Source organism: Artemia franciscana, chromosome 12 (assembly GCF_032884065.1).
Source record: "Artemia franciscana chromosome 12, ASM3288406v1, whole genome shotgun sequence".
In the NCBI taxonomy this organism is placed as follows: Eukaryota; Metazoa; Arthropoda; class Branchiopoda; order Anostraca; family Artemiidae; genus Artemia; species Artemia franciscana.
Window position 1 is genome coordinate 12,302,428 of NC_088874.1, and position 102,791 is coordinate 12,405,218.

The following is a 102,791-nucleotide window of genomic DNA, read 5'->3' on the forward strand; positions in this document are numbered from 1 at the left end:
TAAAATCTTCAGTTGTCATGGCTGCAATATTAGCTTTTTTCTATAAATGAGTTTTATGTACCCGCCCAGTCGCAAGTGCTTTTTTGTATCTTTCTTTGGGCGTCTTCTTGGATCCCAGGGGCGAGTTGCAGGAAAGGATCAGTAGCTGACAACCTGACTCAACCAAAAGGGAAAAAAGAGATAATGCTAACCATATATGAAAAGTAACCGTAAAGAATGCTTCAGCAAACGAGCGACCTATAGAAAAAGAGAAAAAAAAGGCTCCTGGAGCACCAAAAAGAAAGAGGGATTTTGCTGATTTCGTAAAACTGATCATCGTATGGGTCAGCAAAGGTGGTTGAAAAACCCTCAAGGATGAAGATGTTGTCCTTCTTATGGAACCAAAGATTATGGAAGACAATCTGAACTGTTCTCCTGATATTGTCTTGTTGAAATTAGAGGGCAGCATAACAAAGGAAAGATGCAAAGATGGCATCGTCGGTCAAGGAGGAGGTGAATAACTCAGGAGAGAGATGATTAGCCCTAGCCCTAGGATACATAACCCTGATAAGAAATTTGTCCATCGACTATGCAAAAGTGGGATAACTGGAGAAGCTTTCGAGGCTGTTGGTGGCATGAAATCAGTTTCATTTCTCAAGGAGAGATTGGCCTTAGAAACACTCACATTAAAGAAGGAAAACAAATCGAACAACATTTGGCAACTGATGAAGATCTGACTGGGAAAATACAGGAGCGGGACTACCGTCTCCCATTTGGAATGAGGGTTTAACACTGTTAAAACATCTTTTTGAGGGAGCTTCGAAACATATTTTATAATGATGCCAGCATATATGCCAAAGGACTAGAATTGTGGAGGCTAATCTGCATCATTTTCAAGAAGACGCCTAAAATCTTGGAAAGTTGCTGGGAGAGACGCGGACAAGTATAGCAACGGCATAGGAGCCATGTACCATCACCAGAAAAATTATACAGAAGATCAGAGAGGCAGAACTCCATCTCCATTATGGGCTAATTACCACTCCAAGAGCATGCATTTATAATTCCAAAAAACTTGTGACCCTTTTATAAGGGCTATAACCAAAAGGTAAAAAAGAGATAATGCTAACCATATACGAAAAGCAACCCCAAAGAATGCTTCAGCAAACCAGCGACCTATAGTAAAGAGAAAAAAAAGGCTCCTGGAGCACCAAAAAGAAAGAGAGATTTTACTGATTTCGTAAAGCTGATCATCGTATGGGTCAGCAAAGGTGGTTGACAAACCCACAAGGATGAAGATGTTGTCCTTCTTATGGAACCAAATATTATATAAGACAATCTGAACTTTTCTCCTGATATTGTCTTGGTGAAATTAGAGGGCAGCATAACAAAGGAAAGATGCAAAGATGGCATCGTCGGTCAAGGAGGAGGTGAATAACTCAGGAGAGATGCTTAGCCTTAGCCCTAGGATACATAACCCTGATAAGAAATTTCTCCATCTACTATGCAAAAGTGGGATAACTGGAGAAGCTGTCGAGGCTGTTGGTGGCATGAAATCAGTTTCATTTCTCAAGGAGAGATTGGCCTAAGAAAGACTCACATTAAAGAAGGAAAACAAATCGAACAACATTTGGCAACTGATGAAGATCTGACTGGGAAAATACAGGAGCGGGACTACCGTCTCCCATTTGGAATGAAGTTTTAACACTGTTAAAACATCTTTTTGAGGGAGCTTCAAAACATATTTTATATTGATGCCAGCATATATGCCAAAGGACTAGAATTTTGGAGGCTAATCTGCATCATTTTCAAGAAGCCGCCTAAAATCTTAGAAAGTTGCTGGGAGAGACGCGGACATGTATAGCAACGGTATTGGAGCCATGTACCATCACCAGAAAAATTATACAGAATATCAGAGAGGCAGAACTCCATCTCCATTATGGGCTAATTACCACTCCAAGAGCATGCATTTATTATTCCAAAAATGAAGATATAGTCAGGACGCCACGCTTGGCTATCACGCTTATTTCAAGAAGGGTGCACGACGGAATGGGGTTATTATGAAACACGTACCAAAACATAACCTAAAAAAATGCTGATACCGAAAACAAAAACTGCCCTTTAAAACAAGGGGGGAAGTCTTTTAAATTTGGATCTGAACTTCAGATTTCCCAAAAATCGTTATCTAGCGAGCAAAAGCCGCAAACGCCGGTTTCACACGTCATTTTCCGGTGTTCTTTAGAAGAAAAAAGCAAGATTGGTTTTGTTTTGACTGCTGTTGCTTTAGTATCAAGACCGAATCAAGACAACAGAAGTGGAGAAAGAAGTTCCTGGCGATAGTTTTTGGTTAATTAAGTGGAGGTTGCATAGCATATGATGTTACTTGTGAGTAAGGCCTTTTTTGCATGTCATCACTTGGTCTCATTGAGTAATTTTTCTATTATTCAAAAAGTCTTGAGTGAAAGGGCATTCCTCTGAAGCTGAAATTAGAATTCTCTATGCTTAAGGCCCATATAATGTCAGTTTTCTTTTGCTCTCTTGATCCATGTCCAAACCATTTTGACTGGCAAACCAATAGCTGTATTTTTGGCACTTGCTCACCAGGAATCAGAACTGACACAAAGTTGGTCATGAAACTCAGTGGAAAGGATTTTCCTATCCACTAAATGGATTACATCCAGTCAGGCCTAAATGAGATAGATATGAAATAAACAGACCATGTGATTCATAATTTAATCCTTTATCTGAATACAATAATCATTTCACATAATTTAGAAAATTCTGAAATTTTCAGTTACCAGAATTTGGAAAGCCTGATTTCGTTTTAATCTTCAGCTTTCTGGGAATTTGGGGTCTAGGCCACCCCACCCACAACCCTATAGCCTGGCCCCAAATCCCTTCGTCTCCCCCGAAAGACTGATTAATAGAATCTAGAGGATGTACGGAGTCCCATCAGAGATATATCTTCTAAATTTGGTATAGGTACAGTTTAGGTTCCCCTGATAAAAACAACTTGTTTTTTTATTGAATATTATTCACTTAATTGGGCAATGATCATTCAGTCAATAATCAGATACTGTCTAGTAGAAATAGGATACAAACAGATAACTTTTTACTGTATATTCGGGTTCTATTAGCAGGGCCTCTGTATCCTTCACTACAGGGTCAACTAACAATCTCCAACTTTATACTAAATTTCTTCAAGGAATTTCAAGAGGAAATGATCGTTAATATTTAGATATAGTATTGAACTCTGAATTGAATGGTATTTTTATTTCTTAGCTATCTCATGAAGGTCCTAAATTCCAAATTAACCCAATTGTGAGCAGACATATTATTGACAAATACAATTGTGGGTAATTAAAGCAAAGCTTTAAAGTAAAGCAATTAAAGTGAGTTAAGAAAGTAAAAATTCAAGTAAACAAAGTTAAAACTATATTAAAATTTAAATTGAAAAAAAAATAAAACTAAAGTTGAAATTAAAGTCAAATTAATCAAAGTAAAGTAAATCTTATCGAATGCATGTTTTCCAGAGTACCAAAGAGGAGGATTTGCAGATAGAACTGAAGTAGTTGACCTGCTTCCAGGTATCCAGACTGTCAACTGCGAGAGATTTGCCATTGAACTGAGGAGCATACATGAAGAAGCAGATATCCGTGTCACTCTTCACACGGGGTCTTATAAGACCACTCCTAATGTGTTGGTTTGCTTGCAGGACAAAGTCATTTCAATCACTAAACTTGCAAATAGACTCCCGTCGTCTCTAGTGAATTCAATTGTGTTTTTGCACTCCTAATGTGTTTGCACACGGGGTTCTGTACCAGGACGGGGTCTTATAAGACCACTCCTAATGGGTTGGTTTGTTTGCAGGACAAAGTCATTTCAATCACTAAACTTCCAGATAGACTCCCACCGTCTATAGTGAATTCAATTGCGTTTTTGCACTGTTTCACCGGTTGTGATATTTTGAGCTTCATTTTCTTCAAAGAAAAGAAGACGATCCTTAGAGCAGTCGTACCGTGGTTACCTCGAATATCTGCTCTTGCTCAAATGATTTTGGAAGAAATCGACCGAGTAGTTGAGCTTGAGGAAGATATTATGAAGCTGTATTATGAGATTTTGATAGCTTCACACAGAAACCTACAGGAATTTTCGGGTTTGAATGACCTCCTTTCACTTGTTCCCTTCGCCGGAAAACGCTGAAGAACCTGCCTCAAACCGACGGCTTCTTTGCCTTACATGCGAAACGGTGCATTTACCAATGGCCCATTATGCTGCAGGTCCTTATGCCTCGGACGGGAGATGAAGAACAGATGCATAGTACCCATTAAATCAACCCTTCCGGCTTGGCCATCCACTATTCAGAAAACTTCACCATATTCCAAGTGTAAATCTTGTGGACAAAAATGTCCATGCGCAGACAGAATTTGCGATATTTTGTGCTCTTGTTGTGGGAAGTGCTGCGAGGCCGAGGCTGATTCAGACGAGGAATAATTGTGCGCGACTTGAAATGGAGGGGTACTAAGAAAAAAACATTATGAATTTGGGAAAGTGAAAAATAAATAAATAGTGTTAATTCTGACTTTGTTTAGTTTCTTTACCTGCTTTATTGCTGCCATTTTTTTAACTAATCGTGTTAGTTTACTATGAAGACATTCTATAGCCTCTAGGCATTTCTATCTCGTACTTGAGCGGAAAACTGCACCTCAAACTTTGCGAGCGTGGACATACGTACACTCTCACATGCAAACTCAAAGTCTGTGGAAACTATAGACCTCGGAAGTTAAAATCAGAGTTACAGTTTATCAAGTTACCAAATCACAGACAAAATCTCCAAGCCACCGATAGTTCCAAGTTTTATAGCAGAGAAATGTCATATTCATGGTTGATATTGCTCTGTTCCTGATTGGTTTTTTATGGTTCGTGATGTGTGGCTTGTATTAGAAAAACTGCCAATCCCTCATACAGAGCCCCAATGCTCAAAATGATCTTTTAAATGCTCAACAGTTTCACTGAAGAACTCGTGCTAGGCATACGGTACTATATCTAAGATTACGCATGATAAAATGACATACAACAACATAAAAAAAAGTTCGCCAGGTTCAGCTACTAGTTCTAATATGTTTATACTGAGTAGATTTTCGTACACTGAAAACATTATTTACGCATATAGAAGCCGATGTAAATTAGATTATAAAAGATTAATTTTAGCATTAAGAAAAACAAGGATCCTATTTTATAATTGACTAATTTTGTCTGTAATTAAGTGAATGTACGACGTTATAACGTGAGTTCAAAATCATGTACAAGGTTTAAGAATATAAATGGAAAAATGGTATATGGCAACATGAAAAAATAAAATTTACCATGTATAAATATTATTCCTACTATATATATTATACAGATTCTTCCAACACAAAAAACATTAAAAATTTACTTGTGCAGAAAACGATGCATATGGAATTATAAAATAGTAATTTATGCATTAGCAAAAATAAAGATTAATCTATTATATAATTGGCTCATTTAGTCTATGAATACGTAAGCAAACGTAGGATATTATAAAGTAGTGTCAAAATTCATGCATGAAGTTAAAGTTACATCAACAAGGGCCGAAAGTCGGAAATATCAAGTGTAACTCACGAGGACAGGCTATGCACCTAGCAAAAATACAATCTTTTTCACCATCACCAGTGAAATCAAGTTTGAAGTGATACAAAATAATAATACCATGAACTAGCTTATGGCAGGAACTGAATTTCATATACCATACCTGCAAAAAGAAGGCAGATCCCCCTTAGAATATCTACAAAATAGGGAGAAAGTGCTTTCACTTTCAACTTCATCCTTTCCAAGGATCTAGTCCCTTCTAAGGTTGAGCCTGTGCATATTTTCAGTTATAAAGGTGTGTCATCTTCATGTATAAAGATGACACATGATTTACATTGCGAAAAAGAAAAAGAAACTCACTTTTCAATGGAAGCATAAAACTCGTCAATAAACTTTTTAGCATCGTCCAAAACTGCGTCTCCAGGCCTAATAAGCATTTGCTGTCTTACCATCACATGAATACCATGTCAACTTATGGGCCATTTTGTGACCAAACACTGTATTGGTTATAACTAGGTTGTTATACCTACAAAATTGCAAAAGCCTATAGCCATTACTGTTTTCTTTTCCTACACCACATTTACATAGGCTAGGATACCATCTATCCCTATTTCTACCAGCCTGGGCATTAAAATTTCCTAACAAAAACACCATATTTCTACCTGGTACCCTGTCTATTTGCTCCTGTAACTGTAAGTAAAATTCATCTGAGTCACTAGTATCTCCATCAGTTGGTTCAATGGGGGCATATACTACTATAACTGATACCCTAAACTTTTTAGTCATAAAATGAGCAATTAGAATTCTATTATTAATACCTTCCCAGCCTAAACAAGACTTAGCAGCTTCCTTATTCATCATGAGCCCTACTCCCTGTCTATGTACCCCATCCTTCCTGCCTGAGTAAACAAATTCTATGTCAGGTGGCTTGAAATGAATTTCATTTTTCAAGGAAAAAACTGGCCCAAGAAAGACTCATATTAAAGAGGGAAAAATCACAAACATGTGGCAACTGATGCAGATCTGATTTGGAAAATAGAAGGGTGGGACTACTGTTTCCTGGTTGAGGGGACATACACTGTTAAAACCTTTTAAAGGGGGCTGAAGAGTCTCCCCCCAGAAGAACAATGTAGGATATTCAAAAAAGAAAAATATTTCATAATATTGTCAGCAAATATGCCAAGAGGACCAGAATATTGGCAGATTAGACTTAGGACTTCCTACACCAGTACACACATATGGTGGTGACAATGCATCTCCAGCATCTTTTACCAAAGCTCATCAAGGGATGTTCTTGAGTGCTGCATCTTTTTCTAGGCATTGTCCAAGTGTAACCTTCTGTCACCCCCACTGTTAAACACCTGGAGGACAACAAACATCATGAGGCATACAATTGCTGCTCACTCTAACCCTGTTTCCCAAATACCAACACCAACTGCTTATGAGTTTATCAATAATGAGTGGCTGTTTAGTCTTCTCTCTAATGAATAAGTTGGTACCAAGAATCTGTTTAAGACAATTATTTTCAGAACTCTGGATCTCTTTCTCTAGCTGCCTTGTCAGTGCCCAGCTTTTAGAACCATAAATTAGTACTGACAGGACATTACTACTGGAGAACCTCTAGTTCAGCTTCAAAGAGAAAGTGGCACTTCTCTAAACATTTCTTAACTTGTCAAAGGAGCTTCCTGCATAAGCTTCCTTGTCAAAGGGGCTTCCATTAGCATCATTTTGAAGCAGCCTCCTATAATCTTGGGCAGGTTCTGGCAGAGACAAAGATATAGCCTATATATGATTGGCATAGAAGCCATATACAATTACCAGAACAGTCAAGGGAAATCCCAGAGGAACAGAACTGCATCTCCATTATGAGATAAGTACCACTTCAAAGGCAGGCATTTATTATTCCAAAATGTACATATTTGGAAATTTTCCAAGTACTGTTCAAAAGATGTAGTTGCCATAATTCTGAAAGACCTAATTGGTCATAGACATTTAGCATTTTTTTAGCTTATATGCCACATGATGAAGAAGAACCACCAGGTAAGAAAACAGAACAGAAGCAACATAAGGGTATGAGAAAACTATTAACATCATTAACCACTACATTCACAGCTCACAACCCTTTGTAAAATACACCTCCCAATGTTAAAAAACAACTCCAGGTGCTTACTTCCTTTTTGAATTAAAATCAACTTGATGGAAGTGTATGAAAATCTAGAGCCATTGTTAAATAGAGTAAAACCCAGAAAGATGGTCTTGAGAGTGGCATAGCCAGAATAACTTTTTTAAGGTTGTATAAGAATGATAGACTGGGATATCAAACATACACACTTATTTAAGATTTTTTATCTTGTTCAGAAGGGAGAGTGTTCCAAAAAAAACCTCAAGAAAGGAAGTTCTGCACCTCTACAAAAAGTTTTCATTCATGTCAGTTCAAACATAGGATACACCTAGAGAAAGATTCGATACTTAATTATTCCTTATAAATTCAATTTGTTGGGTTATTACATAAATAAAAGCACTCTGCAACTTCCAATAAACCCTTTAATATTTTTTAAGAGTAAACTTTTTTTTGTGATATTTCTGTTTCTCTTATCAACAAAACTTATGTGGCTTATTCTTAAAGAAATTCTACCAGAGTGTCAGACATGGGACTTAAAAATCCAAGGGACTAAGATATAAAAAGTATGTCTTTTCTGAAAACAAGAGCCTTGGTTTTCATTTTAAATCCTTCTAGGATTTATTTTTGTCTTGAAAGGATACATTAGGGAACTGGCCTCTTCCCTAACACTTTTTTAGCCAGGTCTGTCCTCCAGATCTCAGCACTGCAATGAAGGATTGGCACTATTAATGGAAATTGTGGTTTTTAGTAAACAAGAAAGTATGAATGAAGAGGTTCATAATTTTTATTTTAAAGAGAAAGAGATCTGAAGAGTACAAGAAGCAAGTTATTTGGATTTTCATTTTCCCACTAATGGCCCCTGGAAAAATATACTACATAAATTTGCAAAAGGCAGAATAGCCATGTAAACACTACTGCATATGAAAATAATGATTTAAAGGAAGCTCATAGCCAAAAGACACTAAAACAGGTGTTCAAATCCAAACTGATGCCAATCATTCATTATGGTGCTGAGATCTGGAGGAAAGACTGAGCTAAACCAATGGAGATTTCAGTTCTAGCATTTTAAACAGATTTATGGACTGTAGAAAACAATACCTAATCTTCTCATAAATGGAGACCTTGGATGACTTCCATTGAGTAAAGATTGCAGAAGGTAAAATTCTTTCTCAGTTTATTGTCTTATCCTGAACACAGGCCAGTTAGTGCTGCATATAATGGATTGGTAAAGCTGAATATAAAACTTTTGTAGCCATTCCAGATCAAAAAACTGCTAGATGAAAGTGGTTTCACCTATATGTGGAATAATGGCCAAGGCCCCAGAGAAGTTGAGGATGTTTTTTACCTTAAATTGCAGCTTGGAGTGATATAAGGATTATCCATCCTTGTGATGCTCCATGAGAAAAAAGAATTTGTTTGGTGTAGATTGTGGCTGTTAGATTAGACTCTTGTGGAGGACTCTGCAGCTTCTCAATTGTAAAGGAACTCCTGGCAGAGCCATTCCCTATGAAGGTGGGACTTGAACATGTCAGTTGAAGTAGCAGAAACTGTTTCTTCAGAGAACTGGTTCCAAATATTGATGATTCTTTGGCTGAAGAAGTGGCTTCTATGTCTACTTGTGGAACACTGCATGGAGAGCTTCAAAGAATGTCCTCTAGTACCAGAATGCAAGGGCTGTGCAAAGAGACTGGGAAGGGTATTTTTAGAGAGGATTTTTTGGTTAAAATAATGCCACCCCTTTTCTGTGAGTATGTCAGTGTTGGCAGCTTCAAATGACATAGTCTTTCTTTGTATGGAAATTTATTCATGTTGGTAACCATCTTGGTGGCACCACACTGGACATCCTCAAGTAACTTCCTATCTTTTTTGAAGAAAGAGGCTGCCAATGACATTCCAACCTCCAGGCATGGATGTACAAGCACCTTATATAACTTCATAAGAACTCTAGGGTGTCGGCTGGAGATGGTTCTTTTTATGATACCGAGGGTTTTATTTGCAGAGGATGAAACAGACTTAGCATGGATGCTAAAACTTTAATTGGTGATCTACAATAACCCCAAGATTTCTTTCATCGGAAACAGCAGAAAGGAAGTTGTCTTGAAGGAAATACTTATGATGCTTGTTATTTTTGCCAAGATGGATTACATGGCATTTGTCAACATTGAAAGTCAGAAGCCATGCTGAAAGTCAGCAGTTTTTTATTGAAAATTTAAGGATTGGGCTAAAAGATCAGGAGACTCAACAGTGGGGTAATGGCACAAGTGCTTTGACTAGTTTATTTTTCTAAAAAAGAGTCAAAGAGTTTTGGTGAAGAATATTATTTCAAGTGAAATTTTCAAATTAAATATATTAGAATCCTGATTAAGGTGAAAGCTTATTTCCTAACATTTTGACAAATTAAATAGGCTACATTAATTTTCTAGGTAGGCTACTTGAATGATATAGCAAAAATACTTTGTTCTAGATCTGGAATAAAATCAGCTTTCGGACACGCTCTTAACTTGTCCAATGGGATTTCCACTTATCGGGGTTTAACCCCTAAAAGATAACAACAAATACTTATCTGGCCACGTGTCACTTGAAACGACATGAATAACTACGAGAATAACAACATTTTTCACATGTAAAATAGCCTATATTATTGCTTTAATGCTATGTGAAGTTCTGACAAGGAAGAGACTTGGGCTTCGGGCCTGTTTCTAATTTTACAAGCAAATACACCTTCAGCAATTATTTCAGAGCTGGGTAGCCTAATACAATTTGTATGGCCAGAAGTTTAATTGTAAGATTGCAAATTGTGGTTGTCATTTGCCTTTTTTAGTCATTCCATTCAAGGTGCTTTGGATATTTTTTATTGTGATAAATTTTCTTAATGCTCTGAAAAGGGAAAAATATTTCAATTGCATAGTAGGCTATAGGAAAATTTCAGTAGGCCTAGGCTAATCACTTAAAGTCCTAAATTAGCCAGGGAAGTGTTTTTTTTCACTAAAAAATCACAATCTTCTTTGGACTCCAATTATATAGCCCCGTTTTTGGCCCACTTGAGGCAGTATCCAGTTCTTGATTGTCATTTAGGCCTACACTAAATTTCACTTTTTCTGTTACTCATTTCTTGTCAATATTACTAAGTGGTCATAGTTAAGCACTAGAGAAGTCATTGTTAGATAACATGTGCTTATGTATATATAGCTTTTTGCTATTTATTCTTCTCTGGTTATATAATGCTTGATGTGGTATAAGCCAAGAGAAGGACCTGTAGACCTATAGAAGAAAACCTGTTTAAAAAAGATGATTCATTGTAATTTATATAATAATTATAGCTAACACATTCTACATACAGCCCTGCTCTACTTTAGCCCCAACCCTCCTAATATGGAAATCTATAGCTGAAATTACATATTTTCTAGTGATTCTGCCAATCTATCCCTCAACCCTAGTACCTGTTAATTAAAGCAACTGTGGCAAAACAAGAACTGGAAAAACAAGTAAGAGGTGGTAGAAAACATTGGAAACATATAATTTGGGCTATATATTTGCAAATTAGGCATGTTAGGGGTAAATTTTTTGTTGTTCATATTTTGACTCACAAATAAAGTGAATATACCACTTGATGCCTTTTTGTATGTTCTTTACAAATATAATAATTGCTTATATTGCTAGTTCAAGTTTAAGCACTTTTTGACCTTACTTAACCTAACAAATTTTGGCAGTGAAAAACACACATTATTTGGTCAAAAATGACCAAAAACACATACTTTAATTGAAAATTTGTCATCAAAGAAGAAGAAAAACAGCATAATATTGTAAATTTATTAATCCAACTTAATTGTAGAAAATCAGTGCTCATAGATTATACATTTAAAAAATAGATTAATAACAAAACAGTAAGTTTGAGACCAATGTTTTAAGCTTTTTTATACCCAAAAACTATTTGGGTATATTTTGGTCATTTTCAAGAGCTCAAAACTTGCAATTGAAGCACTTATTATTTACTTATTTATTAATACCAAATACGGTAAGCTTTCAAGCTTGTCGCAATAAACATAATAAATAGAAGTTATGACAATACTGACAACATAATACACACATACAAATCAATAAAAATAATGACTACAACAAACACTGACAAATAATACTATAAATTATTTTAAAATGATTTACTTTGAAAATTTGTTTCTGCTAGTCTTATTTTGAATTTGTTTATGTCATCTGTTAGAAATGTTTTAGGTGGAAGGTCATTCCATGGCTTCCACACCCTGCTGTAAAATGAATGTTGTCCTATTTTCCTTTTTGAGAGTGAGGGGTACAATTTATGTGGGTGATAATGGGTCCTGTTAGTGTCATTAAATATGAAGAACTGTGATGGACTTATATTATCAATGCCTTTGATTATATGGAATGTGTTAATAATGTCTGCCCTATCCCTTCAGAATTGAAGACTTGACAATCCTAGCCTGTGCAGTCTATTTTCATATGGCAAATGTTTCAAATCAGGTACAAGCTTAGTTGCTCTTTGCTGAATTTTTTCAACCCTTGCTCTGTCATTTTTATTCAATGGATACCATACTGACGAATTGTATTCAAGTATTGATCGAACTGTTGATTTATAAATGGCAATGCATGAACGGAGATTAAACTTACGGAAATTCCATCTAAGACATAATAGCTGATAGTTTGCCTTACGAGTTACTTCAGAGACATGCTTGTCAAACCTAAGACTAGAATCAAAATGAACACCAAGGTCACAGACATTTTCAACAGGTAAGATTGAATGTCCAGCAAGATGGTATTGGTAACTTTGTTCTACTTTGCCAAAGTAATGGATGACCCTACATTTATTTTCATTGACAAACATGGAGTTAGCATTACACCAATTGTGCACTGCATCCAAGTCTTTTTGAAGGAACGAAGCTTCATCTGAATTTGTCAAGGGGCGGTAGAGCTTTACATCATCTGCGAACATTTTAATTGCGGAATGGTGGACAATAAGAGGCAAGTCATTGATGAAAAGGCAGAAATGTACTGGACCATGGCAACTACCTTGTGGAACACCACTTAAAACTATCTCAGCAGAGGACAAAGCATCACCTACAATCACTTTCTGCATCCTGCCTGTTAGATAATCACCAATCCATCTACATAGATGCAATCAAACCTGAGACCTTCATCTGCCATCCTATGGAAGTCAGTAATTACTTCCAAAAGCTGTGTATTACATGAACGTTTTTTACGGAATCCATGTTGAGATGGATACCAAAGAAGATTTGATTCGAAATAATTTTGTATTCTCTTGACAATTAGTTTTTCCATAACTCTGGAAAAAATTGAAGTGTTTGATATTGGTCTATAGTTTTTAAATTGCGTTTTTGTGCCACTTTTATACAGGGGTTTAATTATTGCTTTTTTCCATGCCAAAGGGCAAGTACCAGACACAGATTATACAAATGTGTCAGTGGTTCAGTGAGTACTGTTGCAAGCTCTTGGATCATATGGTTTGAAAATTCATGAATGTCTGGTGATTTATTTGTGTCAAGATGCTTCAAGACCTCAAAAACTTGTTGATCATCAAAGTCAGAATCATCAAAATCTATTGTGAAATTGGTAGAAAAATTAGGATCAATAGGAGTTTCACTCTGAGGTCATGTAAAAACAGATGAGAAAAGTTTATTAAAATGTTCAGCTTTTTCATTATTATCATCTATATTTGTCTGTGTTTCAGGGTCAGTAAATGAAGTTGAGGATAGGGACTGTGAAATTTGGTTTTTTCTTAGATATTTCCAAAGCCTTTTTGGGCAACTTTGAGCTGATCCAATGATAGACGATTCAAGTGCCTCACGATTTGACTGAAGAAGCCTAGTTGCTCTATTTCTTGCTCTTTTATATCTTATCCATGTTTCAGTGCTTCTTATTTTAATATACTCACGCCATGGATAATTTTTTTCGCTAATAGCTTGTAGAATTTCTCGAGGAAGAGTTTGCCTACTTTTATAGAGCTGACTATAAACTATAGTCGGAATAAATTTGTTTTGACCCACTACCAAAGCCTCATGAATCAGCTCAAATACCTCATTAACATTGTATTTATTTTCCCTCAACTGTTCCGTGATACATAGTGATAAAATGAAATTTCGGAAAGACTCATAATCGCAATTAGTGTAATTATATTTAAGAGTCTGTTTTTGAGGAGTAGAATCATCACCTGAAGATTTTAATGACAGTTTAAGAATGGTGTGATCACTTTTTCTAATGGAGGTAGAATTTCAATATTTCTAATATTGTCAGGAGATTTTGTTATTACCAAGTCAAGGACAGAAGGATTCGAATCATCACGAAATCGTGTAGGCTCCTGAACGTGTTGGCATAGGTACGTGTCCTGCAATTTTTGAAGGAAATGATGCTCAAATGATTGATTAGAAAGCGAGGTTATTTGATTTTTCCAATCAATGGAAGGTAGGTTAAAATCACCCACCACTAATACCCTTGAACTAACTGTTGAAACATTGTGAAGATACTGTAATAAGTTTGCATTATTATTTGGAGATAGCTCATTAACACTAGGACTTTTATACACTGCAACAATTCTAATACAATTTGTAGACCTAGGAAATTTTACATCCACCACCAAACATTCACTAATACTCAGTACTAAAGGATCATTTACTTCTGTGTACTTGAGCAACGAATAAACATAAACAAAAATTCCACGTTTATAGTTAGTATTTTAAAACTTAAAACTTATAACATTAAAACTTAAAACGAACAGAAATTACTCCGTATATGAAATGGGTTGTCCCCTCCGCAGTCCCTCGCTCTTTATGCTAAATTTTGACTCTTTGCCACAATTCTACTTTTTAAAACAATTAAAAACTTTAGCGTAAAGAGCGTGGGACTGTGGAGGGGACAACCCATTTCATATACGGAGTAATTTCTGTTCGTTTTAAGTTTTAATGTCGCTCCTTACTTTCAGTTAAAAAAACTAGTTTTTTTTATTTAATTTCTGAACGTTTTTGAATTAATGCATGTTTGATTTTGGCTCTCCGCACATAAATTATTGAAATGAAATTAGTATATTAATTTTTTTTTTGGCTAAGTGGCTTTCTCTTAGTTTTGATCAGACGATTTTGAGAAATAAGGGGTGGGGAAGGAGGCCTAGCTGCCCTCCAATTTTTCGGTTACTTAAAAAGGCTACTAGAACTTTTAATATTCAACGAACGTTTTTATTAGTAAAAAATATTCGTAACTTAAGAATTAACTTACGTAACAAACTTTTATATTCTTATATTTTTATTATGTGTACGAGGGGGTTTGTACCCTCGTTAATACCTCGCTCTTTACACTAAATCGTAGGTTTTGTCCTAATTCTTTAAGAATGACCCCTGAATCAAAAAGGCCGTAGAATAAATAGTTGAAATCACTAAAAATATTTTAGCATAAAGAGCGAGATATTTACCTCCTCCTAAATACCTCGCTCTTTATGCTAAAGTATTTTTAGAACCCCTCATATGCGTAATAATCTCTGTTTGTTTTAAATTTCAATGCTATTCCTTACTTTCATTTGAAAAAACGTTTTCATGTTTATTTTTTCATTGTTTTTTTTTATAGTAATGCGAGAAAATCCTGCGCCCTTTTCATTGAATTTTTCTTCCCCCATGACATATTCCTCAAAGGAAATATCCTCTCACAAAGCCCTTTCCCATCAACCCCACCCCCAAACCAAAAAATCCCCATGAAACACTTCCCAATAACCATTACTATATGTAAACACTGGTCAAAGTTTGTAACTTGCAGCCCCTCCCTCAGGGATTGTGGAGGAGTAAGTCATTCCCAAAGACATAGTTATTATGGTTTTCGACTATGCTGAACAAAATGGCTATCTTAAAATTCTAATCTGTTGACTTTTGGAAAAAAATTAGCATGGGAGGGGGCCTATTTGCCCTCCAATTTTTTTGGTCACTTAAAAAGGGCACTAGAACTTGTCATTTCCGTTAGAATGAGCCCTCTCGCGACATTCTAGGACCACTTGGTCGATAAGATGACCCCTGGGAAAAAAAACAAAAACAAACAAACAAATAAACACGCACCCGTGATTTGTCTTCTGGCAAAAAATACAAAATTCCACATTTTTTAGATAGCTTGAAATTTTTGCTATAGAGTTCTCTGATATACTGAATGCGATAGTGTGATTTTCGTTAAGATTCTATGACTTTTAGGGGATGTTTCCCCCTTTTTTCCAAAATAGGGCAAATTTTCTCAGGCTCGTAACTTTTGATGACAAAGACTAAATTAATTGAAACTTATATATTTAGAATCAGCGTAAAATTCGATTCTTTTGATGTATCTTTTAGCATCAAAATTCCGTTTTTTAGAGTTTCGTTTACTATTGAGCCGGGTCGCCCCTTACTACAGTTCCTTACCTCGAACTGTTTGAAAAGAAAATAATTTGGTATTTCGGGGCTTCTGACATTATTACTCCTTTGCGGAAGTTAGGCTCAAAATTGAAAAAGGATTATATTTTTTTTCTCTGGGCCCCTTCCACCTCTTAGTTCGTTTATTTTCCCGTTAGTTTTTACCTGTTTTCGCTTTATAGTTGTGTTATCTCTTAGCAGTTCTTTCGTTAGTTGAGTTATGGTTGCGGTATATATGTTCTATCGCTCATATAGTTGTGTTATTTTCAAATTATACTCCATAATAGAGAGGCTCCAAACACCCAGCATTGTATATTAAGCTCTTAATTTGACGTTTTTTTCTAACGTGACCAGATTCGTCCTGCGCCCTTTTCATTGAACTTTTTTCCCCCATGGCATATTTCTCCAAGGAAAGATCCTCCCACATAGCCCCCTCCCTCAACCCTACCCCCAAAACCAAAAAAATCCCCCTGAAAACGTCTGTACACTTCCCAATAACCATTATTATATGTAAACACTGGTTGAAGTTTGTAACTTGCAACCCCTCCCCCAGGGACTGTGGGGGAGTAAGTCATCCCTAAAAACATAGTTATAATGATTTTCGACTATGCTAAACAAAATGGCTATCTCAAAATTTTGATCCGTTGACTTTGGGAAAAAATGAGCGTGGGAGGGGGCCTAGATGCCCTCCAATTTTTTTGGTCACTTAAAAAGGGCACTAGAACTTTTCATTTCCGTTAGAATGAGCCCTCTTGCGAAATTCTAGGACCACTTGGTCGATACGATGACCCCTGGGAAAAAAAAACAAACAAACAAATAAACACGCACCCGTGATTTGTCTTCTGGCAAAAATGCAAAATTCCACATTTTTGTAGATAGGAGCTTGAAACTTCTACAGTAGGGTTCTCTGATACGCTGAATCTGATGGTGTCACTTTCGTTAAGATCCTACGATTTTAGGGGGTGTTTCCCCCTATTATCCTAAATAAGGCAAATTTTCTCAGGCTCGTAACTTTTGATGGCTAAGACTACACTTGATGAAACTTATATATTTAAAATCAGCATTAAAATGCGATTCTTTTGATGTAGCTATTGATATCAAAATTCAATTTTTTAGAGTTTTGGTTACTATTGAGCCGGATTGCTCCTTACTACAGTTTGTTACCACAAAATGTTTGACTACAGTTTGGATCCTCTTGAAGTCCAAATACAACTAAATTTTTTTGCTTCATGACTAAATCTTCTACAATATCATTGGCTGTTTCTTTGCTTTTTATTTCATTTTTCAATTTTTCACTAAGGTTATCAAATTCAACTTTGAGTGATGTAGTGGCATGCTTCTTTACATCCTCAAAAGAGCATTTGGCAGATACCTCTGTTTCTATCTGTGTTAATTGATCACTCATTGGTTTCAGTAGTTTTTCAAATTTATCTTGAAGCTTAGTTTCAATTGTTGAAAATGAACACCTAATTTCACTCTTTATTATGTCTTTGATCTCACTGGGTGTTATTCCTTGAGTTCCAGAGCCCTTTTGCTTGAAAATAGGACAATGCCAGAGTGACCCAAGACGACGTGTCATATTGTTAAACAAATCATACTCTGACTTGCTCATTTCAATGCACAACCATGCATCACACATATCGCATGAAAGGGCACAACTATCATCCTTTAGCCCAATATCACATGCTTTGCAGCAATCTAGATCTTTTCTTGGTGATTATGTTTGTAAAGAACATAAAAAAGGTATCAAGGGGTACGTTCACTTTATTTGTAAATCAAAAACATGAACAACAAAAAATTTACCAATTATTAGTATAGCTGCATGATTTTCCCCTGGGAATGTAGGCTAAGTGGGAGGTCACTTACACCTGATCCTGTCCCTGCTATTTTTACTTGGTTAAAAAAAAAAAAAATCCAAAGAAAGTTCCCATTGAAAAGGAAAGAGACCAAAAGTGAGATTGAATTTGTCATAGCTTGGAGGTTTGCCCCTTCAGTCTGTTTGAAGAAAACAGATTCATAATTGAAGCTTTGTTCATTTCAACCTTAGGGATGATCTACATTTGTTATACTTCATTAAATGGTTGTAAAGGGATACTTTTATTTATTTGTCTTGTTTGTTTTCTACATGATTTTTTAATCTTTAAATTGATATACATTTCTTACCACAGTTCCATTTACAAGTCTTGATCTACTTCGCAACCCTGGTCTCAAAATTGCATATAAATCTATTGAGGCTAGGAAACATAAAACCCCTCTCTGTTTAAAAGAAAATGGATGGACATAAGTAGGTTTTAATACACTACAGTCCTAGGGCCATGGCAATTAAAACAAAACAATGAAGATTAACTTTAAAATGCTTGACATTGTATAAATATAACATTCACAAAGAAAAACCATTCACAAAATTTTACTTTTGTGCTCAGTTGCCAACCTGAGTAATTGCCCTAAAATTTTAAACCTTGCAAAACATTCACCAGCCACCTCTTATGACCTACACTCTTGTCTGTACATCAACAATTCATTGAAAAGGAAGGACCAACTTACTGGCATTTCTTCCTTTGTACTTATATTTAATTGGTTTAAGAGAAAGCTTCTATGGCTAAGTCAGAAGCCCAGTAAAGGACCAGGTGGTCCTTTAGCCAGGAAGTACAATAGGAAGCTAGGGGCCAGTCATCCTATGCTTTTGCATTCCCTTCCTGCTTACTGACCCATTTCTCTAGGTAACCTGTTAAGTTTGGGCCAATTCTGGCTGAACTTACAGTCATATCACTGACCTTTGTCCCAAACCAAACAAACTGCAAATGCCAGTGCCAGCCACTTAGGAAGGAACACAAATGTCACCAGAGAACAAAAATTATTTGGAAAAAGAAAATATTGAAAAAACTCAAGTCATAATTGCTCCCATTTTTCACAGCTGTCCCACAAACAATATGTATTTTGTTTGGACAAATAAATTTTAAGACAGGTATCAACAAAACTCCATCAGGGATTGTATTTACTTAAGATATAATCAGCAATATGAATGCTTAGTTTTGTGATATTCTAGTCTTGAAATAATAAAAAAAGAGAAATTATATGTTCTATTTGTTTTCCACCAGCCCATTGGAGAAAAATCATTAGTGACAACAATATACCCATGCTTGGCTCAGAATCTCTCTAAAATGCTTTAAACAGAAGGTATTTTAAAAACAATTATACTGACCAGCAAGAAGAATATTAAAATAAATCTCTAAACTTGGCGCTTTTTAAGACAATTTTTAGCAAAGCAAATGCAAAACTTTAATGGTGTCCTATGTCATCTAAAAAAATAAACAAAAAACATTAAAATGTGTCAGATGTATTTTGATATGAGACACCTCAAAGACTTTTAGTTGAATCTATGAAGTGACAGGCCAGGTATTCCTTTACATTTCATACAACATGCAAAGAGAAAAACAGTTTTTCACAAAAGAAGAAGCTTGATGTAAAAAAAATAAATTTATTTTTAACAGAAAGCAACTGACATCAATGAAATCAAATAAACAAAAAATCATGGAGAATAAATAATATAAGCCATATATTTAACCTATAATGATGTGGCATAAAATATTATTTCTAAAACTAGAAAAAACCAGTGTTATGGCTTAAAGTTCTGCTCAATCAACAGGAATTGTTTTTTCACAACTAAGGCCAGAGGAAAAGAAACTGATAACCAAAAAATAAGGCACCCAAAAAAATCAGGATCCTCTAGAGGGAAAAGAAGTAGAAGTAGGTACTTCAAAATACCTTCCTGGGACATACTTTAGCCTGTAGACACATCCCTGACAGTTTCATTTTCCTAGCCTAACCTATTTCAAAGATAGCCAAAAGTAGCTAAAGTAAAATTTTACCCCTATTTTACCTTAAAAATCAAGTTTAAATAGCAATCTCAACATATAGACTATATAAAAGGCTATAGGTGTTGGCCTAATCATTCTAAATTTTTCAACTAAAAATTATAGGATGATTTAGAAACTAGGCCTGTCTGATATAGTAATATTTGACTATCTCACCAATGTGATAGCTGCCTTCCTAAGAACCAACCTTTTTAATAACCAAAACACTTTTCTTCTGACTCCTTATGAAGCTTAGCCTATGCAAGATGGGCCTAGAACACCGAAAACCCTTTAGATCCTAAGGAATATGCATAAGATTACTTACAGGTCACTGAAAAGCTAAGATTATTTCCACTAGGTATTAACAGTTTCCTTGTCTTTTCAGATTTCACATGTTTATCCATTAAAAAAAATATGTAACATGTTGTTGTTGTTGTGTTGTTGATTCCAACGTTTTTGGAGCATGAATCAGCTCCGTCACGTACGTATCAATCTTGTCCAGACAATGTGTATGGAGAATTTTTAAGAAACGATGACTACTTTCAGATTAGTGAATCACTTAGAATCGTTATTTGCAGATTCTTTATTGGTGGCAAACCATTTTTTCCACTAGTATAGCCACCTACGTCAGACCACCCTAATTAATTCTATAGTATTTACAGCCGTAAATTACAATTTACATTAAATTTCGTGGGAAACACATTAAACTTATACAATATATTGAATACATTAATAAACATTTGACTTGATACAACATGACCCAAGACTGTTAAAGCACATCGAATAAACTTGAAGTTCTAATAAAACAACCCAGTGCAGAAACAGACACCCTACGAGCCCACGGAGGGGCGGATGAATGACCCACCACCGCACGGAAAGTAAAGGCACCAAAGAGCTTTAGAACTTTTCTTTTTAATATTTCACGCTGGATATAATACTTTTTACACGACATTATAACATGGCGGACATCTTCATATACATTACATACAATGCAATTTGGGGAGTCAACCAAATTCCATTTAAAGAGAACAGAATTCACTTTAGCATGGCCAGATCTGATTCGAAATATTGTTGTGGCAATTTTCCTCTCACTGTGAATTAGGTCCAATGGAGGAGGCTTAAAATCATATAGATCCAAGATTGTATTAGTGGACTTTCTTGTGAAATCAGCTTTCTCATCAATTGCGGATTTGGCCTCATAACCCTGAATATATTCACTCAGGGACAAGTTTACATCCAACATTTCACCATTTCTGCAAGCCCATTTTGCCATTTTGTCAGCTGACTCGTTCCCAGGAATACCTGCATGTGCTGGGACCCATGTAAGTTGTAGATCATAACCATGTATTAGAAGGTCATCAACTATTTTTTCAATTTGTGCAGCAGTTTCTTTGGCATCATTTCGTTTCATAGCTAAGTAATTTAATACAGATAGAGAATCAGAACAAATCAAAAAGCTACCAACTATACCGTTTGACTTAATATAAAGAAGTGCTTGATAAATAGCAATCATTTCTGCAGAAAAAACAGTAAGCTTGTCAGGTAGCTTAAATCCGCAAGAAGTACCAGTTGACGGGACTACAAAAGCGCAGCCTACACCCATTTCCGACTTAGATCCGTCAGTATATATGTGAGTAAAGTCAGTCCATTGCAGAGTCAGCCTATACCACTCTAATTTTAAAATTATTGTTCCTGAATCATTAATTCTATTATCTAGAGCTAAATTAATTACATTACCTATTCCGTTGAAGCGTGAGGAAAGGTCATCTATATTTGGGGTTGGAACTAGGCCTGGAAGGCCAGCATTACTCATCAGACAAGAATATTTATAGACTGTAGGGGAAAACCTTGGTCTAAACTGGAGATCTTGATTCCATGTAGCAATGCATTCTTTATAAACAATATGATTTGTTGATCCCATTTTTTTTAGAAAGTAACGGGCTTGAAGATTATTTCTTCTCCTCTGAAGTGATGTGACGCCAAGCTCACAGTAGAGGGCTGGGGTGGGGGTGGTTTTTAAGCAGCCTAGAGCTCGTCGGAGAACTTGATTAAAAGCTGAATCAAGTTTCTGGAGGTTGTGCTTAGTTGCTTCCCTATAGAACATGCTACCATAGTCCAGTTTGCTGGTGATTGTTGCTCCAATTAGTTTTGAAACACAAGAATATGGGGCTCCTCTTTTAGAGAGGCAGATTGCATTGACAAATGACGTCACTTGTCCTCAATAATCTTTTTTTTTCGGGGTTAGAAAGTGTAAGCCCATGGACAAGTACTGTATCGGATTAACAACGCTTCTTGACTACTGCGTCGGCCCTGCAATGCATTCTTGCAGCATGGTTCGATCTCTGGGTCTCGTATTACCAAAGGCCTTTTTTCGCGTCAACCAGCTGGTTTAACCAATGACAGCTTTGGTTTAACCAGCTTGTATGTTTAACGCAAAAACGGAAAAAATTACATATGGTTGAGCTCAAACAAAACTGGTTCGCGAAAACACTTTTTACTTGTCGGTTTGGGCAAAAAATTTCAAACATAAAATATCCTTATAGTGTTAAGAGTGTCATTCTATTATAATTAAATGATTTAGCACTGGCTTAATTTCCTCCGGATTTGACATATTTCACATTAGTTTGAGGTCAGAGAGAATTGAAAAATGATCTAGCATACTCTCTGGTATATTTGGAGAGAAAGGAAGGGTCTGAATTAGTGGAATCTTGGGTTAAATTGTTCAGGTAATATATTGGAAAATGTTGTATTCATACTGTAAAAGCAAAATTATCTATTAAAAAGTCCTAAATGATAAGACTTTAGCTTTGTTGAGCTACCCTAAACAGAGGATAAAATTCTAGTTTGACTTCTTTTTGTTTTGATTTGGAATTCTACTAGCCTACCAGGCTATAGATTAAATTTCCAGTCAAATTCCAGTTTAGCTACTTTTTACTATCTTTGATTGGGGTTATGTTAGGTGAATGAAACGTTCAGTGATTAATCCATAGCTAAAAACATACTCTGAGAAGCTATTGCTAAGCTTATGTGATTACCCTCTTCTGTTTTTAAATCTTGGAATTTTGCATACTGGACTGGTCTGTAACTATTAAAATTTTGGTAAAACAACATCTTACCTTAATTTTCAGCTAGCAGTTTCTGTTTCTCTGGTTTTAGCTCTGAAAATGCAATTCTTGTTATTTGAGTAGAATTTTAAGCCATATCAGTGTTTCATATTTAAATATAGGGAAATGTATATCCTGAAAGTTTCCAAATCTTGGAAACTTCATAAATTGAAATTGAGCAAAGTTAGGACACTAAAAACGCTTTTTTCTTGTCATTTAAGTAGAAGATTTATTTTGCAAGGGTTTCACTTATATAACACAAGCATTTCTAAGGGTGTGGACCAAATATTGAGATTTCCAACTGTCATCATCACTAACCAGCAATTCTATGGGATTTAATCCTTATTTCATTAGACAATGTGATTTAAGGTAATTTAAGGCAAACGTTTTTAAGAGAGAGAAAGAGTAGAGTTAGATGCTCCAAAATACTTTCCCATGATATAGTTTAGTCTCTAGACCCATCCCTAAAAGTTTCATTTTCCTAACCTAAACCTTTTTCAAGATAATACAAATTTATCTAAAATAGAATTTTACCAAACAGAAGTTTAACCTAATAATTTGTAATAACATATTGTTCAGGCTAGCCTTTGCAATCCCTACAAATTTTGGCTCTTCACAATAAAGCACTATTACAGGCTTAGCCTAACAAAAGAAAGTAGCAAACTGCTTAATCTTAATAAAAAATAATCCAAAGGACTTTATATTTCTTCAATACAAAATATATATTAATTTTTGTTTTCAGTAGAATACTAGTTAAGTATAAACCAGCAAATGTTTAAGAATTTTTTGAGGGGGGACAGCACAAAAATATAACAAATTAAGCTAAACTAGGAAAATAGTTTTTTTTCTCACTGAACAGTTACCATAACACATAATGTGTTGTAAGATTTTTGCAGTACTTCTGCATTATAGCCACCACATTCAAGTTCTATTGAGAAGTTTAGTTTGGCTAATGTTAATGACATAAAATAAAATATGATGAATATATAAAACTTTATCAACAAAATTATGAAAACTACAACAAAGAATCCTGGAATTTGTAAATCAGCATCATATCTAAATATATTGTATCTTACATTGTGATAGATTGTTTTAATGCCCTACTGTACAGGGGTAAATATTTAAATTATGTATCATAGGCAATTATCTGAAGAGTAATCTATTAAAAGTCTCCTGAGCTAACTAGGGAAGTTTTTTCTTTCTTTTTTACTTGCTTTCGCCTGTATCCAGTTCCTGATTGCCATATAAATTCCATATTCATAGTTAAATGACATAAGCCTTTGTATATAGACTATACCTTGTTGCTAATTTTTCTGGGCATAGAATGTTTGATTTGGTAAAGCCCTAGAGAAGGACCTGAAGAGAAAGAAACATAATAATAAAAAAATTCATGCTTCATAATTTTTAGAATAATAGCTGGTAACACATTTTATATTCAACTTTGCTCTACTTTACCCCTCAATCCTCCCAATATAAAAATGTATTGCTGAAATTTCCTATTTTCCATTTGTTTTGTCAATCTGTCTCTCTAACTTCATCCCATGTAGCTATAAATTAAACAAATGTGACAAACAATAACTAGAAAAACAGGTGACAGGAGGTTAAATGCATTGAAAATATGAAATTTGAGCCATATTTCTGCACATTGGGAGGGGGATTGAGATAAAGCATAGCCTAACTTAATGATTTTCTCTTGCTATGTAGGGTAATTGGAAAGTCACTTGTATATCATGCTGTCCTTTTCAGTTTTAGTTGGATAGAAAAAATCCAAAGAAAGTCCCCTTTGAAAAGATAGGAGCCACAAAGTGAGATTGTATTTGTCAAAGCTTGGAGGTTTGTCCCTTCTGTCTGTTTAAACAAAACAGAATCTTAATTGAAGCTTTGTTCATTTCTATCTTAAGGGTGCACAACAATTATGATATAAGGTACTTTTCTTTATTCAATTGTCTTCTTTGTTGTCTAAAAGACTTTTTTTAATCTAGATGTTTCATAAATTGCTCATTTTTACCAGAAGTTCATTTGACCTACTTTGAAATCCCTGGTCTTAAAATTACATTTGACTTTGTTAAAGCTAGGAGACATAGACCTTGTGTTTGTTTAAAGAAAGTGAATAAACATTAGTAATTTGTATTGCACTAAAGCCCTAGGGCCATCACAATTCCAAACAAAAAAGAAACTTCACTTTAGAATATTCAATATTGTCTAACATAACAGAAACAAAGAAAAAAAATTACCAAATTTTACTTCTGCACTCTACTGTCAACATGAGACATTGTCCAAAATTTTAAAATCTTGCAAAACATTCATCCCTCATCACATTCACCAGCTATCTCTCATCAAGCCTACACTTCATTTCTCATCTCACTCAATCCTACAAATGCATCAAATAACCCACTCTCTCATTAGTGCTTCCATAGATATGGTCAAAGTAAGAGCCATCTTGCTTACATTTTATTATATCTAGAGGTTTTCTGTAGCTAAGTCAGTACTTAAATATTTCATACACCTTTGTAAACAACCTTAAGATGGTAAAATAGGTTGGATTATCCAAATTTTTAGTTGCCACAATATATTTCAATCATTATTGTAATATAAAGGGCAGCCAATAGTAAAGGACCTGAATAAATATTTTAAGGTAATTAAAAAGGTTTATTACTCAAAAACTTGATAAAACTAAAAGGGACTTCTTAATGATTGATTACTTTAAAATATCTACATTATACACAACAATAAACCTTTGCTATAAAGGGAAAGTCAGTAAGGCCCAAAAACTATTCAATACTAATTGTGGTTTGAGACAGTTTGCTGAATGTCTAAATGATTTTAGATAGTAATGAAGATAAAATGTGGGCAAACTCAACACCAATATGCAAGTAAGTAAGTATGGCAGCACTGACACATCAAGGTCTAAACTGGCAGTGCTAATTTCCACTTTGTGACCCTTTGGCCAAGAATTACAATTAAGGGCTGGGGGCCAGAAATCTTGTGCTTTTGTACACCCTCCCTGCTTACCTTTTGCATATTTCTCCATTTGCCTATTTAGAGCTGGTTTACATCTGTCTAACATCACTGACCCCCATTTAAAACAAACAAACAGGCAATACTAGGAATCAAACCTGTACCCCATGGACAAAGGATTTCTTACTAAGAGTGCTTTCCACTTAGCCAAGAACATTATTACAACCAGAGTAGAACAACTATTAAAAAAAAAAAATATTGAAAAAAAAACAAGATGGATTTACAGCCATTTTTACTAATCTTCAATACACATTGTATTTTACTTAGACAAGTTATTGTAAGGCAGGTGTCAACAAAGCTCCAGCAGGGATTGCTTTACTTAAGATGCAAACTAGCATGGTGAATACTTAGCTGGTAAAAACCCAATACACTAGCAATGCCAGGAATTAAACCTGTACCCCTTGGACAAAGGATTCCCAAACCAGAGTGCCAACAACTTAGCAAGGAACACAAATGTGACCAGAGAACTATTATTTGAAAAAAGAAATATTGAAAAAAACTCAATTCATGGTTGTTGCTTTTCTCTACTGTCCCATAAACAATATATTTTATTTAGACAAATTAATTTTAAGACAGGTATCAACAAAACTCCATCAGGGATTGTATTTACTTAAGATACAATAAGCAATGTGATTGCATAGCTTTGTGATATTCTAGTCTTAAATAATGATAAAAAAGCAAATTTACATTTGCTATTTGTTTTCCAAACCATTTTAAGCAAAACCATTTGCAACAGCAATATGTCCATGGTTAGATTAGTGTCTATCCAAAATGCTTTACAACAGAAGGGACACATTTCTTGCAAAGCAAATACTCAGCTTTAATGCTATTCTGTGTCATCTCTAAAAAATTAAACTGTATCAGGTGTATTTTGATATAAGATACTTCTAAGACTTTTAGCAAGGGGACAGGCATTTCTTCACAATTTATACAATGTGTAAAAGAGCACCAGGGGGTGAGATTGAAAAAAAAAATTTTCAGGGATGGGTCTAAAGGCTAAAGTATGTTCTGGGAAGGTCTGCTTACATGGAGTACAGAGAAACTGTTTCACAGCTTTCCTCAATCCACTTTATAAGGTTTTAAAGATATGCAAAGACATTTCCTAAATTTTGAAAAAAAAAATATTGATATGGCTTAAAATGCTACTCAAATAAAAGGAATTGCATTTTAAGAGCTAAAGCCAGAGAAAAAGAAACTGATAATTAAAAATTAAGGTAAATCTTGTTTTGTCAAAATTTCAATAGTATAGGTATAGACCTTTTGAGTAAGCAATTATCTAAGACTTAGAAATCAGAAAAGGGTTGACATAGAAGCCTGGCAGTACCTTCCCAGAGTGTTTTTGACCCTGGATTAATTACTGAGTTTCATTCTTGCAACCTATTCCCTTTCCAAGATAATGAAAATTAGCTAAACTAGAATTTTACATATTTTTTGCTTTGGATTCATTACTGGAAGTTCTATTTTCCTGACTTAACCCATTTCTAAGATAGCAAACAGTAGCCAAACTAGAGTTTGACCTGAAAATTTATCCATGGCCCTATAGGGTAAGGCTGAAATGTAAAGAGTTCTGACAAAGATGCAACACATCTTGAAGCATCTAGTAAGAATAGTAATTGGATTAACAATGCTTTATAACCACTAGGGTCTTGCTTCATCAAGGTTTTATCTCTGAAGCCAAATTACCAAGCTAAAGTCAAGTCTAGGGCATCAAAAGGATGAAACAAAGATTTCCAAGTATCTACATAAGTTTTCAAAAGCATATTCAAACTCTTGACTTCCTGTATTAAGGCCTATGTGAATCAAATTGCAGGATATAACCCAACATTTATCCAAATAGCCCTAACGAAAAAAAAAAACAAAATTAAACCTTACTTTTGCGTGGCTAGAATTCTATTTGTCAGCTTATAATTCTTATTTTATATAGACTTATTTATAGCCTACGAATTCTTCTTTTCGAAATCGACGCCTGAAAAGATCAACCAACAATTATGAATGGTAGAACCCTACGGTTAAAAACAATGACAGTTCTGGTTAAATTAGAGTTCAACCAGGGTGCGTTTCTTTACTTGTCCGATTATTAATCTGATTAATCCAAGCGTTTCTTTAGACACATATGACGTCAGAGGTTAGTCGGATTATCCCCACAAACGCTCAAGATTACTTGTCCGTGGGCTGGCACTTTATAACCCCCAAATAAAAAGATTATTTGAGGATTGTGACGTCAGACGACCATGTGCATGTGACTCACCTGTTGATAAGCTATGGGTTTTGTAGATAAGCTATGTTTATAGTGGAGTAGTATGATTAATAATTCTAAGGAAGCCTATCAAGTCCCTTGGGAAGAGGGTGGGATTCAAGTTCTATTTGCAATTGAACTGTCTATTGAGTTTGTACGTTCAGTTCAGAAATTTCAGATGGAATATAGGCATACTGACAAGACTTATAAAATTATATGCAGAGAGCATAGTAATACAGTTATATTGGAGATTACTTCAGATTTAGGATGTAAGTAGCATAATCTTGTCTGTGCTTATAAAATATTAAGGTTTTCTAGAGAGCTAGGCCTAGCTTTCAAAGGCTAGTAGGCTAGGCTCTGAGGCACAGAACAAAGGTTTTTTATCAGTTAGAAAGGTGTGTTATTAGGAATAGAGCTTGGGAAAGCACATTTCCTACTACCTACTACCGAATGAAATTCTGAGATGGGCGTTTGATTCACGCTAAAAAAAAAACTTTAGAAAAACATCAAATGTAAAATTAATATTTAATCGTCTCGATTTCTGGGCAATACTGTTATTATGGAAGTAAAGAGAAATATTAGGCGCTAAAATGAGCAGAGTTTATTCTTTATAGGAGGGAGACTCCCCTTTCCATCCCCAACTCCACCTCGCGATCGCAGAAACTTCGGAGGGTGCTCACTACATCAGAATTTCAGAGCTCTAATCCTTTTCAAAGAAGTCGAAAGTGATTGAAGACCAACCACCTGCGATGGGGGAAGGGTCTGTTGAGGGGGATACTCAGTTTATTACCACGAACTATGAAAACAAATTTAGAACTAGCTAAAAAGCAACTAATAATAATCGGTAACATAATATAACAGTTTCGTAACAACAACAGCAGAAAAGTAACTAAAACATAAACAGCTGTGCTGAAGTAGAATCTCCCCCCCCCCCAAAAAAAGGCTATATTACCTGGTATTTGTAACTTAGGATGTACACAATAAAAATTTTACTTACTGCTGCCTCTAAAGATCTGTTAATCAATTCACGCTTTGTTTACACTGAACGGGGTCAATGACATACACGTGACCAATGTTGCTATTCTCGCAATTAATCTTGCCGTTTTCAGTGACACGTGGCCAGACAAGTATTTGTTGCTATCTTTTAGGGGTTAAACCTCGATTAGTAAAAATCCCATTGGACAAGTAAAGAAACGCACCCCCAGTCAATTGTTTCACGCAAAATCACTTTTCATGACAACCTGGTTTGTCACTGTTTCACGCAAAAACAGCGGTTGAGCTCAACCACACCGAGTGGTTGAGCTCAAACAGTCTCTTTGGTTGACGCGAAAAAAGGCCTCAAGCTAAGGTCAAACCCACTGCGCCACCACAGGACTCCCACGGACAAGTAATCCTGAGCGTTCGAGGGGCTAATCCGAGCAGCCTCTGACGTTATGTGCGTCTCATAAAACACTTGGATTAGTCAGATAAGTAATCGGACAAGTAAAAGAACCTGGGGCATTTGAACCGGTGTTTCCACTTCTACCGATTTATCGGTAGATCTACCGATTTTCGGACCTTTCTACCGAATAAATTTCAAGCCTACCGAAATACCGATTTTCTACCGACTTTTGCCGATTTTTTGCCAATTTTTTTCTTTTTAATTGAACATAATAGGTGTGACTGCGAACAGTGCGATTTAGAAAAATCCCGGAACCATTCACAGCTACCTCAGTCATAATGCAAAACGAGTGAATTCATTGAAAGCCTACCAAGACTTCTTAGAAATTGACAATCACAAGATATTGTCCCCTGGACAAACTAGATGGTTATATGTACATAGCTGCGTCCAAATGATTCTTGAGCAATGGGATGCTCTCACATTATATTTTACTGAGGCTGTCTTTGATGATCCTATCCATGGAAACGATTTAGCTCTTTGTGGCTTGAAAACCCCTTTATGAGAATAGTGATGATGTCCATGGACTATATTTTGGGCATGTTTGCGGACTTCAATGCTCTTTTCAAATCACAGTCCCCCCTTTTCAATACATTTAAATTAAAAAATAAAGACTTGTTGCAAATCTCTCCAAGAACTTTCTTGAGGTAGAATATGTAAATGGTATGAAGAATCCACTAGATGTTAATGTAAATGATGACAATTATTATGTAGATATCCAAAATATTTATCTTGGACTGAATGCCCAGCTCGCTATTTCAGAGCTTGTAGAGCGCGACCCTAAGGTGAACCATAATAAAGAGATAAAGGTATACCTCACAGCAAAAGAATTTTACAAGAAAGTGGTTTCACAGATCAAAACCGGGTTCGTATTTGATGATGATTTGTATGAGATGTCCTGTCTTGTAGGCCTTCGAATACTGCTAAACTCAATCTTTCTAGTCTTGCTCCATGTCCAGTTAAGTATTTCCCTCCTACATGTATTAGAGCTGCCATTAACTGGGAATGGCGTGAACAAAGCTCTGTTGATGTTCCGAAGGTAGAATATTGTAGAATATTGTAGATTCGTTTTTTCCATTGTTACCTCAAGTGGTCGACCAAGGTTTATAAATCTAAGGCAGGTTATTTACTTTTTCTTTTTACTACCTTTCTCGAATGTTGTTGCAGAACGTCTTTTCAGCACTTTAAAAGAGGTGAAGACTGATAAACAAAATAAATTGTGGACACTGACCTTATCTGCCATCTCCCGTACTAAATGCGGGACGAAGAGGATGAATATGCATTCTTCGTCGCTGATAGTTGATCATGAACTAAAGAAACGGCTAAAAGAAGTAAGAGCATCTGTGACAGTTTAAGAGTGTATATGAGTGATCAAAGTTAGTCTATAGTAGCAAAAGTTTCTGTTTTATGTTACATTAGATATTTGAAACTGCCACTGTTCCAAAGTGTGCTTTATTGATTTATTATGATGAAATGTACCTAACTAAGTAGATTAGAATTCAATCAACGTATTCTACCGATATCATCATAGGCTTGATTCCCTCGTTTGCAGTTGCTTTAATCATTTGAATCCAGTATCTCATCTGTTGTTTGTGAAGTCCAATTTTAAATGCTTTACTATGATGAACAATACCTGATTCAGTAGAATAGGATTCCATTAATAATAACTAAGGATATTGAAAGTGCATTTTTTAAGCCTCGTTCTCATGCGTGTCTAGCTAGCATCTATGTTTACACTCGTGCCAGGCAATATATTCGTGTCTAAACATATCTTGTTCCCGCGTAGGCATAAATACCAAATGCCAATTTAATTAATACATGAAAATCGTTCTTCCCTTATTTGAGAATTCGGATTCACAGGCACTGCAGATTTGCAGCAACTACTGCAAATGCCACGTTTGCAACATTTTAGAATCGCCGCTAGCTCAAGAGTATACCATATTAGTATACTAGCGATTTACAAGAACCACTGCAAGCGCTGCATTTGCGACGACTGCAGCATTTCGTAATCGTCGTTATCACAACGAGATCAAACAACGCCCCATTACTTTGTAGATTTAAAGAAAACATTGCTTTAAATCGTCGTATGATCAACCGTAAGTCGATAGACCGTTGTAGAGTGGTCTAATTCTGAATTGATCTAAGACTTCAGCAGAAAATTGAGCATTTTTGTGAACTTAACATGCATTTAGAGGGTTTGGGCATGTCTAGAAATTCCCTACCGATTTTTCTACCGATAGCGTGACACCATCTACCGATTTTCTACCGATTTTTAGGCACGCCATACCGATTTTCGAAGCATGTGAAGTGGAAACACTGATTTTAACTGTTTTATTTTAGGCGCTACTGGTGAATGAACAGTACAGTCTTGAAATCAAAGTTAATAGAAGCAGTGAAGGAGCCTATTTTTCAAAATGGAGTGGGAAGTTGTGGGAAAGACAAAGAAGAACAAAGTTAATGGAACTACTAAGATGAAGATATCTAAAGACGAAAAAGCTAAACTTATGCAGAGGGCACCTAAGCTGGAAGAATTGAGTATGGATTAGATCTAGGCTATGTTAGGGACACTTTAGCTTAGTAAAATAGCCTACTTTGCAATTTGGTTCATCAAGATGCAATTTTTTTCGGTCAACTATTTTAGAAGACAGTATAAATGCTGAATTAGAACTACTGAGAAAACTTCTTTCTTCATAGCCTAGCCTATGCAGAAAATTGTTGTCAACAAATTTTAAGGGTGCTCTCACTATGCCTTATCCTCAAACCCCATCAGTAAAATTCTACTTAATTGACTTCTTGCTATCCTGGAAAGGGTTTAGGTTAGAAAAATGAAACTTTCAAGGATAGGTCTACAGGCTAAAGTATGTCCTGGGAAGGTATTTTAAAGTACCCACCTCCACTCCTTCTCTAAAACCTAACACATAGGCCTTGGCCTATGACAAAATTTGAACTAGCAAATCAGAGCAATTAGTTTAATATTACAGAAGGTAGGCAGTGCAATGTCTAATTTTGTTTACAGGTGACATTGCCTATAGAGCAAATCATATTAGTCCAAGAGCCCTGCAGGCAGCAGGGTGAGGTCTGATTAGTTAAGCCTTGTTTTTTATGGTCATGATCTTTCATCATTACACCCTATTTTCCCTAGAAATTGCAGTTAGTCAAGGGCAAGCTTGTGTGGTGTTAAAAGTTCAAAGGGAAGATATTTTAGTTTTTTTGTGGGTTTATTTTTAGTTTTTTTGAATTCCTGCATATAGCTAGATTCTGATGATTGCATATTGTTTTTATGTCATTATTCATTCATATTGCCCAACCCCAACATTTCCCTTGGCTTCAATACCTTGCCCACTTTATGCATTTTTAGTTTTGCTAGAGAGGGATTTTAAAAAGCTAATAAATGGATATGCATCTGTAATAATGACAAAGAAACAAAATGCAATTGTTTCTTTTGAAATGTTTCTTTTCACAGATATTTTAAGCAATATTAGCAGAATAGAGGTGTGATATTCATACTAGTGCCAATTATTTATGCAAGAACACTCTGTACCACGTCCTAGTACTCTTCCAAGATATCTTAAGTGTTGACATGGCCTGTGCCAAAATTTTATTTGTGTGTTTTTCAAAGTGATGTGGCTTCATAAGCCCAAATTTTAAAAGAGGATCACACATATATAAGCAGTTGATTTGCTCAAATGTCAACTAAACAACAACAACAAAATGCAATTATAAGAATCTTACTATATGCAGTAATATGCATTTTCAAAAGCTTGTGACAAAAGTAAAGCATTACCCTTAGCCAATTTGAAAATAAAATTTGTTGAGTCAAATTCAGGTGTTAAATATATCAATAGAACCCATCTTCCAAGCATTTTGGCTTAAAGTGAGGTCTACCTAGCCTAGTCAACAATGCATGATCTTTTCTTGTACATCTTTTATCCTACTGCAGTGTGTAAGCCTACTCATCACACATAAACTTGTAAAAATAAGAATAAACAACTTGTAATAATAATAAAAAATATGATGATACCTATTTATTTATGATGATGACTTATAAAACTGGCAATAAGTTCCTTTGAAGATGAAAATATGTAGATGACTTGACACTTCTTGGAATGTATTGTAAGAATATCAAATCTCTTGAGGTCAAACTCTTGAGACTAAAAATTTGAGATCTGGTTGATCATCAACATTCCCTTACAAATTCAACTCAATCCCACAAACAATTCCAAAAATATTACATTTGAAAACTTGAGTGTGCATAGAAATGACCCCTAGGAGGTCATGCCTGACTGAGGAACCAAGACCATCATAGCTGGCTTTTCCACTATAATTTGTCTATAAACAGCAGGTAATTTATAAGATTAAGAGCCATTGTTCCAAGCTGTGAGAATGATGTTAATCACAGGGCCATACTTTTTAGATCTTTCAATATATCTCAGACTCTCAAAATTTTGATCCAATTGTATTGGCCTTGTGTGGGCTGGATATCAGGAGAGAGATTAGTTGTCCTCCAGTCACTTTCTGCCATTGGAAAGGCATTTCAAATTTTGATTTACAACATAATGACCCCCTCCTTGGTTTCTAAAACCATTCCTTTTTGGTTCATAGTCTTTCAGTAGAACAATTGGATAGTATTTTGCTGCAGAACAATTTATTATCTACAATAGGTTTCTCATGGCCCAAAGACTTACAGTTGCAAGTTTTAAGAAAACCAAAAATAAAAGTTTTTTGCCCTCCTAACCCTACCCCCAAGCAAAATGCTTGATTCTTTTGACTCAGAGTAAGATCCTAGAAAGTTTTGAGCTAACCACTCATAATGCATCAGAATAAACCCTGCCCCCTTTTTTCATTATAAAACCTATGTGCAAATATTTGGGAATTTATATTATAGGTGGCCTCCACACCAAAGGCTGTGTCAAGCCAGCCTCAGAGGCTTATTTACTAGATTTTTCAACTATTTGGATAAAATTAAACAACACATCAAAATTTTGGTTGAATGCCTTGGGAACAGGATAGCAAAAGAGGGGTGCTGGCTGCCCTCCAATTGCTCAAAACTCTTAAAATGACACTAGAACTCTGTTATGTATCTAATGAGCCTCATCTGAAGTTTCTATGTTCATCCCTTCAATATGAAGCACCTAAGGGAAAACACATTGAAAGAGTATGGTTATTTGCTTAGTCAGTAATAGAGTAATGCCTCTAATATTCTATGTTCAGACTAATTTTTTTTTAGAATTTTAGTCACTGTTATCATGGCACACATTTTACTTACAAGAGAGTCTTTTTGGGAGACTGTAAGGATCTATTTGTCATTCATGGTTAATTTAACTGGTTAAAAATCTATATAATTCCGCCTGTCTATTCATCAGCATGAATGGTTTAATATGTAGCTTTCATTTAAAATTTTAGAGTCTGCAACTGACACTAAGTTTTCTTCTCTTGATATTGGAAAACCAAAAGAAGCTCCTGTGAAGAAGGAGAAGTTAGCAAAGACAATTACTACTTTTTCTCCAAAGAAAGCAGACAGAGAAAAAGCAAAGAAACGAAAAACATTGGAAGAAGCTTTTAAGCAGGTTTGTGTGTCAATTATCCAAGATTATGTTATGGATTAGTGATCCCACATCAATTTTCAGATTTAAATATGAAAATATAAAATGTAAATAATTAATGAAAATTTAGATTTAGTTTTCAGATTTATGTTTAGATTATACAATGTAAATGCAAATATTGACGTGGGATTTTTTGCTACCTAACATTAGAAGCAATAGATGTGCAGACAGTAGGGAATGGCCAGCATTAAAACTGTTAAATTTGTACTTTTTGTGTGTAAAATTCTGTTTTGTACTGCTACATTTTTGTTTTGGTACCCTCACTTTTTTGAGTTACAAAGCTGAATTGATTCTCTGATTGTGATAACTATTCTGGTAATTTGTTGGTTTGATTTATAGGCATTTACCAGTCTAATCACAGGTACTTTTGAATTGATCAAAAAATGACATATGGATTGAATCTATAAACTACCATCCCTTTGTGTTTATCATAGTAAAAATGTATTCATGGTAAACAGAAGCTTAATCTAGATTTTACTTGGAAAAACATGCATATACTGACTTATCGTCCATTTAGCATGTGTTGTTCTATACCTGCTCTATATCAGTTTTATTAATTGTTGTAATTTGAAAATTGAGATCTATTTGCTAGTCCAGAGGGTAACTGTTTTTGGTATGTTTATAGAAAACTAGTGAATAAGCTATGTACAATTTTGTCTAAATTGTATTTGGAAGAAGTAAAAACTAGTCTGGGTATTCAAAAAGAGAAAAAAAAACGCCTGAAAATAATTTCCTCTGCAAAAATAATAACTGGCAAAAAATTTCTTGTAATATGTGTGAAAAATCCTGATTTTCAATTTAAAAATAATCTTTTCTATTTGCCGGAAAAGAAGTTTTATTTTAGGGAATGATGCTCTTCTTCTTTTATTATTGGACATGTCAAGGCATAATCCCTATGTAATTTCTTGCCATATGGCAGCTGAGAATAAACCCTGGATCCTGTACTACTAAATGGAGATAAATCCCACTCTGCCAACTCAGGGCTAGTGAATGGTAGTTATATCAACATAACTCTATTCTTCCCAGGGCCCCAAGGAACTTTAATCATACCTTAGACAGGGGATAGTGATAGAAGAAGGCTGATTTGAGGCTCTGAGTCTCGAACTTCTGTGACAAAAATTTTGATACTGTATTCATAAAAGAAGAGTAAAAAATAAGCATATTTGGCTCTAAAAACCTAATGTCTCTCATAAAGGCTGCAAGCCATCCTAGGAAAATCCCTTAATTCTCCCTACTTTGGAATTTTGGCTATGCCACTAGATTGCTTACTAAAAGCACGAAAAAATGAATATAATACATCCAACTCAAAAGAAGCAGAAGAGAAAAAAAAATCACATATGTTTGCATTTTCAATCATTTGCAAGACTGTGCCTTAGGAGATAAGGTTTCTAAGTTTAATTTCTTTGATCAAAATGTAAAGAATTACAAAGTAATGCACGTTTTGGCTGTGACCATTTCTATAGTTGCGAGTGGCTAGTGACTGCTTGCATTAAGGCTAATTTTGCTTATGGCCATATGTTGGAATCCCTCCCCTACTTTCTTTGAACATCTTGAGTCAAGATGCTTTCAACTGCTTTTGGTGCAAAACTATTGTCAGCTAATAGAGACAAAATAAAATTGACTTTCACGTTCAGTTGTAATTTTTTCTGATGAATACACATATTTGAGTACAAAAATGGAGAGTCAAGCTTGAAAACTAGTCCTAGAGAAAGATGAAAATAATATTTTTAGTTAGATGAAAGCTGCAACTGCTCTAAACATCAATATATTACTATAAATAAAGTGAAACGTGGTGCATTCATCAATATTATGGAAGGATAAACAAAGAAGAAATAACCATAGCTACAAAAAAACTAGACATAATTACCTTAAATTGCATTGTCCAGCAAAATAAGGATTAAATCCTGTAGAATCGCTGGTTAGTGATGATGATGGTTGTACATCTCAACGGCATCCCACGTTCGTCAAGGCTTTGATGACCATTCTCCATCAACGGCTCTTTTAAAGGTTTTCAGCACTGGGGGTAGTGGCTGCTTTTTTGGTGAGAGAATTCCACAAACTCACTATTCTGTGAGAGAAGAAGTTATTGCGTAGTCTAGTGGCAGCTCTCTTCTGATATAGTTTCTGACTATGCCCCCTAGTTCTGGCAGACTGGTCAAGTTGAAATAGCTTATTTAATGGAGAGTTATAATTCAGGAGCTTATGCATCATAATAATATCACCCCTTTTACATCTGTAGACAAGAGTGGGGAGTTTCAGCCTCTTCAGATGGGATGAGTAGTTTAAGTATTTGCATCCTTCAATTGCTTTCGTAGCCCGTCTCTGGACTGTTTCTAACTTCTGCTGGTCACCTTTGTTGAGGGGGCTAGTGGAGTGCTTTGGCTACAGCTGTCTGTTTGTGTATAGTGAATTTTAATTCTTTATTGACTATGACCCCCAAGTCTCTCTCCACTTCAGACGAGATAATAGTCTGTCTTGATCCATCCATCCCTAACATATGATAAGGGCATTTCTCATTTTTCTTTCCAAAGTGGATTGTTCTACATTTATTTACATTGAATTCAAGCCTCCACAAAGTTGCCCGATGGGAAAGTACCCACAGGTTATTCTGTATAGAGGCTCTCTTATTGGGTGTATCAACAGGTCCAATGAGTTTGGAGTCATCAGCATAAGGACTTATTTTATTTTTGACTGTGGTTGATGCATCATTAATATAAATTTTGAATAAAGTTGGTCCCAAGATGGTTCCCTGGGGCACTTCACTTAATACTTCCACCTCTTCTGAAAAGAATACCTGTCCATTTTTTCCAAATATTTTCACCCTTTGCTTTCTTCTGGAAAGAAACTGGAGCACCCACTCTGCGATTTTATTATGTATTCCAATTGCAGATACTATCCTGCACAGTGGCCTCGAGAAAAATAAAGAAGCGGGTGTAGCCATAATGCTCTCCAAACCAGCCTCAAAAGTGCTGACGAAATGGACCCCCATTAGCGAAAGGATCATCAGAGCCCAATTCGCTGGTAACAATGCCAAACTAACCCTAGTAGCGTGCTATGCACCAACTAACGCCGCAGACGACGTGACGAAGGACAGCTTTTACAACACCCTTCAAGCTGTTGCAAAAGACATTCCCAGTCATGACTTAATCTGCTCTGCTGGTGACTTCAACGCCAAAGTGGGGAATGATAAGTCTTACTGCCCTGAGGTCCTGGGAAGCGAAGGACTCGGCGAAATAAACGAGAACGGAACGCTACTAGTGGACTTTGCACTGACAAATGACCTAATAATTCGGGGTACTATGTTTGCACACAAAACAATACACAAATATTCTTGGAACTCCCCAGACGGGAGAACGCACAACCAAATCGACCACCTTCTGATAAATAGAAAATGGGAGTCTAGTCTACAAGATGTGAGAGCCTTCAGAGGAGCTGACGTGGCATCCGATCACGCCCTAATGATAGCCAGGATATCATTGAAGTTAAAGGCTGCACCGAAGACCAGTCCCAAGGCAAACCCCGCCTTCGACTCTGCAAAGCTTTCCACTCCGGCAATACGAAATGTGTTTGCCCTTACACTCTCTAACAAGTTCAAAGCCCTCGCCCTAGATGATGACACTGACGCCAGTCTGGAGTCGACCTGGAACACCATCAAGGAGGTTTACAGCCAAACGGCTGATGCTACGGTTGGGTATGCCAAGAGGCCCAAAGACCAACGGCTATCCGAGAGGACATGGAACCTGATTGGTGACCAACACAACCTAAAACAGCAGCTTCTTAATGGTGGTGAATACAACGACACAGTCCTAAAGAACCAACTGTACAGAGATCTGGATAAACTAGTCAAAAGAAGTGCAAGGGGGGACAAGCGCAACCTTCTGGAGGAAAAAGCTGCCATGGCGGAGGAAGCGACAAAACGAGGTGACTCCAGAGCCGTATACAAGATTACTAACGAAATCGTGGGAAAAGCCAAAACGAAAACGGACCAGTCAAGGATGCGAGTGGCAAAACTGTCACAGACCCATCGGATATCGCCAAAATATGGGCCTTGCATTTCGAAAAGGTTCTGAACAGACCCTGCCCTCTGGATCCGCCTGACATCCCCGTAACCCCCTGTTTGAACCTCCAAATCAGCGTCTGTATGAATGTGTGGCTGACACTCTTTGCTAGCATTTGGAAGTCTGTGAAAGTACCTGATGATTGGACAAAAAGTACGCTCATCAAACTTTTTAAGAAAGGTGACGCGACAAAATGTGACAACTGGAGGGGCATTAGTCTCATTTCGACTCCGGGTAAACTCTTCGTGCAGATTATTCTCCAGCGCATTCAGACAGCCCTCGATAGTCACTTGCGTGACGAACAGCATGGCTTCCGGCCGTCCCGTTCCTGCACTGACCTCATCTATGTGCTACGAATGATGATCGAGGAGTCCAATGAATGGAGACAGAAAATGTACCTGATTTTCGTGGACTTCGAAAAAGCGTTCGACTCCATCGACCGAGACTCGCTTTGGAAAATCCTGCGGTACTATGGAATCCCCGAAAAAATAGTATCCCTAATCGTTGCATTGTATGAAAACACAGAATGCTGTGTTCGGACCCAAGATGGGAACACCAGATATTTCCGTATCAAGTCCGGCGTAAAACAGGGTTGTGTCCTTTCTCCGTTACTCTTTGTCCTCGTTATTGATTACGTACTTCGTGATTGTACAGGATTTGGCATCCAAATTGGAGAAGCCAAAAAGCTAGTCGACCTGGATTTTGCTGACGATATTGCCTTGATGGAGAGGAACAAGGCCAAACTCCAGGATCTTCTTAATACTATCCGTGAAAATGCTAGCCGACTTGGACTCAAGATCAACACAGTGAAGACAAAGAGTATGGCAACAACCGATTCCCCTCTGGACATGAAATGCGGAGATTCAACCATCGAGCAGGTCGTGGAGTTCAGGTACCTCGGCAATGCTGTGGAGAACTCAGGATCAAGTGAGCGAGAAGTGCAGCAGAGGATTGGGCAAACCAGTGGAGCTTTTAACCAATTAAAGCCAGTATGGCGATCAAAAAAGTATTCCCTGAAGCTGAAATTGAGACTATTTAATAGCAACGTCCTTTCTGCACTTCTCTACAGCAGTGAGTGCTGGAAGTTGAATCAGCAACAAGAAAGACGGATCCTAGCCTTCGAAAACAACTGCCTTCGGAGTATTCTGAACATCGACTGGAGGGATCACGTCACAAACCAGATAGTTCGCTCTATCACAGGCCAGCCCAGGGTCACAGACGTCATCCGGCAACGTAGATGGCGTTACCTTGGGCACGTGATCCGTATGAAGGAAGACAGGATCCCTAGGCTGATCCTAGAGTGGCAACCCCAGGGAACTCGCAGGAGAGGTAGACCCAAGAACACGATGCGTCGCACCTACCAACGAGATTTGTCGAACATCCACACGACGATCCAGCCCCAGTGGGAAGATTTTTGGGCAGCGGCGCACATGCGGGATGACTGGCGGCTCTTCGTGGATGCTCTGGGTGCCTCTGGTGGCACAGGAGGATCTAAGGTCTAAGGTAAGGGTACAATCTAAGCCTACAAGTAATTGCAACATGGTCACTCGCTCCAAATGGTGGTTCCAAGTCGACACTAATGAGTGTCTCATGGTCATTAATAAGCAAAAGGTCCATTAGGGTTGGGTTCTGCCCACTTCTATACGTGGTCAGAAAATCAATTGCTTGGTATAGCGAATGTTCATGAAGGCACTCCAAAAGTGGGCAATTTGAGTTTTCAACCCCTTCTGCAGCAGCAAACCCATCAATCCACTGTAGTTCTGGTAAATTAAAATCTCCAACAATAAGAAGGTTCTTATAATATTGCTTCATGACATTATTGATAGAATATGCAATTGCTAGAAGGGAACTTGTCTGACAAGGGGAGCTGGAACTTCTATAAAAACAGCCTATGACTACAGGGAGACTTCACTGCAGAATCGCTATCCATATTTGCTCAACCCAAGGTTCGTAATCTGAATTTACTATAAGAGCTCTTACCTGGAGCAGAGATCTGACGTACACTGCTATCCCTCTACCATTTGGCTTTGACAGATTGGTGAGTAGTTCAAATCCAGGCACTTGAATTTGTGTATCAGTAAGAGCAATTGCAGCATGTTTAGGTTTCACCTCAGTGAAGGCAAAAACACTTACTTCATGCCTCTTTGACATCACCAACTTAATTTCGTTCATTTTTGTGGTAATACAGTCTACATTGCTATATAGTACCATAAGTCTTTCAATAATAATATTGTCGTCATTAGCTTCGCTTGATCCAAAATCACATGATTTAAAAGAAATGGTATCTGATATGGGTTCATAATTTCTGGTATCCGATCTAGCACTAACATACGATTCAGTTCCTGTATATTTCGTAGAGCCAACTTCACTAGTACTATCACAAATGGAAGCACTACTTATAGAACTATTTACAAGTCTTAAAGGGGTACCAGATATATCTATGATCCCTGACATCTCCTGCGACGGTGACTGACGCGTCGCAAGGTCTGGCAATTTTTTGACACAATCTTATTTCCTCTGATTACTATCTCCACTTCCCCATTCAATCTTCTCTTATGTATGTTTTTCATACACTCTTTGTCTTTTTCGAGATCATGCTTTGACACGTCATTTCTATATTGAATGGCACCCTTTCTTTCGAAAGATTTCTGAAGGATTAATTTCTTTAGTTTGAAATTTGCCACTGAGAAGATAATCGGGATAGGACGTTGAGTACTGGGTCCTGGCGCGGTTGATACGTTTTCTAGTCTGCGAACATTCAGGACAGTAACATCAGGGATTCCATAATCGTTAGCCAAATAATCACGTACAAATCGGGTATCATCAGTTTGTGGATGAACTCCGAAGACCACTATATTAAGTTTTCTTTTTTGTCTTTCACGATCCTCGGCAATCATTGTCTGTACGCGATTTTCGAACTGTTCATCTAAAGCTTCTCTCAATGTAGCTACTTCGGCGGTCACTAAATCTTTTAAGGCGTTTTTATGCTTTGCCATTCCTGAGGATTGCTCAAGAGTATGAATCCTATCTTCTATTGCCTTAAACTGAGTGTCAATTTCCGATTCAAGTTCATCTTAAAAGTTAACAAAAGAGTCCTTAACTGCCTCCTTAATCTTAACATCTAGGGTCATTACTACGTTCTCGAAACCACTAAAAGAGTTCATAATAGACGTATCAACAACTCGTGCAATCTCGGAGGCATTAACATTGCTCGCTTGGGTGTTTCCCTTGCACATTAGACATTTTCACTGACAACCCATACGACGAGTCTTTTTTGTATGTAATTTAGAGTCAATCAATTTAGTTCTAAAACTCAATAAACACTAAAATTGAGGATAAGTTTGTATCAAATAAAAATTAACATCTTTTTTGAGGGATAAGAGAGCTCTAATTTGTACGGCACTAATTCAACAGATGTCTCTGATTTGCTCTAAATGTGGAAGGAATTGTCCATAAATAAGTATCAATGTTGATGTTCTTGTTCCAAGTCCTTATAGATGTCAATCCAACTTCAATGGCAATTTTTGTGGACACTTGTTATGACTTTATATACAATTGTGTGGGAACTGCTGTAGAATAAAATCACCTTCTTTCAGTTGAACCATTCTGAATTGGTTACATATATGGAAAACACCAAGAAGCGTTTCAATGATAATCCGGCAGTTGTATTACCAGAACTTGCCTCTTGTTTGAACATCAGACTTGCCTATGATGGTGACGAGCCTTTGTTTACTATCGATACTCCACAGGATCATTTGGTTTCTAAACTTTCCAAAGAAACCAGAAAATATATTGAAAATATGATTTTTAGCTATGAGAATAGTGTCTTGGAGAGGTACCTGATGGTATGGCTGAAGGAAGCTGCTGAATCTGTACCAAAAGGTAAAATAATTTAGCTGTCATAACTGTAACGATGTTAATTTTTTTTTTTTAGTATCACAGGAAACTAAAGGCTGTATCCTGAATCTTAGATTCTACAAAACATTTTCCAAGTTAAAACGAAACAGAACTCTGCTTAGATATTGCATCAGCAGTAATAAAAATTTTTACTAAATTGATCAGTAGGATATGCAGTTTCATTGCAGAAAAGTCATGCACTATCAAAATGAAGAGTAAATATTAGCTGAAAAGATGAATCGAGCACTGCATATTTTTTACTTTATAATTCTTAAGAGCCAGTAAATAAAATAGTTTTGAGCATAGTCTCCAAAAAATATAGTTCAGACAAGCTTTAACAAAACATCAACTGAACAACCAAGTAAAAAAGAAACTGTTTTAAAGTCAATCTTTGGCACCCTATTAGTCTAGGGTTCTCAGTAATTGCAAATACAGGTTAGAAAAAAATCCGTAGTTGGATGAATTCTAGTGATTTTGTTTGCATAACATAGAGAAGTAAAAAGGCGCCCACATCATTCTAACATAAGAGACTTTCCATAAGAGACTACGTAACATAAGAGACTTTCGTTCTAACATAAGAGACTTTCCTGGCAGCAACTTTCGAATTTAGTAGGTTACTAGTCATGCTCAAAAGTTCTTTCTGATGTTTTACAACCCCTAATTGAAGGTCACTGCTGAAAATTTTCCTGTATTTCTTAGATTACCAACGCAAGCCATAACACTGTTGAAACAAAACCTTATTTCGAGCTATGTATTTTCATTTCTCATAATATCTAAAAAAAGAAGAAAAATCACCATCATAACCAAGATTACTGAAAAACAAATGAGTGTCGATTGACAGCTTAATATATATATATGCTGGTATTCATTCCTGAAAGTCTTAAAAAATTCTGTATTTATTAAATTAAAAGAAAGAGAAAAAATTTAAAACGCATTTTGTTTTTGGTAAATTGAAATTTATTTTCTGGTGTTTATAATGCATAGGGGGTGTCAGTCCCACTTCTCTTAGTTTCTACTCGTTTTGATTCTGACTCGGTTATTTATTTAATTTCTGTTTGTTTAGGGTTTTATTTATTTATTTATTGTGATTAATGGTAATTTTACACTTGAAAAATTATTTAACATTGTTGTTTGTCCATGTTTTGTTTAATGTAGCCCATTAAGTTTCTTTGAAAAACGTCTTTGTGGAGAAGGTTTTTTGAAATGATTTCCATGTTGTTTTTAATTGAAACAGTCTTTTGTCATTAGTTAAGAAAATAAAATTTTTAATATATATAAAAATGCAGGTTTTCGCTTGTAATTCATGTGTTGGACAACATTTCTCAGCAATTTTTAAATATTAAAAATTTGTGCTTTTTGGGTTGAGTTATCATACAAGGGCAAGTAAAAGGTTACAGAAAATAATTTAAAAGTCTGTGTATTCTAATCAAAATTGTCTGTACTAAAGGCATTTTATCTATGCTATTTTGACTACCTGAATGCACCTACATCTTTTCGATTTAGTTCAATAATAAGAGCAGAAGTAATAATGGTAATAACCCTGAAGGTTTCAACTTAATACCCTCTGTCGTTTTATAAATTTTTATGTTCTTAGATATATTTATATATTTAAGATATAGAGATATATTTTTACCTCTATGAATTCTTTCTTTTTTGTGTTTTTTCGGTTTAATTATCATACGAGGGTAAGTAAGAAGTTATAGAAAATAATTGAAAAAATCTGAAATTAATGACAATTCAGTAGGGTTTTCCTGATAGAGGTGCACAGAGATACGGGTTGCTACTATGGATTACTGGTAATTACTTCCTGTGTGTTTGGTCTAGTGCCAACAACTATAGTGTATGATAGCAGTTCACCCCTTGTTATCAAGAACCTGTTCACGACGTGTACACCTAAAGATTTTCTCGTTTTAAGTACCTTTACGGGGCCTTTTTTGCCTTTAAATTTAGTTTCAGTGATATGGTATCAAACTTCAAGTCAAAACTGGGAAAATTTAAGTTGGGCAAAACTGCTTATTTGAAATAAGCAAGACAATTATTGTCTTTAACAGTCATCTTACCCTGCTATGATAGATCAATCCTTAACCCCGGAATAAGCAAGAAAAAAAGTATTACAAGAAATACAAATATATGAAACAAACCTTTCAGGTTATTCTTCACTCTATCATCTACCTGTATTTTGGAATATGGATAGAATAATTCAGAATCCCTTCTTTTTTCTAATTTTCCTTCGGTTAATCAATTTTACATGTAGGTAGAATTTTTGGGGGAGGGGTAGCTTTCTGCAAGGTAGAATTTTACGTGGGGAACAGTTCGTGGAGGGGGGGGGGGTTAACCGAACACCAAATGAAATGCAGAGACATTCTAAATAAAATCCAGGCTTTTAAATCAAGCCAGTAAAATCGAATGGAAGTTTTGAAGACAGGAATGCGTTACACAACTATTTCTCATATAAAAGAATTTACGAGTTTATGGCTATGCTTTGAATTTTTTTTTTTAGCCTCAGGCTCCAAAAGATTCTCAAATAATGTTTCTTTTTACTGAAGAATTTGACTGATAAACGTCAACAATAATTGATTTGTGGAAACATATCTGTTGGTTAGAATTGGTAACTGTTTGTTGCAGAACGGTAGAAATAAAATTTGTGTCTGTTGTTATATCCATTGTAGATTTCAATTTTTTTTATGTTCAATTTTTAAAATGCCTCCATTTCTTCTACTATTGTTTTGGGTCAACTAAAGTGCTTTTTTTCTGGTGTGTACCCTAATTTTATAATCTGATTGTTATTTTCCATTTTGTTTTTCAGGTGCCAAGTATGGATCCATGGTTCTAGTCAGCATTCTATTGAATCGGTACTGTTTTGATGAAGTCCAGTTGCAAGAAACTGCTAAGATTGTAGGCAACATTACTAAGATTTTTCATCGAAAATCATTAGATTACGTATTTTGGGTTGTCAGTGTTGCTGGAAGCAAGGACCCAAAGGTTGGGTTAAAAGGTATTTAGTCCAAATAAAATTGTTGCTGTCTTCTAAAATTTTATACGCGGCTTATTCAAGACTAGAATACTATTTAGAGAATTTTCGAATAAAATAAAAATGTCTGACCCGGAAGTAGGGGACGGGGTACACGGGAGTCTTTTCGGGAGCTGGGTAAAATCAATGTTGAGTTTGGTCGTGACATGGGAGAGGGTATAAAATAAAGATAAATTTAGTCCTTGTGAACAATTTTGGGGAGTATGAGCACGTATTTTCTGTGTAAATATTTGCAAATCACAATTTCCCGAGATTATTAGTTTTTTGTTTTTTTCTCCCAGCTGCAATGTTGCGTTTGTTTTTTTTTTCATTGTCTGTAAAACTTTTAGAAGGAACTCGTTTAAAGTGAAGCTAAACAACAGGACCGAAACTCTGTGGCAATGTTGAAAAAGTTTTTAAATATTTGAAAAAAAGAAATGCCATCTGGAATTCACATAGGAATGTTAATAATGACGAAGACCACACTGCTTTTCCATAATACAAATACAGAAGAGAGAATAATGAGAGAAAAATATTCAAATAGGTTTTGTTTGTTCACTGTCTTGGGACAAAAGTTCTCACTATTCTCCCTTCTGTATTTGCATAGGAATGTTGCTTGCTCTTTTCACTTGACAAGGTATAATGAGAAGAAAATTGTAATAAAATAGTAATGTTATGTTATTATTGATAAGATATCAGTAGTAATACTTATTTGTGCAAAATGCCATCCAGGGACGTGACGAAACAACTAGTGACATCACTTAGTATCTAAAATATAAATATGTAAGTGCAATCCATCATCAACCTTCAACAACAGACCTTTAAGGTTCAGCTCTGGTCCTGGGAATATCCCTAGCTTTAGAGTTTCCCCAAATTCCTTTTTGCCAATTGTATAATCTTTTGTCTTAAACTGTTTTTGATACTCCTAGGATGTTCTCGTCGGTTTTCAGTAATGTCCAATGCATAATATGTTTTTCACAGTTACTATTGACACTGCTCTCTTCTGTTTAAAAAAAAGAATCGGGAATCGTTAGTTTTTCAGAAATTCTTTATGTGAGCTATATAGAAGCAATATTGACGTAGTCCTTTAGACAAGCATTCAATCAATTTAAAAAAGAAGAGTCACTGATGGTTTGGATTTTAGTCAACTAGTTGAACGGTTTCGAATTTACTTTTGGATGTTTCCTCAAAAGTTTTAGGAAAGAAAGTGTGTTTAATTACACGTTTTCGCGTTAAGTATTCACGTTTAAATCTTCAATTTAGCTTTTAATTATCAAACTGTCTTTTATCTTCTTTTTTCCTTTTTTTTTTACTGATCCCTTTTTCTAGGAATCCCAGGAAATTTCGGGTTTGATCGATTTCACTTTTACAAAAAGGGTCACATAAAAGTCTTTTAGATTACTTACAGCTGAAATGAATATAAATAGATATATATATTCAACAGTTTAGCTTCATTTCAACAAATTAAAATTTCAGCATTCAGAAATTTCAATATTTTAACGTTAAACAATTTCACTTTCATTAAGTAAGTAATCGGATTAACGACACTTCTTGACTACTAAGGTCCCTGCAGTGTGTTGCCACGGTAAAATTTGATCTCTGGTTCCCGTATTACCAAGCTAAGGTCAAACCCACTGGGTCACCACAGGGCTTTACTTTCATTAAAAGTGTCATATATGACCTTTTGATCGTTAAAGCCGATATGCATATAAATCTCAACATATTCAACATGTAAAATAGAACATGATTAAAATTAGCATTTAAACAACTCTCAAAACAAGAATAAACTATTTTAAATAAGAAAAATCACAAATAAGTATATTTTGCACATTGCACCACAGCTTGCCCATATCCCCATCGGCTGACGTCTTGAGTATTTGGTACTTGTTACTTAAACGAAAAATACTCAAGAAGTAAAGTTAGGCTAGTCTTAATGAATAATAACCTTAAGTTTATATAATAATTTAATTTGGGCTATATATTTATACATTAGGGTGCGCGATGGGGTAAATTATTTGGACAGCACCCCTAACCAACACCCCACCCTAATGTGCAAATATTTTGCCCAAATTATACAAGTCCAAGGCATTTTACCACTCGTCACTTGTCTTTGTTGCTATGAAACCGGTTTTCTGAGATCTAACCTAAGCGTATTAGTTGGGTGTGATTTGTTTAATTAACACGTATCGAGTGTTTTACATTTTAGAGAAAACTTTTGCTCCCCAACAGGGCAGATTAAAACCTGCAAACTCTTTGCTTAAACGTTTTTTCAAGTGCATATTTTGCATTCGATCACCAGAATAATTTGAGTATTTTCATGCAAGGAATGTATCCTTAGGAACATATACACTGCTTTTTTTAAGTACTATTTTAATTTCAAAATGTATTGGTGGGCTAGACTTGACTTAAATACTGAATTTAGATAGCAGAATTTAGAATTGAACCCTAAGTATCTTCAAATGTATATGAGGATGCTATAATGGATGAAAATACACTATTTTAAAGAAAAAGTTTTCAGCAATCATTTTAAGCTTCAATTTGCAGTCGATTTTTGGGACCGAATCGTTCCATAGGATTTAATTGACAGAATATTCTCACGTTTAAATTGCGAATAGAACTAATTATTGTAAACCTGGTGAATCATATCTTCTCATTCATGGGATAAAGGGACAAAAAGCCAAAAATTATTAATTGGACGAAAAATCACAACTTTATTATGAAGTTGGATTAGAATTTTCCAGTTTGCTTCTCCGATAAACTTTCCCTTTGCCTCCGTATTGCATATATCTAGTAATATACAAATCTGATGGAACCGTATGACTATAAATTCTTATCGCTGGAAACAAGTATTGGAATAAGCGTGCCCCTCTCTCCAGGCAATATATGTGGAGTAAAGTTCTTTGCATAAGGATAGTTGATTGGTTTAAAAAAATTATGTATAAACAGTAAAGTTCAGCTCGAGCTATGAGCCACATATTAAGGCTCTTTGGGCTGCTCATGGGATAACAACCTTATCACAGAAATGCCCCAATTACATACTCCTTTAAACCATGAGTGGTTAAGCTAGTATTATTTTTATATTTCACTCGTTCCTCATTATTATTTTTTAACGTAGCTTCATATGAAAGGGGGATAGAGAGAAATACTTCCTGAGATTAATTTGAAGGACTATCCTCCCCAGAAACATCCTGGTTTGGAAACAATGTGTTTTCGTGTTCTAACAACTCCCTTTCCCTTCTAAAAACTATCCTCTGGTTTCCTCCCACCCCTCTATTCAATGACCCTATCTGCACTTAAGCTTCCTGACGCAATCGATTTTAAGGAGAGATATCTCTCCTTTTCTTTTTTTGAAACTAGGTTATTTGCAATCTTCATTTTATCAACCAATAAATATTAAAGTATTTATAATATTATTATGTTTTTTCTATTATTATAATATTATTTCACTAATTTTTTATTATTATTATGATATTATATATTTTATAATTATTTTGTAATCATATTATGATTGTATTTGCTACATAAAATATTTATGTCAAAATTAGTGTAATAATAAATACTATATGTATTATTTTTATAATATTATTATATTACTAATATTAATACCATTATATTTATAAATGTAAATTTTTCAGTCTGGAAAATTGTAATGTCTGCATTTATACATTGGAAGGAATATTACAAAACGGTCATGTGTTACCTTGTTCAGCAGTTGGAAAAATTACCGGAAAATGCATCAGTCCCTGATTTGTGTGTATCTGACTACTTCTTTGTATATGATATTTTTCACAAAGGTCGCCTAGCAGAGTCACCAACAGTCAAAAGACAAATTATTTGGGATCTTGTGTTGCAGCCGCTGTCAGATCCTGATAGATTATTGCCAGCTGATTTTCGTAAAAAAGTTGTTGGCATTTTGCCCAAGTTTCGTAACATCTGCTGTGGTAACTATGAAAAAGGTGGTCGAGAATTATTTTTGCCTTATCTGGAAAGAGTTCATCCTATTCAAGATCCAACACTACAAGAAGAAATTTTGGGTAACATTTTTTTTATTAGTGCTGAATATCATATTTAACGACTGAATATCATATTCAGACGTTTTACTGAAATTATTATATATTTTTAACAGTCGTTTCAATTTTTTAAAACATCAACGGATTAAAACTCTATATAATCAAAATAATTGAAAAAAAAAGTGAAAATGAATTGAATACAATGAAATTGATTTCTGGAAATCTCAGCAATTGAAGATTTTATTTAACAATATTTTTTTCAACATTAGAATTTAAAAAAATCTTCATAATATATTTTGTTTTAGTAAAGCACAAATGATGCTATAAGCTTAATAACTTTTACAGTTGGGGTAGAAGGAAAGGAGCAGTAGCCAAACTCTTGAGTGTAGTAATTTTTGTTCGGTTTTAGTTTAATTTGAATATTCAATTTACATTTTGATCGTTTTAAGATTTATTTACTCATCTACATCAATATCTATTATATTTACGTTCAACATGATCATTTACTTTAATTTTTGTTCATTTTGTTTTGGTCGTTTTGAGTTTGAATTATTGTAGGACTTCATTTTAGCAGCCCTTAAGTCTAATATGACTATTTACTTTTCCTTGAAAACTTCTTTTTCAGAAACTTTTGTTTTCAGAAGTTTTTTTTGTTCGTTTTTTATCTCCAAAGTTTTATTATTGGTTAATATAATGAATATTTATCTCATTTTTCAAATCTTCGGCTTAAGAATTAAAATATTCGATCCTAATTTAAACTCTTAAGTTGCATAAGGTTATCTTAGCAATGGCTTTGACACATTTTCAAATAATTTATTGTATTAATTTGTTCATTTTCAAATTAAGGTTTGGAACTGTTCTTGAACTACGTCTTTGATTCAATAAGTAATTGGACTTGGAGATAATGTACTCAAAGAATCCTCGTGGGAGAATACTCAAAAAATTACATAGGAATGATAATGGAATAGCAAAAATATATATATATATATATCAGAGCCATCACTCAGCTTCCTTTATTTCTGTCTCTTAGAGCTATTTTATTCATGACTTTGGCGTGAGCATTTTCTAATTACGGTACGAAAAAAATATTCCAACAGCATGAATACAGATAATGTCTTGGTTGAGTTCAACACTCCTCTCATCATTCCCTCGAGGTTCAATCTTAAGATCCTCGCCGTTTTTGAAATCTGACTTAATATTATGTACGTTTGTGGCAACATGGATGCAAATAATGTCTTTTGATTTATTTCAATATTCCCCAAAAGTGTCCGCTAGATGCCAATAGGCGCTCCTGAGATATTTTAGATACACTTTTTTTTACTACCGGGATGCAGAATGTCTTTTTATTGAATTTGACATCCCCCTCAACATTCTCTGAAATTTTCAACTTAATACTCTTCACTGTTAATAAGACATTGCACTCACGCTTTTAACAAGGCTGATGCACAGAGTATATTTTGAGTTTAACATCCCCTGAAAGTTCCAACTAAATACCATTAGCCGATCCTGACATACTGCGAATGCGCTCTTTTGACAACCGGAATGTACATAGTTGTATTTTGATTAAGTTCAATATCCCCATCAATATTCTCTGGATTTTACTACTTAATACCCTGAACTGTTCCTGAGACATGGCACACATGCCATTTTGATAACCAGGACACATGTGGTATCTTTTGATTTAATTCAGCGTCCCAATCGAAATTTACTGAAATTTTTAACCTAATTGTCTTATCTGTTCCTGAGATATTGCTTTTACATCCGTCGACAACTGGGATGCACATAGTGTCTTAAGTTCAATATCTCTCTCAACATTCTCTGAATGTTTCAACCTTAAATTCTTAATATTGTTGAAGGTATACGCCCAGATACGGTCTTTTGACGACTTGGATGCACCTAGTGTCTTTTAATTCAGTGTAAAAGCCCCCTTAACAGTCGCTGAAATGGTAAACATAATAACTTTTACCGTTCGTGAGATATTGCAGATAAGCCCTTTTTACAACCTGAATGCACTATCTCATTTTGACAAGAAGGACGAAGCTCTTTTGATTTAATTCAGTAGTTCTAGTTGTAGTAATATTGCAGTTACAGTCACAATCGCGGAAGTATTGGCAGTGCTAGTAGTAGTCGCAGTCGCAAGTAGGAACAGTTGCAGTAACAAGTTGTCGCTCTCGTAGTCGCAAGTTTTTGCAGTCGCAAGTAGTCGCAGTTACAAGTAGTTAAGAGTCGCAAGTATTGGTATTAGCAATCGGGTTGCATTTCCTATTCGCAGTCTCAAGTAGTTGTAGTCACACTCACAAGGTGTTACAGTCTCAAGCATTTGCAATCGTAGTAGCAAGTAGTCGCATTAGCCGTCGCTAGTAGTCGCAGTCATAAACAGTCGTAGTTCCAGTTACAAGCAGTCGTAGTCGTATGCAGTCGCAGCTGGAGTCTAGTAGTTGAAGCAATAATGAATTTGAAAGTTTCAAGTTATGCTCTTAGAAATTCCTAAGATGTTGCAGGTTGATTTAGTAACATCTCTCTCAACATTCCTTGAGGTTTCACGGATAAAACATCTCCCACCCTTCCTCAATAATAAGTCCTAATAATCGGCAAATTGCATAAACTACAATCCTTCCCGCGGGAGGTTGGGGAGGGGAGGGCATGGTATGGCATCGCTGGAGGCATAGTCATTAGACCTTTTGATTATTTTGAACAAGGTTCCTATTATATCATTTTCATCAGTCCTCGGGACGGTGGATAAAAAGGAATAGAGAGGCCCTTTGCCCTTTAAGCACTTTTCAACATGTCTTGGAAATTTCAATTTAATATCCTCAGCCGTTCCTTAGACATTGCTGATTGGCCCTTTTGACAACCAGTATGCGCAAAGTTTGTTTTGGTCTTGTTCTACACACCCCCTGGACAGTCCCTGAAAGTAGTCGCAGTTACAAGTTGTCGTAGTTGTAAGTAGTCGCAGTTACAAGTTGTCGCAGTTGCACTTTGTCGCAGTCACAGTCACAAGAAGTCACAGTCCCAGTCGGAAGTAGTAGCAGTTGTAGCTGAAGTAGTAGTAGTAGTTATTGCCCTGAAATTTTCAATTTAATACCCTTACCGTTCCTATATTATTGCAGATACACCCTTTTGATAGCCTGGATGCACACTTTTTTTTTATTTAGTTCAGTATGCCCCTCGAAAATCCCTAAAGTTTCAGTCTTATATCGTTTCCTTTTTATGACGACTCCGTGTAAACAGAATGAAAAAATGCATATTTGTAAACCTTAACCTGGGGACTGTGGGGAGGAGCGGCTTGACATCTTAGAGGAATAGTCATTAGACCTTTGGCTATTTTAAGCAATATTTTTTTCGAAATTTATGTTATTGCTGGGGAGGATCCGGATAGGGCAAGTGGAAAGGGATCCATATAGGGCAAGTGGGGGGGGGGCTGTCCTCTGGTCACTTTCGAACATTCCTCTCAACATTCTCTGAAAGTTTAAATTTAATTCTATCAGTTTTCCCTGAGATATTGCTGATAAGCCACATAAACAACCAGCATACATATAGTGTATTTTGATTTTGTTCAGTATTCCCCTCAACATTTATTGAAAATAGTCTCATTCTCAATTAGTTGCAGTCACAGTTGCAAGTAGTTGCTGTCGTAGTCGCAATTTGTCAAAATCGTAAATAGTCATAATTACAAATAGTTTCCTTTGTAAGTAATCTTAGTCAAAATCGTAAGTAGCTGCACTTGCAGTTACAGCAGCAGTAGTAGGTTCTCTGAAAATTTTAGATTAATACCCTTATCTGTTCCTGAGATATTGTAGATATGCCTTTTGATTATCAGGAAGAACATAGTGCCTTTTGATTTGGTTCAATATACTCCTCAATATTCACCAGAATTTCATCTCAGTATCCTTATTCTTTTCGGAAACAGCCTATATAAAACAATCTCCACTTTCCCAGTGATAAATCCTGCATGGGAGAATTGGGCAAATTGCATAATTTATATTCCTTGTCCTTAGGGCTCTGGGGGTATAACATCCCTGAATGCTGAATTGTTAGACCTTTGACTATTTTGAACAAATGGCTTTTTGAAATTTCTATTGGCATTGAGGAGGGACATCTAAAACGAGCGGGACTGGTTGCCCTCCACTTCCTGTTCAACATGCTCTGAGAATTTCCACTTATTACCCTCAGCCGCTCGTTGATATTGTTAAATACAACCTTTTGACAACCCTTCTGCATATAGTTTGTTTTGATTTTCTTTGACCTCCTTCTCAGCTTTTCCTGAAAGTTTCATCTTAACAGCTTAAGCCTTTTTGGACACCCGGTATAAAAAGTGTCTCCTTTTCCCAATAACAAACCTTATATGGAAACAATGGCAACTTGTATAACTTACGGCCCAGTGACTTCGAGGGATGCGGTCATTCCCGGAGGCATAGTTGTTTGATCTTAAGACTACTTTGAACAAGGTATTTGTTAAAACAAATTTATTGTATGTCTTTGGGGAAAAGGCTACTAAAAAGGACATGGGAGGGATTGGTTGCCCTCTGACCACTTTTCAACATCCCCCTAAACATGCCCTGAAAGTTTCAGTTTAGCGTCCTCGGTCGCCACTAAGATATTTCAGATACGCCTTTTCGATAAACTGGATGAACATCGTATCTTTTGATCTAGCTCAAAATACCCCGAAGTTTTACCGTAATACCGTTAGCATTTTTAGACACATCCAGAATCAAACGTCCTTTTTTCCCCAGTGATATAATTCTGCATTCAAACAATTGGCAAGTTACATAATTTACAATCGTTGCACTAGGGACTGAAGGGGCCGTCACATCCCCGAAGATATAGTTATTAGTCCTTTTGTACTATTTTGAACAAAAGGGCTTTTTCGAAATTATAAATCAGTTTTTTGGGCAGGGTGCTTCTTAAAAGGGTGACGGGGAATGACTAGTCTCCAATCACTTTTCGACATCTCTCTCAACATTCCATGGAAGTTTTAACTTAATACCCTCAACTGTTCCTTGGATATTTAATAGCTTAGATTAATGCTGATGCACCCTTTCAACAACCAGCATGCACGCAGTGTTTTGATTTTGTTCAGCTTCCCTCTGAACAGTCCAAAAAAGTTTCACTTTGATACCCTAAGCCTTTTCGGGGACCCAGGACCAAACATGCCCCCCTTTGCAAATAAAAAACTTTATATATGTAAACAACGGGAAACTTGAATAACTTACAGCCATTGGCCGGGGACTGTGGGGGCCATGTCAACCACGGAGGCATATGTACCTTTGGATTATTTTCAACAAAATGACAATCTAACACTTTTGATCGGCTTCTTTGGAGGGAAAAGTACGTGGAAGGGGGGGGGGGTCAGTTTTCAATCGAATGAGCCTCCGATTTATATGATCGCTCCTTCCAAATGAAGTGTCTCTGTGACGAGAACAAGAATAATAACAAGAATACATTGAAGCCTTATGATGCTTTGCTATAAGCAACGCTAGACCGATGCCTCTGAAACCTACTGCCTATATAACGAGGAATTGTGGCTTTGATTCAGATATATATTGTACAATGCTGCAGCATTGTTTTCAGAGCTGAAAATAGTTATTGGCGAGGAATTATCGACATAAAAATTGTGTGAGAAGATATAGTGCTGTTTTATTGATTGATCCATAACATTGGGTTTCTATTTTCAGTAGGCCTCCTTGTTTAAATATGGATGCTTAGCTCTTGTTGTCTTCAAAGATTAGCATTTTGGGAATTCTAGAGCCTTTCTTCTCCACTCTGGAATAGCAAACAAACACAAAGTAGAAACAATAGGGAAAATCTTTTCAAGACAGTGGAAATCAATTCTGTGGGTATTTCGGCCCAACGCCCAAAGGCCGTCTTCAGCACAATACGAGAAAGAGAGAAATATATATATATATATATATATATATATATATATATATATATATATATATATATATATATATATATATATATATATATATATATATATATATATATATATATATATATATATATATATATATATATATATATATATATATATATATATAATATATATATATATATATATATATATATATATATATATATATATATATATATATATATATATATATATATATATATATATATATATATATATATATATATATATATATATATATATATATATATATATATATATATATATATATATATATATATATATATATATATATATATATATATATATATATATATATATATATATATATATATATATATATATATATATATATATATATATATATATATATATATATATATATATATATATATATATATATATGTATATTTTTTCTCTTTCTCGTATTGTGCTGAAGACGGCCCTTGGACATAGGGCCGAAATTCCCTCAGAATTGATTTCCACTGTCTTGAAAATATTTTCCTTATTGTTTCTACTTTGTGTTTGTTTGTTATGGAAAGGCATTGTGGTTTTCGTCGCTATATTCTGGAATAGAAGTTTGAGATGACCTCAGTTTAGCTTGCTGGATGTTTTGGGGGCATGGTCCAAAGTTGCCCAAGACTTACCAACAAATTGACTGCGAAGTATGACTGATTTCCTCTATGATGAGGTTCTTGAGTCTAATAATGATCTTCAGAATCCTTCTTAGGTAACTCGAAGCTCTGTAGGTAAAGTAGTATTGTTGAAAAATCTGGGAGGCTACGGTCTGAGCTACGGGGTGCCTGGTCAGTCTTAAGACAGATCACACGTCCTCTAAAGATTCCTTTCTGCTAGTCATCATACGTTTAAGCTGTGGAGGCGTGCTCTATGTTGTTAGAACCAGAATATTATGATGAGGGGCCGCTATTAGTAATTTCCTGTAAGTTTTAAACGATATACTCATGGCATGCCTCTTTTTTATACATAAAATTTTGTACGCTAGCTGGATTCTATCTCTTATTTATTCAACCGGCTCAGCTGTAAGCTGTACCCACCGCAGCTGCTTGGGGATACAATACTTTGACAGAATCTTGATTCTTTCGGACGTTGACGTGCGCTGCCGCTACTATAGCACCGAACTCATCGCCATAATTGTCAAACAGCGAAGACTGCGTAGGTTTGGCCCTATCCTGAGAATACTCAATATCCGCATCACCAAGCAATTGCTTCTAGCTACTCCTTTGCCTTATTGGTGTAGCCGATTTGGTGGTCAATTGAAAAGTCGTTGGACGACTGTCTGAAATGATCTCGAACCAATTGGCAAATTTCAAAAGTTTAGCAGAAGGTGAGAGAGCTGCTGGATCTGATCTGCCGAAGAGCTAGCAAAGATCTGCCGAAGAGCTAGCAAAGATATTGAGTCTTCTAGATGCCGGGTGAGGCGTTAGCATCAGGTCGCGAAAAAGTACAAGTAAGGACTCCAGTTGCTTGGACTGTTCTCATCGGTTGCGTTGAGGCTCTCCATGGCTCTATGTGGCTTAAGAGATGTATTTATTTTTGAATTCTGTTCCTGGAGGATTTTTTTCACATCCAGACCAATTGGCAAAATTATAATAAATTTAAATCTGGTTTTCCACGTTTGGATTTTTTTTTTTTTTTTTTTAGCTCCAGTTGAGTTCTCGTGGCGTTCACAGAGACAGCCTCAATCATTTCAAGATATAACATGATAGAATAAGGTGATGTGACGTGAAGAATGCACGGTGCGAGTTTTCTTTTGTCATCCTGTGAATTAAATGTGTTTTTTTACTAAAAAAAAAAACAAATTGTCTTTATTAGTGGGAAAAAGCTGACAAAAGTGTATCAGTGAATTTATTAACTTACCATTTAGGCAAAAATAGCAAAAAATGTTAAATAACTCTCTAAATTGGCAATTATGTGATGAAAAGTCCAGGGATTTTTATGTGGCCTCGACCTTTGCCATTTTATGGCTAATCTTTCGCCATTTAATTGGCTTAATTATGATTCAATTGAGTCTTTACCAAGCCAATCCAACCAAGCCCACTTGTTTATTTTCCATGGATTTTGGTAAAAATCCTTGGTTCCCACAGCTTCGTATAATCATAAAGATATTTCTCAAAATAAGGATAGAAAAAAACATGTGTACATGTAGATTGCTTTTTTACGGAAGACTCCGACATTTTATTTTTAAGTTAATTTGATTAAGTCTGTTTATAGACGCCTCAACATTCCTGATGTTCAAGTGCATTAGCAAACGTAAAGATAATTCAGGCTCTTTCTTTCCTCCAGCTGATCGGAGCGTCAACATGAATATTACACTCTTCGTGTTTTCGAATTCTCTTGTATGTGTATACTTTGAATTGTTTTATTCGATCTCTTGATGCTGTTGATCATACCCTGGCCGGGCCCTGGTTTTTCTATAGATATTGCGTACCTTGAGATGTGGCAAAGACATTAAGGTACACCAGTGCTTCCATGCCTATCGATTTATCGTCAGATCTCTTAAGATTTCTAAAATCCGACAATCTACTGATATAAATTGATGTTCCAGTTATTGCCAATTTCAAGCGAATTTTTGTTGAGGAAGTCCAGAAAACTTTACGTCATTTTTATTCACCCAGTGTTCAATGAGCTTATTATGATTAACTTACATAATTTTTGGTTTTTAATAGGAACTTGCAACTGTTGAATTGTGTTGATTAGTACATATTTAAGCCTATTAAATCAATTATTTGTTTGTCCAGATAGAAAATTCGTGGTTTATTTTTTAAATCTGATGTTGTTTTTTTTTTTTTCCACCATAGTTTTACGTGTAATTGGAACAAAAAACTAAACGTATAGAAAAGAAAAGTTAGACCACTAGGCTTAGTAAAGAGCAACATTTAAAGTTGTCTTCACTTTTGGTTTTCTTATGTTGCGATGGCGTTTGTATAGGTTGGATCAGTGGTTCCGGGGTGCACAATTCGTTCTGATGTATTCTGCTTCTCTATGTTCATTTTAAAGAAGAAAAAAACCTACAACTGTCCTATTTATGTTCAAAATTGAGGTCTATTAATTTTTGTTGTGATTTTTGTTGAAGAATGTTTTGTACCAATTTTAACAGGTCATTTGAATGCCGAATCAGAACACAACGGTATATTCTACTTATTAAAGCTTGTGAGAACAACGCTCTATTTAGTTTTCAAGATATATCCAAGACGACCCACAGAAAATCTTTACCGCTCATATCTTTCAGTCCACCAAAAATATATCGACTTTTGTGCACGGCCTCATTCAACTGCACATTTGTTACTGTACTAATAAAAGAAGCAGTTCTGTCTAATTTTGCATTCTTCTTCTGCTATCTATCTTCGGTTGTTATAATCCCTATCTTCAATTTCTGCTATCTTCTCTTTTTTTTGTTTTATCATGATATTTATTATTCTATATTTAAAGTGAAAGGCTACATAGAGGTCAAAGCCACGATACAACTGTTTTACTGGAAGGAGTTTACTGTGTTAGAGTGTTTTTAATTGGTATTATTCTCTATGTTTTACTATTTTGTATCCGTCCCCCAAAGCAATAGATGATATCAATATATTGTTGAAATACTGTACTTTATGTAACGAATCGCAAAAATATGATGTTAATTGATATGACCATTTGTTTCTGCAATGGATGATATCGATATACCGTTGAAATACTGTTCTTCATACAATAAAACGCAAAAGTGTGATGTTGTAATTGGTATGACCATCTGTGTTTTACTATTTTGTATCATTATACAGGTATCCAAAGCAATAGATGATTTCAATATCGTCAAAATACTGTACTCTATGCAACGAATCGCAAAAGTGCGATATTTTAATTGGTATGACCATCTCTGTTTTACTATTTGTATCGTAAAACAGAGGTCATCAAAGCAACAGATCTTATCAATATATTGTTGAAATAGACTACTTTAGGCTATTTTATACAACGAATCGCAAAAGTGTGATTCGGTGTCAGTATTCCTTGACAGAAGAGAAAGGTAAATCATCTAAATAAGGCAGGGTTTTCATTCTGATAATCTAACATTTGGAGGGACTCGTTGCCGCACGAAGGAAAAATATTTAAACTTTTTGAGTATAAATAAAGACATATTTTTTTAAGAGTTTTTCATTTCATTTTAGGATACACTTTTGCTAAAAGTGTTTATTACACAGTATAATGTACAAAGCCAAAAAAAAAACTATACCAGTACCAGGGGCAGACCTGAGCTTAGCTAAAGAATCAACTTTAAATTAAACCAACTGCGGAAATAGGAGAAAAACGTAACACTTACATTTCCCTCAGGATTTGAGGAAAGAGTTTTTCAAAACACAAGTAATTTAACCAATTTCAAACTAGACTTGAATGTATTCTAGATACTAGGATCTGACATTTTAATCGTTCAGAATTATTAACCGAGTTTCAAATAGTTGAATATGATTTGAAAGAAGTATATGTGCAAAATATTGTAAATGTTTCTACATCTATCTCCCTTTGTTATATCCATCGTAAATAAGTTTGTTTCTAGATGAGCTCATCAAGTGCCTTTGCTCAGATCCTGAATGTTCAAAGATATGGGAAAATCAATTAGAAAACTACTTAGAACAAACTGTTGTACTTCTCGATCACATACACGAGCATTCACACGAAGTTCCTGTTAGCAAACTGAGAAATGCCATTGCTGGAATTTACAGAAAGTGTAAAACAGTGACAGATGCTGATCAGGAAAAACGCTCCAAGAATCTTCAAAGATGGAAGAAGCAAAAGAAAATTACCGAAGATTACTATCTGTGTTTGAAATCCTCTGAGGTATAGTTGTCTCTGAATTATATTGATGGTTCTGTTGCTGAAAAATTTGGTCTTAAAATATAATAAGTCATGAACAACATACCTTTCGAGGGGTGGGGTCCGGGTGCTAAGATATTAAATTCAAATTACTCGTATTCGGTTATAATTGTGTAACGTTAATGAACAATTTTGTGACAAATACGCTAATTTTCAGGTGAAGTCTAAGAGCAATAACAATTAAGTCTCTCTCTCTCCTTCTGTCTCGCCATCCTTCTTTCGCTGTTCATTTTTTCTCATCCAATTCCTCATTTATAGAACGATAGCTGAAAAGTCAGCCGCATGTTTAATTCTTCTACTGCTTCATTGGATGACCAATTGAGCTTCCCAGTTAAAAATAAAGATGTACGATATATTTGTGTGGAACATGTTTTAGTGCTCCTGTGATATAAGGTCCCAGGTCCCCACTATTAACTATCTTGCAGGTTTTCACTATTAGGATTAAATTTTATTTTTAAATGTATACAGTACCTATTTATAATAAGTGAAGAGCCCAGTTGTGTGAATTATTTAAGACACATTAACTGACAAATTAGAGGTTACTGGCACCTATGGAGTGATATAAGACACTGTATATGATAGACGGTCATCATGAACAAAATTATTGAGCTCTTAATAGAAATAAGGAATGGGAATCAGAGCCAGGTAATGAGATTTGTTGTTGGTTTTAACTGTAGTCCTGAGTTAACCAATATTTCCCATATCTTCTTTTATTTGGGTTATCCTGATGGATTAAAAAAAAGACAAGTTAAAGTTCCAGGATAATGTAAAAAAAAAAGGTACAAGCAAATATGAGGAAGGTCATTCAAATATGAACTCTCTTAAACGACATGTTTTTTATACCTGTTTTCTTATACTTATCTTCTCTTTTTGTTTCATTTTTTCGTTTCTCTCTTTTAGTTTGTTTATTGCTTTTTCCATTTCTTTTTAATTTTTTTCTTTCCTTTTGTCTTACTTGCTGCCTTAGTTTGATGTAATTTCTACGAAATTGGTCTGGCTCTTTTGATTCATTCACTTCTTCCCTTCTATTTTAATCCTTGTGTTCGCTCGTGAGTTGGTATAGATTCATCTTAGACGACAGTGATAAGCGTAACAGAGTAAGATGCAAAAGCATGAGTGTAAAACAATATTTTATAGGAGTTGTGCAATGCAGAAGCTTTGAACCTAATGCAGTGGAGCATTATTTGCCAGCATGTTCAACTAGGGTGGCTTATTGCTCTGATGAGTTTGTAGCTGTTACGAAAATTGCTTATTGGGGAACGTGTGAACGACGACGAATGATTCCGGCGGTTGGGACATTTTACGAATATAAGAATAAAAGACTGGCTAATTTTTTAGCCAAGAACGGCAGAAAAAGATACTTTGCTATGAAATTATCTGTTTAGCGGCTGAAATAGGGCAAGATATATTTTATTTCTGTTCAGAAAAGCCCTAAACCAATGTTCTACATCCACTGGTTTGTGATGCGATCAAACGTGGCAAAAAAACGAGAAAAAAGAAAGCATACCAGCGCTGTCGATGCAAAATAAGATTTTTATTCTTTTTTTAATATTTACTGGGATCAGGAACAGTTTCGTTGAAGGGTTAGTGTTTAACTCTTCTTGAAAGAGGAAAAAATAAATTAAATTACTGTGGTATGATGCTGCACTGAACGTTCTCCATGTAGTAGGCAATTCAGACCTGTTGAATGTGTCGTGTACAATAATAAGTACGTTTTTGGAGACTAAAAAAGACGACAGGAAGCTCAGAAGAACAATGGTTCTTCGTTTTGCTAGTTTTATTTTTCGTCATGGTTTACAGTTGGTGGTTAGATTGTCTTTTTCTTCCCAACTTCCTTTTTTTCACGAAATTTTACTTTACCAGTAGTTTTACATGAAGCATTATTCGCTTTCTATGGCAACTAATCTGCTGACTTTAGCAGTTTTGTTTGTTTTGTCACGCAATTAATAGAGTTAAGCAATTAAACTTTTATTTGCCACATGTCAATATCTTCAGCATTTTTTTTTTTTTCAAACTATATGCTGACGTTAAGCTTTTGAATGAACCTTCTACCCGTCGAAGCAATTTTTTTTTCTGCGAGAAGTTAAGGCTACTCTGTCTAAAGGGCTTATATTCTCCGTAAAAAATTACAGAAATCAGAGTTCAACTCGTCCTGTACTCCGCCAGGCTTCTATATTCTCCTTAAGGAACCTATACATAATTGTATTATATGTCTCAATTGAGCGTGTTGATTTTTTAGTCATCAGTAGGTTCCGCAGGAGTTTAAAACAAAGTCTTTTCCGATACAGAAGTAGAGCCAGAAAAGTCTTCTGGGGGGGGGGTGATTCATTGTTTTTAGGCTTGGCAGAGACAAGCTACCTGGGCGTAATGAAGGTGTACCTATGCCTTTTAATGAACTTATGCATTATAAGGACCTTAAGCCATAGAAAATTTGAGTTTTGCATGTAGTTTGAATCTGCAACAAATTGGGAAACGGTAGTTTTTAGGTACAAGGTTTATTATTATTATTATTATTTTATTTGTTCTCTCATATACAAAGAAATGTTGTCTCTGAGTTTTTAGACACTTAATCGACTACTTCATCCTCAGTGATCCCGATTCGTTCGTGTACGTATTCTTTCCAAGGCCATTTAGCCGTTTACTGTAGTTCTAATTCTCAAGTAGGGCTTTAGCAACTTCAATGAAGAAAATGATCTTTCAGTTGTACAAGTAGCGACTATAATTGTTGCTAAAATACAAAGTAACGCATTTATCACGGGCAAGAGGTCAGCATTGCAATGCTGCAAAGTATCAGTGGCATGTTTTTTTTTTTTTTTTTTTTTTTTTTTTTTTTTTTTTTTTTTAATCAAAATTTGCTACCACAGAATGATATATCTCTGAAGTTTTTTGGTCGTAGAATTTTGTTAGCTTGGTAATTCTAGAAGCGTTTTGGCTCTCACGTCCATCTAGGATGGTTCGTAATAGACACTGGAAAGGGGTGATAGTATGTTTTGTTACGATTCAAACTTTTGGCCACCGTTTTAAAAAATTCTCAACTGAGACTACTGAAACGTTGTGTCTCATTGTTTGCCGCCTTATTTTTCTTGGTCTCAAAACAGGGATATCCATATCTTGGCATATGTCGCTAGATTTCTTAAAAATGAGTGAAAATACGACACCTGCCTTATTTTGGGCCTCTTTTAAGTTCTCTTTTACAGTTATTGCTGACTTTACAGTGTCGGAAAGGGTAAGATTTTCCTTCTGCGGGTATAGATTTTCCTTCTGCGGGTATAGATTTAATGGCAAAGTCAATGGAAAATCATACCCGACACAAAGAGACTCATTATAAAGTCTCTTTTTTTAATCGCACTTTGAAGAAACTGAGCCTCAACCGTAGCTTTCTTGCTAATCCAGAATTTGATCTCATCGAAAGCTACTATTATTGGGTGAAGCAACTGTACAAGTGGTTGCCCAGAGTTGTGGTGTTGGATTCAATGAATGGAACGTATTCTCTTTAGCTTTTTCCTCTTTGCTCTCATTTTCTCTTTTTTCAATTTGTGGAGTAAGGACTGCTTGCCTTTTTGGGGTGTTACAAAATGAAACACTTTCAATTGTGCTCATACAATTCTGTACACCCTGAATAGGGCATCTTTCAGAAATGTAAAAATTTAAGCAGTATGAGCTGCAGTGCACGAACGTGACTTTAGAATGCTTTTCCTGTACTAGGACTTGAACTCTCGTAATATGTCCGCTCATTGACCCTGCGCCATCATATCCTTGAACTGCTATGAATTTTGGTTGAAGAGTAAGATTCGTTTTGCATATTACAGCTTTCACTCCCTTTACAGATATATCAGCAATAGGAATGAATAGCGGGATCTTTTCTATTTTTGACAAACCTAGCACAAACGTTATTCGGGCGGCAGTAGCCGTATCTATCGTTTCATCGACAAGCACAGAAAACGATCAAGAATCTCTCACTTTCTCCTCAAGTTTTTTTTTTCAAAATAATGTTACTAAATGATAAAATCGTTTTGAATTTGCCGGCTTGTATAATATGTATTTGTACCGGGTCGTTTCCAGGGGATCCTTTGAACTAGTATGACCTGATTTAATCCAGAATCTTAATAAAGATCCGCATCGCCTTCGCCCTTTTGGATAGTTTCGTTGATTGATAGAGTTCCAAAGACTTTGGGTCCACGAAACGCTAATCCTTTTCTGGCAAGGAAAACGGCTGTAGATGCTCTTGGCTTCTAAAGTTCTCTATTTCTCTTGACCTGAAGCACATCTCCTCTGTCTAAAAACTTGTCAATGGGCGGAACATTTTCTGTGTGTGTGGCTGTAAACATACCTGCCTTTTACATGGAATCAGTGTGGTACTTCCCCTTTTCATTATCTCGGATAAATTCCCACACGTCTTTTCATATTGTAAATGCATAATTTACTAATATTCCAGGGCATGAGCTCTGCTTCCAAGAGTAGTGCAGAACAAAAAGGGAAAACCTTGGGGGGGGGGGGGTAAGACACAGACCCTCGCTGTACCCTTGCTCTAATGAACGATTGGAATCAAAGAGATTTTTAATTTTACATGCCAATAATATATCAAATGTTATTTTACTTTCAGACCTGATTTGAATTTATTGAATGAAATTGAATGAAGTTTATTTACCTGATTGAATGAAACTGGTCTATTTTCAGACATGATTTTTACCAGAGAAGTCATATTCCTAGCATATTAAAATCAAGTTCTTGATTTGATAATTACTCATCATAAACCAGGTACTGAAATAGCTATGATAGGTCTAGACTGTAGGCTGTTATTATTTACCTATTTGTAATTTGTAGCGGGGCAAAACCAACTATCCCGAGGCCCTGGTCTGAAAGGCCTATTGCCTCCGCATCCCAGGCGGTTGAGCTTGCAGTCACATGACTGACATACTTCGTCAGGACTCGAGATTGGTGACACCAGGACTCAAACCTCTGTCCAGTAGGACATATGACGGCAAATCTAGTGTGCCATCCTCTCGGCTAGGGTGGCTCCAGTTACTTATCGTAAATGGATGTCAAAATAAGGTTAGCATAGTGGGTGTCTGAGAGCTTAAAGTTGATGAAGAGATATGTTGCGAAAATGAGTTTTCCTTGTAATGCCTTCTTAAACTGAATAGATAACCCATTGGATTACTGGTAAAGATAAGGGCGCTAACATGGATCCTTTTGTTTTTAGAAACTTATTGTGACTCAAACGCAGAAAGGGAGAAGTAAACGCTCTTTAAGTATGTGGAACTTTACTCTCATCATGATGTTTGCTGGTATCCTCGTCTATGACACCCAAGTTAATGGCTTGGGAAATTTTGAAGGTAAGATTTTATGGTTTTAATTTTTCGACTATTTCTACATTTTATCTACTGGATGAAAGAATTCCAAATCCGCTAAGAGTAGGAAAAAAGCTTTTCAGATTCAGATTCATTTATTCAAAAATTCATATTCATCAAAATCTTCAACTTGCCCAAATGGAGAGACAAGCTCGACTACTGGGCAAGACATATAAACAAAAATTAACAATCCTCGATTGATACACAACAAACAAAAAATAAACCACTGTTTCATCAATAAAAAAAAACAGTATCTTTAATGAGAATATTTCAGGTGGAGTAAGTGGAGTGAGGCCAAAATAAAATATAAAATAAAAAAATTTTACCAACCGTTCTTGCAAGCAGATTCCATTATATAAATTTTTAATCGTCTCTTGAAAGATTCTTTTGGTAACTCAACAAATTAATTTAATGAATATTTGTTGGCTATTGATGGGATCATATACCGGAGGTTGAAACGGGATCTTTCATTTTTCACCAGAGGTAGTTTAAACGGGTTAACACATCTAGTTATCAGTGAATTTTGATGTTTGGACAGTAAATTCTGGTCAAAAAAGAAATTATGTACATGTTGAATCTTAAAAAACCAACTAGATAATAAGAGATGAGATTTCTGTGTAAGAGTCATTATGTCTAGAAACAGGTAAAAGTACGTGTTTCAGATTGGATATCTGTACTCCACGGGTGTTGTAAAAACTTATCTAGAATTTGAATAGCATTGTTTTGCAGGGTTTGTAGTGGTTTAATATGTGAGTTAAAAGTCAGGAAAAATATAGCTGAGCAATATTGGAGGTGTGCATCAATTAGGCAAAAATATAGGATTCTTAGAACCTTATATGAGAATAAAAATTTTAGTCAGTGGAGCAAACCTATATTTCTTGATAATTTTAGTCTCAACAACGAAATATGTGTTTTAAAATTCATGGTAGGGTCAAAAACGATACCTACATATTTTGCTGTGTATACTCTTTTGATTTCATGAATAGTATCAATGGTAATTTTATTCAGAGAAATATTTTTCAACTTTTGATTTGATCTTCCATAAATAATAAATTCTGTTTTAACAAAATTGGGGTCAACCATCAAGGTCATTAAGGATCAAGGTCATTACCATTGCTTTATTTCTCTTGTTAATAAAAGAACAACAAGCAAACAGATTTTAAACGTATCAGAAAAATGAGGGCTTAATTGGCTGACAGTTTTGAGCTGTGTTTAGTTCTGACGAAATACTGGAGTTATTCCTTATTACTAGCCCTTGCGTGGTCTCTGAATACGAAAATTGAAGTCTCATGCAACCTTTTCGTCATCCAACCTTTACATCATCATCTTAGTCCTCGATTTTATAAGTTAGATTTTTTTGTAGTTTAACAGTCTTTGCGTTATATAGTCTTATTATGAAGAACTGCGGCACGAACAAGTCAAAGCTTAAAAGAATCCCTAGATTTTGTCGCTGATGAATTTAGAGCGGAATTTTGCGTGACCTACTAAAGAATCACTATATTGGTTGAACATAAGGCTGGAAAAAAGTACATATGCCTTGACCTACCCTGATTTACGCAATTAGAGTACTTGCCGTGGATTTCTCCCGAAATACGAGCTAGCAAAGGTCTCTGCGTCATACGGCTGGTGGGCCCCATGCATCCCAACGGGGCTTTCAATATGGTATACGAAGCCTTTTCTGAACAGGTAGAAACGCAGAATTTCAGACTATTTTCAGAATTTATATTGAGACTGTCTTAGGGTCATCTACCCTAGATAAAACTACCAAGGTCATCTAGGGTCAAACTATTATGGCTTTATTTCTCTGGTAGAACAACTACCAAACAGATTTTAATCCTTTTATAAGTCGTTGATTAGCAACATTAAAGCTGATCTTTAGCTGTTTTATTATGCATTTGAACTCAGAAGCCTTGGGGAAATAGGCGAAGGTTTGGCATTATAAGAGATTGTCTTTTTATGCGTTTATACTGAGAATCTAAGGAAAATAGGAGAAGGTAAGGCATTTCTTCAGAGAAGTAAAGCTCTAGTAGCTTCAAGGAAAAAAAAATGCTTAATATTTTTCGCTGGCCTTTAAAATAATTATCACGTGTCAATTCTGGTTAAGGGTTTTTAAGATTCTACAAAAATTGCGATATGGAAAGTGATACGTATCTAAGAACGAAAATCTTATTGAACAAGAGCTAAGAGCTCATATGGCACTTGTGATGAGGCAAGAAGAGCCAAAAGCTCATATGGTATGAGCTCTAACAAAATTCTAAGAACCAATAGATTGATTCAAAAGGAAAATCAGAGGCTTAATGCCGGTCAGGATTTAAAATAAGAGCTCTTGAGTCACGGTGTCCTTCTAAATATCAAAATTCATTAAGATCTGATCACCCACTCGTAAGTTATAAATACTTAATTTTTTCTAATTTTTCCTCTCCCTTTAGCCCCCCAGATGGTTGAATCTGGGAAAACGACTTTATCAAGTCAATTTGTGCAGCTTCCTGACACGCCTAACAATTTTCATCGTCCTAGCACGTCCAGAAGCACCAAACTCGCCAAATTACCGAACCCCTCCCCCCAACTCCCCCAAAGAGAGCGAATCCAGTACGGTTACGTCAATCACGTATCAAGGATATTTGCTTATTCTATCCACCAAGCTTCATCCCGATTCCTCCACTCCAAGTGTTTTCCAGGATTCCACCCTCCTACTCCTCCCAATGCCAAAAGATCTGATCGCTATTTGAAATAAGAACTCTGAGACATGAATTCCTTCTAAATATCAAATTTCATTAAGATCTGATCAGCCGTTCGTAAGTTAAAAATACTTCCATTTTTCTATTTTTTTCGAATTAACGGGCCCCCACTCCCTCCCAGATAGTCAAATTGAGAAAACGACTATTTCTAATTTAATCTGGTCCGGTCCCTGATACGCCTGCCAAATTTCATTGTCCTAGCTTTCCTGGAAGTGCCTAAAGTAGCAAAACCGGGACCGACAGACAGACCGACAGAATTTGCGATTGCTACATGTCACTTGGTTAATACCAAGGGCCATAAAAAGCGAATTGATATGACATAAGATTAATCCTGTTTAGAAACTCGCCAATTTTTACTGATATTTTAATATATACCACCACAATACATATAACCCCCAAAAATTGGTTCATTAGCCAGTGCTATCCGACGCTTCCTTTATCCCTGAATTTTTCCTTGTTTCTAAATTTCTACGAAAGAAAACTTGACTCTCCTGATTTCTCTCGAATAACCAACGTTCATAAGTATACAAGAACGTTAATATGAAACGTAAGTTGTAAATTTTGGATAAAGTTGATCCTTGGAGGGAATTCGGGGAACTCAGTTTTCCTTCGGGGAAGTTCGTGGAAACGAATTTGACCTCAGGAAAGAATGGTAAATTAAAATGATCATATCAAAAGTGCATGAACGTTGAGCTCTTGAATGGGAGCCCATGCCTGAAAAACAATAGGACCTGAAGTAAAAGGAATAAGAGATAAGAATTGATTTCTTCATATTGCTTATGCTTTATAAAGGATATCCCTATAGCTTATGTATAAGGATATAAGTTAGGTTATTTGCATAAAAGAATCACGGATTAACTCAGATTTCTAATAGAGAGCCTAGCTTGAAAAGATGCTCTCTAAGAGGGATTTAGAGAAAAGCTGGTTTGCCTACATATGTTTTGATAAGACCAAAACAAAGCTACAAACTTTTAATTGAGCTTTAAAAAAAGAAAGGAAAAAGATTAAAATTATACAATAGCCTGCTGATTTTTTTTTTACTTTTTATGAGGTTTTTCAGGCCAATAGGGGTTACTTGTTTGTTATGGGGGAGGTTTACTTCAGAATTCGCCTCCAGGAAATTTGAATACAGAAGAAAGGGTGCTAAACTGCCAACACCCTTGTGGCCAGTGTCCACAGTTTTGCGGAAGCAAAATTAGAATAATTGGATATTTTACAAACCAATACACTATTATTGTTGAAAGGGCACTTGCAGAGGACATTTTCAACTGTTTACTTAAGCGGTGGCTGACAAGTTTAGACGTCCCTATGCCGAAGTTCATAAAAAAAATGAACTGATAACTTTTTGAACTTATAGAACTAAAAATTCAACTAATAACTATTTGCTATTTTAGATGGCAAAATGGGGCAGTTTCTTGAAAGCTCAGGAATAACCAGTCAATGGAAGGCTGCTCAGAACAGAATTTCTAGTATACTTTTTGAAACACACAGGTAAGAGTTTTGCTCTTTGTTTACGTTTGTTTATTTGTGTGAAGTCGTAGTTTCTGTCACGAAGAATGTAATGTTTAAACTAGTTCATTATAATTGAAAGGTTCTGCTTTTTTTCTCTTCTCAGAAACCAGTAAGTACTTTTTACGTGTAGTAAGTAAAACAGTTCAAAATAGGGATGATACCTTTTTATTGACAGTGAATCACTGTCAATAAAAAGGTATCATCCCTATTTTGAACTGTTTTACTTTCGTCATGGAAAGGCAGTGTGGTCTTCGAAGTTATTTACATGTAGTAATATGGATAAACAAAAATTATGCTCTATAGATGGCGCTCAAGTTCTATTAAAAGAGTATGGACAACTTACAATTGTGAAAATTGACGCTTGTGGAGACAAAAAAAAAAAAAAAAAAAAAAACACCGACGCCATCTAGCATATACTATTTCTTGTCATTATTCTTTGTAATAATTTTGCAAACTTTGTACAGTTAGTACAATTGGCAAAATCAGTGTAAAAATAAGTGTCTGATCTCAGCTTCTGAAACAAAAAAAAAAAAAAAAACAGGATTTGGAAGCTTGAAAAAAAAAATGCAAAGGAACAACAAACGTTATGTGGGTTTGGTAATTTTTTAAGACCCTGGTGCAAGTTTCCACTCTTACAAGTTGCCTATACTCGTCTGTTTTACTAACGAAAGACTTCGGTGAATTCTTATTGGTCTTGTTTCATTATATGCTAACCCTGCAGTGAGTAGTTGTCTCTGTATCCACAGGTCTTACTTAAAAACCCGTTTTTTTTTTCACCATTAACGGTGATCTTGCGAATTATGGGGCCTTGTCTGCAGTTTCACCAGCAAACAGTGAAGGTTGGCAAGCAGAAGCGTCTCGTAGCGAAACTATACCGATACTCCTTGCTTTCCAAGTCTTTCAGTGATGCCAATGTAATTTGTATATGTCTTATTAAGGCTTTATAAAGACTATTTTAATCTCTATCTAGTGGGATGGGATGAGACCGAGGGCCCCATTTTGGAACCTCTATTAAGGCATATTGAAAATCTTTGCATGACTCGTGTTTCAATATGGTCTAAAAATATAACCTTTTTTTAATGCATACTCAACATCTTTTAGTTCGTTTTTTTCAACTTACCGGCTTGTATTTTCGTATTGTTGTTGTTTAGTTATTCCAATTATATCAGTAATGTTTAGTTATTTCCAATTTTATCAGTATATGCACTTTCCGAATTCAAATCGTTTGAATTTTAAGTAAGACAAAGTTTTTTCTTTCTAAAGAATGAAGAGTTGGCAATGTAAGCAAATATACTAAAAAAAATCTTTTTTTAACTCATTTTCGGTATGTCAAAAAAAAACTCATATCTATAGGCAATCACTAAGCTTAAATTCTTAAATTCTATCTTCAGGAAAATCAAGCACCATTTGACAAACATGTACTGTCATATATATATATATATATATATATATATATATATATATATATATATATATATATATATATATATATATATATATATATATATATATATATATATATATATATATATATATATATATATATATATATATATATATATATATATATATATATATATATATATATATATATATATATATATATATATATATATATATATATATATATATATATATATATATATATATATATATATATATATATATATATATATATATATATATATATATATATATATATATATATATATATATATATATATATATATATATATATATATATATATATATATATATATATATATATATATATATATATATATATATATATATATATATATATATATATATATATATATATATATATATATATATATCTTTTCGTTAATGTTCCATTAGTAGGTAATCTCTTAAATAATTTTGAATGATCATGACAGAAAAGGGAACATCAAGATTATATATTCATAATGGAAGGGAGAGGGTTTCGGAGGGGACCACGGACATGGAGCAATATATTTTGGACTTTTTAAATGATTTGATTTAAATAATTATTTTCAAATATATATATATATGCCTGATGTGTTTTGGCTCTTAAAAATTACATTCGGATTAAGGATTCACGATCGAATAAATACTCCCTCAACTTTCTATGCGATGACCTGTGAAAAAAATTGAACATGGGAGAAACGTAGATCCCTAATTAGTCAACGCTAGTTGCCTTAACTAAGATTAAGGAGGAATCAAGATTTCTTCTTGAGTCAAAAAATTTGAGTGCCTTTACAAGTAAAGGCTGCGCTGATTTACAATGAGGTTATACTAGTACCGAGATTTAGCTAGCGCTATTTTGAGCCAAACAGGTTTTTTCCCATATTATTTTCTGATTGGTTGAAAATTCTATGAACAACTCTGGTTAGCCCAATGAGCTTGCTAAATCTCGGTATTAGTAAACTCTCAGTGTAAATTGCCTTAATTGCACCTTCATCTTACTAGTCAGTTTCCTCATGAAGTTTTTTTTGTTTACACCATATTGTAGCATTACCTCGTTTCCGAGTTCTTGGGAATGCCCCAACTTCGCTGATGGCTTTCCAATATATCAGAATGTTGTAATGTTGCTATGAAAAACATGCCATTATGCGTTCATTTTTGGTCAGTTCCTTCGATACGACTCCTTCGCGATTTAGCGCTAATTTCACTCTATATGCATCTTTCCTAAGAGTAGTTCAAGCAAGATATTTCGGAGCAAAACAGCCTCATTGAGTCAGTTATTTCAATGGAAAAATGAACTTTTATTGTTTAACTAATTTCAAGATTTATGTTTTAAATTTTTGTTTGAATTTTAAGTTTCAATTTTTTAATCATTTTGTCCCAAAATCCTGTAAGGCAAAATTTATGATTGTTGGTTGATTTCAGCAGAGTTAATAAAACCGCAATTGACGAACTGGTTATTTATGAAAAATAGTATTAGTAAGGTTAAGAGATACATAAATAACGGTATTATTCCCAATGAGCTATTTCTTTTCCTAATCGTGGTGCTTTACACGTAAAACTGGAACCTTATTTAAAACTTGGCACTTCAGAAACAAGAACCTTGGTTGTGTGCCTTAGTGTATTAGTGTATTAAGAATTAAAAGACTGCCACATCCAGATTGATTTTGATACATGGTGGTTTTTGCCGGCCAGACAAAAAACAGGTTTTCACCGAATGGGGTGGAAGTGGGTTGTAAGAAACGATTTAAGGAAAATCTGAAATTCTTGGGAGGGTGTGAAGAGGGAGGTTTTGAATATATTGGGATGGTGGAGGGGTATGCGTAGCTGTTTTGGCCTTAAGTCGCTTGGTGCTGCAGTGAGTTTTAGTAGCATTAGTAGTAATCTTTTTGTTGCCCCCCTATTGCTTGCTTGTCTATTATTCTTCAGTTTAATTTTCTACTATTCTTACTCCTAACAACTCACTGCAACATTAAACCGCCAGAGGCGCATATAATTCTATACGCTCCCTCTTTACTTCAATTTTTTCAAAGCTTCACTGTTCATCTCCTGCCATAAAATTGCAGTTTGCCTGAAAGTTTTGCTTATTACCTTTTTCAACCCATTCAAGGAGGATGTGCCTTTCTTTTGGCCCCAAAGGGTCGGCCAGAAAACGCCGTCTTTGTCAAGTCCTTAACTGTAAAAGTAGATCTGCTTATAAGTTTCAGAAGCAGTAATGCGACATGGTGAAACGTTTCTTCTGAAAGAGTCAAGTAATCCATGTAAAAGTATAAGTTGTATATATAAGTCTATAGTAGAAATATATTTTCTTCTTCAATATATTTATGTTTTGCTGAGGACAGCCCTTGTCGCACTTCGTTCATAGAATATGGCCTCGACACCTTGACCATTTTCTTATTATACCTCTAGAAATTGGATCCAAGCCATATATTTCGTGTGGCCAATTGTTTAAGACGGTTCGATACCTTAAACATCATTTTGTGAGCCTCGACGTCCGCTGACTATCTCAAAGGTAAAGGGCCCATTAGCGAATCTTCTCAGGAGACTACTTGTCATTGATTGATCAAATAACATTTCTTTTGAAGTGATTTTGGGCATTTTTCTTAGCAGGTATACTAGAACGTTTTTTAGGAACAATCTCTTCCAAAATTTTAAAAGAAAATTCTGCTCTGTTTGAAAAAAAAATTACACTTTCTAATGATATAAATTTTTCTAAAACTAAGTATATCTATCTCCAGCACAAAACAAGAGACGTTACAAGATTTTTCCAAGATTTCAGGGAAAGTAGATGTCGGCATATAGTTTTCTGCCATTTATTCGGATCGCTTATCCAAGCTCTACAAGGCATGGCAAAACCGCCCGATCAATTCTAAATAGTTTGGCCACACAAAAAAAGTTTATAATGGAAGAGATATATTGATTCTTTATGGTATCAAATCCCTTTAACAACGGTCAGTCAAACTAATGTCTAAGTCTACTCTTAGACAGTTACTCTGGAAAATATCTGACAAATTTTCAGTCTTTTGTTAGTTTTGGAATGTATAAACTCTATTCAGTGATAAATAAAAGAGCTAGATTTTTAATGAAATATCCAAGTTCTTTTTAAAATAAGTTAAGATTTAATCATAAATTTAATAATTGGAATAACTGTTCAACAATGAAGAAAAAGATGTAATGTACCTTTGATAATAAGCTGTTTCATTTTCCTATTCATTTCTGGATCACGATCAATATAGCTTTACTTTGGCAGTGTATCCACCCTTGACTTATTTTGAGACATTTCCTTCTTGTCCGTAATTGAAGTATATAGCATGTATGTTCAAACTATTTATATGTTAGAATTGTTTTATTCAGCATCCTTGTGCTAATATTTTTTTCTATATTCTTGATATTTCTCAAATATTTGCTTGAGTTCTACCCAGTTTGCTACGATCCGTTGCAATATGGGGCTGTTGCAAACAAATATATTACCATTTTTCTGTACTCAGTCGCAGTCCTTATTCATGATATTTTTTTCAGGCATTTGCTTGAGTTCTACCCAGCTTACTATGAGCCGTTACGAAACGGAGCTGTCTTTGTCTGGGACTTACTTGCCAAAACAGTTCATCATTCATCATTAGCTGCTGCTGATGGCTATTATTGGGTTATGGAACGTGCTCCACTTGTTGCTGACAAAGTTAGTAGAATAAATGGGTGAAGTATATTGTGGTTTTAATAATTATTGCGGGCGAACTCATCCAACTTAATCGAGGCTCAGGGCACGAAGGCTCGTTGCCTTCACATAAAATATTACATTCCTGGTGGGGACTAACATTTAAGTCTCCCCATCCTTAGGGTATGCTTTGCGAGATGTTGGATATTACCTTGCCTAACTATGTCTTCTAACTTAGATTTCGGTTTATGAAATGCTCTTGATATCTATTACCAGCCAGACATTTTTCTGTTAGATGCATTCTTGTTTCCGCGACCATGTCACATTTTTGACAAACTGAGGAATCAGCTTTTCCGATTTGGGTAAGATGATTTCATAAATTCCCAGTACCTGTAGTGGCTTTAGTAACAGATCGTATTTTAAACACATAAAGTCATAAAAGAGGTTTATCAAGCGAATGGGTAAATTTCGGAATCACTTCCTTTATTTCTTTGTATTTTTATCCCTATCATTATTGATCCGCCCTCTCATAGCTCGGTCTCCTTGTTGCCTTTTCTCTTACCCTTCTGTTTTTCTTTGCTGTTGAAAGATTAGATCTTATTGTTAAATGGTCTAACAGGTTCAATGGTCAAACAATTTACAAATTTATGACATAGCATTGGAAATGCTGTCTACATTTTTAGCCGCCGGATTTATCGCTGCATGTCGTATATCGACTATAGTTACCGAAACTTACCATTCTTTTATTGACAATATTTGTACGAATGTTCAAGTTTGAACATGAAAAGTCGTCGTAGACGACACATCAGATGGTTTTATAGTGATGTCTAATCTAATTATCGGTGTTATGCCAACTGTTGTCTGGTAGAAGTGAAAAGTATGAGTTTTGGATACCGCTAAACTAAAGGACCTGCTTAGGGACGCCGATTTTTTACCCTGTTATGAGCCCGAAGATCTCGATTAGGCTGCGATGAGGCTTTTAGAAATCTTTAAAATGCGCTTGACCCGTCATGCCCTTACCGTTGTATTACAAACAGAAGACTTAAGCAACTTCCTAAACCTTGGATTACATCGAGTATACTCAAGTCTATAAATGTAAAGAATAAGCTGTTTCGGAAATACTTACCAAATTCGACTGAAGAAAATAAGCAAAATTTCAAAAATTGCAAAAATACATTAAAAAGTCAATTCGGGCATCGAAGCAGAGTTGTTACAAACAAGCATTCCTGGAGGCGGAAGGATCGCCAGTCGCCAAAACAGACATTGAAATGAATTAATGATTGTTTGAATCGAACGAAACAGAATGAAATCCCTGTAGAAATGACAGCAACTAAGTGGACAACTGTGAACAGATGTATTGCAGGCAACTGTAGATACTGATTTCAAGAAGTATTTACCTCCATCGAGTGACCAATCAATATTTCTTTCTCCTGTGTCGGCTTCAGAATTGTCGGTAGTCTCCATGCTTTTGAAAAACGGAAAGTCAGAAGGGCCGGATGGACCTAGTACAAATTTACTGAAGCCGATTATCCCGGAAACTGCATAGTGCTTAGCTCATATTATGAACCCTTTGTTGCTCCCTAATTGCTTTGAAGCCGCTAGAATAGTTGCGCTACATAAGGGAGGTGAGTCAAAAGGTCCAAATGATTACTGTCCAATTTCGATTTTATCGGCTTTTTCTAAACTTGTTGAACATTTTTTTTATAAACGTCTGGTTTTGCTTCTAGGATATATTAATTTCTTTCTCAAGTCACAGTTTGGTTTCAGGAGAAACATTTCTACCCAACATGCGGTTTTAGTTGTTACTCAGTTTATTCATGACGTTTTAGATAAGGAAGAAATTCCAGAAACTGTATTTTTTTACATCAACAAAGCATTCGATACGATTTGCCATTGTATTTGAAACATAAACTGTATCATCATGGAATAAGAGGACCAGCCTGCTCATTAATTATGTCGTACTTACAAGACCGGACATAATTCGTTGCCAATGGTGACTACCTAAAGAACAGTGCAGCAGCCGAACGAAGTTAGGGTCCCTCAAGGATCTGTACTTGGCACCTTGCTTTTCTTGATTTATATCAATGACTTGAGCGAGTCGTCAAAGCATCTCGGACTTATAATGTTGTTTGCTGATGATACGGAGTGTAGTGTCTCTGGACCCAATGATCTGATGCTTCGGTAAAATATATGTCGGTCAATTGATGGAATTCTGTTGTGCTTTAAGCCTAATCGTCAGACAGCAAATTCTGGGAAGGCGAAATTTATTACTTACTCTCAGACTTCAACTTCTTGTCCTAGACTCCAATCAGTTTTGGCTTCAAACAACGTGCTTATTGAGCGTGTTAGCTTTGTACATTACTTAGGAATTATCGTTGATGAAAATATGTCATTCAAGCACCATATGAGCTATCTTCAGTTAAGCAGAAATGTTGGAATTATGTGTCACCTAAAGTTTATTTTACCTTATAATGTATTGAGGTCCGTCTATTTTAGCTTAGTACTTTCTTAGCATAATTATTGCCCACTCGTTTATTCGAATACATTCAGGAGCCACTTACTGTCACTACAGAGACAACAGAACAAAGGATTACGAGTGCTGAAAGAATATATTCCATCTCCTATTTCGTTACCAAACAAATCAAGCACTCAGAGTATGTATGTTATATTGAATATCCTGACCAGTTAACCAGCTTGTAATGTTTCAATCAGTTCTGTTTGTTTTAAGGCATTGCCTGCGTATTTTTATGAATCTGAGCTGTTACTGGATGAGGTGGATTCATGTCAATAGTCCAGGAGGCAGCGGATCGTCCGTCAGCCCCTAATTAAATCTGAGAGATCGCGTTGCTGACTTAAAAATAGTTTAGCTACAGTTTAGAATATGTTTGGTAAAAATTTTAATCTATCTCTCCCCCTATCAACACTAAAAAAAAAAAAAAAAAAGGATTGCCTAATGAAGATGTAATTATTTAATAAGTATGTGTATGTGCGTATATGTGTATGCGGATATTGGTATACCTATGTGTATGTGCCTGTACATACATCTGTACGCCTTTTTTGTATGGCGCGTTTGGGGGAATTTGGTTCCTTTTCCCCCGTTTGGGAAAATTTGGAAAATCTCGGATTTTTTTTTTTTTTTTTTTTTTTGAAGAGCCTGGAAAGATGAGTAACTTATTTTTTTTGTATTTTGTTTTTGAGGGTAGTTTGAAATAGGAAATTAAATATTCTGGTTTAAATATATGTATATATGTGGAATATAAGTACTGGTACGATTAATTTAAAATCATGTGGGAAGTGTTTTTTGTTCCCGACTCTGTCGAGGTTTTCTCTGTCGTGAATTTAATATGTTGTGTAAATAATTGATAATAAAACCTTGAAATGGTCTGAGAATGAGGGGAGACGCTCGAACTTCCCTTTCCAACCAAAATTTTATATTTGGATTAAACTAGCATACTATATAACGGGCACCTCGTGAAAGTTATAGTGACTCCCCTCAATATAATTTTTCAGCTGAAAGATATCTTAAAGACACTTAAATGGACTTAGTCCCAAATTTTCATAATTTGTGAAAGACAGGCTTTCATTTCACCTGAAAACCCCTTTCAAGATAGCATGCTTTGATTTTGACAAACGTGACTTAATTTTATGGTTGGATTATACTTAGATTTCATATATTTCGTTTGCAGTCTTTTTCTTCAAATACCTGACTTTTTCTCCCTTGTTTTAATTTTACTTTGTCTAGCTTTTCGTCGTTTTTTTTTCTCTACAGTATGTGTCGTTAGGGCTGATAATTACAAGAAATTAGAATATCCCCTATAGTAAAAGCATTATAATGCCACAGACGCCAAATACTGGTATATTTAGCGATTTCTGTTTCTTTAATTTTGGGCAGAATACAAACTATGGGTGACAGTTCAAGTATAGGTTAGATTTCAATCGTGTTTGATTTCGAGGTCAACAGATGGAAAAAATTGAGATAAAGGTCAATAATTCTTCTCCTTGGATAGCTAATTTATCCTTTTTTTAATTTTAGCTTGGTTTTCTAATTTTATAAGCTTGGGTTTCCAATCTGAGTAACGTTTAGAGTCTAATAGTGTGATGTAATTGCCCCGAAAAAGTCATTACTGCCATCAAGGGCATTGTTTTGACTATAATGCTGTTTCTGTATTAATAGCCACTAAACTGCTTGTGGCGCTGCCAATTTTATTGTACTGTTATAGCTAGAAGCGTTCAACTATAATTTGGACCTGCAACAATTTATCCGAATGGCAATTGTCCGTAGACTTTAAAATCCTATGTCACTTACACTTGTCGGTGCCAAAATTAGTAGAATTGACCTTTTTTACTTCTTTTCATCGGATTAAATCAAATTGATTATTTTACATGACTTTGAATTTACCAGAGATTACTTAGCTGGACTGCAATGTGATCATGAAAGTTTTATGTGAGTTTTACCTCTCTTCTTTTTCTGTCTCTGTTTGGACGTATCCGTATTTCTGACAGTAAAAAAACTGCAATTCAAAATAAAATTTCCTTAAAGCAAACGTGAAACCTAATTGAATTGGTGAACAAATTTAAATATATTCATAATTTTTCAGAACAAGGCACTCGGACAAAACATGAGGCTCTGTTCTTGATTTGAGGAACATAAATAGTGCGTTTATCCAAATACATGCATATACTGACATACGTGATAAACTTTGATTAAAAAATTTAAAATTGAACGTGTTAACTTGCTTCAATGACCTTTTCATATGCCTATCTTATTTTACATTTGGGCGTTTGGAAAATTCGTTTATTTTAAATGAAAGAAGTGATAAAAAATGATTTACTTTTTCTAAATCTGCAATGATGGGGTTTCTTGAAACTAGCAGCAAACATTTCCATGCTTCTAAGTTTAAGTAAGTTTCAGAAATACTTTTAGTATCTATGGGTATACCTGTGCACACACAGGAAGGTGAAGTATTTTCTCGTGGTGTTGGTCCAAAGGGTCCCTTCACGGAAAATTTGAAGTAGCTGTCATAGGGTGCATCTTTTCCCAATTTTTATCCCCATTAGGAAAATTTGTCTCTATTATCACCATTTTCTTTAAAATTTACTTAGTTTTTTTTTTTTTATCGTTCAGTTAATTTATCGAATTTTTAGGTTGAAGAATCTTTCCCAGGAACCAAGGCTAAAGTAGTCAGTTTGTATGGGTCATTATCTGAGAACATGATATACTATTCAAACGCTCTTGTTGAATTTGCTCGCCTATTAGGACAGAAGACTTTTGAAAACGTTTTGTTGATGGTTGATTTCGCCCAAGTAAAATTTCAAGAATATCTACCCGTTTTTATGTCAATCCTCGAGAAAGCTGGCAATTTTGTGAAAAACACTGTCCTAAAGTAAGTTGCTGCTTTCCTTTTTTTTATGAATTTTTTTTAATGATTTTTTTTTGCAAAAAAGAAGTTAACCTTGTAATTTAACTTGAAGTATAAAATCCTCACAAGCAGTAGAGAACAGAAAGGAAGCTCTCTCAGCCCTACATTATGACTCTGAATGAAAGACATTAGGGAAACTTGATCTTGGAATGGCTGTATGATTCTTCTGTGCCTCCCCTCTTCTTCTCCTACTTGGAAACAGCCTTTGATTCCCTTTGAATAGTTATAGCGGATATTTGGACTGGATAGGGGCTAAAATTTAGCCTTTAATTTGATAGTAAGAGGGATTGGGTTGGGCTTGTTCTTGTACCGTTCCGTTTTAGCTGATTGTTTAAGATTTGTCGAAAAAAAAATGAAGAAAAGAAGAGCAATATTCATATGAGACACAATTGCATTTTTTTAAATACTGAATTTGCAAATTTCGAATGTGTTTTGTAAATATATAAAATCGGTTGATGTAATTGGCTAAATACCTAGTTCCCCCGTGGTAGTTGTGTCATTTCGTCATAAGACAAGTCCTAAGGGTTCTTCAACTTTTTAAAACTCTTTCCCTCTGTGGGCACAGTCGTGAATCTTTCCTTTGTGTGAATTTAGGAGGTAATCTAAGCTATAGCGGGACTGCCACTGAGAATTAACAGCTTTACAAGATTCACTTGTGAAACATTTCAAGGTGGGAAAGAATAGTCTTAAGATGTTAAATAATAACAGTAATATTCATGGTATTCGTTTCAAGTTAATGTTTAATATGTATACTTTCTCAAAGGTCACAAGCTCAGGACTGAAATCCGGAAATTTTTCCGATGTGGCAGACTTGGGTAGGACACAAGTCCTTTCTTGTTCCAAGTTTGTCGAATTTTTCCATCGATTACTTGATTTTCTAGGTCTTTCTTCCTGAGAAATAGTATTCTTCCTTATTTCTAATGAAAAATCACGTCTGAAAAATCCAATTTAATACAAAAACAGATTCTCCAAGAGAGTGAAAAAGAATTCTGAAATTTTTTGAAAAAAAAATACCAGGAAAGAAGTTCGACGTTGAAAATGTACTTTATGGTACTTTCCTTGTGGCAATTTAAGTAATAATGACTACCCCTTTAAACCTTGTTAAATCCGTGGACATTATGATTGTAAATATTCTATTCAGCATGAAAATTTGACCATACTTGTTTACCAGAAAATGGCTAAAACCAGTAATTTCGTCGCCAATTGGTGAATAGGGTTCTCAGGTTAAATTAAAAATTAGAGATATTTTGAGAAATGTCGGACAAAATAGCTGGATCTAATGCGGTATACAGAATGGGATGTACTTCACTGGCTTCTGTAAAAAAAAGACAAAAGATATCTGTAATAACCGTAGACAGTCAACTTTTATTGAATTGTATCCATTTAACCGATTAACTCGAAGTACCGTCTAATTATTTTGCCCAAAACTATTTAGGCTTTGCACAGGTCTTCACACGGCGGCTGTTGCAAAAACCTAACCTAACCTGAATTATCATCCGCACAACCCATGTTATTATCCAATTACCAAGACTAACAGCATGTCATTAAGTGGTCGATCATTAGTTTTGCTGTTATCATATATTTTTTCACCCTCACTATGCAATAGTACACAGTGTGGAGTAACACACACAAAAAAAAATAATAAATAAAAAAACAAGCACCAAAGAGAGAAAGAGGAAAAAAGGGGAATAACCGACAGCTGGAAAAACTTGATAAGCGGATGAAGCGGACAAATGCGGACGCAAACTGCAATTATTTTTATGATTATTTATTTTTCAGCCACACTATACAACAGTATCATATGAAACACCCACAAAAAAAAAGTAAGTAAAAAAAAAAGTTTGTAACTGAAAGATCCTAATAAGGTGAAGATGTTCTGAAATACTAACGCAAGCTATATTTGAGAGCTTTCTGTGCAGTAATTATGGTTTTACCATAATATCAGAGCCAGACATTTCTAGTTAGAACCTAGTGTTTTGTCTAAGGTGGAAGAAATACAAGAATCTACAAAAACTGAATTAATGCATATTGCTTTTAATTCTTTCTTTTAAGACTGGGAACAATTACAGGTGCAAAAAGATTTGAATGACCAGAGGCAGTTGAACAAAGCTTGATCAACGTACGTCTGCTATATTTCCCTATATTAACAACAATTGTAACGTATCCTATTTGAATGTTCTTATCAACATCTGAGACTATGTGCTAGTGCAGGCTTGGAAAGTCTGTTAGTGATAAAAGTACCAAGCCACCAGAGACAGTCTACAAGAGGAACAGTAAAGAGAGTTTGTTAAAAGAAAGAAATTTACATTTACATACGTTAAGATAAAGGCCTATATCTGAAAAAGGATTACCAATGAGAGAAACCATATTAGAACAAGAGCTAAGAGCTCATATGGCACTTGTGACGAGGCAATAAGAGCTAAGAGCCAAGAGATCATGCCAAAAGCCAAGGGCTCTGAGTCACGATGTCCTTTTAAATATCAAAATTCATTAAGATCCGATCACCCACTCGTATGTTACATAATTTTTTCTATTTTGTCTTCTCCCTTTAGCCCCCCAGATGGTCGAATCTGGGAAAACGACTTTATCAAGTCAATTTGTGCAGCTCCCTGACACGCCTACCAATTTTCATCGTCCCAGCACGTCCAGAAGCACCAAACTCGCCATATCACTAAACCCCTCCCCTCAACTCCCCCAAAGAGAGCGAATCCAGTACGGTTCCGTCAATCACGTATCAAGGACATTTGCTTATTCTATCCACCAAGCTTCATCCCAATTCCTCCACTCCAAGTGTTTTCCAAGATTTCCCCCTCCAACTCTCCCCAATGTCAAAAGATCGGGTCGGGATTTGAAATAAGAGCTCTGAGACATGAATTCCTTCTAAATATCAAATTTCATTAAGATCCGATCACCTATTCGTAAAATAAAAATACCCCAATTTTCACGTTTTCCAAGAATTCCGGTTTCCCCCTCCAACTCCCCCCAATATCACAGGATCTGGTCGGAATTTAAAATTAGAGCTTTAAAGCGCAAGACCCTTCTAAAAATCAAATTTCATTAAGATCTGGTCACCCTTTCGTAAGTTACAAAAACCTAAATTTTCAAAATTACCACCCCCCCCCCAACTCCACCAAAGAGTGCAGATCCGGTCCGATTATACCAGTCACGTGTCTTAGACAGGTTTTTATTCTTCCCATCCAGTTTCATCCCGATCTCACCGCTTTAAGTACTTTCTAAGATTTCCGGTTCCCCTCAACTGCCCTCCCCCCTAAATTACGCTAGATCCGGTTGAGATTTAAAATTAGAGATCTGAGTCACGAGGTCCTTCTAAATATGAAGTTTCATGAAGATCCGATCACTCCTTCGTAAGTTAAAAATACGTCATTTTTTCTATTTTTTCCAGAATTAACCCCCCCCCCCTACAATAGAGCGAATCCGTTCCAATTATGTAAATCAAGTATCTAAGACTTCTGCTTATTTTTCCCACCAAGTTTCACCCCGATCCCTCCAATCAAAGCGTTTTCCATGATTTTAGGTTCTGCCACCCCAAACTCCCCCCAATGTCACCAGATCCGGTCGGGACTTAAAATAAGAGCTTTGAGACACGATATCCTTCTAAATATCAAATTTCGATCTGATCACCCGTTCGTAAGTTCAAAATACCTCATTTTTTCTAATTTTTCAGAATTAATCCCCCCTCCCCAGCTACCCCAAAGAGAGCGGATCCGTTCCGGTTATGTCAATCATGAACATTTTATTTCCATGATTGGACATAAGGGACACAGGGATCTAGGACTTGTGCTTATTTTCCCACCAATTTTCATCCCGATCCCTCCACTCTGAGTGTTTTCCAAGTTTTGGGTTCCCCCTCCCAACTCACCCCCCATGTCACCAGATTCGGTCGGGATTTAAGATAAGAACTCTGAGACACGATATCCTTCTAAATATCAAATTTCATTGAGATTTGATAACCCGTTCGTAAGTTAAAAATACCTCATTTTTTCTAATTTTTTAGAATTACCCCCCCCCCCCCCCCAACTACCCCAAAGAGAGCGGATCCGTTCCGGTTATGTCAATTATGGATCTAGGACTCGTGCTTATTTTTCCCACCAAGTTCCATCCCGATCCCTCCACTCTTAAGTGTTTTCCAAGTTTTAGGTTTCTCGCTCCAACCCCCCCCCCCCCCTCCAATGTCACCAGATCTGGTCGGGATTTAAAATAAGAGCTCTGAGACACGATATCCTTCTAAATATCAAATTTCATTGAGATCCGACCACCCGTCCGTAAGTTAAAAATACCTAATTTTTTCTAATTTTACAGAATTAACCACCCTCCCTCAACTACCCCAAAGAGAGCGGATCCGTTCCGGTTATGTCAATCATATATCTATGACTTGTGCTTATTTTTCCCACCAAGTTTCATCCCGATCCCTGCACTCTAAGTGTTTTCCAAGACTTTAGGTTTCCCTTTCCCACCCCCCCCCCCCCATGTCACCAGATCCGGTCGGGATTTAAAATAACATCTCTGAGACACGATATCCTTCCAAACATCAAATTTCATTGAGATCTGATCAACCGTTCGTAAGTTAAAAATACTTCAATTTTTCTGTTTTTTGCCGAATTAACGGGCCCCCCACCCCTCCCCCCCAGATGGTCAAATCGGGAAAACGACTATTTCTAATTTAATCTGGCCCGGTCCCTGATATGCCTGCCAAATTTTATCGTCCTAGCTTACCTGGAAGTGCCTAAAGTGGCAAAACCGGGACCGACAGAATTTGCGATTGCTATATGTCACTTGGTTAATACCAAGTGCCGTAAAAACCAGTAATGTACTTCTAAGTCCTTGAGAACTAAGAACATGTTATACATTGTAATTGTTATGCTGAAAATTGAAACATTAATTAAAAATATTTTGGTGCTTTGTTTATTTATTGGGAGAAGAGTGCACACTACAAAATACTGCGCGTTCTTTGTATACATAGATAGTTTGAAGTTTAATTTAAAGGGGTATTTTGTCGATAAAGATTTGAAGCCTTCGCGTAATTTTTATTTCATTTTAATTCTATTCTTCTTTTGTTTTGTACTTTATGGCCTGGCGTAATCATTGTTCTTGGAACTTGTTGATTGGATTTCATTATGATAGTTGATGGCAATTTATGAAAGATAGATATTGCCCTTATGCTGAAGCGTCAATTCACGAAAGTTTTAAAGGGAAAAATTAAAAATAGGGAAAAATATATATATATTTGTTTTAATCAAAGTGGGGCAATTTTTCAATGTAAAAAAAAGAAGAGAATACCCCAACTAGCGCCACTGCGTCTGTGTTTGGTATTGTGAAAAGCTTTTAGAGATTGTGTATATAAAATAATAACCAAATATAACAGCGGTGGAGAACAATTAAACGGGAGTCTCTCTGATATTTCTTGAAAGACCCGTCTCCCTTCTTTTCTGTAATTTATAAATGTTTATGTAGTAGAATAGTCACTATATCAAAAACTTTTTCAGAAGTATCGTTTGATTTTAATATTTACCGTCTGCCGTTTTTCGTATAAATGACTCTTTTGTCTTTTATTCCTTTGCTAGAGTATTGCTAAATTATTTAAATTATTTATGCAATTTTGAAATAGGTCGCATTTGTCTATGTACGAAACTCCTCTTTTTTTAGCAGGATTGGGGAGGGCCAATCAAAACTACTTAAGGGAGTTCCTCATGGGCTATATAACGTTACGATCTAATACGGAAAGTATTTAATGCTTTGTAGTTTGACAAGAGGGCGAATATCTGGCTTTTTAACTTTGGTTTAAAAACAAAAGAAGGTTCTTAAGGTCAATCTCCTAGGTTGAAAGCAAATTCTATTTCCAATAACATTTAAATACGTTACGAGATTTCCTCCTTTCTCATTGGCTTAATTGCTCCTTGTGGGTTGTACCAGAATATCTAAAGACTGTTGACTTTCCCTGAACATTACGATCGGATTTAAAGGGAATTTAGATTTTTCACATGTCTAATTGGTAACAGCTGACCATTTGAATTTGGTTGATTACAAGTCAGATAACAGTTTAGCATTTGAATTTTCACGATGGGCAGAAAAAAAAAATACAAAAACAAAAAAGGGACGGGAAAACCTGAGACATTAGTAAGTTCTATCTCAACGTTATAGTAGAATGTATTACTTTTATTCATTTACAAGTTACTATTTCAAACAGTTCGTGGTAACAAACTGTAGTAAGAAGCGACTAGGCTCAATAGTGACCAGGACTCTAAAAAACAAAGTTTTGATACAAATAGTTACATCAAAAGAATTGCATTTTAATGCTAATTTTAAATATTTAAGTTTCATCAAGTGTAGTCTTACCGGTCAAAATTTACGAGCCTGAGAAAATGTGCCTTATTTTAGAAAATAGGCGGAAATACCCTCTAAAAGTCACAAAATCTTTAAAAAATCACACCATCAGAGTCAGCATATCCGAGAAACCTACTGTAGAAGTTTCAAGCCCCTATCATAAAAATGGTGGAATTTTGTATTTTTGATAACGGGTGCGTATTTTTTTGTTTTTTTTTTGTTTTTTTCCTCAGGGGTGATCGTATCGACCTAGTTGTCCTAGAATGTCGCAAGATGGTTCATTCTAACGTAAATTAAAAGTTATAGTGTCCTTTTTAAGTGACCAAAAAATCGGAGGGCACCGAGACCCCCTCCAACACACATTTTTCTCCAAGGTCACCGGATCAAAATTTTGAGATAGCCATTGTGTTTAACTTAGTCAAAAACCTAATAACTATGTCTTTGGGGATGACTAAATCCACCACAGTTCCCGGGGGAGGGGCGGCAACTTATAAACTTTGACCATTGTTAACACATAATAGTTGTTAATTATGAAGTGTACAGACGTTTCGGGGGGACTTTTTTTGTGTTGGGTTTAGGGTGGATTGGAGGGGGGCAAGTTGAGTGGGAGGATCTTTCCATGCCGGAATTTTAAATGAGGGAAGAGAATTTCCATGAAGGGGTCGTAGGATTTTCTAGCATCATTTACAAAAAGACAATGAGAAAATTATTTTTTTTCAACTGGAAGTAATGATCAACATTAAAACTTAAAACGAACATAAAATATTACTTATATAAGGGGGTTCATCTCTTCCACAATACTTTGCTCTTTACGCTAAAGTATTTTATATAACTCTAACTAGTTATTCTACGGCCTTTGTTATTCAAGGGTCATTCTGAAAGATTTGGGACAAAATTCAAGCTTTATTGTAAAGAACGAGGTATTGACGAGGGGGCAAACCCCCTCACAATAAAAATATACAATTATATAAGTTCGTTGCATAAGCTAATTCGTAAGGTACGAATGTATATTACTAACAAAAACGTTTGTAAAAAAATAAAACAAATCTAGTTGTATTTTTAAGTAACCAAAAATTGGGAGGTAACTAGGCCTCCTCTCCCAACCCCTTTTTTTTAGCGAAATCGTCCGATCAAAACTATGAGAAAACCATTTAGCTTGTAATTAACCTAAAAATTGCTTCTCCAGACTAAACATCCGTATGATATATGGGTAGATTATTGCAAAATATATCGTGCGAAGAGTATGTTCCGGCAGAATATGCTTCAATCTTTTGAGGATGCCAACTCCAAGTGCAACTTTGTTGGAGATAATGTCGCTATGATGCTTCTACGATAGATTAGAATCAATATGGAAGCCGAGGTACCGCAGTGATATAGCTTGTAAAATAGGTTTTTCACCAAATAGAACTTTACTGAATACATCAACAGAATCACCCACTCCACAGAATGTCAGTAAAAATTTTTCTTTGCATTCACACACAGCAAACTTAAACTTGTAAACATCTCTAATCTTTTGAGAGTAATATGAGCTTTAGCTATTAAATTATCTGCAGATTTTGCAAATTTTGTTAGCAATAATGTTAGTAATATATGTATCCTTTAGATAAACGTGCATCATGTTCACGTAAAATAAATAAAGTAAAGGGCCTAGCACAGACATTTTGCTATTTATAATATTAGATATCGTCGTATGAGTGTCTACACCAGGTAACTACTTTAACCCATGAAATACAAGGCTATCAAGCATGGACTCTTGATCATAATTATCAAGCTTTTTTTCTATTCGACCAATTCTCTCCTACAAATTTTCAGTTTGAAATCTCAGACTACCTAGTAGAGCCTGCTCAATTTTTGCAAACTATGGATTAAACTCGAGCGTGGTTGAATCATAAACCTGGCTGATTATCAGTTCAGTACCTTCTTTTTTCAGTGAATTTGGCTCATTGAACTTTTCAGTAACTGAAAGTAAATGAAAGTAAGGAGCAACATTAAAACTTAAAACGAACAGAAATTACTCCGTATATGATAGGGGCTTTTCCTCCTAACACCCCGCTCTTTACGCTAAAGTTTGACTCTTTCTATTAACTTTATTTTTAAAACAGTAAGAAACTTTAGCGTAAAGAGTGGGGCGTTGAGGAAGAAAAGCCCCTTTCATATGCGGAGTAATTTCTGTTCGTTTTAAGCTTTAATGTTGCTCCTTACTTTCATTTAAAAAAGCTTGATTTTTTATTTAATTTCTGGACGTTTTTGAATTAATGCATGTTTTGATCTTGGCTCTCCGCACATAATAATTAAAGCGAAATTTGCATATGAATTAATTGCAATTAATCGGAATATTTTGAGAAAAAGGAGCGAGGGAGGAGGCCTAGTTGCACTCCAAGTTTTTGATCACTTAAAAAAGCAACTAGAACTTTTAATTTTTTACAAACGTTTTCATTGGCAAAAAATATACGTACATACGAATGAAATTACGTAACGAACTTCTATATCCGTATGTTTTTATTGCGTATATGAGGGGGTTCAACCCTCGTCGATACCTCGCTCTTTACATTAAAGCTTAGATTTTGTCCCAATTCCTTAAGAATGACCTCTGAATCACAAAGACCGTAGAATAAATAGTTGAAATTACTAAAAATACTTTAGCGTAAAGAGTGAGGTATAACGAGAAGGTAAACCCCTGATATGCATAATAATTTTTGTTCGTTTTAAGTTTTAATGTTGCTCCTTACTTTCAGTAGAAACAAACTTTTCATATTTATTTTTTCATTGTTTTTTCAAATAATGCTCGAAAATCCTGCGCCACCTTAATTGAAATTCACTTCCCCCATGAGAGGTTTCTCCATGGAAATATCCTCCCATGTAACCCTCCCCCCTCAAATCCCCCCTAAACCAAAAAAAAATCCCCCTGAAAATGTCTGTACACTTCCCAGTAACCATTGCTATATGTAAACACAGGTCAAAGTTTGTGACTTGCAGCCCCTCCCACGGGGACTGCGGGGGAGTGAGACGTCCCTAAAGACATAGTTATTAGGTTTTTCGACGATGGAGAATAGAATGGCTATCGAAGAATTTTGATCCGGTGAATTTTGGGAAAAAATGAGTGTGGGAGGGGGAGTAGGTGCCCTCCAATTTTTTTGGTCACTTAAAAAGGGCACTAGAACTTTTAATTTCCATAAGAATTAGCCTTCTTGCGACATTCTAGGACCACTCAGTCGATAAGATCACCCCTGGAAAAAAAAGAAAAAACAAACAAATAAAAAAAACAAATAAACACGCATCCGTGATCTGTCTTCTGGCAAAAAAATGCGAAATTTCACATTTTTGTAGATAGGAGCTTGAAACTTCTACTCTATGGTTCTTTGATACGCTGAATCTGATGGTGTTAATATTGTATGACTTTTAGGGGGTGTTTCCCCCTATTTTCTAAAATGAGGCAAATTTTCTCAGGCTCGTAACTTTCGATGGGTATAACTGGTCTTGATGAAACTTATATATTTAAAATCAGCATCAAAATGCGATTCTTTCGATGTAACTATTGGTATCAAAATTCCATTTTTTAGAGTTTCGGTTACTATTGAGCCGGGTCGCTCCTTACTACAGTTCGTTACCACGAACTATTTGATTGGTTATATTTTCCAGCAGATGACTTCTTATTTTCTCCAGCTGGGCTTCAGTTGTAGCTAATTGTTCGTAAATCAGGGCGATACTTGAAGACACCGAGTTAGACCCTAATTTATCTCTTGCTTCCAGGGCTTAAAAGGTCTTAGAAAAAGTTTCGTAAATTTCTGTGGTATTAGTAAGTTTTTGTGGCACTTTGTATTTACAAAGTGACATATAGTGATCGTAAATTCTTTCAGTCTGTCTGTCTGTCTTTCCCTGTTTTGCTAGTTTAGTCACTTCCAGATAAGCTAGGACGATGAAATTTGGCAGGCGTATCAGGAACTAGACTAGATTAAATTAGAAATAGTCGTTTTCCCAATTCGATCATCTGTGGGGAGTGGGGAGACGGTTAATTCAGAAAAAAGACCGGTTTGAAACTTGGTGGAAAAAATGAGAACAAATCCTAGATACGTGATTCACATATTCGGAATGGGTCCGCTCTCTTTGGAGAAGTAGGGAGGGGGGTTAATTGTGAAAAATGAGAAAAATCAGTACCTGACAAGATTAAATTAGAAATAATCATTTATCCGACTCGACCGTCTGTAGGGGGGAGTGGAGGGACGGTTAATTCGAAAAAATGAGGTATTTTTAAGTTACGAAAGAGTGATCGAATCTTAATGAAATCTCATATTTAGAAGGATCTTGCAACTCAGATCTTTTATTTTAGATCTGACTGAATCCAGTTTCATTGGGGGGAGTTGTGGGGGCGAGACCAGAAATCTTGGAAAACGCTCAGAGTGAAGAGGTCAGGATGAAATTTGGTGGGAAGAATAAGCACACATCCAAGATACGTAACCGCCGTAACTGGACCAGATCTGCACTCTTTGGGAGAGTTGGGGGGAGGGTAACTTGGAAAAATTAGAAAAATGAGGTATTTGTAATTTATGGACGGGTGATAAGATCTTAATGAAACTTTATATTTAGAAGGATCTTGTACTTCAGCACTCTTGTTACAAACCCTGACAAGATCTGGTGACAGTAGCCAGAGGCGGAGGGGGAAACCAAAAATCTTGGAAAATGATTAGAGTGAAGATATCGGGATAAAACTTGGTGGATAGAATAAGCAAATATCGTAGATACGTGATTGATGTAACTGGACGGATCCACTCTCTTTGGGGGAGTTGGGGGGGGGGGAAGGGTTAATTCCGACAAATTAGAAAAAATGAGGTATTTTTAACTTAGGAAAGAGTCATCAGATATCAATGAAATTTGATGTTTGGAAGGATATCGTGTCTCATAGCTCTTATTTTAAATTCCGAACGGATCCGGTGATATTGGGGGGAAACTGGAAGGGGGAACCAAAAATTATGGGAAACGCATAGAGTGGGGGGATCGGAATGAAACTTGGTGGTAAAAACCATCGTAAGTCCTAGATATGAGATTGACGCAACTGGAACGGATCTGCTCTCTTCGGGAGAGTTGGGAGGAGGAGGGTTAATTCTGAAAAATAAAAAAATAAGGTATTTTCAACTTACGAAGGAGAGATTGGACCTTATTGAAATTTGATATTTCCAAGGATAGCATGTCTCAGAAAACGCTTAGAGTATAGGGGTCGTGATGAAACTTGATGGTAAAAATAAGCACAAGTCCTAGAAACGGGATTGACATAGCCGGAACGGATCTGCTCTCTTTAGGGGAGTTGGGGGGAGGGGGAGGGTTAATTCTAAAAAAATACACAAAATTAGGTGTTTTAACTTATGAAAGAGCGATCGTACCTTAATGAAATTTCATATTTAGAAGGACCTCGAAACCCAGATCTCCCATTTTAAATCCCTACCAGATCCAGTGTCATTAGGGGGGGGGGGGCGGAAATATTGGAAAACGCTTAAAGCGGAGAGATCAGGATGAAACTTGGTGGAACGAATAAGCACACGTCCAAGATAGGTGACTGACATAACCGGCTCGGATCTGCTCTCTTTGGTGGAGTGGGGGGGGGGAGTAATTCGGTAAAATTATAAAAAATGAGGTATTTGTAACTTCCGAACGGGTGTTCAGATCTTAATGAAATTTGATATCTAGAAGGATGCTTTAAAACTCTCATTTTAAATCCCGACCAGATCCGATGACATTGAAGGGAGCTGGAGGGGGAAACCGGAATTCTTGGAAAACGTAAAAATCGAGGTATCTTACAAATGGGTGATAGGATCTTAATGAAACTTAATATATAGAAGAATCTTATGTCTCAGATAATCCATTTTCAATTCGAATTGGATCCAAGGATATAGAGGGCTGGAGGGAAAAACAGAAACCTTGGAAACCGGAAATCTTGGAAAACGCTTAGAGTGGAGAGATCGGAACGAAACTTGATGGGAAGAATAAGCACAAGCTTTAGATACGAGATTGACATTATTGGTATGGATCCGTTCTCTTTGGGGGAGCTGGAAGTTGTTAATTTGGAAAAATAAGAAAAATTGAAGTGTTTTTAACTTAAGAATGGGTGACCGGATCTTAATAAAATCTGATAATTAAAAAAAACTCATGTCTCAAAGCTCTTCTTTTAAATACCGACCAGATCTATTGACATTGGGGGGGGGGGGAGTTGGAGGGGGAAACCAGAAAACTTGGAAAACGCTTATAAACGCCGTAGATACGTAATTGACGTAACCGGACTGGATCCGCTTTTCTTGGGGGACTTAGGTGGTGTGGTTCAGTGCTTTGGTGATTTTGGCGCTTCCGGACGTGCTAGGACGATGAAAATTGGTAGGCATGTCAGGGAGCTGCACTAATTGACTCTTTACAGTTGTTTTCCCCGATTTGACCATCTTGGGGGCTGAAGGGAGAGGAAAAATTAGAAAAATTGAGGTATTTTTAACTTACAAGTGGGCGATCGGATCTTAATGAATTTTGATATTTAGAAGGACCTCGTGTCTCAGAGCTCTTGTTTTAAATCCCGACCGGCATTAAGCCTTTGATTTTTCTCTTAAAGCAAGCTATTGATTCTTAGAATTTTACTAGAGCTCATATCACATGAGCTCTTGGCTCTTGGCTCCTCTTGAGCTCGTCACAAGTGCCATATGAGCTCTTAGCTCTTGTTTTTGACGAATAGTATATAAATATAAGTAGATTCAAAAATTTATTAAATACCCCTAAGAGGTTTCCTTCCTCCCTTACCTGTATTTATGACCCCAGGGCAAGATAGCCCAATGTTTATTATGTACCTTCAGGAACATATGACTTTAACTCCGTAAAGCAAAGTATATGATTACCGCGGTTCCAAACCGGGGTAATCAGTCATTTATGAACGAGCCTATAAATCGTCAACTATATGAGATGTTGGGGAAAAACCAAAATATTCTAAGATACGGCACTATTGGGAATAAAATGAGATCCCGTGGAACTAAAATGGACGAATATCCTACAACTTTAGATAAAAAAAATAATGTTCGTATATTTTATAGGCCTACAATCGGCGTTTCTTTACTTTTAAGAGCCAATAATGTTTAAAATAATGTGTTTTAAAGAATAACGTTCTTTTTTAAAAATAATATTCATACATTTTATAGGCCTAAAATCGCTATTTCTTTTCCTTTAAAGGCCGATAATGTTTAAAATAATGTGTTTTTAAGAATAATGTTCTTTTTAAGAATAACTTTCTTTTTAAAAATAATGTTCATACATTTTAAAGGCCTACAATCGGTGTTTCTTTACTTTTAAAGGCCAATAATGTTTAAAATAATGTGTCTTTAAGAATATTGTTCTTTTTAAAAATAACGTTCATACATTTTATAGGCGTACAATCGGTGTTTCTTTACTTTTAAAGGCCAATAATGTTTAAAATGATGTGTTTTTAAGAATAATGTTCTTTTTAAGAATAATGTTCTTTTTAAAAATAACGTTCATACATTTTATAGGTCTACAATCGGTGTTTCTTTACCTTTAAAGGCCAATAATGTTTAAAATGATTTGTTTTTAAGAATAATGTTCTTTTTAAAAATAATGTTCATACATTTTATAGGTCTACAATCGGTGTTTCTTTACTTTTAAAGGCCAATAATGTTTAAAATGATATATTTTTAAGAATGATGTTCTTTTTAAAAATAATGTTCATACATTTTATAGGCCTACAATCGGTGTTTCTTTACTTTTAAAGGCCAATAATTTTATCTGCTTTGTAACAGCTGTGTAACCTAACAAATTCCCATTCGTATGAGGTGTTAAAAATGATATTGCATCAAGGTGTTGTTGCCAATTATACATGTTTTCAACTTCCTTTTAAATCTGGTCGTAATAATAAGGATATGTCAACATTCTTAATGATATTCTGGCAAACCCCTTAAGGAGTGCTTAAGCCAATGAGAAAGGAGAAAATCTTGAATACTAAGAATTATTGCTAAAAATCATCTCTTATAACTACAAACTTAAGAATCTTTGGCATTATTAATCAATATAAGATCTACAAAATGACACAAAAATCAAGGCTGTATAATTAGTACAACTCTTTTAAATAGTAAAGGAAGGATATCTTAAATAGCAAATTTTAAAGGAAACTGATGATAATAAAAAAAAAAATTCACGGCCAAAAATTTTGAAATCTTGTGGCAAATCGAGAGGCTACTTTACAATTCTCTACATCTTCTAAAAGTAATTTTATTACTACTTTTAAAAATTAGAGGTGTCCCCACTAATTAATTTTTTATGAAGCTCTAAAGAATAAAAATGCGAATTTGTTCGGCCTATTCATGTCAAAGCTTTCAATGAAGCCACAATAATTTTTTCATCAAAGAATCTGCTCGTGTCTGCTGTTAATACGCATTTCACTGCTATAGGAAAATAGCATTGGCTTCAAACCTCGGAGATCCACCTTAAACTGCATAAATATAACCTTTTATTCATTATGCCGTTGTTCATTTTGCCTTTTTTTTTCTTTTAGCTATGATGACGTATCTTGGGAAGTAATAAGAAAAGATGTTTACGAAGCCATGGCCTTACTTTATAAAAGGATGAATGAATCATATCACAATTTGCTTCATAGTTTGGGACTCTGCTCTGGCCATTAGTTGCAGTGTGTTTGAGAAGCATTGAATCTTTCATTTTCATCAATTCCTTTTTAATTTCTTATGTGTTCTTTTTTTCTGTGGTAGTTGGGGACCAAAGAAGGCTTTAACTAGATGTAACTAAAGTTAAGTTTCCTAAGGATCTATCTTCCTTAGTGTCTGTTATCTAGTTTATGCTTTGTGTAGGTTTTTGTTTGTTTAAGAATTTTGCATATTTTCAAATGATATGATTATTACATTTCCTTTCCTTAAGCTAAAGTGGACGCAGCTATGTAGACAATATCCAACCCAAAAAGGTAATATAAAAAATTGAGTTAGGAGAGTAATTATACTCTAAGGACCAAATTTTAAAAAATACAAGATTCGAATCTTCTTACTGTTTAATGGTCTGCCACTAGTGTTTGAAATCAAATAATTGTCCGAGCAGATTACCAGCTAGCTGAGTCCATAGGGCCCTTATGAGCCCTAAATCCCATATCGCCTCCATAAATTTGTCTATAAAGACCATATTCCACCGACAGACTTGCTTCATAAAACGAGGGACGGGAATTAACCTTATACTGAAAGTCACTTGGTCACAATTGAAAAACTGGCTAGTTTTATTTTGGAGAAAGAATCCAAAGTGTTTGATATCTTACAGTTAAACATTATAATTTCATACTAAACATGGGAAAATATCAACTAATTCTTCAATTTTTGCTGTTGATATGTTTAAACCGGGTTCTCTTATTCCGTAATGTTAAGAGTTGGTTACCTTTATTGAATAACGCCATCTAGCTTGAACTTTTTTTTATGTTTTTGTATGCCTTATATATAAAAATTTGACTAGAAGTTTGAGAATGATTTTCTGAACTTATTTCCTCTTCTCAAGAAATCTATTTTGTTTTTGAAATTTTAATTTCTGTTTCCTCCAGTCTGCCTAATTTATTAAAATTTGGCTATAAACATACATCCCTTTACATATAAGTGATCATTCCACTTTTTAAAATTTTACTGGAGGGTAAAAATAAAATTTTTAGCTTTTCACAGGACTTGAATTTTGTTTGAATAGCTTAGTCCTCAATCCTAGTAAATCCTAATAAAATTCTAATCCTAATAAATTTTGTCACCTTGAAATCTCTAAAGTTAAGGTGATTTTTTTTTCTATTCCTATCTTCGTAAAGTTCATCTGTAGATTTTAGTAAAGCATCAAAACTTGTTTTTTATTCATTTTTGATAGAAGTTTAGCAAACTTGATCAACTAATCATGCCATGACATAGCTAGCATATTCAAAATTTCATTATTTGTAGATTGTAAGTTACATCCAGAACTGTTCAAGTTTGAGGCTTCGTAATCTAAATTCCAAGTTTAGGTTTACAGTAAGAAAAATCTTCCTGTGATATAGTTATGGTTTTCTAAGGTGCTGTTGTAAGGTGTGGTTTCAAAATAAAAGTAAAAATTTGTAAGGCTTTGTCTGTTCGCCTTTTCTTAGCATAGGGTCCACAAGAGTACATATGTGCACATGGGTCAACTAGCACATCATGACAGCGCTAGTGAGTTACAGGCTGTTCAAAGTTTCTTCGCTGTTGCTTTCTTTTCAGCAGACAGAATATCAGAAGTAAGGAAATTAAGTGTGGTAATTCAAGCTTAGGTGTTTTGTTTATTGTTATTGAGGTTTCAGTAGCTTTTTATTAGTATCTAAGCTGCTGTTGATTTTTTTCTTCAATTATGTGTCATTTAATCAAGCCTCATGATATGATAAGACTGGACAGACTTGACAGATTTGTTTGTCGAATTTTATTGACTAAGAACATCCTTCAATGAGCTGTGGTGTCCGACTCAGGATCGTCTGACGTGGAGGTCAACCTTTTCTGTCCCATACGCCACTAGGCGTTGGAGGATCTAAGTCTAGAATGCTTGTAGTATATGGAATAGATTTATTATATATGCACATCTTTTCCTGCAAACAACTATTGAGTGCATTCTGCATCGCAGCTAAGAAACTGACTTTGAATAGGCCTTAAAACATGACTCAAAGCTGGTTTCACTTGAGAGTGTTTGTCAAACTTGATTACCAGTTTTAACTTCCAAGTTTTGTCTATAGGAATTTAAAATGGGTCAGGATCAGTGTAACAGCAGAAGATCGTGTCTTAGGCCTGAATTAACGGATGTCTTGTACAAAAAAGTTGAGGTTAAATATGTTCCGAATGTTCACACAAGATTAATATTTGCTTCTCATGACAGTTTAGGACACCATTTCAGCACTATCAATTGTTTTTTTTAGCAACTTTTCTGAACAACAGCCTTGGGAGATGAGTGACTATCAACGGCAGCGCTACTGCTATGCCTAAGTAAAAAACAAAATGGCTTCAGTGAGTATTTTATTTTTTCCGACCAGGACATTTTGTATAGAAGGAAGGTTCGTAGACACTTCAAAGGGAGCTCATTTGATTAGAAAAAAAGAAAATCTTAATGCCCTTTCTAAGAGTCAAAACTGGTAGGAGGGCATTCAGTCTCCCTCCATTGCACTTTTTTGGAGCATGGCCGTCTTTTGACGCCCCAGAGACGCCTGATCAAAATTTTGAGATAGGCATTTTGTTCAAAATATTTGAAAAATCCAGTACAATAGGTCAACAAAATTTTGTTCCTGATTAATCGTACTTCAGCCGAGGTGGATCCTTCTTTACAACAAGATTTCCAGTGTTTCCCAAAAGTATACACAGGAAACAACAATGATATACGCATCATGTTTTCAGATTATTTATTATATTTTGATATCGCTTAAGGAACGAGTGGAAACTTTGAGGGGGTATTGGAGGAGGGGCAAGTGGATTTTAATTTTAACTTGGGGAGGGGACAGAGGTAATCGAGAGACAATCTCTGTTTCCAGTTCATGGCAATACCATGTCACCATGTCTTGGGAATGGAGTTAAAATTTTCAGGTGCTCTTGGGAAGAGGAAAGGAGGAATCTGAGGCAAGGACATTTCGTCTTTGGTATTCGGGAGGAGCTAAGCATTTTTCGTCTCCAATCCAGATCAAAATAACTTTTCCCAGTATTCTTTTATGAGAATTATAATTTATTCATGGTTAAGTAGCGAGATACATCAAAAGAACACTATGTGCGGCCAAGTTGTTAAAATACCGTATATTCAATACCTCAGGAACGGCTAAGGATATTAAGTTAAAACTTCCAAAAGGTGTTCAGGGAGGAGCAAGTTGACGTTCTGGCCTTTAAAAGGCTGAAAGAGCGTTAGTCCTGCTCCTGTTTGTGGTAATTTCTGTTTGTCTTAAGTTTACTTGATTATTAATTGGAATTGTGTTCGTTTGGGTTTCATTTATTCATTGACAGAGATTTTGTTCATTTTAGTTTGAATTATTTTTATTTTAGTTAGTGTAGGTCTCTAATTTTCTCTGAAAAACATCTTTTTTTTATTTTTTACTTTTTTTTTTTCTAATATTAACACACCGGCAACTAGTATTTCTCATCAATGCTGTTGAAGGTTTGATTAATGCGACTACCAACTGTTTTGTTCTTAAAATCCTAGTTCAGCTTTCTTCGCCAAAACCACACAGATAATAAATATTGCATGTAGGGGGAATCCAGGAAGGACTGGTTTAGGCCCCCCCTCTCCAGAAATATATCTAAGGCTCGTAAATTAGTCGTAAATAATAGGTAAAAATAATATTTCTCTTAAAAACATAAAAAGTATTTATTCGACTCTTAAATTGGACTTATTTTGAAGTTAAAAAAGCCCTTAAGCCCCCTACCAACGAATAAACATTATTTTAGTATTCCCCTTCCCCAAGGAACATACCTTTGGTAGCCCTCACCCCCAGGAAAAAAATCCTGGATACAGTGCTGGTTATATAGTCAATTTTTTTTTAGATCAGACTACCTTTCTATGTATAGTTATAACAATTAATACAAAACCAACTTTCACTGTCTTAATTAAGAATTTCACCAGTTATTACATTTTCAATTCAGTTATACTGGGCTAACATTGTTCAGAAGTATCAAAAGTTTAAATTACGGCAGTTTACATCATCCATTGGATCCATTTTTATGGAACTTGGTATTAACCAAGTGACAAAGCGATCGCAAATTCTGTCGGTCTGTCGGTTGGTCTGTCCCGATTTTGCTAGTTTAGGCACTTCCAGATAAGCTAGGACGATGAAATTTGGTAGGCGTATCAGGAACCAGACCAGATTAAATTAGGAATAGTCTTTTCCCCGATTCGACCATCTGGGGGGGGGGTGGAGTAAAGGTTAATTCAGAAAAATTAGAAAAAAATGAGGTATTTTAACTTACTAACGGGTGATCGGATCTTAATGATATTTGATTTTTAGAAGGATATCGTGTTTCAAAGCTCTTATTTCAAATCCCGACCAGATCCGGTGACATTGGGGAGGAGTTGGAGAGGGAAACCTAAAATCTTGGAAAATGCTTAGAGTAGAGGGATCGAGATGAAACTTGATGGAGAAACTAAGCCAAGTCCTAGATACGTGAATGACATAACCAGAACAGATCCGCTCTCTTTGGGGGAGTTGGGGGGGGATGGTTGATTCTGCAAAATTAGTAAAAATGAGGTGTTAACTTACGAAGGAGTGACCTGATCTTAATGAAATTTCATATCTAGAAGGACCTCGTAACTCAGATCTCTTATTTTAAATCCCGACCGGATCCAGTGTCATTGGGGGTAGTTGGGGGGGAATCTTAGAAAGGGCTTTGAGTGGAGGGATCAGGATGAAACTTGGTGGGAAAAATAAGCACAAATCCTAAGTACATGATTGACATAACCGGAACGGATCTGCCCTCATTGGGGGAGTTGGGGGGAGTTTGTAATTGAAAAAAAAAATAGAAAATATGAGGCATTTGTAACTTCGAACGGTTGATCAGATCTAAATGAAATTTCATACTTAGAAGGATCTTGTGCTTCAGAGCTCTCATTTTAAATCACAACCAGATCTGGAGACATCGGGGGGAGTTGGAGGGGGAAACTGGAAATCCTGAAAAATGGAGAAATTGAGGTTTCTTTATCTTACGAATAGGTAGTCGGATCTTAATGAACCTTGATATATAGAAAGATCTTTTGTGTCAGATGCTCCATTTTTATTTCGAATCGGATCCGGGACATAGGGAGTTGGAGGCGGGAAACAGAAACCTCTGAAACCGGGAATCTTGGAAAAAACTTAAGAGTGGAAAGATCGAGATGAAACTTGATGGGAAGAATGAGCACAAGTTCTAGATACATTATTGGCATAATTGGAACGGATCCGTTCTCTTTGGGGGAATTGGGGGGGGGGGGTGTTAATTCGGAAAAATTAGAAGAACTGAAGTATTTTTAACTTAAGAACGGGAGACCAGATCTTAATGAAATTTGATATTTAGAAGGAACTCATGTCTCAGGGCTCTAGTTTTAAATCCCGACCAGATCTGGTGATATTGGGGGGGGGTGTGTTGGAGGGGGAACCAGAGATCTTGGAAAACGCTTAGAATAGAGAGATCGGGACGAAACTGGGTGGAATAAGCAAATGTCGTAGATACGTGATTGACGTAACCGGAGAGAATCTGCTCTCTTTGGGGGAATTAGGGGGGGGGAGTTTCCACTGCTTGGCGAGTTTGGTGCCTCTGGATGTGCTAAGACGATTAAAATTGGTAGGCGTGTCAGGGACCTGCACAAATTGACTTGATAAAGTTGTTTTCCCCGATTCGACCATCTGGGGGGGGGGGTGTTGAAGGGAGAGGAAAAATTAGAAAAAAATGAGGTATTTTTAACTTACGATTGGGCGATCGGATCTTAATGAATTTTGATATTTAGAAGAACCTTGTGTCTCAGAGCTCTTATTTTAGATCCCGACCGGCATTGAGCCTCTGATTTTCCTTTTAAATCAATCCATTGATTCTTAGAATTTTGCTAGAGCTCATGACATATGAGCTCTTGGCTCTTCCAACCTCGTCAGAAGTGCCATATGAGCTCTTAGCTACTGTTCTTATAGCGGGAATAACAGATTTAATGAGCGCTATTGCTTACCAAAAAAAGGGAACAAAAAACTGTAAATAGCCATAGCGATTAATATTTTAGTAACAACCGGTTTCATTCACTTTTAAAGTTTATTAACTAGAATTATTGATAAATTAGCCGTACCTTATGGTATGTATTCTCACTGAAACAACCACGCCTGCGACGGCCCCACAGCTGTTACTTGCACCAAACAGACAAGGCACTTACACCATTGAATTCATTTGCCGTAGATCTATCCATTTACCGAGCTAGGATTATGATATTACTTTGACTATTTCTCGAAGACGGATCTAAACTTGCTAAAGAGAATTATAAAAAATTTATGTTTTCGATCAGTTTTGAGTGTATTTTTAACTTAAAAGACCGTGTACACTTAATTTCAAAAATGCAATTCGGTAGATGTGTAGAACTGAATCTCAACTATTGAATTATAGCAAAATTGTCGACTTTCGTTGATATTTTAAAACCGTAGGAGACTAGAAAAATACAATACAAAAACTTGCACAGAAAACATGAAACCTTTGGTCACAATAACAAACAGAAATACA

At 35.6% G+C, this 102,791-nt stretch overlaps 2 protein-coding genes across 2 annotated transcripts in view; one reads left to right on the plus strand and one right to left on the minus strand.

Moving 5' to 3' along the window:
- Positions 1-6,074, minus strand: part of LOC136033696 (nitric oxide synthase-like protein) — a gene marked incomplete at its 3' end in the record, with an annotated part of 49,438 nt that extends 43,364 nt beyond the window's left edge. The window contains 1 exon segment of the mRNA XM_065714546.1: positions 5,947-6,074. Within this exon segment, the coding sequence (XP_065570618.1) occupies positions 5,947-6,038 (92 nt within the window).
- A 26,005-nt stretch (positions 6,075-32,079) lies between these two features.
- Positions 32,080-97,685, plus strand: LOC136033699 (uncharacterized). Its single transcript, XM_065714548.1, has 11 exons — positions 32,080-32,298; positions 35,167-35,330; positions 43,021-43,306; positions 46,128-46,316; positions 49,967-50,365; positions 60,808-61,088; positions 66,328-66,460; positions 70,608-70,704; positions 75,691-75,847; positions 80,969-81,207; positions 96,116-97,685. The coding sequence occupies exons 1-11, from the start codon at positions 32,178-32,180 to the stop codon at positions 96,240-96,242; spliced, it is 2,193 nt and encodes a 730-aa protein (XP_065570620.1). The 5' UTR covers positions 32,080-32,177; the 3' UTR covers positions 96,243-97,685.
- Positions 97,686-102,791: the final 5,106 nt, after the last annotated feature.

What these genes read in the sequence shown, in the direction of transcription:
- LOC136033699 (XM_065714548.1), top strand. Translation starts at nt 32,178, where the DNA reads ATGGAGTGGGAAGTTGTGGGAAAGACAAAGAAGAACAAAGTTAATGGA. An exon ending in TGCTGAATCTGTACCAAAAG is followed by an intron (nt 43,307 to 46,127) that starts GTAAAATAATTT and finishes TTTGTTTTTCAG; the next exon opens with GTGCCAAGTATGGATCCATG. An exon ending in ACTACAAGAAGAAATTTTGG is followed by an intron (nt 50,366 to 60,807) that starts GTAACATTTTTT and finishes GTTTGTTTCTAG; the next exon opens with ATGAGCTCATCAAGTGCCTT.